This window comes from Phlebotomus papatasi, chromosome 2 (assembly GCF_024763615.1).
Source record: "Phlebotomus papatasi isolate M1 chromosome 2, Ppap_2.1, whole genome shotgun sequence".
Lineage (NCBI taxonomy): Eukaryota > Metazoa > Arthropoda > Insecta > Diptera > Psychodidae > Phlebotomus > Phlebotomus papatasi.
The window spans coordinates 110,087,961-110,232,139 of NC_077223.1; the positions used below are offsets into that span (position 1 = coordinate 110,087,961).

Below are 144,179 nucleotides of genomic sequence, written 5' to 3' on the forward strand. Positions count from 1 at the left end.
AATATTGCGAATATCGCGAATAATTCCTGAATATTGCGATTATCGCGAATAATTCCTGAATATTGCGAATATCGCGAATAATTCCTGAATACTGAGAATATCGCAAATAATTCCCGAATATTGCCAATATCAGGAATATTCCTGAATATTGCGAATATAGCGAATATTCCTGAATATTGCGAATATCGCGATAATTCCTGAATATTGCGATTATCGCGAATAATTCCTGAATATTGCGAATATTACGAATAATTCCTGAATTTTGCGAATATTCCTGAATATTGCGAATATCGGGAATAATTCCTGAATATTGCGAATATCGCGAATAATTCCTGAATATTGCGATTATCGCGAATAATTCCTGAATATTGCGAATATTACGAATAATTCCTGAATATTGAGAATATCGCAAAAAATATTCCACGAATATTGCGAATATTTAGGGAAATATTCGAATATTTTCTTCCCTTATAAAATGGTGGATATTTTGTGAATATTGATTCTGCGACATGAAATTTGATCAGTAGTTTGCCCCTTGTACTTTCTTCTCTGTAAAAAATTTTAGGTAATAAAAATAAAACAAAGTTTTACAGTTTTTGTTCTATTTAATTAAATTCTGTAACAATTCTAAATGGTTCCCGGACAGTTCCCCAAGGAAGACGTTTTATTCTTCGGGAGATCAACTGCCGTACCCAAGCCCTGCCGTTCCCTGATTCCCAACCACCGAGATGGGTTCCTTGAGAGCTTCCTCTGAATTTCCCAGAGTCTGACCCTCACTCCAGCCCATCTGCGAGAGAAGCTTGAAACCTTTGTTCTTCCTGGAGATTGCCCACTCCGTTGAAGCCACTTCTGTCTTTTCACTTTCGTGGGAACTCCCCACGGTCTCCCTTCGGGTAGCTGCTCTGTCCACATATTCCTCGGCAAATCCTTTGGGTTCCTGGTACTTCTCCGTGGTCAGGCCGTACTTCTTCTGCAGGCGCTTCTGAATCTGCCATCGAGACTGCTCCAAGGATTGACCTTTGGCGGCTTCTTCTGAGGAGCTGGGGCAGGATTTCTTGATGAGTCCTGGATGGCAGTCATCGCAGGCTTCCATGCCTCCGTGAATGTGGCATAGCAGTCGCGTTCCGGACAGTTCGATGACACTGTCATGGAGAAGATCTACGGGATCAGACTCCCTCTTGGACGTAGTCATCCGTTGCCCGTTGAGGATTGTGCCATTTGTGGAGCCCATGTCGATGATCTGGTAGCTGGATTTGGAGTCGTCGTATGAAAACCGAAGATGATGCTTTGAGACATTGAGATCTGGGATGAGGATATCATGTTGACCTTCCCTGCCAAGACTTCCGCCTTTGCAGGTGATCACGAAGAGAGTTCCAGGAGTGAGATCCTCAACTGCACTTTCCTGGACAATTAATCTCAATGATGGAGCATAGTGTACAGCTTCTCCCTGGAGCTTCTCCTCCTCCTCCGACTCCTCAGCTGAACTCGGCAGTTCTCCTTCCTCAATCTCCTGGTCTTCCTTTGGCTTCTCCACTTTCTCCGGAGATTTCCTCCTTCTTTTGTGCCTCCTCCGACCCGAGCGCTTTTCCTTCTTTTCCGACTTCTCCCCTGAAACCTCCTTGATCAAGGACACCACGTCCTTCTCTTTCCCATCCGTGTACACTTGGGAATGGTACAGGAACTGATTGGTAGCTGTATCGTAAGAATAGTATATCCCAGTATTCCCATCGTAATACAGCCTCAGCTCGGCATTGTAGTAATATCCTGTCTTGTTGTCGTAGTAAAGTCCAGACACTGGTTCATACACAAATCCCGCAACTCGCTGAGCCTCTTCAGCTACAGACTTTATTTCCTGCACAAACTTCAGAGGATCCTCAGGCGTCTCAGATTCCTTCTCTGGAGTTCGTTCCTGCCTCTGCAATGCTTTTACTTTGGCTTCCTGCAACAGAAATTCAAATGTCACCTCTAAACCTAACAAATACCTTCCATCCCTTCCACAAAGTCCTGTCCTTACCAGTTTCCTGTTCTTCTTCCGGAAGGCAAATAGAACTCCCCTCTCGTGCGTGATGATTTTATGAAGGCATTTTATATAGAAAAGCAAACTTGTTTTACTGAAATTCTGAATCTTGGCGTAAGCCAAGGGTGGAGGAAGTCTTAAACTCTGTCTCTTCATCTCCTACGTGAACGATTTCCTGGACAAAACACTGTTTCCCACCCAAGAACACGCACTGACAGAAGGTTGTTGTTCCACAAATTCCTCAAAACCTTTCAAATGTGCGAATTGAGGGGAAATTAAACCCTTCAACGGAAAACAAAATTCAAATTTAAAATAAATCGGTAACGACGCCATGATTGAAAAACAAAGAAGCTTCTGGCATCTTAAAAAAAAGAAACAGAAACTGGGAATATTCTGATAGAGATCTTTTTTATTTAGAATTTGAACCTTCCTTTAATGCTTTTGTTGTTACTCACAAATATTTATAAAGCATAAATAGATGAGTTAACTAAACTAGCGAGCACAATAAAATTATTCTGCTGTGTATCGAAAAATCATTGAAATCCCAATGGGCAATGTAGCTACCTTATGCCCTAGATACACTTACGACTAAGTCCAGACACGACTAAGCTAGTTCATAGCCAAGTCAGTTCCTGACACACTACAAATGAGGATTAGCATACACTGGTATCCACAAAACATAACTTTCCTGGGTTTTTATGCAGATATATCTACTGAAATGCACTAATACTCCTCTGAAAATGAAACAATTTGTAATATCATGTCTCAGTACACGTGCAATAATTATTGTTAATTACAATTATTTGTGAGGTGGAAGCTAACTCGCGACTTAAGATAATTTTAGCTATTCTAATGAATAATTCTTGTTGTTATACGTGAATTGTGAAGTAAATTTAAAAGTAGTTTCATTTTCAAAAGACTACTAGTGCATTTTAGTAGAAATATGTACATAAAAACTCACGACAGTTATGTTTTGTGAGTACCAGAAAATGTTAAGCCTCGTCTGTAGTGTGTCAAGAACTGACTTGGCTATGAACGAGCTTAGTCGTCTCTGGACTTTAGTCGTAAGTGTGTCCAGGACATTATGGTGTCTTAGACGCCATCCCTACGCTTGTGTAGGAAAAACTCTTCAATATGGACACAAATTTCTCTAGTGTGTTGAGGCCATTAGAGAACTAAGAATTTGACAAGTACTTTAAAGGCTTATAATGAGAATAATTGTGATTAAATTCATATAGATAATCTTAAACCCCATAAAAGTACGCCATTTTACTTTTAGTAGCCACAGAGACAGAACCAGGGGCATTATGAGCAGTAATATCAGAATTTTGGTTCAAATGGATTATAAAATATATCGAACAGAATGTTTTCTCAATTTAAAATTACAAACAGGAAGTCACAGAAGTCACAAGACTCTCTGATAAGCAGATAATGTCAAAGAAAACCAATTAATTTAATTAGTTGACGAATTTGCCTCGTGGAGAATGTCATTAACTTATATAAAAAAAAATTGCTTATAGATAAAATAAACAAACAGTCGTCTATAATCACTAGCCGGCCATGTTAGAAACATTAGTTAACACCCCAATTAACACTCAATTTATTTTGCTGAGTAATTTTGAGAAAACGATCTCGAAATTTCACTCCAATGCTTCCTCTGAACCAAAACCACAAAATAAAATCGACTTGAATATTCATAACAAAACAGATTAATTTTTAAATATTTTATTAAAAATGTTTTTAAAAAATAAATAAGTTGTTTTCTTCATAAATATTAAAAAAATAATTTTGTGTAATAAAAATTCGAAAGATAAATCCTATATAATCTTGACACAGTTTTCCAATTTCAATAATTCCTAGCTAATCATCACAGTTAAGCTTATTTAACAACAACAATGTTCATGGGCTAATTTCAAAATCCTAAATTGGGGTTCCCCTTTAGCCTCGGTTGGTCTTCACGGGCCTCTTGACGCGGCGTCTGTATGCTGCCCGTTGTTTGTAACGGAAGACTGGCTGGAAGATGTGATTCTCAGCCACTTCAAGATCATCTCCATCATTGGAGAGTTCACTGTCAGCAGACCGAACGACCCTGCTCTTCATATCTTCTGGGTTGATTTCTGCATCATCATCAGATAGGATTTCTTGGTTCTGAAGATCACGAGCAGCACGTTTCCAGGAAACTTTCTGGTAGCGGAATATAGGTTTAAAATAACGATTTTCAGCAACACCAAGATTATTTTCATTTGGAATTTGTGGGACATCCTCAGCCAAGTCTTCTGGTATAGCTTCACGACGACCACGATGTCTGAAAGCCTGACGCTCCTTGTAGCGGAAGTAGGGCACAAAGATGTGATTCTCTGCTGCTTGAAGATCATCAGAGTCTTCACTTGGGATTTGAGGCAAGTCAGCCGGTACATTTTCTGGGACAATAGAACGACGACCACGGTGTCTTACAAGTCGACGTTCCTTGTAACGGAAGTACGGAATGAAGATGTGGTTTTCAGCAGTTTGAAGATCATCAGAATCTTCATTTGGAAGCTCAGGAAGATCTTTAGAGAATTCTTCAGGAGAAGCTTCACGGGTTCGCCTTCTGAATGCTGCACGCTCCTTGTAACGGAAGAATGGACGGAAGATGTGATTCTCAGCTGGTTGTAGATCATCAGTTTCTTCAATTTCTGGGATGACTTCAACATAATCTTCAGGAGTGGCTTCTCGGGTTCGTCTTCTGAAAGCTGAACGTTCTTTGTAACGGAAGAAAGGGCGGAAGATGTGATTTTCAGCTGGCTGGAGATCATCATCAGCATTTATATCAGAATCCGGATAGATCAAGGCAATTTCTTCGGCATTGTTGTCAACAATTGGGCTCTGGATGCTTAAGTTAGCAGCTCCAATGAGCAGAAAGAATACAATCTGGAAAGATAAGAAGAATCTGGTTAAGTTTCTGACCGGATTTCAAAGATTGTGTTGTTAACTCACCATAAAATTCATTTTTGAAGATTTGTTTGTTTGTCTTCTGGCCTCAGCAACAAAATTCTCAAAGTTGTAAAAAAAATTCAAAATGTGATCAAGAGAGACTTGAAGAAGAATCTGTCTGGCGGACTTGTTCTTTGCTCACTTGACTGTTGAGATGTGAATGCCATGAAGAAGCCCCAGAATCCTTTTATACTCCAACCGGCAACTGATTGTCCGCCATGTTAGACAAAATAGTAATTAGAGTTACTTAGCGATTGGCTGATAATTCCTCTTCCACTGTCTCACCAAATTTTACACATTGTGCATCGAAGAAGAGCAAGAAGCTGAGAAGAAGATACTTCGTTTGGGGTCCCATGGAGCACGCGAACAGTGGAGTATCTCTGTAGTATCAGGAAAGGCCCGAGGCAGAATCGAGAGGGGACAATAATAAGACACTTAGCACCTTTTTACTCCGCCGAATTTTCTTCCACGGGCTCTTCTAGAATTTCAACTGCAAAATCAATCATCATGCTTCTAGAAAATCGGAAGCAAATTACCCACGCTAATGAATTACACAATTTCCATGCTCTTTTGATATTGTTTTTCGGAAATATGGCTTTGACTCATCTCATCACCTGCTTCGAGGCATTAATTATTATCTTCAAATTGCCTTTTAAGGAATGTTTTTTTCCGATTTGTGGTCAAAGTCACACTTATTCTTGAGGAAGATCTCATCAAAAATTTACCCTGAGCCAGTTCTTACCGGTTCTGTGCATCTTGGGCAATATTTGGTGACAAATTAGCGCTATTTGCTTGATCTTCTTAATTTGTAAACAAATTCTCGTGTTTCAGAAACTAGTAAAGCCATCTTTCAATAATGGCGTTGAGTCAACGGAAACATTTTTGAAGTTCTAACAGCTGTTGATAAGTTTCTTCGTAATTAGAGGGGAAATATTCTGTGGAACATAGTGCAAGACCCAATAAAAAGTGTTTTGAAGAAGCAAAAAAAATTTGAATTAAAACGAATTAAAGCATTCAAGAGAGATAAAACTTCATAAATTATTTGAGGAGCTCAGAGCAAAAAAAACACTATTTTAATAGGGAAATGCATACAACTTAGAGTTTTTTTTGCTCCGAGCGCCTCATTTTTAATGTCACTTGGAGAAAAGTTGGAAACAATTTAGAAAATTCTGCAAAACCAAATTCGAATCAAAATTATAGTCTTTCTTTTTCGCCTGAAACCAGCGAGATACAGCTAAAGAAATTTTTTGTGGGATCTTCAATTGGGCGAGGCATGAAATCAACCAATAATGGTAAAATATTCCTTAATTGTAATTTGAAGATGATAATTAATGCCTCGCAACAGGTGAGGACGTGACTCAATATAATAATCCCCGAAAAACAATATCATAACAGCAATGAACTTGTGTAATTCATTAGCGAGAGTAATTTGCTTCCGATTTTCTAGAAGCATGGAGATCAATCTTTTGCAGTCGCAAGATGAGCCCGTGGAAGAAAATTCGGCGGAGTAAAAAGGTGCTAAGTGTCTTATTATTGTCCCCTCTCGATTCTGCCTCGGGCCTTTCCTGATACTACAGAGATACTCCACTGTTCGCGTGCTCCATGGGACCCCAAACGAAGCATCTTCTTCTCAGCTTCTTGCTCTTCTTCGATGCACAATGTGTAAAATTTGGTGAGACAGTGGAAGAGGAATTAGCAGCCAATCGCTAAGTAACTCTAATTACTATTTTGTCTAACATGGCGGACAATCAGTTGCCGGTTGGAGTATAAAAGGATTCTGGGGCTTCTTCATGGCATTCACATCTCAACAGTCAAGTGAGCAAAGAACAAGTCCACAAGACAGATTCTTTAGCATCTCTCTTGATCAAATTTTGAGTTTTTTTTACAAGTTTGAGAATTTTGTTGCTGAGTCCAGAAAACAAACAAACAAATCTTCAAAAATGAATTTTATGGTAAGTTAACAATACAATCTTTGAAATCCGGTCAGAAACTTAACTAGATTCTTTTTATCTTTCCAGATTGTATTCTTTCTGCTCATTGGAGCTGCTAACTTAAGCATCCAGAGCCCAATTGTTGACAACAATGCCGAAGAAATTGCCTTGATCTATCCGGATTCTGATATAAATGCTGATGATGATCTCCAGCCAGCTGAAAATCACATCTTCCGCCCTTTCTTCCGTTACAAAGAACGTTCAGCTTTCAGAAGACGAACCCGAGAAGTCACTCCTGAAGATTATGTTGAAGTCATCCCAGAAATAGAAGAAACTGATGATCTACAACCAGCTGAGAATCACATCTTCCGTCCATTCTTCCGTTACAAGGAGCGTGTAGCATTCAGAAGGCGAACCCGTGAAGCTTCTCCTGAAGAATTCTCTAAAGATCTTCCTGAGCTTCCAAATGAAGATTCTGATCTTCAAACTGCTGAAAACCACATCTTCATTCCGTACTTCCGTTACAAGGAACGTCGACTTGTAAGACACCGTGGTCGTCGTTCTATTGTTCCAGAAAATGTACCGGCTGACTTGCCTCAAATCCCAAGTGAAGACTCTGATGATCTTCAAGCAGCAGAGAATCACATTTTTGTGCCCTACTTCCGCTACAAGGAGCGTCAGGCTTTCAGACATCGTGGTCGTCGTGAAGCTATACCAGAAGACTTGGCTGAGGATGTCCCACAAATTCCAAATGAAAATGATCTTGGTGTTGCTGAAAATCATTACTTCAAACCCATTTTCCGCTACCAGAAAGTTTCCTGGAAACGTGCTGCTCGTGATCTTCAGAACCAAGAAATCCTATCTGATGATGATGCAGAAATCAACCCAGAAGATGTGAAGAGCAGGGTCGTTCGGTCTGCTGACAGTGAACTCTCCAGTGATGGAGATGATCTTGAAGTGGCTGAGAATCACATCTTCCAGCCAGTCTTCCGTTACAAACAACGAGCAGCATACAGACGCCGCGTCAAGAGGCCCGTGAAGACCAACCGAGGCTAAAGGGGAACTCAACTTTAGGATTTTGAAATTATCTCATGAACATTGTTGTTGTTAAATAAGCCTAACTGTGATGATTAGCTAGGAATTATTGAAATTGGAAAACTGTGTCAAGATTATATAGGATTTATTTTTCAAATTTTCATTATACAAAATTATTTTTTTTTATTATTTATGAAGAAAACAACTTATTTATGTTTTAAAAACATTTTTAAATAAAATATTTAAAAATTATTCTGTTTTGTTATGAATATTCAAGTCGATTTTATTTTGTGGTTTTGGTTCAGAGGAAGCATTGGAGTGAAATTTCGAGATCTTTTTCTCAAAATTACTCAGCAAAATAAATTGAGTGTTAATTGGGGTGTTAACTAATGTTTCTAAGATGGCCGTCTAATCATCAGATTAGAGACATTTCTTGGTTACAACTTCTCGTATTTTGTTATGCGATTCCATGCTTGACTTGTAGGATCGATAATTAAATTAATTTTTGGCTAATAACACTGTCCGTCTCTATAAGGTCTGCTTTCCTAGAAGTATATTTCTTTATCAAAAAAAAAAAGAATATTTCTTTCAATTTTAGCAAAAGTATGTACAAAAATTTAACTGAACATTCAGGAATGATAAAAAAAATTCAAGTCGATCCTTGGCATCGACCACGAATATCTTCCTGATGTCAAGATGTAATTTGTAAGCATTTAGAGACTGTGAAATTTTTCCAAGTCAAGGGCCCGGTTTGGGAACTTACTCCAAGTGATTGGTTTAGCAGAACAACTATTAAATACTCAAATATTTGCGTATCAAAGGTTCTTTATTCGAATCTTTTGCTGGACAACCAGTGCTCTCAAGATAAGTCACTGGCGATGAACTGATCACACTAATTTCAGAACCTCTTTTATACAAAAAACCCCTGAGAGAAGATACTATTATCTAGCCTTTGGACAGATTATGTGCCAGTCTTTTCTCTATTTTTTATGGGTGCATTTGTAACTGCAGTTGCAGCTGCATTTAGATTAATCATAAAAAAATCATTGTGTACAGATCAAAGATCTTGTTTAGATCTTCAAAGTACGAATTTCCAACAAAACTCTTTTGACTTTCTTTATTCAATATATTTTAAATTGAATAAGAAATGATGTTGAGCTTTCAAAGAGTAATGCATAAAATATGGATCACTACAGCAGGAGCGACAGGCACGAACTGCTGAACTGGATGACCTGGGTCTGCGTACTCAATAGGGATAAATGTTTAAAAATGAATGAAAAGAAATCATACATCTTCAATGTTTATAAGGTCCACAGCAAAGTCATAGCACAACTAAATGAAAAGTTGATTTTTTAGCAACTGCCTCTGTCCTAGCTTTAATGACCATTCCCTTATAAATCAGATGTTTAACAAATTATTTTTAACATTACTCTTGTAGAAAAGTTTCAAAATAAAAGCAATTTATTGCCCTCATTCTAAAAGCCAGAAGATTTATTTTGCAAAAAAAAGTAACAGCAGGACATATATTTTTATGTTTTATGTCTCTATTCAATAAGTTTTTATTTTGAATCAAATTAAAAGTTTTATGTTTATTTATCTATATTTTATTTAAAGTTTATTCATTTAACTTAAAGAGTAAATAGAAAAACTCCATAGAAGCCATCAGAAATTTTCAGCGAAAATCCTAAGGATATGCCATGGAAATTCTTTGATGGGTTTCCAGTGTGATATTCTTAAGTTCCACATGATATTTCTCCTCTCTTATCTGCAAAAACTTATCAACAGTTCGAAATATTTCAAATTTCAGGGACCGTTGATACGACGCCATTCTTCCAGTACGATACTATGCACAATCATTAGGAGTTAGGCTCAAAAAACACGAGAGTTTGTTTACAAATTAAGAAGATCAAGCAAATAGCGCTAATTTGTCACCAAATATTGCCCAAGATGCACAGAACCGGTAAGAACTGGCTCAAGGTAAATTTTTGATGAGATCTTCCTCAAGAATAAGTGTGACTTTGACCACAAATCGGAAAAAAACATTCCTTAAAAGGCAATTTGAAGATGATAATTAATGCCTCGAAGCAGGTGATGAGATGAGTCAAAGCCATATTTCCGAAAAAACAATATCAAAAGAGCATGGAAATTGTGTAATTCATTAGCGTGGGTAATTTGCTTCCGATTTTCTAGAAGCATGATGATTGATTTTGCAGTTGAAATTCTAGAAGAGTCCGTGGAAGAAAATTCGGCGGAGTAAAAAGGTGCTAAGTGTCTTATTATTGTCCCCTCTCGATTCTGCTTCGGGCCTTTCCTGATACTACAGAGATACTCCACTGTTCGCGTGCTCCATGGGACCCCAAACGAAGCATCTTCTTCTCAGCTTCTTGCTCTTCTTCGATGCACAATGTGTAAAATTTGGTGAGACAGTGGAAGAGGAATTAGCGGCCAATCGCTAAGTAACTCTAATTACTATTTTGTCTAACATGGCGGACAATCAGTTGCCGGTTGGAGTATAAAAGGATTCTGGAGCTTCTTCATGGCATTCACATCTCAACAGTCAAGTGAGCAAAGAACAAGTCCGCAAGACAGATTCTTCTTCAAGTCTCTCTTGATCACATTTTGAGTTTTTTTTTAACAAGTTTGAGAATTTTGTTGCTGAGGCCAGAAGACACATAAACAAATCTTCAAAAATGAATTTTATGGTGAGTTAACAACACAATCTTTGAAATCCGGTCAGAAACTTAACCAGATTCTTCTTATCTTTCCAGATTGTATTCTTTCTGCTCATTGGAGCTGCTAACTTAAGCATCCAGAGCCCAATTGTTGACAACAATGCCGAAGAAATTGCCTTGATCTATCCGGATTCTGATATAAATGCTGATGATGATCTCCAGCCAGCTGAAAATCACATCTTCCGTCCTTTCTTCCGTTACAAAGAACGTTCAGCTTTCAGAAGACGAACCCGAGAAGCCACTCCTGAAGATTATGTTGAAGTCATCCCAGAAATAGAAGAAACTGATGATCTACAACCAGCTGAGAATCACATCTTCCGTCCATTCTTCCGTTACAAGGAGCGTGCAGCATTCAGAAGGCGAACCCGTGAAGCTTCTCCTGAAGAATTCTCTAAAGATCTTCCTGAGCTTCCAAATGAAGATTCTGATCTTCAAACTGCTGAAAACCACATCTTCATTCCGTACTTCCGTTACAAGGAACGTCGACTTGTAAGACACCGTGGTCGTCGTTCTATTGTCCCAGAAAATGTACCGGCTGACTTGCCTCAAATCCCAAGTGAAGACTCTGATGATCTTCAAGCAGCAGAGAATCACATCTTCGTGCCCTACTTCCGCTACAAGGAGCGTCAGGCTTTCAGACATCGTGGTCGTCGTTCGGCTCCAAATGAAGAACTTGCTGCAGATTTTCCAGAACTCCCAAATGAAGATTCCGATGATCTTCAAACAGCTGAAAATCACATCTTCGTACCTTACTTCCGCTACAAAGAACGTCGAACTTTCAGAAGGAGGGACTACCGTGCTGTTCGTAATGTCAATGACATCGATTCTGAGCCTGTGAGGACTAGAAGAACTCGATCTGTCCATGATCCTAATGATCTTCACGATCTTGAAACTGCGGAAATTCATGTATTTCGCCCCCTGTTCCGATACAAGCAAAGCGCTGCCTTCAGGAGGCATGTGAAGAAGTTTAAGAAGACCAACAGCAGCAATAGGGGTTAAATTAATTAACTTCAATTAGGACTATTTAAATTCTGCTTATCAAATAAGCATAACTGTGATAGTTATTAGACATTTTTCAAATTTACAATTTATATCCACTTACTTTTTATATATATTTTTTGAATCAAAAATTTATAAATTATTTAATTTTAAAATTGTTTTACAATAAATTATATTTTGCCTAAAACATCTTGCTTTTTAATCTTTCCTCTTGAGCGGTATTACTTCAGGTTTTCCGAATGACCTGAAGAGTTGGAACAGTCACAAAATTCTTCCAAGACGATAATTAATTGTTAATTGGTGTTAACTAATTTATTTGTGGTCCTCAGCAACACATTTCAAGTGACTGTGATTCACCTGATAACTCTCATATTAATTAACAGGTGATTAGCAAACAGTTAGATCGTAAAATATTCACTTGAGATTTGTTTTGATAGCAATTTTCTCAATGCATTTTCCCCCCATCTCAATTGCGCAGATAAAAAATCTTCAGTTTTTCATCTGACTCATTCTCATCGAGAATAGATTGGAGCATTTCCCGGGAAAAAAGTCCTCAAACATCTTGCGTATGATTTTTCATGTCGGAATTCTGTGTGAAAGTTTTGCAGAGAGACTTTCTAGAACATTTTACTAAAATTAGTGCCTATGTGTGAAAGAAAGTCTGCGCAAGTTCTTTCAATTTCAGCATTCTTTAGCATTCTTATTGGACAGAAACAAAAGAAAAACAGTGAAAAGATATTCCAAGATATGATAGAAAAATCATCTCAATAAATTTGCAAATTGAAGGGTGATTTTTCTCTGCTTGAAGTCTTCTCATATAAAAAGGGTAGTTAATTTTAAAAGAAAATGGATACAGCGTTTCTTGTGGCGTTTCTGCGAAGTTGTGATGGTTTAGAGAGTTAGAAAATTTATCTAAGACCTTGTTATTCCATTAAGTAAATTTTAGAAAACGATCTTTTAAAAACGAAAAATGATGAATTTTCTGTATACAGTAGAAACCCGCTATAGGCCATCGCTCTATAGTCCACAATTTATCGACAGTTGATTTCAAAACACGATTTTAAGTTAGCTTATGTTTTTTAGTACGCGACATGCAATATTGACATAATTATTTTAATATTTTTGGCAAAATTTATTGAGTAGTTGTGATAATTAAGATCCATAATGAAGAGAGTGAGGATAAGTATCACAATCGCAAAGGTGGAAGCCGTCGAGCAATTTCAATACTAAAGGTCGTTGATAATTTTAAAAAATGACATGGACTATAGTGCGACCCAAGTGTCAAATCTGGAACCAAATATGGCCTATAGCGGGGCTCTACTGTACTTGAACAACTGTTCCCATTTTCGCCACGACTGTTCTTATTTCTAACCTTTTGTTTGAGTTTACAAGAATTTGGCATGTTGTTACATCTTTGTTTCGATTTTTTTTAATGAATTGAATAATTTGAATATCAATTTCCATTGCTGACAACTGTGCGGATTTTTGCTGCGACAGTTCCTAATTCTCTTTACAAGTGGACGAAAACTTCAAATTGTCAAACGATTCTTTTGGTTTCGTTTACAGTAGAGCAGATGTGTGCAAGAACCGTTTGAAACCGAAAAAACGTCAAAAGAAACTTGTACGTCAGTGGTCAAAACAATACTTTGACAAACTTATTTTGACGCTTATTCGGTTTTAACGGCTCTTACGCACCTCTGCAGTAGAGTTTCGCTATAATCCATACAGTAGAGTCTCGCTATAGGCCATCGCTCTATAGTCCACAATTTATTGACCCTTGATTTCAAAACACTGATTTTAAGTTAGGTTATGTTTTTTAGTATGCGACATGCATAATTATTTTAATATTTTTGGCAAACTTTATTAAGTAGTTGTGATAATTGTGATCCACAATGAAGAAAGCAAGGACAAGTACCACAATCGCAAAGTAAGTGGAAGCCGTCGAGGAATTTCAATACTAAAAATCGTTGATAATTTTAAAAAATTACATGGACTATAGTGCGACCCAAATGTCAAATTTGAAACCAAATATGGACTATAGCGAGACTCTACTGTATTTGGTTTCAGATTTGACACTTGGGTGACACTATAGTCCGTCATTTTTTAAAATTCTCAACGACTTTTAGTATTGAAATTGCTCGACGGCTTCCACTTTCTTTGCGATTGTGGTACTTGTCCTCGGTCTCTTCATTATGGATCTTAATTATCACAACTACTCAATAAAGTTCACCAAAAATATTAAAATAATTATGATAACATTGCGTCGCGTACTAAAAAACATAACCTAACTTAAAATCAGTGTTTTGAAATCAACGGTCGATAAATTGTGGACTATAGAGCGATGGCCTATAGCGGGGCTCTACTGTAGTTAATTGAGTAATTCCTGAAGTAACTGAAAACTGTGCTCATTTTCGCCACGACAGTTCCCAACCCTTTGTTCGAGTTGACTAAAATATGCTGACTGAAAAATGTAGAGCGTATGGCCTATTCGACACATGTCAACCCAGTCGACGGCCACAACCCACCAATCCTAATCCCTTATTCCTTTGACACGGCCACCCCTACTATCCCGTATGGGTGCTGAAAGGTTGCTTTGGGGCTTTGGTTGTTAGACAAATGTCCTCAATTTTCAGTGAGTGAGCATCAGTCGCCGTGGACGGTTCACTCTCATGAAGTGAAAAATGGGTGGCGCCTTCAGTTCTCCAATTTCCCTCTAAGTTTGTATTTTTCTATTTAAGTGAGCCCCATCTGGGCTTACAAAAAGAAATAAAAAAACCTAGCTATAAAATACTTCGTTCGGTTTTCTTTTTTAAGTAAAATGAGCAATTCTCGAATTAGCTGGCACCTGTGGTCATTTTCACCGTGACTGTTCCTAACTATTCGATCGAGTTGACTAAAACACCGAGATACCAAATGCTTCTTTTAACAGTAAATTGTGTAATAATCAAATTCAAAGAAAACTGTGTTCATTTTCGTTGCGACTGTTCCTAACTCTTTATTCGAGAATTACACCATGTTAAAACCCAGTTTCCTTTACAAATATGCTCAAAGTGGCCCCACCTCTCCCTACTTCTAATAATACTCCCAAGCAATACTTTTTTTTTATTTGTCGAAATCTTTCCAACCAATTCCTAAAAAAAATATTTCAAAATATTATTCTTTAGTATCCGTATTTAAATTTGTTATTTGAGCAACCCCTTAACATCGTGTGATTGCGTCTCTATAAATAAAATCAGCACGAGATTATTTAAATTTCTATGATGACATCTCAATATAGTATACTGTATAATGTCTCAGTCACAAAAATTACATCCTCATCTCTATTCCGTCGTTATCAAGACTCGTCCTCAAATTTGAAAGTCATGTGAAGCGATTAGAGCTTCTTAAAATGAGAGGCACGATTTTTGCACACCAAAAAGGTAAAATAAACATAAAGAATTTGTCACACTAAAAAGAACATATCAGAACAATATTCACAATCCAATGTTATACGGAATTCTCACTGAAATTCTTTAAAATTTTCACGAGAATTTTTGGTTTTAACCAATTTATCAAAATGCTAAACATTACTGAATAAATGCGGATTTCCAGAAGTGTATCCAAGAACCCATCAATTCTCATCCAATTAACACTATTGGCAACTAAAGAGCATGGGTCTACAAGAAATGAAATTCTTTAGAAAAGTGCCAAATTGGTTAATGGTGTAGGAAATGTGCAGAAGAAATTAATTGATTCACTGAATTCAATCGTACGATAAAGTCTTGTATAGATTTTCTCGGAAAAGCGTTTTGTAATCTGCAATCGGCATCAAATGCTCTTGCTGTTGTGCTCAATAAATTTTTATGAAACTTGAAAGCCACTTTCAATCGCGTATTTTGTCGTGAACCAATTGAGTGTGACATGCTTAAGAAGTATCGGCAAGTTTGTCAACAGTTCGCAGAATCTAAAATTTAGAGAAAGGCATTATAGGGCCATTTATGCGCAATTCATCCGCAGGTTTTTGGAATAAAATTCACAAGACTATTTCGGACCAAATTATACCGATAAACTATGGGTCTTACCAAAACCTTAAGGGCTTAAATAGACTAAGGCCAGCTTCAGACCTAAGGTTTAGCCCAGTTTCCGATGGTTTCGAATTTCAAAATAGCAACCAAATTTAATGGTTTTTCAAAATTTAATGGATCACTTGCCCATGTTGACCAATGTTATGTGATAATTTTTTCAAAAAATCTTGATTAAGAAGAAATCAGAGAAGTTAAGCCATATGGCTAAGCCTTAGGTCTTAAGCCCGTATAAGGCTGATCCTCAAGAATATTAACCGTAGATGCGGGTCACTTTGCCCCCTGCAGATGACTTTGACACCCTCCTGTTCGTAAGCTTTTCTTTAATTCTAATGTTTAAGAACGGTTTTCACCGATCAGACATGGTAGATCGGATCAGTAAAGACCATCCTCAAGTTCTAGAAGGAAAGTAAAGTATTACGTAAAGGAAACTTATGCAAAGGATCTTTAATCAATCGTCCAAAGCCCTGGGTGTATAACAGTTCCGGATAAAACTTTACTAGATAAGCCTAAGTTCATTTGTGCTATTTTACCTTAAACGGTTTTCGATGAGTGGATTTAATCCGTTTATAAGTACAATCTCTAATTACTAAGCAAGCCCTACTTAATGAAGCTGTATAAGGCTTATGTTTAATTATTAAAAAAAAAAACTCACGATGTCTGGACTAAAAATACCATTTTATGTATTATAATTTCATTTTGTAAACCAGCCTAAATGTCTCAATTTGGAAATTCTGTTCTTAATCGCTATCTCAAGCTGAGAGTGCTAATGGCGCTAAGTGAAGAAGGTGCAAATTGAGAGTCCGGCTTCTGGCCACCTCTTCTCAAACTGTCGTGGATCCCGGGGTGCTCTTCATTGCCTAATACCAATCAACATAATCGATCAATTTTGCACATGCCGGAATGTCCTGACCCCGATTCACTGGGGTCACTGCTGGGTATCCTCGGGAAATTGCGCAAGAGAAAGGCCAAATGAGTGGGTTCCCCGCAACATGATTACAAGGAGGGTGTGACAGTGACGACATTGTGGGTGGTGTTGAGAAAATTGTAGAAAATACAAGACGTGGGTTTTAATGTGATAGTTCTTTTTTTCATGTGTCATCAAGAAAAGGAAGGGCAGAAGAAGTAAAAAAAAAAACTGTGGCGAAATTATTGGTATCATCGCGTAATGAAGAGATGGTTGAATTGCTCCATGTAATTTACCTCCCATTGGGAGGGCCAATCATAGTGTCTTCCATGATGATTGCCCTCGAAGATGAGGATGTCTTAAGGACCAGAAAAATTCCACTGTCAGTTGAACTTGAAAGGGATGATGGGAGATCACTGTGAACTTGGCTATAGCGCGTCCAACTGTGGGTCCATCTTTATAAATATTGCACCAAATGGTGGTGCCTTCCTCATTGATAACTCGATGCTGGTCGGAGCATCTTGGTGTTGCAAAAACAGTGTTCTAGAGAATCCAAGTGAAGGATATAGGGATCTTGAAGCCATATAGTACTGAACTTTTCTAGTGGAATTTATTACAAGGAATATTTCTTAAAAATGTAAGTGCAATGATTTATATATCTTTGCAAGATCTGTGTTTAATTAGACTGTCTAAAAAATGTATAATTCGGAAATATATTCGGTCGGAAATATATAATTAGGTATTACTGATCTAAATAAATTAAAAAGTGGATTAATATTTTAAGGAACCTCTTTTGAAATCGAAAAGTTCTATCATAGATTAAGTGCTTTATGATAACCGATATGACCTAATAGAATGTGAAATCTGTGCTATATAAATACGTGTTTACAGGGTAAATACGTTTACAAACTAAACATATTGTATCAAGTATAACCTAGTGAAACGAAATTTAATGGTAAATAAAAATATTCCAAAAAACGGTGTTATTGAGATTTTTATGGTTAAAATACTGTGCTTTTAATAGTGAAAAAACGTCTAAAATTTTCACAATCCAAATTGATAATTGTAAAATTGCAGGATAATACGGGCTTCAGACCTAAGGCTTAGCCATATGGTTTAACTTCTCTAATATCTTATCAGTCAAGATTTTTTGGAAAATTTTGACTTAGGATTGGATTATAAAGGGCAAATGACCTATTACATTTTGAAAAATCAATAAAATCGGTTGCTGTTTATGGTTTTGAGACCCTCGGGAACTGGGCTAAGCCTCTAGTCTGAAGACGGTGTAAGTGTCAAACTTGTGACCTATTCCAACACATAGGAAAGATTCTAATTATTAAACTATTAATTTAAGTAACTCGGAACATAAATGCAATAACATAAGTTACACTATTCAAGTTGCAATATACTTTAATAAAAATCTTTGAAGTAAACCTTTGAGTTGTAAAATTTCCTTAAGAGTTACCTAGATTAAAAAACTGGAAATCACCATATTTTCTCTAATTTTTATTCGACATATTATTTTTAATTAAAGTTCTTAAAAGTATAATACTTAAACTACATTTTCTGAAATTTTCAAATCAAAAATCTTTAAAATTCAGCCGTTAGAACCTGATTTTCAGAGACCGTCTAACATATTTTTCCCTGGCCAAGATTTCTCGGAATAGGTTCATCTGAAATACCAAAACCGAATATTTCCTGTTAGCTGATGAGCTAAATTCGTACTTGAACGCTAAATTTTTCTTTATAATGAAATTTAGAGTTCTGGCAGAATTTTATACACAAAGATACAATTTGCGGCATATTTTACACCACTTTTTGTCTTGTAAAATAAGTTGTGATTAAAATAAAAAAAAAATCTACCCTTCAAGTACGAGTTTGACTCATCACTTAACAGGAAATGTTTAGTTTTCTTTATGTCAGATGAATATATTCAGAGAAATCTATGTAATTTTAAACCGAAACCGTAATAAACCAAAAACTATGTAATTTTTCAGAAACTGTCTCTAAAACTCTGGTCCCAACGGCTGAATTTTTAATATTTTGAAATGAAAATTTCAGAAAATACAGTTAAAATGTTATACCTTTATATGTTTAAGAGCTGGAATTAAATTTGTTGTTTTTTGTTTATTGTGTTGAAGAAAGATGTCAAGAAAATATGTTGTTTTTTCTTAGAATGCGCGACCTATGTAACCCCTTAATAAAAACCTGTTTTATTAAAAGGTAATCTGGAACTTAAGAAATTAAAGTTCTACGTCTTAAAATAAAACACATTTTGGTTAGAAACTTTAATTAGGGTAAACTTTATGCCCTGGACACACTTACGACTAAAGTCCAGAGACGACTAAGCTAGTTCATAGCCAAGTCAGTTCCTGACACACTACAAATGAGGCTTAGCATTCACTGGTATCCATAAAACATAACTTTCGTGGGTTTTTATGCAGATATTTCTGCTGAAATGCACTAATACTCCTCTGAAAATGAAACTATTTGTAATATCATGTCTCAGTACACGTCCAATAATTATTGTTAATTACAATTATTTCTGAGGTGGAAGTTAACTCGCGACTTAAGCAAATTTAGGCGATTCCAGCGTATAACTCTCTTGTTGTTATAGTGAATTGTCAAGTAAATCTACAAGTAGTTTCATTTTCAAAGGAGTACTTGTGCATTTCAGTAGAAATATTTGCAGAAAACCCACGAAAGTTAAGTTTTGTGGATGACAGTAAACGTTAAGCCTCGTTTGTAGTGTGTCAGGAACTGACTTGGCTATGAACGAGCTTAGTCGTCTCTGGACTTTAGTCGTAAGTGTGTCCAGGACATTAGACTTATGGTTTAGCCAAATGGTTTAATTTAAATAGCTCTATAACTGGTCAGGTGAACTTAAGGTTATGAATTATGAAATCTAATCTAATTTAATTTTAAAATTTAGTTGGCCTTACTTGTTATTTATAAATTGGTAAACTTCTAATAAAGGTTAAACTTTTAAGTATCACCCCTTATGTTACACTGGCTTTAGGCCTAGGCTTAGCCATATGGCCTAATTTTCCGGGAAAAGTAATCCAATAAGTAACCAATTAGATTGAGAAAAGGATAAGAAAATGTTCCTTATTCAGGATATCGAGATCTTCGAGAACTAGGCTGAACCTCTAGTTTAAAGACCTTTTTAGATATCTCTATGAACAAAGTATACACAACGTAAAACTTTCATATTAGAAATATTTACTAAAATAATATATATTTTTAATGTTTTTTTTCATATTAAATTTAATCTTCAAAATATATCAATGAATTACAGAATTTTTAGTACTATTAGAAAAAGCAGTTGCGAATGTTCCTACTGCCGGTGATAATGGCAGAAAAATAATAAATAATATAGTAATATTTTTAAATTATTAAATTATTAAAATTATTAAAAATTAAAAATTATTAAAATATTAAATAATATAGTAATAATAGGGAAAAGAACAGAGATGACAATACAATTCAATTCAATTCAAATTCAATATATTAATTGTAACGTTATGTTTTTTGTAAATAAACTAAAGAACATTAACTAAAAGTTCACGTTTTCAAAGCGTTTCAAGTATTTAAAAAAATAAAATCAATTTCAATTCAAAAATTTTCCTTTCTAACTAGTAAAAACCTTAAAAACTTTTTTTGTTTTTTTTAAGTTGATGTAAAGTTCATGTAAATTTTTTATCACTAGCACAAATCAGTATCTTTTTCTAATTCAAATGTTATTAATTGTACCATTCTTGAATCACGAATAATATTCCTTGAATCTACGAAACATCATACTTTGCTTAGAAAGCTACAACTAGTACAGAACATAAAACGTAGTTTAGAAGTCTCTAATATAATATTACGTAATTTAATATTTTTTTTGGGTATAAATAGTTTAAAATGTATATGCAAATAAGTATACGAAGGAAGATATTGAAACTCTACTGAAAGTTCCCTTTTTACAAATTTTTCAAATGAAATGGACAATTAGTATTGCACCAATGCGGCTCGAAGGACCAAATGTTTTACCAAAGTTTTCTTAACTTTGAAATTAATAAGGGAAGTCTTTTTATGAAAATATTTCAGCATAAATTAATGAAAGGGAAAAGGTTTACAAAAGCTATATGACCAACCCGAACTGGAATTGGCATAGAATAATATGGTCAAAATCGTGAAAGCTAAAATTCCGAATAAGTTAAGATCTCGAAGAGCCAAAGTTCCCAGGAGATACTTTTCACATGAGCCTATAAACGAATTAAAAATTACAATTTTATAAGGCTAAGGATGTTATGGTTTAGGTCTGAATGTAGAGTTAAACATAAAACTCTTTATAAAATTTAGTTTGAATAAATCGTTGATAAATCTTAGGGATGTCGATCTTTTCGGAATTTTAAGCCCTTAAAGGGATTTTGGCCAACACTCTTAAAAATCGATCTCGATATCTCTCTCCTTAATCTTGAATAACAGTGTATAATTGGTATTTAATTAACAGCTAATTCAAATCGCGCTTTAGTAATCCTTCATCAAATGATAATGCCCAAAATACTGAATTATTTGCCCCTTGTTTCTCACGATTACATATGATGTCACCTTTTCGTCCGCAAAACTTAAAATACAAGATTTATTTCCTGATGCACTTCTTGATGATAGAGCCTTAAAGTTATTTTGATACTCCTGAACACCTCAAGTCTACTCCCAAACTTTAAAAAAACTTAAATCCGTGAAATACTCATAATGCATAATTCTTTGTTTTTATCTGTGGCGAGAGCGATGTATTTGCTCTGAATTTCAAATCATACGATCCATCATCGTGGCAAATGAAAACCATTTGCATCACGTAATCGCGGCTTAATTAAACCCGATCGTATGATCAGTTTTTTTATATTCTACCTCTACCTCTGAGCTGTTGGTCTTGTCCGATTCCATCGTCATCTGCTTTGGGGAGAAGGCCTCTGCCTCAGCCTCATTATGTCACGTTCTCCTCTGTGGCTAAGGTGTGCAGATCTCTGGGGATTCTCACCTAGAGACTTGTTTCAAGTGACGATTTGGAAAATGCGTTGGGCAATGGCTTTTCTGGGCGCCTCTATGGCTGAGACGTGCTCTGGCCGAGAAGATCGCGAGAATTGATGAGCGGCCAAGCAAATTGGCGGCCAACCAATCGTCCGGCCATCCAGCGCTCAGTCACGAGAGAGACCTAATGGGCTACATCCGTTTGCTGTGTGAAAGTCCGAGGCATTCGGAAAGAATTTTTGCTGGTCAATTGAACGCAGTGCGTGAACTAGTGTCATAAGTGATCGTGTGCTTATTTCAGGGCTCAAGATCACCTACCCCCAGAATCTCCAAAGTCTGGGGATTTCGATCATCAATAGCTGATCGATTGCACCAAGTGCTAAAGTGATTCACAAAGTGATTTTCAAAACGAAGAGGCCAGGAAAAAACGTGATCATGTATCAACATCTCGATCGACGTAAGATTACATCTCCATAGAATAGTCCAAAAGGAAGGAATCTCAAGACAAGATCATCGAGCAAAAGTGTAAGGAAAAATCTCTGGACGCTTTTCTCGCTAAAAAACCAAATCGAAACAATTTGTACCCAACCAACAAGTTTTAATTAGTGATCTTTTTTAGATTTTCTTTTAAAGTAAGAAATATACCGCAGAACTGAGTTCAAATTATTTAAAAAAAAAAGCGGCATGAATGTGACCTAATCTACCCAAGAAGCAAAATAGATGCGTAGAACCAATACTATCACATGAAATTTAACCCTTTAAGGATGGGAGGGTCAAAAATTGAGGGTCCGAAAAAATCCTATTTTTCTGATCTTTTAGAGTAAAACGAAACTTTTGATGACCGTAGGAAAAATTTTGATTTTGGGTCATTGACACCGTAGTGACGTTTATCCAAAATTTCTCAAAATGACATTTCGATATGTTAATGATTTAAAATTTTCTGTTTTCGAACTGAAGAAAGGTGCAAACGTCGAGAAATGTTTATCAGTAAAATTAATTTACTAATTTAATTATTTAAGTTCGAACTTTGGCGTTCGAAGACAGTCGAAGTTATATTTGACATTTAATGACATTTTATTAGGTTTTAGAACAAAGGAAATAATCAACTCCGTGAAGTATTAAAAAATATCAAGATAATGGCCTCAATTCTGAGACCAAGATCAAGATCAAGATCATAGAAAATTGAAGATTTTAGTATTCTGAAATCAAAAAATCAAGATCAAGATGTCAAATCTGTCAAATATCTTGGAATCTTGAAATCCAAGACACAAACGAAGAAATGAAGATATTTGTTAGAAGTGACGTTTCGTTAAGTGTGGAAAATCTTGAAATCTTGGTTCTTAGCTAAGATATTTTAAGTTCCATTAATGCTTCGCGTCAGAATATGAAATCTTGATCTTAGAAAAATTTGACAGCTTGAAATTTTGATCTTGATCTTGGTCGCACAATTGAGGCCAATGATCCTCTGTTTTTAGAACTTGAAATATATCTTCTTAAATTAGTATTTCTAAAGCGGTGATACTCAATTATAACAAAAAGTCTAATTAAAATCTAGCTGAAACTCTCAATAATAAGATATAAAATTAAATTTAAAAAATACAAAGAAATGCACAGATTTACAAAAAAAAGTCTAAGATTATAAACTAATTATTTTCCTATTTTATTATAATAACTTTTAACATTTCTTTGTTCAAAAAAAAATGCCCAATTTCAAGAAAAAAGGAAATGTTCAATTTCCTTTTCATCCAAGACACTTTCCTCAAATTTAAAGAGTTTGCTGTCAAAAGCAGGAATTATTCAGAGAATATTTTTGAAGGAAACATTCTGAGTTTTTTTTACGAAATTATAAAAAGAAATGACTTATACGATTTTAGTGTAAATGAAAATTAATTAATACTGATTTTTTTTATATTTATTAAAATTTATTCTATAACATTTCATTAGGTTAGTTTAATTTAGAATGAACGACAGATCATACTTTTAAGGGTTTAATAACAAATAACAAATAAATAATAAAAATAAGTTTGATAGAAAAATGTAAATTAAACCTTTAACAATCTAAAAAGACAAGGAAAGCAAATTAAAATGCAAACCGATTTTTTTGCTATTTGCAATGAAAAGAACTAACGTAAATTAACATAATATTTTTTTCAGGTTTAGAATTTTAAAAATACAAATAAATTTTCTCAGAATTCAATAGAATGCATAGAATTTAGAGATCTAATTTTGGTTGATGTAGGGGAAAGCTTCCAGGATTTACAAACACTCTGACTTCGAACACTTTATATTTTCCCTATGTTTTTGACTTATTTTTTTCGCAAAAAATTGAAGTATTCAAGGTCAAAGGTCTGTGAAGCCTGAAAATCTACCTCTACTTTTAGTTTCCCAATTCTTGGTAAATATAACGTAAGTATTACAAGATATGTATTAAACAAGTTTGAAATTGAATAGATTTTTCTCAGAAGGTATTGATTTTTCAAAGATTGTCTCTTTTTAAGTAACTCTTGAACTTTTTCTTTTACAATCGCCTCCCACTTATCATAATTTGACCATCTGATGACCGTCAATTTCCTCGTTTTTGCAATCCAAATACAATGGTCATATGACTTCAAAATGCTACCTGGGTAACCTGAATGACGTGTCAGAAAATACTACTGCAACCAAGAAAATTGTGAATGCCGTCTTCGTCTAATTGATCTCTGTATTTTCCATTTGGAAAATTTTCTCACCCAAGGATGATACATGTGTGAGAAATTTCAATATAACACAATTGACTCTCATAATTTATGAATTAACTGCAAGACTTTATTTGAAAGCGCGCGTTTTGCTATTTAGTACCTCACCCCTTGCCTTCCATCCCAACATTATCACCACAACAGATCACCAGCCTCTCTCCAATCCTCTCACGAGAGATCAACAATCACTCTCTCTCTCGCGAACATTGAGATGATATTTTTGGTAATTTTTGCCGAGGGGCTTATGAGTCACTCCAATTTCTTGTACCATTGATATCCTCACAGACTCACGCCAATTATCGTCTCACTTATTAATTGCCCACCTCATTATCTCGGCAAATTAATCTCACAACGGGTGGCAAGTAGCTAGAAATGTGACTCAACCTGTACTTGATCCGTTTTTCGCGATTGTGGAATTTGGGAAAATTTTTCAACTGCGGAAAAGTACATTATGGAGAATTCGTCCAGAGGAAATTTTCCCTCTTAACCCTGATCAAAGCTGTTGCGGAAGTTTCCAGAGGAATTGCAATTGTAACTTTAGTGATTAATAGCCTTTTGTTCTTGGTGATCTTGTGCAAAAGACTAGAGCAAAGATTATTATGAACTGAGATATGAACTTGTTTTGCATTGTTTTATAACAATATGAATTTTAAATAAATTTGTCAAGTGCTTTTCTGCGAAAATAGCTGAAAACTCGTAATCTTAAGAATCTGTATTGCATAAGGATTTTGCGAACTATGCATTTCTACTATTATTATTTTATTATTATTATTATTATTATATACTATTATTATACTATATAAAATTAAGCATCAGTTTAAGAACTAATTTGCACACGAAGAGGTTTTTTTATGAATTGCGAAATTTTAGAGACAGAGTTCGAATAAAACTTAGAATTTACTTCAAATAATAGTTTTAAAGCCTCAAAAAGTATTTGATAATCTGATCAATTCCTATTGAAAAGAAGAAGAAAAAGCTCAATTTTCAAAAGTATCCCATTTAAAATATGCATGACTTCTCCCTACACAGAAAAAATATTTCGTAAATTGTTCGCAAAATGAATGTGAATTTCTACTGAAAACTTACAAAATGCTCTAAAAATATCGAAAAAGTGTGTACTTTTTTCACAAACATTGGCCTCAATTCTGAGACAAAGATCAAGATCAATATCAATATCAAGAAAATTTCAAGATTTTGGTATTCTGAAATCTGTCAAATCTGTCAAATGTCTTGAAATCTTGAAATCCAAGACACAAACCTTGTGGATATCAAGATTTGCAATTCTAGAACCAATATTTCAAGATTTCAAGACGGTAAAATTTCTTGTTTTCTTGAAATTATTCCAAGAACCTCTCGGAGGTGCTTGGAATTTTCAAGATACTAACAATTTGAAGAGTTTCATGCGGAAATTATTTTTGATGAGGAATATTTCTATAAGGGATGATACAAAAAGAGAATTACTATGAAAAATGCTATGTTTGATCTTGTAATTTAATCGTAATGATACATATTTCTAGATGTACATTTTGAAATAAAACACCCTGAGAATACTTGCAAAAGAATAGCATCTTGCATAAGCATTTCAGGGTTTATTACACCTCACAAGTTTAGTGTTCACTTCTTTTATTCCGGCTAATATCTTGTCATATAATTATTTAATACAACCTATAATTATTTTTTCTAATTTATATGGCGAAATTTCAATAAATTCGGCAAAGAAATGAAGATATTTGTTAGAAATTACGTTTCGTTAAGTGTGGAAAATCTTGGTTCTTAGCTAAGATATTTTAGGTTCCATAAATACTTCGCGTCAGAATACGAAATCTTGATTTTGGAAATATTTGACAGCTTAAAATTTTGATCTTGATCTTGGTCTCACAATTGAGGCCATTGTTAGTAAAATGATCATTTGATGAGTATTTTTAATTTTTACAAATACTTGTTTGTAAAAGTTTGTGAACACACAGAAAAATGTTTGTGAAATTTTGTCATTTGTTCGCTTTGTTCGTATTTTTGGACAAACAAAATATACAAACAAATGTTTGTAAAAGTAGAAAAATGATCATCGAATGATCAGGTTACGAACAATGTTTGTGAAAAAATACAAACTTTTTCGAACTTTTCAGTGGGTTTTACGATTCACGAGCTTTTCGAAAGTGCCCTTTGGGAATTCACAAACATTTACGCGTATATTACCGATTCACTACCGCTTGAGTCCGAAGAAGTCTAGTTAGAAATTTCGAACTAGAAACTAGGCGATTCCCTATTTGTTGAAGGGATCGTTGTCTGGCTTGCCTCGCGAGCGGAAGAGGGAGCTTATCCTTAGATTTGTGGCTTCCACGCTTTCCTCGTGTTCCACGAGCTGTTCTTGAAGTTAAGTTTTTTTTTGTATTTTCTTTGTACAGAGGACAGATTGTCCTATGAAATATTAATAAATTGAATTGAATTGAAATTGCAAGATCATTCAAAAAATCCAAATTTAAGTAAATCGGTTAAGAAATAGGCCTTCTAACGTGGTTAAACTTTCTTCTTCGAAAATTCGATATCGAAATGTTTTTCGGACATAGAATTATGATTTCTGAGCGGTGAAATCAGAATTTGGAAATAAAGGAGACGTCTTTATTATGATATTTATGATATTTATATGATTGCTCTCCCTTCGAACTTCTTTGTCTTTTATAAGATATCTAATTTTAAAATTTTATGATCTTATACCGATTTGAATTTCGCAAGAAGTACATTCCTTTTCAAGGTAATTTAAACATTGTGATTCTTTGTCAATAAAACATCAAAGAGTGATCCATATAAGCAGAAACTTTGAAAGATAATTCTCAGAAAAATAATTATAAACATTTCCACATTCTTATGTCGCGTCGATTCCAAAAATGAGGACACTTAGTATATGATTTATGATCGTGAATATTCGCCGTGACTACCTCTAAGACATATTCAAAATTGATAACATCTAGGATCTGATTTCACCAGTAGACTCTTGCTAATTCGATTCTTTAAAATCGGAATACAGGAAAGTACCCATGCTTCGTAATTACTAAACTTTTCCTCTTTTTCAATTAAATGTGACTCATCGTAATCATATTTTAAAACTAAAGGAAATTGTCCAGTTTTTAAAACATATTGCGGAATCACATTTATTGAAAAACATAGAAAAAATTTAGTCATTATGAAGCTTCACAGCGTACAAAGCATGAGCACTTTCCCCTATTAATTTTTATTTAATTGAAATAGATTATTTGTCCTTAATAATTCAATTCTAAGTAAAAATGCTCCAAAAAATTCTTGATTGATAAGAAATTGAAATTTAAACAAGTTTTTCATATATTCGGTGTCCCATTCGTCCTTAAGGTGTAACCCTTTAACAACGACACACTTTTTACGGACGGAAAATCAAGAATAAAAATATAATTGAATAACATAATCAATGATAAGTCTTACATCTAACCTTGGAAAGTCCAACAGAGTCTGATTCGGTGTATTTTGTGCTTCTATGAACGATACGAACAAAAATAGCTTAACAATTTAAGTAATTTTTCTGTCAATACTAATGAATAATATTTTTCGCTTTAATGAAAAATATTAGGTATGAGTATCGTAGTTTTTATTGCCAAAAGGGTTTTGCTTAAAAAAAATTGTAAGTATAAAAAATAAATAAAATCAATTATGAATTTGAGAATTTAAAAATTCGCCATTTTTGAGCTTAAATATTTACTACATAGCAAATAGCTAGAGAGTTGCAAAAAATATTCTAGATTCATTGAACCTTCTACTTTACAATTATGTACAGACATAAGAAAAAAAATAACTTTAGGTAGTCAGGAAAAATTATTTTCATTATGGGACACCGGTGTTCCAATCGTCCTTAAAGGGTTAAGGGTTAAGCCGTATGGCTAACTAGTCTGAAACCCGTATCAAATGGTTAAGCTTATTTTGCAAAACACCTTCTGCATTGAAATTATTTATCAAGTAAACGTAATCCGTTTATTTTAAAAATTCCCACATTGATCTGAATTATTAATTTTCTTTATAAAAAAAAAGTTAAAATAAAAAAGATATGACACCATGCATCTGAATCATGAATACCAATTAATAGCTATGATTAGATGTTAGATCAATGTGCAAAGTCTCTGGAACTGGATCAAAGCATCTCCTGGTCTAATCCCTATAAATCATCCATTACTCACTCAATTAGCATTTTAAATGCACATGCAGGCACGTTTTAGCATTAGATAGGCGTAATATAAATCCTCTGCGGCTATTTTCAACTTTGGCGCGCAAACCCAAAAGGGGGAAAGGGTTGAATGGGAGGTTTAAGGCCTATTGGGATTTCGCGCGCGCGGAAAAGCTCCGTGGGAAGTTTTTCTTTTGGGTGCGTAAGAGTGAAAGAGGCGGTTTTTCTTTCTTGTTAACTTGGGGAGAGATATGTGAGAGAGGAGATTATCGCAATGAAAATAGCCTACAATTAATCTCATGAGACTTATCTCGCCTCTCTCTCTCTGTGTACTGACCAATACTACAAATTAGTACAAGAGGCTCGTACAAGATGGTTATTTTTTTCCTGCGTGCTAAAACGATTGTGAGATGTGGAAGGAAAAAAAAAGAGACTAAAGATCTGTGGATGGTGGCCAGAGCTGTTGTGGGGTCTTCCACTCTTTGGATGGCAAGTTGTGACGAAGAAAATATTCTCCGCGATAAATCTCTCAACTGAATGGAACTATACTTCATGCACACTCTTTAGCTGCTGCCAGTCCTTATAAAAGCAGTTGAATTGAGCACCTTTGACTTAGTGGTAGCCGAGATCTTAATGTGAACAGAGAATATTGCGCTCCGTCGTCTTACGTACTTAAAATCAACTCCAAAAACTCTCGCAATTTGCACGAAAGAAAAAAGACGAAACGGTCCAGACCTCAGATTTTTTTTTTTGATAATATCTCTTAAAATTAAGAAATTAAGCCACTTCCTAAGAGATACTGAAATATTTCAAAAGTGCAGCACAATGTCAGCAATTTGTGATGCGAAGTGTACTTAAAACCTGTGTTAATATAATTAATAAAAAAAAGAGTAGATAAAAAAAAGTTAATTGTGCAATGTTTCACTCAATTTCTGTGAGTGTCCAGTGAGAAAAACTAAAAGTGCAAAAGAACAGACCATAAGACTCTTTATATTGAGACACCAGACAATTTATATTAAATTCCCTTATTTTCCCTTCTTATTTTTATTCCGCGTGTGTACTTGTTCTCGAGCGTTTGGTAACAAATAATCACGGCTTTGTTTAGTTGTCTCTTTAACTTATTTGTTACAAACTCGTAAACATCTAAATAGCTTGTTTGTTGGTGTAATTTCTACAGTACTTTTCACGCTATATATATTTTTTTTCCCTATACATATTGTTACATTTGGATATTTGGTGCTATCATTGCGGGAAATCTCGCTGAAAAAAAAACCATTCAGAGGTGCTTTATAAAAATTTCTGTGTGAATAAAAAACAAGAGGACAATTTTGTCCATTCATCCCAAGCTGAACAATTGGCCTGGAGAGAAAAGTGTGTCTTGAGGTGAAGCCGGATTTTGGATAGAAACCCCCCTTTTTCATTGGATTAAAATTTAAAAAAAAAGAACCGCTCTAGACCACCATTTTTACACTAATTAACCAATACTCTAAATGTAAGTCTGACTTTAGTTTTAAGAACCCATCACTCTCCCCCCTCAGAAAAAAAATCCATTTTAGCAACATACTGAAATTTTTGGGAGATGAAACACGTGGAGTGGCAATTTATCATCAAATTAATTGTTTTACTGCTGGAAGCACTCGAGTTTTTGCGAGAATTCTCTTTACGATGTGATCAACACACAATAAATCGCGTAAAAATAAAAATAATAATGTGCTATGCTATTCACATCATCGTCCGCCAAATTGGAAGGCGATGAGTGAAGATACTGAACCACAAAAAGCATCTACAGATGCTTAGGGAAGACATAGATGGCGCAGTTAAAATTGAGAAGATTTATTGCATTGACAAATGTCAAATTTTACAATGGCAGAATCACATTGACAGTAAAATACTCACCGTATTTTGTTAATTTACGCATTTTCATTGCAATTCTTACGCAAATTCTCGATCACCGTATTACCTTATCTCATACTCGATGGCACTAGGTGAAAATAATATAAGAAAATTGAAGAAATAAAACAAAAATGCGATAGGGTAAGTGTGCCAAATTCCGGCCAGCTTGCAATTTCGGCCACCTTTTTTGTTCCTCGAATTTCCATGAATTTTTAGTTTTTGCATACTCTAGAGATTATACAATGCAAAAGAATAACAAAAAATGTAGTTTCGACATACGAGATGACTTGAAAAAGACATTTGAAGAATTCCCTAAGGGCAAGAGACTATGAGAATGAAGGTGGCCGAAATAGGGCACCAACTCTATGTCTACATTTTTATTCATTTTAAAATGTATTAAGAATGATTTTGGAGTAAATAAAGGCGACAAACTCTTTACAAGGTTCCAAGCAACACTTATTAAAAAGAGGTAATAAAAAAAATCAATTTCTATTAAAGATATTACATTTCAAACTTGAGACTTTGGCGCTTGCATGCAACTATGCCGAAATTTGGCACACTTACCCTAAACGGTGAGCAAAAAACTGTACGATTAATTAATTTCTCTTACAGTTTTTTTGGCTCACCGTTTATCAAATTTTTGTTTTATTTCTCCAAGTTTCTTATATTATTTTCACCTAGTGCCACTGAGTATGAGATAAGGTAATACGGTAATGGAAAATTTGAGTAAGAATTGGAATGAAAATGCGTAAATTAACGAAATACGGTGAGGCTACGGCGATCATTTTATTGTCAATGTGATTCTGCCCTAATTCCAATGAAAAATGAACTTTGTATATTAGCACTTTACTGTTCTCAAGTGGTTCTACGTTATCGACTTTTCCTTGTGTTGGTTTCTGTCACGACAGTTTGATCATTTTATTTTAAAAAGTTCGAAAAAGTGGTAACGGTTGAGAGCAGTCATTTGCTAAAAGAAAATATTCAGGAGAAAGATTTCCCTTTTCCATGTTTCTAATTAATTGAAAATTGAACATGTTTTTTAGCATTTTACTGTTCTCAAGTGGTTCTACGTTATCGACTTTTCTTTCTGTTGGTTCCTGTCACGACTGATTTTCGGTTTTAGAACAGAGCAATGACTGTGAAATAAATTATTTCAACCACCAAGCAGACGAAATGAGAAGCAAAAATGTGTTTACTTAGGGTAAAGTGGTACAAGTTGGACAATCAATGGTACAATTTGGACAGGGCTTTTTGTCTTGATAAATTTAGTACTTCATTTTTATTTGTATATTTTTAATGCTTTAGTTTTATAATTTGGTTCCTTGTGCTTAAAAACAAATTTTGTACTGTATTTATCAAGAAAAAATCCATGTCCAACTTGTACTAGCGAATTGTCCAACTTGTAACACTATGTCCAACTTATATCACTTTACCCTATGGGTTTTGCATTCATTATTTGAAATTTTCAAACTCCGGCTGTGAATGAAACAGTTGAGATTTTATATATCATTTCGAAAATTGATAATAATAAAGTACATATTTTTTAATCAGGTTTACAAAATTCGAAAATCGATTTCGGAAACTAAAGAAAACACATTAGAATTTCCTGATAGTTCTACAAGGTGGCTCATGTAATTTCCTATTTGAGTTTCAAACGGGTCGAATTATCAACATTACTCTTCTTTTTATTATCACGAAAATCAAATCAATTTGCACTTCCAAATAAAATAATTTTATATCGATTTGTAATCAATTAAGACTTGCCAATAATTCCAAGACCTTTCCAATAAACAAAATCTTGTCCAAATCTTTTGAGAAATATGCACATTGGAAATAAGATTCATGGTATTTCTGTCCTTCTATCTTATTATAATTCGAAATTCAGTTTCAAATTTTCCATCATCAATGATATTTTGTACAAAGATATTACCTTTTAGCTTTTGGTTGAGAAACTCTCTCTCAGCCAATTAAATTTCGATCTCAAGTCTTCACTTGACTTTAAAAACATATTTGCATAAAACAGCTGATTTTGGATTTTCACCATTTTTCGAACGTAAACTTTTCAGGGTTTTTTTTGTGACGAAATTTAAAAAAATTAAGCATTGTCCAGCTAATTTTAAGATTTTAATTTTGAAATGAATATTCAGTATTTCTGGTTAGGGGAAGGCGCGCTATCTTCGCACGACTCAAGCTTCGGACAACTCAAATTTTTGATGAATTGACCCGTGATTCTTTACAGATTGTGATTTCAGATTCAAAAAAAAATTGTTTGCTCGCAGCTTGAATCTTCCGAAGGTAACGTGCTTTCCCCTAGTATTTTTATTGATAACCATAAATGGATTCGAACCTGGAACAATTCTTTTCTAAAATAGGGGAAAGCTCGCTACCTTCGGAAGATTCAAGCTTCAAACAATTTTTTCTCAACACGTTTTATAAACGCGTGAAATAACTAAAAATAATAAAACTTTAAATTGTTTGAAGTTTAACCCTTTAAGGACGAATTTGAAACCAGTGTCCCAAAATTAAAAACTAATTTTTCGGACTATTTAGAAGACAAAATAACTTTGTATAGTCAAAAGAATGATCGCATCTTGACCTAACGGCTAAGATCAAAGTGTAGTATGTGTTCTTGTTAGTTAAAAGAATAATTTTTGTTTTTGGGACACCGGCGTCCCACTCGCCCTTAACTCTTTCCGGACCGCAGCATATGCTGCAAGCCAATTTCATCTTTTTTTAATCAAAAATATCTAAGCTCAGGAATTAATTGAGGTCCTACAAAAAAATATCTTACATTTGGACATCCTTATAGTTTGTAATCATCCACATGAATAGGACTTTTATCAGTTCTGAATAATTAAAAAACATTGTTTTTCACAGAACATTCATATGCTGGTTTGGGTACTCAGAGTCCCAAAAGAGACGAAAGAGTTAAAGTGTTAAGTTGTCCGAAGATACCACTGTCCCCTACAGAAAATTGTCTATAATTTTGTCCTATAATCGACCTTCTAAATAAACCTAACAATAATTATATATCGGGCTTTATTACATAGTTTACATAGGAATCTTCTGTAAAGTAAAGCATTAAGGTGTAAATACACATCAGCAGTGTCAGGGAAAGATTGGTTTTTATGCAATCATATGAAAAGTGGACATAATCCTTTTTATGTATTAAGTTTCATAATATTGATTCCGTGAAAATAGTGTTTCAGCTTTAATGAGTTTGGATTATTAATCTTTACCATAGCATTGCTCCAATTTTTGTAACGTTACAATTTTGTATACTCCCACAAAACTAGAAAGTGAAATAATGAATTTTCATATTAGCAAATGACGTTTAATTTTATTTTTTTGATGTTATTTGGAAAAACATAAATAGCTTAATTTGTTTAATTTAAGGATTTGTTTGCAATCAATGTCACACTAATCCTAGAATTGACAGAAACATTGACACATACTCATTGTAGATGGCGCTAAAATAAGTATTTACGATCATTGACAGCTGTCAATATTCTATTATAAAATAATTGACTTCAAATTTCCAATTCTAAAAAAAACAATTTTCTCATTTGCTCACGCTTAGAGAATTTTCTAGATTCCACATTTAGCTTTCAAGTAGATCCCTCAGTTCCAAAAATTCGCATCAAAATCTCCAAGTGAAATCACTTTCATCCACCAGATGGATCCACAAAAAAAAATCCAAGAACGAAATTGTGTCAAATCCAATTGAGAATTAGCTTAACATATTGGCTTGGATGGCATTCCATGGGAATTTCGAGAAGATATCCAGCATCCCAGAGATGTGAGACAGAGGAGCCAAAGTCAAATGACGAAAAACATCAAAAAGATAGCGCAGGAAATTTTTTTGTTGCTGTCGTATGGTGGAAGCCCAAAAGAAATGCCATATGAGTTAATTTCATATTAAGCATCCGCATAAACATTGGTAGCCCAGAGACAAGCCCTCGTTGGAGGAAATACACACAGAGAAAAGAAGGGCGAATGAGATCGAGAAATTCCTTTGGTCCGCAATTTGGGCCTCGTTTTCTCCTAAGAAGAAAAAATAATAATAATATAATAATAATAATAATAATGTTTTATTCAAACTCTACATATCCCACCCTCCCATGCGTCTGCCGCCGTCTTAGCGTTGATGACCAGCCTCCGAAGCCAAACGGCAGAAATGCTTCTTCATTGGCTGTGTAATCTTTCAAATATTTGATGTTACAAAATTCATTTTAAATATTACAATGGCAGAAACCTAGCGCAAAGGCACAAGGATGTAGAGTGCGTTTTTTTTTGTAGAGTTAGCGCATAGCCAAAAGCTGTTCGCGCTCTCTAAATGGAGATGTGATCTCCGAGAAGTTAAAAAAAAAACAAATTAGAGATAGATAATTAGATAAAATAAAATGCAAAGAAAAATTAAAAAAAAAAAAGCAAGGCTAAACCATATCTCTTTTATTATTAATTGGCGTCATTGAAATTGAAATCCGAACGGACCCCCGCCAGACGGAGCCCCAAACAAGTAACGGCAGGCGACTTCAAACCAGACAAAGAACGACGCCCCCCCGGACATCCCCCCACCCTCACAGACCACGCCCCGGCACCCGAGCGTCCCTCCCCCAGAGAGTCGCGGGTCCGCTCATCACATTAGGAGGAAAAAGAGAAAACCAGTTAAGCTGGAAAAAAGAAACCTCAAAAAACAGAACCGCGCAAACCCAGGGAGAACGGTCAGACTCCTGGGGCGCCCGGCACCGCTCAACCCTTCAGGCGGCCCCGCAAGGATAAAAGGCGGAAAGACACACGGGCGACGCCGAGCCATACCAAGTCAAAGCCCCCAAACCGCCGACAGGAGCGGTCCGTATAAACGGGAGACCATTCGGAAAAAGAAATCAGCCAAACAAGCCTCATTAAGCTTCTCATATGTCAAAAAAAAGAAGGAAACACTCCATTAGTAAAAAAAAAAAAAAAAAAGAAACAAATAGACTAGTAAAAAATAGCAATAATATTAATAATAATCTAAACATTACAAAATAAAAGAAAAAAATAGAAAAAGGTTATTTGGAAAAGTGAACCTCTTAGACACTCAAATGGTACAGAGAACAGACATAAAGAAGAACAAGAAACATCGCCTCAACAAGTGTATACATGGCCATCGAATCTTGAGCATAGCACCCCCAGTAGTTTACGTCTATCAAAATCTCGTACACGAGATTTGATTGCACCCATAGACAGAGGTATACCTTCTCTATATAAATTATTTATAGTTATGGGAGACTTAAAATTTAGGGACCTCTTGAACCACTCATATCTAGGTCTAGGAACGGGTACTAAATCACCTGATCTTGAGATGTCATTAGCTAGAAGGAAGGAATTTAAATTATTATATTTGAAAAAATTATTAGAAAGAGCAACTATTAAAAGTGCATAAAAGGACAAAATATTCCACTTAGAAAAAAGATGAGCGGTATGATCAAATCTACCAGAGTGTGAAATTATTCTCATGATTTTCTTCTGTAAAACCAAAATTGGACTCAAAATAGAGCTACAAGAGCATCCCCAGAAAGGCAACCCATATCTCAACTTAGATTCTACCATGGCATAATAGTAGGACCGCAATATACCATCAGTACCCAACTTGCGAATCATATAACAGTATCTCAGAAGATTTCTAAGGTCCTGTGAGAGATGAGTGATGTGTTTGCGCCAATTCAGTCGATAATCTAACCATACTCCTAGGTATCTAAACTCATTGACCCTATAAATTGGAACACACCCCCGAATACACGGCCCACTCCTTGGTCTATCGCAATGCCCAGAATGACACACTGTATGAACCCTTGAGCCCAACATACGACTCCCAGGATGGAACACCATTACTCTGGATTTTTCACTAAGAACCATTCGCTGGCTGTCAAACCAACATCTCAACAGGCTCAGGTCCCGATCAATATCACCCCAAACACCCTCCTCCGAAACACCCGCGTAAGCAACGGCTATGTCGTCCGCATATGCTATACTTCTCCCAGTTAAACCCAAGTCAAAAATATCATTGAAATAAATGTTGAAAAGGAGAGGTCCCAAAATCGATCCCTGTGGAACACCACAAATGGATATCTCAGCTTCACTAACAACCTCCATGCCAATTCTGACCCTCTGCAGCCTTAATAACCAAGAGAGCATCCAAAAGTGTGAACAAAGACAGATTTGTGGATGTTCTGAGAAAACACTTCAATATTTTTCTACTCTTCTTTCTCACCCTCTTGGGACTTCTTTTTTTTTGCAATAGAAGCTGGTGCTCAATGGGCATCTTGACAAAATACATGAGATGATGCAAAGAGACATTGCTGACGAGCTGTGTTAACTAAGACAGCTCTCACGTGATCTGCAAAATTGATCACCGATCTCTTGCCAGAAGAGACCTGCCAGAAAAAATCAATGACGAAGAGAAATTCGCAGTGTGCTCGTATTTAAATTCACGCACTATTTTTATGCTTATGCTGTTTCATAATCGATAATACAGGTGGATTATCTTGCTTGAAATCTGCCCATAAACCCTATCAAAAACCATTAGAATTAAACATTCTAAAACACACATTTGCATATATTTATTACAAATGCGTTGCTTATTTAAATCAGATTAGACTTATTCAGAATTTCAAGACCTTTCAAAATAATCCAAATTTATCCCAATCGATTGAGAAATGTTCCATATAGAGAGCTGTTTAACCTTAAAAAATAAAATTTGTTTCTATCGCTTTGCCACCAAAGTCCATAGAGAAATCCGAAAAAGTTAAAATAACATTCCGGAAATGTTAATTTTACCCTGCATTATTGATCCGAAATCGGTGTAAATATTATGCTTTTAGGTGTATTATGGGTTAAAGTTACCCTTTTTCATGTTAATTTTACACTTCAAAAGGTGTAAAATTAACATCAAAAATATTGATATATTTTTACACCTAAAAAGTGTTAAAGTTACGAGGAAAAAAGTTAATCGCACCCCCTTTTTTCTGAGCGTAAGATGAAATTAGGGTAATATGGGGTAATTTGGAACCATTTACAATTTGGGACATTTGAGATTTTCTCACCGTTTTAGAAATTCAAAAGGAAGAAAAGCTGTTTTTGTTCTTCTTAATCGCCTTTTTCTTCTATTTCGCGGCCTTTGTTTTCTCTTTTCTCATCTGAAACAATGAGAAAGTCTCAAATGTCCCAAATTATAAATGGTTCCAAATTACCCCATATTACCCTAATTTCATCTTACGCTGAGAAAAAAGGGGGTGCGATTAACTTTTTTTCCTCGTAACATTAACACATTTTAGGTGCAAAAATATATCAACATTTTACTCTGAATTCCATTTTGCTCGCCTTTAAAGTTTTTAAGATAATGGAACAGGCTAAACCCGATCCGATTCAATACAAGGAATCGTATTGGATTTGCCGTTTACATTGACTAAATTAAATTAAATGGTCTGTATTAATGATACAAGAAAAGAAAATTTAACAAATAATTCACGAAGAAGAGGTTACGAAAATATTTGATACGTTTAGCCAAGACATACATCATTAAAAACTTGTCAATTTCTTTATGGCTTCATTTTTTTCGTTTACTAATTTTTTTCACAAGATCAATTAGAATCGTGCGCTCTTGTTACTCTGCACTATTTCCTTTGCATCAATTCAAATTTTTGGTTTTTTTTTCAGCGCGATGCTTGAGAACAATAAATTTAAATAAAAATAGAAAAAAAACTTTGGTAAATGAAATAAGAAATAATCAAAAAATAACAATTTAATAACTAAAATATTATTCAGTATTCTTAGAATACTTTTTAAATTGTAAAAAGCCTTTGAGATTATTTTGTGTAGGGGAAACTGGGGCACCACCAAACACGGGGTGCCACCAAACACTAATTATTATTTCTAAACTACTTGGACTATCTCGATCATTCCTTCAGTGCACAAGCATCCCTATAGTGCCTAAAAATTCCTATAGGTCTTATCCTCTGAAGTCGAATATTCGATTAAAAAATCGCAGTGTTTGGTGGTACCCCGTGTTTGGTGGTGCCCCAGTTTCCCCTATGTCTCGGCTTACGAGGTTCTCATTTCGGGAACCTAATTTATAGTGCTTTACTATAGGGCTTGCCTAAGCAGTTCCGCAGCAGTTAAATGTTCTCTGACTAAAGAAATTTAACTAAACCTTAAAGTTTTTGTTTATAAAAATTATTCGGATTCAGAAATAATCCAAAATTGAAACCAAGAAATCTCATGTTAGGTTTAGAACGCAATTTATAAGTTGAACTGAACATTATTGTGCAAATTTAAGAAAAAAAAGATCATTTTGTATTTATTCTTCTGCGTCTCATATTTTATCAAAATAAATAAATAAATAAATTATGTGTCTTGGGTAATTTTCATATTTATTTACAAAAAGCAGAAAACTTTTCTTTGAAATTCAGGTTAACTGATCAGGTAGACAGAGATGGCCAAAAGTTAATTTCTTTTTGGACTTGGTCTGGAACCATTTAATTTCAAGAGCGGTAGTGTACAGAGAAAGAACCGGAAAATATCTTTATTATAGAATCAAGTAGCATAAATCGATAGATTACATATATTGCGGCCTCAATGAGTTCGAGCAATAAGGAAAAAAATGCTACAAATGATTCATAAATCTGTCCAAGATGATATGAAGTTTTTCTGCTGAAATTTTCGGCACAATTGATTTTGTGCTCTGGACTGAAGAGATGCTTAGAACACCCAGAAGATCCAGTATCTCGCGGCATTTTCATTGCCACAGGATTCCCATAGACATTGTTCCAGCATGACATCATCATCCAAAGAGGCGAGGATGGTAATTTGAGCCATCGCCCAGATGACTGAGCCCTCGGGGGCTTCTTCCCAAGCCAACCTCAAGCGCGAAAATGTGCGTGCCACGCAATCTCAAGCAAAAGTACTTTGCTATCACGCGTCTTCAATTCTTTTCTTTTTTGTTTGCCCACCTGAACGGTACAATTGATGGAACCATCTCGGAACCTTGAAAAGTCTTCGGTGTCGGCCTGCAGAACACGTGGTTCGGTTTGGCCTAATGTGTCAGGTGATTGAAAGGAAGTTGGGCAGATTGATGGATATGAAGGTCCAGTGTCACCTTTATCCTTGGGAAACAACCGATCTTAGATAGCAACTGTTGCATGAACTTATTAATAGATCGACTTATTTTGTGCACAATGTGTTTCCTATTTGTTCAAGTTCAGAGAAAGAAGTCGTGGATCGTGTTAGAAACCTATTAGAGGACTTTTAAAAATTTCTAAACCGAATGCAAAAGTTAAAATGATGAGGAAATTGATAAGTTAGAGACATTATTTGCATTTTTGAGGTTTTTTTGCGAAATTGAACTGAAACGGATAACTTTTCAAATTAAATTTTTTTTATTTTTAATTTGAAAATTTCATGAAATCAAAATTCATATCTCTTTCGTTCTCACACGTTTTGTATATGTCTATGTCATTCTTTCGCATTCCAAATCATATTGAGCTAAATTTTATTGGTTCTGATGCTTAAAAGAAGAAGAAGAATAGTGCGAAGGAATGAGAGAGACGTATGCAAAACGTATGAGAAAGAAAAGGGATTCGAATTTCGACTTCATGAAATTTTCGTGACGTAAAAGGTGTGCTTGAGTCATAATGGCTTCGGCACACTTTTTGATCAGGAATAAAGTCAAAATTCGGATTTCCTTCTTTCTCACATGTTTTGCATATGTCAATCTCATTCTTCTTCTTCTCTTAAATATCACTCCAAATTCAATTTAGCTCAATCGAATTTGGTATGCGAAAGAATGAGATAGTCATATGCAAAACATGTAAGAAAGAAAGGGTTTAGAATTTCAACTTCATGAAATTTTCCTGATCTAAAAGGTGTGCTAGAGTCATAATGCCTCCGGCATACCTTTTAGATCAGAAAAATTTCATGAACTCGAAATTCGAAACCCTTTCTTTCTCACATGTTTTGCATATGACTATCTCATTCTTTCGCATACCAAATTCGATTGAGCTAAATTAAATTTGGAGTGATGTTTAAGAGAAGAAGAAGAGTGCGAGAGAATGAGATAGACATATGCAAAACATGTGAGAAAGAAAAGGATCCGAAATCCGACTTCATGAAATTTTCTTGATCTAAAAGGTATGCCCGAGCCATAAAGAACGAAAAAAAGTTTTCGAAATTAGACTTTACACGTTACATCATCTTCTTAATCAGTTTAATTGAGCACTGTAAAGATTATGTAGTATATAAATTTTAAAATAATCGACAATATTAGGATTTTTTTTCTAAATTCGAAAAATCTCATAAAGCGTATACATTATGTAAATACAACAAAGGTGAAAGAACAGCGAAGTAGTTAAGGACTTTGACAAAACTTATCTTACAGTTTATAGTAAGAATTTTGTGTTTAACTTCCTGTAGAGACTCTTAAGACCTCTACATTGGAAACGATTTTCATCAAAAGTTCCATTTTTGACAGAATTTTGACGTTTTCTACCTACAGCAATGCAGGAAATTTTCCTTTTAAAAATGTAATTTTTGACGAAAATATCTCCCAATGTGTAGAGGCCTTTAGGCCCCTTAATTTTTATAATAGTTACAGAAACAGAAGCAAGAAAGCTATTGCAAGAAAGTTATTGATTGGGACCGCTTCACAGATTTTGATACGTGCTTATCACGCCATCTAGGAACTAGGTACACTAAAGGCATCTACGTATTCATTAATTGGAAATAAGTCACTAACAACCGAGGGTAAATATAGGCGATTTATTAAAAATGCAAAATTTTTACATAAATTTCTCACAAAATGTATAGAGGCCGCATCCTGGGTGAAAGGACCACTTGTTTCCACTTTAAGAACTCGTGATATGACCTATTTATTGGCAGTCTTTTTGGATCATTTGGGTTATAAAATTTAAGCGCCTTTCTTTATATAAGCCAACAGAAATTTAAGAGTTCAAGATTTTACCAAAATGATTTACCCTGAACTAGATTTAATTTTATTAATGCGAATTATCATTCAAATTTTTTATATCTAATGGGTTACGCAGAGGTATTTTTGCTTTGTAAACATTTCTCACGAGCTGTATGTTAGATACAGCAATTATTAAGCCCAAACAATAATTTTTATTTTACAAACGTGTTTTCAAAACTGCCTAAGAGAGTGAGCGAGACGTCTAGATCTTGATTTCATTCTCTCTTTTTGATATGTCAAAATCATGTTTACAAAATAAATATTATTGTGCACTGCCCATTATCCCCAACCCACAATAACTTTTGTTTTGTTTACAATACAAAAGCTGTTGTGCCTGAAGTATTATGTTGAACGCACAATAACTTTTGTTTGTAAACATGTTTACAAAATTTACTATTAGAGTGAGCAGAATGACTAGATCTAGATTGCACTCACTTTCATTGAAAAGTCAAAAACATGTTTACAAAACAAAAGTCATTGTGCGTTGGGCATTACCAAGCGCACAATAACTTTTGTTTTGTAAACATATTTTTGACACTTTAGTAAGAGTGAATGAGATCTAATTCTAGTCATCTCGGTCGCTCTTATAGGCAATCCGAAAACATGCCTACAAAACAAAAGTTATTGTGCGTTAGGCATTATGCCCAATTCACGATAGCTTTTATTTCGTAACCATGTTTTTGACATTTCAGTGAAAGTGAGAGAAATCTAAATCTAATCATTTGGCTAAAGGTAGTTCTGAAACTTTCGTTTTGTTTACAAAACAAAAGTTGTTGTGTCTGAAGCATTATGACTAGCGCACAATAACTTTTGTTTAGTAAGCATGTTATTGATATTTCAGTGAAGTGAATGAAATCTAGATCTAGTCATCTTGCTCTCTCTCATAGGAACTTTTGAAAAAATGGTTACAAACAAAAGTTGTTGTGCCTGAAGCATTACCCAGAGCACAATAACTTTTGTTTTGTGAACAAGTTTTTGACACTTCAGTGAGAATGAAAAAGATCTACATCTAGTCATCTCGCTTACTTTTATAGGTAATATCGAAAACATGATGAGAAAACAAAAGTTATTGTCCACTGGACATTACACAGCGCACAATAACTTTTGTTTCTAAACATGTTTTCAAAATTTACTATGAGTATGACAGAGATAACTAGAAATGGTTACATTCACTCTCAATGACGTGTCAAAAACATGTTTACAAAACAAAAATTACTGTGCGGTAGGCATTAGACAACTTCGGATACAACACAAATAATTTTGTTTGTAAATATATTTTCAAAATTTCCTATGAGAGTGAGTGAGATGACTCAATCTAGATTCAATTCACTCTCATTGAAACATCAATAACATGTTTAAAAATCAAACGATATTGTGCGCAGGACATTAATGTGTTTTGTCCATAGGAATGTTTTGAAAATATGTTTTCAAAACAAAACGACTCGTGCTTACCTCAAAATATTGCAAAGTTACAATCTAACATGGACCTCAGAATTCAAACAAGAAAACCCAATAATTTAATATCGCATCAATTAAGTGTTCCATTGAACCGAGACGAAGAAAATCAAGGCAAAATAAATCTGCAACTCACGAAAAAGCAGCAAAAACGATTTTGAAAAAAAGCAACATTTAGCAAATTTATCTGGCACCAAATGTGCCTTTTGTATAAATTATGCTGAATTCGTGCACTGAAAATTCTGCTGCTGTGGCATAAATGTAAATATTTGCCCATCATTGGCCATGGCTCCTATTGTGCCTCGCTCGATGCTCGTTCAGTTCAATTGAGTCTCCAGCGAGTCTCAATTTCCAAATTGATTTGTATGGCTTTGGCTTTGGCGCGCATTCTTATCCTGCGCGTGATTTTCGAAGTCTGACTCTTGGAGACATCATGGAGACTCCCATGGGCTGCGCGGCAAGCTATAGAGACATTAACAAAATGAAAGGAACAAGAAAGCAAAGCAAAGCAAAAAAAAATGAGAGAAACAGTCACATGCGGTATTTATTTTACATAGAGCCATTGATGTAATTAATGGGTGGAAACACCATAAACAAGTCTCTCCGAAAATAGACTGCTTCAACAGACAGTATGGTACCAAGAATGCAGGGCCGGACTCCCAGCCTGAGGCCACAGATCTATTGCGATCGCTAACATGGTGATAGTGAGTTCTTCGGCCCACGGAGTGTGTGTAAATTGCCTGGCACAATAAAATTGCATTCAAGGGGTCAATATCTCACGAACGCAATGTAAAATCTTAATAATCCAAAGGGCATGTTAGAGGGAACTGGGGCAGTAGTAAACACGAGGTAGATCGACGAGGTAGAATAAGTCGATTTTTTGCAAAATTAGTTTTTTTTCGCTTTTCTGGTACTCCTTGACACCTTCTACCTTCCCTGTTAATATTATACCCGAAAGTTAATTATTCCCAAAGTTATAGGAGTTTTAAATCTTAAAAATCATTATACTCAGCATGAAAAATCTCAAATTGATATCGCTGTTCTATAAAATTGGCCATTCGCGACTTATTTGTTTTATATTCTGAACCGTCGAGATGTAAACACTGTGATTCCTCACATTAAATATTGGACTTTAAAGGGTGAGACCCAGGGGAACACCTTTAGGCTTCGCACAGACTCTGAATCCGAACAGTTCATATTTTTCCCATAATCCTTTAATGAATCTAACCTAATTTAATAGAATATTCGAAAAATATAATACAGTGCTGTCTCTCTATATGCATAGTTTGGGTACTTTTTTTGACAGTTGTCTCTCTGAAATGCACAACTTTTTTTAAATTCCTAACGTTTTTTTTTCTTTCTTTTAATAAATTATTATTTTTTATTGTTCTAGAAGTTCCCATGTTATTTTAAATATAATATGAGACAGAAAAAATAAAATTAAGAAAATTAAAAACGAGAAAAATTAGTTACCAAGAAAATAATTTTCATTATTAATTTGTCAAAATGTAAACAAATTGATTCTGAATGCAACCGACACAAAAGCTGTGCATCGACACGTTATGCATATAGAGAGACAAAACTGTATGCTCGAAGCTAGAATATGTGCAAAACCTGAAAGATTTCACCTACTGCCCCAATTTCCCTAATGGGCTAAGTTATGAAGCACTCGCTCTTTTTAAATGTCATGCACTAATCAAGAAATAACTTACAAATATTGGAAATATTCTTTTAATTTTCAATATTATTTAAAAGGTATGGCAGTTTTATGAAGAATCTGTATAAATTTTAGAGACTTTCTCCTAATCCTCTGAAAGAAATAGGCTTAACCTTTTAAGAATAAAGCTGTAAAAAATGAAAGGTGATAAAAGTAATGAAAAACATAAGTTTAAAAGATTATGAGTTTAAAAGAACATGAGTTTGCACCGAATTTTGAGTTTTTTTTTAAATTAAATATCAGACTTCAAAAGATAAGACCTACTGTAGATGCGAGTGACTTTTCTTTAATTCTATTATTTAAGAACAGTCCCCACCGATCAGACATGATAGATCGGATCGATAAAGACCATCTTTCAGTGCTAAAATTGAAGAAAATCTTACAAACACGGTGGGGGCAAAGTCACCCACGAAGGACAAAGTCCACGGCATAAGAATTCACAGATTTAATTAGGATCCTTGTTCACCGAAGAAATGATTGACATAGGGGTCAATTCCCAATAACATGTGTTATGTGTTATCGTGTGTTATCTCGAGATAACACATAAATTGGTATTCCCGATAACACATGTTATAATCAAAATGGCGGATGTGTTAAAAATGTCTCCAAACATGTGTTATGGAATATTGGTATTCTCCATAACACACATAACACATCAGTTTGTTCTACGGCTTGTGTTATCTGTAACACAACCTCTCGAGGAGCATTTATGATGTGTTAAATAGTGATTCAAGGAAAAAACTGTTGAAATAATGCAAATAAGGACTATTATGACTCACGATTATTGATGAATATGTTTTTTTTTTAATACTTAATAATAAGTCACATTTTTTACCCCGAAAATTTCCACTTTCCAACCCCAGGCAACTATTTTTTAATATATCGTTCCATTCCATTTCATTTTTAAAATGATTACTATTTTTCGACTTTAAAATTATTGTTATTATTGTTTTTTTTATTTTCAAAAATATATCATATTGTGACATGTGCAGATTTATTATTGATTAAGCCTAGTTCCCGAAGGTCGTGGATTTCTAAATAACAAAAAAATTGCACTAATTTTCCGAAAACTGATCTATCATTTACCTTTAATTCAATTAAAAATGTTTCAAATAAATTTTTTTAAGAAACTAGAGGACTTGGGCTACATAAACCTTAGGCGTAGTAAAAAATAATAATAATAATAATGCTGGCACATCATTCCATAGAGGAACTAGGTTTTCCCGCAAGGAATTCTAGAAACGAATTATTTTTTTTTCTCTAACGCAGGAAAAATTTTTGACAAATAGGAATATTTCAGTATTTTAAGTAGATCAATCGCATTTCTTCAGAGTTATTTTCTGCGTTAAAATCGTATTTGATATCCAGAATTTACTGAAATATTATTATTTCTCTAAAATATGTACCGCAGATGCAGGTGACTTTGCACACTGTTTTTCGAAAGCTTTGTTTTAATTCTATTCATTGTATTACTTGATGATAATTCAGTGACAATAAGGGGACTTAAGGATGGACTAAAAGTCATCCTTAAGTCCAAGAATTAAAGAAAGGTTTACGAAGAGCAGGGGTCCAAGGGCACCACCCGAGTGCAAAGTCATCCGCATCTACGGAATAGCTAGTAGTGCGACTAGACCTACTAGTTGTACAGGTTTGTACTATTTGGTATTTTCTATTATTTTCGTCAATTTCTCAAAAAATTCAGTTATTTATAGACTTTATAGAAGTGACATTACTAGAATAGTTTTCTAATACAGTAGACTCTCGCTAATTCGGCTCTTTTAAGATCGGGCTACTTTTTAATTCGGGCAGCAGTTACATTTGAAAAAAGTTTGTTGTCATTTTTCAAGTTTGACTATGATTATCAAATGACTCAAATATGCTCAAATTTGCCATGGTTTGTCTCAGTTTTGATGTGATTTTGCATTATTGAGGGATTTTCATGCAATTTACGTTATATTTGAGTGTGTAAACTCAATATCTATATGCACATGAATAAAAAATCGTTGCATTTCAAAAAGTTTGTCGCCCGAATTTCTGTCTAATTCGGCTGACATTTCGGTCCCATATGCCCGAATTTGAGAGAATCTACTGTACCTACGTGATACTCGTTTTGTAGATGGCGCTACAGCCCTTTAAGATGGTTACATAAAAAAATTGAGTTGTCCGAAGGTAGCGCGCTTTTCCCTATTCTCCTAGATATTTCCCCCTTGGTTGCATTTCATTTAAATGCCGATTGCACTCCTCGTCAATTAAAATGCATGAGAGTGGAGAGTGCGTGAAGTGCTGCAAAAAAGACGTTAATGCATGTATCTCAAACACAAGCACAAATCGGACACTTGTCAACATGCGAATGCCATACATCAACCTCTCTGGTCGCACATTGGATTGATTAATTCACAATCTTGCACAGCTCAAGGGAAGACAATTTTCACAGACCAGCTCCACAAAATTTATGGTATCTTCTCATTCAGCCTGAGCCACAATTTCCGGAAATATTTTTGCCGGGCTTTTTTTTTCGTTGTTGGCTATATAGTTGCTCTTCGACAACTTCTCACAATTTTTTTTTTTTACAACAACTGGCCACAACTTTGTCATCGCTTCGGGAAATTTTTCTGATTAGTGTGTGATGAAAATCTGGGATCTGGCACTGCCAAAAAACTTGTGGGTGGGATTATGGAAGAGCGTAGATCCCGAAGAAGATCTTAAGAGGTCAATGTGCAAACATATTTATTTGAAAAGGAAGACCGAAATGGCAAGATGATGGCAATTAATTAAGGCTCGAGCTCTTGGCAATGATTCATTCACTAGCATCATCTTTCTTGGAAAACAAATAAAAAGCCAAGATCTAAATCTCATTTCAATGGGATTGAAGTTCTATCCGGACTGGGCTTTGAATTTGGGCTAGGTAGGAAGAAAGTTATTTTTAAAATTTATTAAGTTCGTTAAATTTTTATTGTCATATTAATCTGGGGAGAATCTGTACTTCTTTCTAGATCAGAAGACAAATTGAGACACTTTTGAAATCATTAGGAAGTTCTCAAATACAACTTGGTGAACTAAATTTTACATTAATGTAGAAAGGACTTTTACGTTTTTGACGTAATATGAAAGCAATCATATATTTGACACGGAAATAAATGACATTGTCGACTTCTTTGACAGCTGTCACTGTCAAAAATTATTAATACTGTAATACTCAAAAATCAGTAATACTGAAAAAGCTAGCTATATGGATCCGAGTAAGTCCAATAGCCTAAACGTAAAGTAGAAGAAGAAGAAAAAGAGGAATTCTGCGAAAAGAGAAATATTCAAATGTATACAGCAAATATGAAATTATTCTCTTGTCAAATTAACAGAAAATTAGGTGTCACTTAAGGTCTCTACACATTGGGAGCAATTTTCGTCAAAAATTGCATTTTTGACAGAATTTTGACTTTTCCGCCTGCGGTGCTGTAGGCAATTTCCTTCAAAAAAGCAATTTTTGACGAAAATTGTTCCCAATGTGTAGAGGCCTTTAAACCATATTTATAGATTTGACGTACCGTAAATGCAGGTGATTTTGACACCCCCCTGTTCGTAAGCTTTTCTTTAATTCTAATGTTTGAGAACAGTTCTCACCGATCAGACATGGTAAAGCCTTATACCGGTTTCAGACCTAAAGCTTAGCCATATGGCTTAGCTGTTCTAATTCTTAATCAATCAAAATATTTCAAATGAATTTAAATTAGAATTTGATTTTTAAGGAAAAGTGACTTTTTAGATTCTGAAAAAGTAAAAAAAAATTGGTTGCTGTTTAAGATTTTGAGATCTTCAGGAACTGGGCTAAACCTCTAATCTGAGAACCGCCTTACGGTAACAAAAATGCAGAATAGGACCAATAACATGTCCCTCATTTTCCCCACACCCCTTTTTCATCAAAACCTTGAAAACCATTTCTCGAAAACGCAAAGTGTTTTTTTTCAGTTTTAGCTCTGTTTTGGAAATTATCCAGGTGGACATTTCGTCCTTGATTTTTCAAGATCAAATGTTAAAAAAGCTCTAGACACCGTATTTTTCATCCAAATGGTATCATGCTGAGCTCGTTGGAAAGGTATTGGAATTCCTGACAAGACGGAACCAGTTCCAAATCATTACGAACCGGTAATAAACCGATTCATAACTGATAACTAATTTTTATCTGAAATTCAATTACATTACTCCTAAGAGGTGTTTTGGGCAATATTTTGAGTGATTTATAAATCGATTGTGAACCGGTTACAAACCAATAAGCAATTTTTGGCCGAAAATTAATCGGTTGAGAACCGGCATGCGGTAAATGATGCGAAAGTATTTTTGAGCTTTGCAGAGCATGGTACGCCTTGTCACCCCTCTTTACCATAAATATGTCAGATTTATATAAGAAAGAATGTACAAGCCTGAAAGCCTTCCCCTAATACTTTTAACGGCTTTTGATAGCTTCTGTCAAATATGTTGATATTTAAGAATACTTTATGATCGTGATTTTTTGGTATTGATCCCATGGTTTTGATGAGAATTTAGTCAAAGCGATGTTAATTACAATTACGTTAAGCTGCCTCTCGGCTTAAGTCGTAAGTGTGTCTAGAGCGTAAGGGCCTCGACAGACCTGAGGATTAGCCGAGAGACGGCTTAGCGTAATTTTATTAGAAATAATCGTCAAACTTTTCTATCATTTTCCACTAAGTCGTCTCTCGGCTTAAGTCTTAAGTGTGTCTAGGGCATAAGGATCGAACATATTTTGACTTACAAAGCCAGTGCATCATTAAACAACTGACTTTCCTAATCCCAAATTTAAATTTAAAAATGGGCTTTAATACCATTAACCGTCAAATTAAATCTACCAACATTAGCTCCAATTGAGAGAGCTCCCTTCCTCAATTCCACCGAGTTCTGCCCTCACTTGACGAAGCATATATGAACACAAGTACATTTATTTATTGCTTTATAATAAATTAACGCATACAGTTGATATTGAGTGTTTCATCGTTGGTTTTTTTGCGCTTTTCGAGCGCGCCACACAGCAAATATAAAGCAATTTATTAAAAGTCGGACTCTGGTGAGAGAGAGCCTGTTGCTCTTGTGCCGCAAGTTTATTTTAACCCTTCATCGTCGTACGCATTTTATGGCAACGAAGCCATCCAAAAAGATGACACGGAGACCACCTTCATTGAGAATTAATGCTAAGAATTGGACTTTTTTTTATACACTTCTTTTTTTATTCTTTTGTGAATGCGACATTATTTATCGCTGTGCATCTTCTTGCGAAAGCACACGTAATTTCCAGGAATTTATGAGACAATCCCAATCAAAATTTTAAGAGAAAACACGCGATCGGCAACTTCATTCACCGGATCATGATCAATAAGATAGTAAGATTTGAGAGATGCATAAATCTCTCAGGAGAGAGAGAGGAAAGTGTCTATGGGAAATTTTGTGACGCAGATGGGCGATTTTTAATTAGGAACCTCTTTGACTTTGAGTACGTTTATACAAGTTAAGTAATCTGGGCCAGGAAGTGGATTATATCACTCACTGGAATAAATTTTAAATTTCGACAGGTTTATACTGTAACAAAAAAAATCCGATTGTAAGAGGCACAAACAACAGCAATTATTTGTTTAAATTAAATTTTAGAAAACTACCAATAAATTTAAAGTCAGCAAAAATGAAAAATAAGCTTTAGGGGGAAGTGGGGCACCTTTGAAATTGGGTTTTTCACCTATTTTTAAATAAAATTGAGCCTTATCGTGATATAATTTAGGTGCACAAACAGATCAAGAAGCTAAATCCCATAATAATATAGTTCAGTTCCATTTGAACATAGGAGAAAAATCCCAATTTCGAAGGTGACACACTTCCCCCTATCTAGTAAAAATAAACAAATTGATATCATTAATTTCCAGTATAAATATACAAAAAACAAACAATCATAAAAAGTATTCATACGTATTACAACAGTGAGATGTTTATTATTGTTATTTAATTTTAAAAATAAAGTACTAAATTAAGCAGACAAATTTTTCATCAACATTTTTTCTACTTTTCTAATTTACAAATTGTTGTTTTTTAAATCATATTCCAAGTTTTTCCAATGTCTTTAAGTTATATTTGAGCTAACTAGTTTCAAGTAGTTTCTCTCTGATATTAGTTATTTAAAAATACTCAAAACATTTCGCAAATATTATTATTTTTTGTTTATTTATTTATAGTCTTAAGACTAAAAGTTTTACTCTCTCCCCAAATATTACTGCATCAACTCGAAGAGTGCACAGTTACAATCCGACCTTTTTTTCAACGTGTTACATTCCTGGAGCTTAAACGAATAATTCTTCATTCATAACTTTCCCGGAAGTTCGAGCATTCGGCAAAGCCTTGACACTTTGTCATCACCTTTTTCTTAAAAAAAAAAAGCAAGAGCAGTGATTTATAGACTTTCTAAGAGACTCAAAAAATTTATTAAAATGTTTTTTTTAGTATAATTTTATGAGAAAAAATTTTAATAAAGAAATTATTTTAAAATGTAATTATTATGAAATTAAATACCTTGGCCTGAGAAAAGAAAATAGTTTACCGTATTGGCCATGAAAATCTCCTTTGAGCAACTAAAATGCATAAAATTTTATTTATTTTTCCAAGTTTTGTGATAAAACAGCTTGTTTTATAAAACTTACTTTTTCGGATGAGTTTTACAACATACAATACCCAAAAAACAACAACTTGTCGGTATGGTTCTCTAATGCCCTGGACACACTTACGACTTAAGCCGAGAGACGACTTAGTGGACAATTATGGAAATGTAGTTTAATAATTATTTCGAATAAAATTACGCTAAGCCGTCTCTCGGCTAATCCTAAGGTCTGTTGAGGCCCTAAGAATCCCTTGCGGGGAATTCGGAACAGTCACGATGAGAATGAGAACAGGTTCATTCAGAATGCCTAGCATTTTTCTCCTTTCCTTTCTTGGGTCGGATTATGGTGCTAATTCCAATAAAAAATTAAAAGGAAAAATGTATCTGTTCTCATTTGCTTATGTGTAATCCACTTTTCTTTGCGTTGCTTTCTGTCATGACTATTTAGTGGTGTCAGAACATAGTACAACCAATACAAAGAAAAGTCGGTAATGCAGAAACACATGGGAACAGTAAAGGGCTAAAAAAGATGTTCATTTTCAATAGGAATATCACCATTATTCAAATTGTTCAATACTTTTAATTAAATCCAGTTTCAAATTAGGATATAAACGTAGCCTTTGGTGCTAATTGAACGAAATCTCAGCGATCATTCACAAAAGTTGCATGAGGGAACGACTCAAGATAAAAAAAAAGTTTCATGGCTTTCATTCATTTTCGGATTTCTCAGGTTAAAGACCCAAATCATATTCATTGACGCCAAATGGACATTTGGCAATATACTTACTTAATTGCTTGTAAATCATGTGCGTAGAATTGTCTGGGACATTTATCTTTTGCAGGAATAAAAAGTAAGGGCCAAGGAAGATTCGCGAAGTGCTCGAAGTAATATTACTAATTCTCTTGCTAATATTTTTTGTGATTTGTAAAACAAGGGTTCGTCCTGTGTTCGAATCTCATTTGAAACATCAAAAAATTTTCTAGGGTTTACAGTACTACGGACATGTTAAATTTGAGAATTTTTCAACAACTAGAATTAAGAAATGTCCAATTCATGTTGTAAATAAATTCGTAAGCATTACCCCGATCCTTTATTGGTTTCTAAACTACTTAATTTTAAGGTATTGTAAGAACATTATTGTAACATCATTGCAAAAAATAACATACAGCCTGTAAAGGGACATTTACATCGTTTAGTCCTGGAGCCTGGAATCATCGTTAAGACGGCGATGGACTTATGGGAAGGGGGTAAAAACACGAAATGAGATGAAAATAAATTGAAATGAATTGAATTGAACAGCCAGTTACTTGAAAAATATATGAAAATGAGACAATCGTCAGCGCTTACACGATTCATCCTTAACCCTAAATACTTAATTAAGACCTTTGTGGAATTGCTTAATTAAGTAGTTTGTATTAAGGATAATGAGAAGTGCTTTTATTAAATTTTAAACTAGTTTTTAAACTAGGAGTGCGATAAGTCAAATTTATTGAGAAACAGAGAAAATTTAGTTTTTACGAAGCTTGGGCGTACGAAGCATGAGCACTTTCTTCAACTAGGTCATTTTAACCGATTTTGTAAATTATTTGGTCTACAAATGTTTATTTAATTTACAAAGTATCGCGAGAAATGTCCTTTAGACGCTTCAATCTTTTGCATCGGGCAGGACTCGAATGCACAACTGTAACAGTCACGTTTTATACCGCCCAAAAATTAAACATTCTTACCAATTGCACGACGAACCCCCTTAACAAAAATATATTTAGAAACTTTTAAGAACTTTTGATTCAGGAGATAAATAAAGGAAAGTACAGTAGATGCGGGTGACTTTGATCCCCTACGTTCGTAAACTTTTTTATAATTCTAGCGTTTAAGAACGGTTAAGAAGGGCTTTGAAATTGATATCTCAAACCATTTGACCTCTATGGACTCACAAACGGACAAAGTTCCTCATAACTTCCTCATTGGCACGTTACATATTCCTCTTTCCAAAGAGTTCGAGCATTAAAAACTGGCAGATTTCTTTGACATCTCAGCGGAAATTTCGAGACGTTGAATCGTTTGATGTTACAAAAATATTGTTGCCTTTCAAATTTATTGGCTCCCGGGGCCCCCCTTTTTACGCCACTGACCGAGTAGAAAATTTTCCTTCATTCTCGCCCATAAAGAAAGGCACGCAAGATACACAAACCAGCTAATTTTCCATAAGCTCTAAAAGATTGTAACTGATAAAAGTTCAACTTTTTTTTATGAATCCCAATAAAAAGACATTAATTGCTCAATTCCGCTGATATTTATCACCTTTTCTTTCCTTCAACCCAGCTCTTCAGTCACATCTCAAATTGCTTTCTGTGCTAATTGGAAGGTGCAAAAATTTTCAGTCAAATCTCCTCCAGAAAAATTGTAGCACTTGCTCTCTGACGCAGAAATAGTAATTTTACTAGTCAGGTAATCACACGAGGTGAGAATGACTTAATTCAGAAGCAATTTGCATTAATATTCTCCAACATGTGACGGTCTGTGAAATGGGAATTTGAAAAATAAGAAAAGAGCGTTTAGTGCGAAGTAATCAGCCGTGATAATTGCTACTTGGGGCTCGAAGTGATTTGTTAACATCCTTTTGTGTGATTGACAGTTAAATCGTGGGAAGAATTTAAATGCCAAGTGACAATTCCGAGCTAATCGCTGGATTTTCTTTCTTAAATTTATTTATTTTTATACAAAGTTTCCCAGTTTCATTTTTCATATTTGATTTTAATTACTTAATCAAATGCTATAATCAGCTGAATGTTCTATTGCGTACACAGAATTCTTAGAAATTCCTTTAAAGATATCTAAAGCGAGAAAGTTTTAATTGCATCTAACGATTAGTAGGGTAATTTATCTAATTCTTCCAATATATAGATTCATATTAAATTATGGCAATATTTTCCCGTCAAATCATTGCTCTACCTGCCGATTTTACTCTGAGGTTTTTTTGAATTTTAACGGTATATTCTAGTACATTCAGAGAAAATCTGCAGATTCTCGGCAGAATTTCTCCCTAGAAAATCTGCATAACCTCCATTACTTCACAAAAATATTGTTGATTTATGAAGAAACTGTAAAAGTTATAAAGAAAATTGTATGCTCTGCTTAACAAGCATTACCGAGTACACATTTTAGATAAGTAAAAAAACTGCGAGCAAAAATACTAATTTCTTAAAAATCGCCAATCGAATGATACAAAAACACGAAATTTTGGTCGACACTCTGTTTAAAGTTTTCACTTCACTTTTCTCTACTTGTAACACGGCGTCGCAGAATTCTTTATTTTATATAAACACCGTGATATCACTAAGAATAACTCTATAGAATTTTGCAAACTTCAGTGAAAAATTTTTCCATCTCTTCTGACACAGCTGTCTGGAAAGTCTGTAATGTAGAAAAAATCTACAGAATATCTACAGAAATTCGTCAGAGATTCGTCAGAAAATCTGCCGAAATATTCTGACGAATTTTGTCCCAAGCCCAAATAAAATTCGTAAGAATATCTACAGAATTTATCTGCAGATATTCTGTAGAGGTGTAGATTTTCTCTACAGAAATCTTAAAGATATCTGCAGATATTATTTGACGGGTTATTTTTGAAATTTAAAAAATATCTGGAAGGCAGTAGCAGAAATGAAAGTAGAATTTATAATTTTTATTATTAAATTCTAATATTTAAAAATATATAAAACAAACATTTTCATTATTCAAAACTTAAACTTTTCTCAAAACTTTTGAATTTAAAATAGGGGAAAATGTGTCACCTTTGAAATTAAGATTTTTCTCCTATGTTTTAATGGAACTGAGCCAGATCATAATAATGTAATTTAGCTTCTTAATCTGCTCGTGCAGTTAAATAATATAACGATAAGGCTCAATCTTATTTAAAAATCCATGAAAAATCCCAATTTCAAAGGTGCCCTACTTTCCCCTATTTTATTTTTAACTGGAAATACCAATTTGAGTTCTTTAGTAGTCAGTTCAATAAAATTAAAAAAAGTTTATTTATTTGTTTTCTCAGTTATTGCTGATAAATTTAATATTTTCCAATGTTTTTATTTAGCATTAATTTTTTTTTAATGAAAATCAAAATATCACAGATGTCCTAACCTAAAACGAGCTTCAGATCGAAAGTTAACTTCTCTAATCTCTGATCAGTTAGAACTCAAAAAAATTGTCTTCAGACTATACAGTAGACTCTCACTCAATCGGCTCTTTCTCAATCGGACGAAAAATTTTGTTGACAATTTTTTTAACGTTTAATTATGAAACTAATTTGCTCAAATGCGCTGTAGTTCTTCCTATTTTATCGTGATTCTTTATAATAGAGCGCTTTTTGTGGAATTTACAAAGGCTCTGATGCCCAAATCTATCGATAAACCGGATGACGTTTCGTCCCAAATGCCCAATTGAGAGAGAGTCTACTGTATAATTAAGGTGAATGATCCATTAGACACACTAAAAAAAATTGAGAAATTACTTGTTTTTGAGGATTTCAAGATCTCCAGGAACCAGGCTAAACCCGAATTATAGCTTTTTCAATAATGCTGAAGTATTTTTAAATTATTCTAATTCTAAAATAAAGGAAAATGTTTATAACTTTTTATTAGTCAAACAACAAATAGAAATTAAAATATTTAAATGTTTCTGAATACTTATAAAAAAAATAGGTGTGATCATGAAAGAATCATACTTAAATAATAAGAAATGTTCTCACTGATTTTAAACCCAAGAGATAGTGTACGGGAAATACCAAAGGCTTTCTGGTCTAGGTATTACAACCGATTATTATTCAATCCACATATATAAATATTCTAAAATATTTAAAAATCAATCCGTGAGTTTTTTTAATATATTAACTGATTGTAAAGTTTTTTTTTTAATTTTTATAGGCCTAAGTAAAATTTTCATAATTTGTTTGTAATAGTAAAATCGAAAATAGAAACTTTCCAATTCTTCTTTAAAAAATCCACGTTTTTTTATAAATATTTAATTTGTAGGAATTATAATATTTTAATATTCTATTATAAAATCTCTTCGGTTTTAAAATTAAATTGAATTAAACACTTTCCTCAATTCTGAAGGTCCTTAAACGTTAAATCTTTAAATTGGGTTTCAAAGCCTTATTCGCATACTCTGATCGTTTAATTTTAAAATGTGAATTTTTTAAGCTGAAATATTTTAAATTTCACAATATAGAAGCTCAAATGGAAATATGAAATGTCTTTAGGTTTTCTTTAATTGTAAAGCTCAACTTATCAATGAAGAAAATTGTAAAGCAGGATTGGTATTTTCGAAAATATTTAGTTTGTAATATTTAACAATAGCGTGCAAAAATCTTAAGTTATGATATAAAACTGATTTCAAAAATCACAAAATTTGTCAGTTACATCATAAACTAATATTTTTATTTTACCTACTTTAAGGTTTATTTAATTTTACTTTACGAAATCTGTTTTAGGTCAGAACTTAAGATTTTTGCATGCTGTTCGTAAGTGTATAATATCCATAATGTGTAGACTCCACTCTAAAGGATTAAGTAGGAAATTTTTGCAAAGGACTTCTAATCGATGATCCTAAGCCATCATTGTATGACGGTTTGGGATAAATCTTTATTGCCAAATGTTTCCGGCTAAATATTCTTGAAGATTAGCCTTTCTCTATTTGTGCCCTTATGGGCTTCACACCCAATACGGACTTCAGACTTAAGGTTTAGCTATATGTTTTAACTTCCCCTAATTCCTTTTCATGCAAGAATTTGGTAAAATTTTGACTTAAGATTAGATATCAAGGGCAGATAATCCATTCTATTTTGAAAAACCATCTAAATTACTTGGTATTTTGGATTTCTAGACCAGTAGAAACCGAGCTAAACCTCCAATCAGTCACCCGTATAAGGCTTAGCCATATGGCTTAACTTCTCTAAATTCTTATCACTAAAAGTTTTTATGAAAACAGTAAAATTGCACATATTTAGTATACTAAAACCTTCGGGGACTGGGCTAAACTTCTAGCAATTCAGGCATTATCAATCTTTAACTCAAAATACGAAATTTAACATTTTGACAATATACTAATCATTTAACTAAAATATATAATCTTTATATGAAAATTGAGAAATTTTATTAAAAAAGATTAAATGGACTAAATTCATATTAATTCACTTTATTAGAAACTATTTGTTGGCTATGTCTTTTTATAATTTATCATTTATTAGAAGTAAAATTTTCAGTAATTCATTTTAATTTTTCAAAGAGTTTTTTAGTTACTTAGAAAAAATAAACATTGATACATTACCTAATCAAATGCTAATGCAAAAAATATTACAAAAATTTTTATAGTTAAAATTTTATAGATTTCATATAGAAAACGCTCAATTTTTGAATAAATTTCAGGTTCAAGTTATAATAACTTTGTAATTTCCCGCCCATTCAAAGTTTAATAAATTTCGAATTATTCATTTCAGAATTTTTTTGTATTTTTTATGTTATCATTTCGTTTATTATTTTTTTCTTGGCTTCAAGTTCCCCATATTCCGAGATATCACGTTATAATGCGCTGCATATATCTTTATGAAACAGTATTAGGCATATTTCTAATTAATGTTCCATATGAACTTTGTCATACGAAAATCTTCTTGACTGAAGTATATTTTTAAAACGAAAACATTTAAGTATATACTTCAGTCGGAATAAAATTTTACATAAAAAAGAGTTATAATTACATCGATATCCGACGAGATAATTCAACTCGCACGTGGAGTACTTTTAACTTTATTTACTTAAATTTACAACGAAAAAGAGTGAAAATTACATTGATATCCTTCGATTTAATTCAACTCGTCGATAGAGTTGTTTCAACTCTACAGTTTTTTTTCTTAATGTACTGCTATAAATGTCAAGGTGACATAGAGAAAGATTAATCCTTTTTCATTTTTCATTGCAATAGCACCATAGCTCATTTTTTTTTAGCTAACCTTATTTTTATTGAATTTATTTTTAAATATTTGTAATGCTACAATTAAAAAACTTAAAAATAAACCATATCCACATTTAATTCAATACCTAATCAACATTTCTTTTAGTGCTTTTAGTACAGGTCTGTTCTCATGTGCTTTTGCGTTATGGCCTTGTCTTTTGTATTGGTCCCTGTCACGACTGTTTTCCTTAGTCATCTCAGTGTCCTAAAACCACCAAACGATCGTGACAGGATCCAGCACTACGAAGAGTCCATAACGCAGAAGCACATTAGAACAGTCATGTACTAAAGAGAAGTGTTCAAAAAAAATCCCCGTTTTCGTTTTACATCGGAATAGCACAATAATTCAAATTTTTTAATCACGTTTCATTCTTTAATTGAAAATATCTTAAAGATTTCAAAGCATTTAGTGTTTATTTATTGTAAATAGCTCTTTTGTCTTTGTAGAGAAGGTCTTACTTTATGAAAAGTGTTAATTTTTAACAAATGTATAGAAAAGTATTAAAACTAAATAGAAAAATGTTTAAGCACAACAATATGAAATTTGAAATGAAATTTGATTGTTAAAAGCGTGCTTTAAATTTAGAAGTTTTAGCTTATATAACATCGAAAGTTTTCGTAGGGTCGAAGGAACGTCTGTTCGACAGGGAACCCCATTGACACTTTTGTCAAAATTATATAATGTATCTAGTAAAATATAAGTAATATAAAGTTTTTTCTATAAAATACCTTTTACTATAAACAGAGATGTTCAAATTTCATATATCAAATGGTACAGAGTAGGGTGTCAATAGGTGCTGACACGAGTTCTTAAAGTGTCAATAGACGTTCCTTTCACCCTATATATTTCTTAACTTTGAGATCGTTGAAAGCACTTTTGCATAATATCGAAGTGTACTAAAATTTCGCATCTTAAAAATTTTTCAGAATATTTACTAAGTCAATACAGACCTTGATATCAGTCCCATTTGAAACTTGTTAAGACGATAGATCTCAATACAAAGACCTAACAAGTGCAGAGTACCGCTATAATTGACCACCTGCCAGACAATTGTAAAACATGCAAATCGGTGTCTTTATATCATTAACTTAATTTCTAACAAGTTCCTAATAACAAACATTCACCTCCAGCCTCTGGAAGGTGAATTTCAGAGCCCTATAGGGGTCCTTATCCGAAAGATCATTGGCGAACTTGCTTGATCTTCCTCATGCATGTTCGAACTTCCTCATATCCAGAGGTCAGAATGATCAATTTGAGTAATTTTCGATATCGAAATGTACTCAAAAGCAGCCGACAATCGAGAGGGAAGTGATTGGGTCGTAAGATGAAGGGTTAAGTTCTTCGATGAAGCGCGATCATCTCTGATGGCAAAATGCACGCGCGCGCGACGAGAAACAGCAGCATGTAAATGAGAAAGTCGGAGAACAAGTTGAAGTCTTTTTTTAATGTATCTCCTCAATTAAAAATAAATGACACTTTGGGAGGGGGAGGGCAATGGGGGGGGGAGGTAATAAAACGACCAGCAAAAGTATCATAGGAGATTTGTATCTATTGGGAATTTATTTGTATCTCTCTCACTTCAGCATTAATGGCATTTTATAAATAATATGTTGCGGAGGGACCCGAGATGGCGGGAATGTGTTATGTGTCTGTATGACCAATATTCACATGCCATAAACAACATACATGCTTCCACTCTTCGCGAACTTCACGCGAAAACCTCACGCCTTGGCGGCTTTTCTGATATTTTCCCAATGATTCACTCTCGCGGATTCTCTGCCAGCGGGTCTGGTGTAGTTATTGGCGCAGATGATGGTACCCCAGGATTGCCCCGGAGATGGTCTCTCTCGGAAGCTGGGAAGTCAATTAAGTTGCGGGAGGGTGACTCGGGAATGCGTCTCTTGCGTCATTGAAGGCATTTCGCTAACTCTTTGCACCATAAATTTGCCACTCGATACCAATTAAATCGATCTTGAAACTCTATATTTTTATGCCTCTCTATTGATTCACATTGTGAACACTTTATCGACACGACCACACTCAAGACTCTAATGCTACTTTCTGAGCCACGCTTCTGGTCGCGACAGAAGTTCTGCAACAATATTGTTACTTAGCGATTGAGGATTGAACTTAAGGATGGTCTTTACTGATCCGATCTACCATGTCTAATCGGTGAGAACCGTTCTTAAACATTAGAATTAAAGAGAAGCTTACGAACAGGAGGGTGCCAAAGTCACCCGTAGAGGACAAAGTTACCCACACTTACGATACGGTATCTTCGAATTCAATATTAAAAATTTAAGGTGTTCGGTTAAAACTTTGAAGAATGTGGAGATTAACCCATTCCTTACCATGGTATTATACATCATACGCAAATTGAGTGATTTTAGATGATTTATTCCTGGGCAAATTTTACCCGAATTGCTGTCGGAAATGCATTTTTAGTAACTTTAGTTCTTCAATTATTGGGAAAAATAGTCCGACAGAGATGAAAACACATTTTGTTATTGTTTTTTTTTTTGCTTCGCGGAAGGTCATGCAAAATTTTTGCTCAAAATGGCGGAAGGAAAATACGACATCCCGTCGAAATTGTTGAAATTGTCCTCTTTCATCTTTCCTGATTTGAATTCTAGTCGCCAATTTGTTTTCTTGGATAGTTACTCTATCTAAAGCAATAGAGTTTGTAATGAATTAATGCACAGAATATAAATTCAGTGATCGTTACGACGTGTGTTTGACAGGGACAATTTTTTTTCTTTTCAAAATCTATAGGAAATTAATCCCAAAATATGAACATTCTATCTCAAGTATTTCTGGTACATTGACTGAATGGATTAATACACACATCTTAGTATAAAGCATAATGTGTTCAAATCATTTAAAACCCTTTCTTCTTACGATTTTATGTCAATTGATAACTTAAGGAGTTACATGAGTATTGAAGACTAAAAACGCTTTATTTTTTTAACTTAATAAAAAAAATTATCTTAAGCACTAAAGCATATCAACATACAATAATTTAATAACATTTTCTGACATTTTTGTCTAAATAATTTTAAAAAAAATCAGCTCGTGGGACATATTTTTTTCGGAAATCTTTTTTTACGAAACCTATTTTAAGTCAAGATTAGTTAGAGTAAAATCGTCAAAGTTACCGATTAAAATAATTCCTAATAACAGATGAGTTAAACTCGTACTTGAAGGATTTTTGAAAAACCAAAATAAATGTAGGATTTTTGGGAGATTTTTATACAAAAATTTTTTTTGGCGTACTTTACATCACATTTCGTTTCAATAAATCAGTTGTGATTAAGGAAACACAAAATCCATCGTACCAGTATGAAGTTGGCTGAAACGCTATCAAGAAATGTTTTATTTCTTGATTCTTAATGAATTTAGTCATCCAAAATTAAACTATCCAAAATTATTATTCATCTTGACTAGCAGAAAGCAAGTTTATTTAGAAAAAAATCTCCGAAAATGAGGCTTCAACGGGTTTATTTTACTTTCTTTTTATTATGCTGAAAAAAGTTTCAATAAATAATTTTAAAAGAAAATTTTAGTGGCTTTAGCTGTCTTCAGGCTAAAGTTTTAACTCAGTTTTCGAAAGTCTTAAAATCCTAAATAGCTACTAGCAATCATATCCTAAGTCAAGATTTTTGAAAATTTTCGAAAAAATCTTGACTTAGGATTTTTTCGACTTTCGAAAAAAAATTGACTGATAAGAAATTAGAGAAGTTAAATCATGTGGCTAAACCTTAAGTCTGAAGCCCGTAATATGTCATCAGAATATTTATTAAATTCTCTTTCTAGGTACATTAAAGTCTCAAAATAGAAAGAAACTAAGTTGGTCCTTGTAATTTCCAAGGACCGATTTGAATTAAATGGCAAATAGAACAAATTTGGGAATCTTTAACAAAAACTAGAAACCATTTCTTTAAACCTGTCCAATTTAAGCATTTTAAACTAAAAAAAAACTCTTTTCGCTACAAATGTAAAATTCTAACCTTAAACAAAGCTTGAGCTCGAGTTTTAAACAAATTGTTTACCTCAATAATTTTATTAAAAGCGATATTCTCGAACAAAATGTTGACTTTGAAAAGTAAAATACGGACAACACGAACAGTAATTTCTTCAGTCTTTTAAACTTTTAACACTAAACCTACCTACGGACGTTTTTGATAACGTTCTCGGTCAAATAACAGACTGCATTAGGTAGAATACTCAATAATTTTGTCTTGGAAAAGAGGAAAAAATTAAAATTTAAACACTGACAAATATATTACATGCAAATTTTAAGAAATTTATTAAGTTTGATAGCGACATTGTACCGTTTAAATAATTTTAAAAACGTTTTTAAACCGGTCAATTTGGCCGATCTTGGTAGGTTCAGTGTTAATCTAAATTCTTGAAAGGCCTCTAATATTTTATTTCAGTTAATCTTCCACAATTAACAATCCCTAAGCATAGAACTTGACGCAGAACTTGCGACGCGACCGAAAGTATTAATAAACCACGAGACACGAAGGATCAAAAAGAGGACCTAAATTTAGATCACCTTCCCCCGTTTCAAGAACAGCGGTCTCTTGAGTATTGTCTCTGACATTATTTTTTTTTCTGTGTCTCTTCTAGATGTGTTCCAAAAATCTCTTCTTCTCATTGGCACTCATACTTGTTCTGGTTCCAATGATCGTGTCCTTCCCGAGGCATCACACCCTTGCCAAGAGGAGCACCTTCTTCGATATCGAATGCAAAGGTGTCTTCAACAAATCCATCTTCTTCCGACTGGACAGGATCTGCGAAGATTGCTACTCACTGTTCCGGGAACCTCAGCTTCATTCACTTTGCAAGTATGTTCAGGCTCTGTTCTCCTTTCCATATATAAAAGTACTTTATTGATTTTTTTTACTAACAACATTCCATTGAATTCAAAGTCGTAACATCTGATGAATGGCAGCTGTATTTATATACTAAATAATCTGGGATGAAAAGTATTCCTGGATTACGTTTTAGTCTAATGCTTCTGTAAGCGAAAAATCAGACATTTCTGAACAAATCAAGAAGAGGAGTTCATATACTTTACTCAATAAATTTAACATTAATTCATAGGAACAGTTAGAAACAGTTCCGGGGAATATGGAAACAGTATCGGCGAGAATGGGAACAGTTTCCATAAATAAGGATAATTGTAATAGAAAAAATCCAATCGGAATCGATCTTTTTGTGAATTATTCAATTATTCAATCCAGGATTAACTTAGGGTATAAATGTGATTACACAAAATGAAAATATCAATCGATAGGAAATAAGATGAATACGCAATTTTCATGGAAAAGTGATCAAAATCAGTATCTTATGCCTGAAATCCAGCGTCAATTGGCAAGACAAATTACCTCCTATTTGTTTATTCAACAAATAAATCTGTTTTCGCTTTCAAATAAACACTTTCCTATTGCCGGTGCTGAATGAGACGGAAGTATTCATCATGATTTGTTTTATTGCAAAAACTAACGCTCTTAAGCCGTTTATGCTTTGCGCCAAAAGTAGATGGGTAATTATAGGTTTAATGATCAAACATCTAAATCTTGCAGAATCTCACAGCACTTAAGTTATAATTATTCTGATTTAAATAACTCGATTGAGAAAATGCTGTTTTTAGGTTGATTTTATTTTTAAATGTGAGGTTATGTTCGATTTAACCTCAACAAACCTCAACACACTTTGCATAGAGAAAGTTCGTTAAAAGACAAATAAAGCAGTTTCCAATGCCTTTTTGGTGATTTTTTAAACTCTTTCGCATATTTTAAAATGTGCAAAATTCTAACCTCAATGTTATCTTTATTCAAAAATTCATGAGGGAATAATAGGGAATTAGTTAGACAATTTAACCTAGATTTATTATAAAATTTTAATGATTAGAAAGTATTAATGAATATTCATGAAGCTGCTCTTTTCACAATTATTTTCTCCATTATAAAGGTTAGTTTATTTAAATATTTAGCGATTTTTTAGGTCATGTTGAACATAACCTTAAATCAACTTTTTTTGTGACTTTGAAAAGTAATTTATCCTAGAACAATTTCTCTTAAAGATATTGGATTAAAAATTGCACTAAATTTAGCTGCAATGTTTAGATAAAAAAAAACAGGACAAAATGCTAAAAACAAATATTTCATTTTTTTTATAATGTTATTCGTGGTATAATAAATCAAATTCACTTTCGTAAATCGAAAATCAAATTCGAGATTACGAATTTGGCAATAAACTTTATTTTCCCCGAAAGATAAGTAAGATCCGAAAGATATTCGTCCGAATTCGAGCATTTCAATTCAAATTCCAATTAGAGAAAAACGTATTTATTTAAAGATTAAGAAATTAATCTAATTTTCAGATTTCGGTTTTCAAGCTAAATGTCGCAGTTAAAATTCTTGTAGAATTAACGAATGTCAAATTTGACATTCAATCTCGAATTATCATTGTTCACAAAGCGACCGACTTCAATTTGATAATCGGCTGCTTCGACCTAGATTTACCATTTTTCGAACATAAAAATTTTCGCACGAATGATTTTCAAAAAGTGTTCGTTCGAATTCGAATATTTCAGTTTAAATTCCAATTTACAAAAAACGTGTTTATCTGAAGATTAGAATTATTTTTTTCGGTTTTTGAGCTAAATGTTACACTTAAAATTCTTGTAGAATTAATAAATACATTATTTGTCAAATTTGATATTCATCCGTTTCATTATCAATAATCACAAAACAACCCACTGCAATTCTCTTTCGAACTGGATCTACTTATTTTCGAACATCAAAATTTTTGGATAAATAGTTTTCAAAAGCTATTCGTCCTATAATTCGAACCTTTGAGTTCAAATTCCAATTTTCAAAAAAAAGGTATTCATCTGAATAAATTCATTATCTGTCAAATTTGACATTCAATGTCGAATTATCCTTATTCACAAGACAACCGACTGCACTTCTTTTTCGAACAGGACTTATCCCCTTAAGTGTTTGCCTTTTCTCGCTTTCCTTAATGGCCTCTATACATTGGGAACAATTTTCGTCAAAAAATGCTTTTTTTGAAGGAAATTGCCTGCAGCGCTGTAGATGGAAACGTCAAAATTCTGTCAAAAATCGAATTTTTGACAAAAACTACTCCCAATATATAGGTGCCTTACCTAAAAAATCTAATGTGCAAGTTTACTGTGAAATTAATAAATAAGAACAAATGGATTTAACGGTCAATCAAACCTCCTTAAAGTCCCAGTAGAAATATCTTTATTTATGGAATATTCACATAAGATGAAGTCAGAACAAATTGCTTTTACCGAAAAAACAACATCAAAACTTTCCATGGTAAATAATTGCAGAAATTAACGGCGTGAAGCATGTGGAATTTTTGCATTTGACAAACAACTATTAAAATGAATTAAATTAATTCCACGGAAATTTGTCTAATTTGCTTTAAAGTGTTTTGTGGTCAAATGTTTAGTCATTATTGACTCACTAAGTAGAATTATTGGATAATAATTTTTTAAACATTTCCATCTTCCGATTCCACGTGACTTCTGTTTACAATCTCTCTCACGAACAGCTGTCTTGTTAATTATGAGAGGCAGAGTCTTTAAAAAAAAAGAACAAGTGAAACTGGAACGAAAATTTCATCAGATTCTTTTCTTGAAATTGTGCTAAACAGCTGGCAATTTGAGGAGAAGGCAATTTAACGATGGAAATTGTTTTTAGTATGACATTGAAATTGTTCGCCAGCAAAAGGTTCAAAGACATGCATTGTCTGTTTTATTTATTTTTTTTTTACTTTTTGCAAGGGGAAAACTTTAGGTTTTCGTGGGGAAAAAATTACATGAGATCTTAATAAAAAAAAAAATTGCAGTCTAGCTGACTATCAATGCCAAACAGCATAATTCAAATTCCTCTTAAATATTCGAACAATTTTAATTGATATTCCTCGTCAGTTATTATTCAAAATAACTGAAATAGCTAATTTTTTCGAAGTGTTTTTTTTTCGGAGTATTGTTCGAATTTCAAACTCGAATTGAAATAAAACTTTCACTGATCTTCTTCTTTGAGAAGTGTCGTCTTGTATCAATAATCATACAAAGAGAAATTACTTAGGTTGTTTTTCGAACTTCTTACGTCAGTTTATTTAATTGACATATAATTTCGAAAATAAAGGAGTCTACACATTGGGAGCAATTTTCGTAAAAAATTGCGTTTTTGACAGAAATTTGACGTTTCCCCCTACAACGCTGCAGGAAATTTTCTTCAAAAAAGCAATTTTTGACAAAAATTGCTCCCAATGTGTAGAGGCCCTAAAACATAATAAAGAATATGTATTCAGGCTTATTTGGAAAGAATCATGAAGAAAAGTCATAGTGAGGTAATATCTACCCTTCGTAAAGTAAGAAATTTACAATTTTAAACATTTGACAGGTGTTTTGAAAAAAAACAAAACCATTAATTTATGAATAATGATTTGCAATTCTCTTTCGAAAACTTCTCTTTTACTTTCAGACTTCAAAGTTTGATTCGTAAAATAATGATATAACTTAACATCTGATTTTAGACAAATTATGCTTGATAGTTTCGGACTATTTCTGTCAACTCACGGACCTAAAAGTTCAAATGCAAAAAATACTGATTTGAAAGATAAATTCGAAAAAAATAAACAAATACATAAATTAATAATTATTGTTTTGTTTTTAAATTCTGGTACCCTACGATACTCGTAGACAGCTCACAAAGTATATTTTTTCGAATATCGAAATTTGAACTCAAATTCATATTGCGATTTTACTGGTTTTCTGATTTGAGTGATATTTCTTAAATTATGATCTACAGGACAATAAATAATTCAAATGTGTTTTCGAATTTTTGACGTCTATTGGTATAGAGTGTCGTCGAATTTCGAATCGAAATTGATATAATGAGTTGACAATTTTACTAATTTGACAGGTATTTTGGAAGATATTGCTTATTTGTAATTGTCGTGTGTAGCTTTCGAAATTCAATTGCAATTAATATTAATCAAAAGCTTCAAAGTGCATTTTCTGTTGAATTTTTTGCAAGGGAAAGACTTTATCTTTTCGTGAGGAAAAATAGCGTGAGATCTTGATAGAAAAATTATAGATTTGCGATATTGAATTTATAGCTTTTCTTTGACAATAAAATAGCACTTTTTCATTGTCAATCAAGCTAAAGTTTTATGAGAGTCCTCGACGAAGGACTAATAAACTTGCCTCCCACATCAATGAAAATTCCTTGAATTTCCGCCTCTGGCACCCCAGAAGTGAAAGAAGAATTTTCTTATTTCAACATACCAATTAGTAAAGTATTTCTCCTCTAAAAGCTCTGTCTGTTGCTTGGGTATTAAATTGGTCAAACAACGACTGGAGGGATGGAAAACATTTCAATTTGTGCAGTAAACAAAGCCCACATACCTAACAATTAATTTAGAGAGAATATTTTTCAACTCCCACATCAAATGCCATTTTAATGTTTTCCTCTTTTCAGGTAATATTGATGCAAAAGAAAATTTTAATTGAAATATGTCAATGTATTACTTTTCTAGGAAGCGATGTTTCACAACAGACTACTTCAAAGGATGTTTAGACGCGTTACAATTGACTGATGAGCAGGAGATCATAAAAACATATGTTAAAGCTATCAATGGTGGCGAACCAATTCTCTAAAACTAAACTAAAACAAAACCAACACCTTAAATCAACAATTGTGAAAGTTAAAATATAATTTTTTAAAAGAAAAAAAAAACTAGTTAAACTGAAGAGCACTTAAATCAACAAAGAGAACAATCAAAAAAAATCCTAATTATACAAAAATAGCTAAAAGCATGTTATTTTTTTACATCACTTTTATTTTCTACAATGTATATTTTTGTTTTTTCTACTAAAAAGAAAAAAAATGAACAAAAATACCTTTAAAAAAAAATGATAAAATAAAAATAATAAAAATGAAACCACCAATTAAAATGCAACGAGATAAATGGATGAGTGAAGCTCATGACCGACAAGACCAGACACACAGTCCAGATGATTTTTCTTGATTTTCATTGTTACCAATTGGTATGATTTTGCTTTATTTTTATTTTTTATTTAATTTTAGTTTTATTCTCAAAGATGCAGAGACATTTCTTTTTGCAGTTGTGCTAAATGGCACATGACTAGCAATGACAGCAGAAATGACGTCCGTTGAACGTCAAAAACTGACAGGTTTTTGAAATGTCATTTTTCGAATATTGAATATGCTAGGGAATTTTTCGAAAACAAAATTATGTTTATTGTGTTTCAGACAAAATGGAATATCTAACAGATTTCTATATTTTTTTCGAAGCATTGTAAAATTATTCCGAAGAAATAGTCCACAAGGGTAAAAATTATAATTTAATATGTTTTGCAATTGATTTTGAGAAAATATTTTTCACCCTTTCCATTTATTTTAAAATCAACTTCAATTTTCAATACTTTAAAAGGTTTATCGCTATTAATCAACCGCTGATTCCGAAAAGCTCATACTTTCAAAAATATTTCGAACATAAAGCTATTCATAAGAAATTTTATGCATCCAAATCCAAATATAGGCAAAGTTTTCTTTCGAAATTGCACATTCAAATTTACATATCGAATTTTTCATTTTGACAGTTTCTAGGATAATTCTATCATAGTATTCGTAGTCAAAGTTTGAAGAATTATAAGATCGTTTTTAAAAGTCAAAGAAAGACATTGTGATTTTTTTGATAACTCTGGAATGCGGATACGTGATCTACTGTTCTAATTTCGAAGTATCTCAAGTGAAAGCAATAACAAACTTTATATTATTGTCAGGAAAATCTATTAATAGTATTTCATAAAATTTTCCCAACTTTGCGTGAATTGGTTTGAGAACTCGAAGTTCAGATTTTCGAACATTAACAACATTTTGTACAAATAGAATGCTATCTTTTGGCCCAGACACTAAACTGTGATCGCTCGTACTGAATTTCGAATATTCAGTTTTAGTGCAAACTTGTGCCAAATTACGAAATTCTGAAATAGTACTATAGGGAAATGTTGGCATGGTTCGCACAGAGTGAACCTTCATACAACGCAATTTTCTCTTTGTTTACAAAGAGCTAGTTCGTCATTTTTAGCCATAAGACAGATAATTGTTAAGCTCATGAGACGAAATGAGAAATGGTAAGTTAGCTCTTTGCAAACAAAGAGAAAATTCAGATCGTTTGAAGGTTCGCACTGTGCGAACCTTCAAACGATTTGACCGGGTCTTGGTGAGTTTAGTGTTTATACCATCTTAGTAGGAGAATGTAGGCATGGTTCGCACAGTGCGAACCTTCAAACGATGTGAATTTTCTCTTTGTTTGCAAAGAGCTAACTTACCATTTCTCATCTCGTCTCATGAGCTTAACAATTATCTGTCTTATGGCTAAAAATGACGAACTGACTCTTTGTAAACAAAAAGAAAATTTGCGTTGTATGAAGGTTCACTCTGTGCGAACAATGCCAACATTCCCCTATATTTTTCAGTGTTTAAATTTTAATTTTTTGCTCTTTTCCGAGGCAAATTGTTTTGAGTATCTTACCCTACCACGGTTTGTCACTTGACTAAAAAACGGCCAAAAACGATCGGTAGGTTTAGTGTTAAACACGTTACAATTTCTTTCATAAAAAAAAGTGAAAACTATTGACTATTGACATTCCTAATAGGGGGAAAGGAACACCTATTGACACTTTAAGGACTCGTGTCAGGACTTATTTACATCCCACTCTGTACCATTTGGAATACGAAATTCGAACACTTATCCTTATCGAAAAACGCAGATTAATGAAAAAACATTATATTACGTAGATTTCATTAGATGCATTATATAATTTTCAACATTTTGACAAAAGTGTCAATAGGGGTTCATTATCGAAGAGGCGTTCCTTCGATCTTGCTTCAAAATTCGAAAGGAAAATCACATGAGCTCTCTTTTCGAGAAACCAAAATGTCTTTCTTATAGCTTTTAATGGCGAAAACAACAAACAAATGTCGTAAATTTTCGTATACTATTCGGATGTAAAACCTCATTTTCAAATTTAAAATAACGGATTTCCATAACGATTTGCAGGAATATTTAGCTTCTCTCTTTTTAAATGCCTACAAATTTTTCATGGATGTTTTTTTTATAAATCGGCAAGACATTCCAGAGAAACTTAGCCAAAGAAACCGATTAATCTGAGACTGAGTAGATAGACAAGCCCCCAAAAAATCCAACGTAATATTAGGTGAGATTCTTAACAATCTCACCTACTATAATCCTAACAAAATTTCATGTCGTCCGATCGACCTCAAACTTGGCCAAAATGTGTTTCAGCACTTCCTGATCACGAATATATATGTGGCTATTTTACGTTCCCGGCCGGCCGGCTGGCCGGCCGGCCGGCCGGCCGGCCGGCCGCTCTTTGGAGCTTAATAGCTCCTAAACTAAAAAAGATATCGACTTGCGGTTTTCGGCAAAGGTTATATATCGGGTAAAAATTGCAACTTGATGCATTGACCCCCCACCCCCCACCCCTCCTTCCGCCATTTTGAAGACCCCCCTTTTTTTGTTTTCTCAATAGCTCCGCCCCTATGGCATCGAGCGGGCTCAAATTTTAGTATGTTATACCTGGGCCTTAGAGCTTTCCATCAATACCAAACTTAAGGTCCCCCGACCCCCCTGACCCGAGCTATAAGGGTCCAAAAAAAATTTCTTAAAATGGCCATAACTCCGGTTCTAATTGTTAGAATTTAAAAAGTGAGGGCTTTTTGGAAAGCTTTCGTGAAATGCCACCTCCCCTTCTAACATCGCAAGTTCATAAAACCACCGCTAGGGGCGCTATTATTAAAAAGAAAATTTTTAAATCTTATAAGTTAAATAACTCAAAAATTCCATTGTGCATCGGGCTGAAATTTTAGTATGTTGTAGCCGTTAATTATACCTATCAAACAAAAAAAACCTTAAGTCGATCCATAACCCCTGACCCGAGCTATAAGGAGTCAAAGTTCGAACATTGACCGGCCTCTATCTCCGGTTCTAACTAACATAGCGACATAAATTTTACCTTTTTGGTTTCGTCTCGATGAGCACTATCAGATGGAAGTTCAAAAATTCACCACAGGTGGCGCTGTGATAGCGTCAAAATTCATCGAAATTCAAAGTCACTTTTCTCAAAAACGGCATTGTGCAAGTTAATGAAATTTTAGTATGTTGTAGTCCAGTCTAGGACGTTTCCAAAATGGTGCGTATGTGCGCTGTGGTTTCAATAGAACCGTAGATATGAGGGGTCAAAGTTCACGAAATTCAAAAAATCATATCTCCGGTTCTATGTGACCGATTTTGATGAATGAGGGCTTAAACGAAAGATCTCACCAAATGCTACAACTTTCTAGAATATTTGAACTTCGTGGGACCAACACCAGGGGCGCCACAGTCGAAAAACCAATTTCAATATCACATAACCTCAATTATCTCGACTGTCGCTGAACCGATTTTGATGATTACTTCGACATAGTTATAGAGAACATTTGTCTCTACATTTCGTCCATACATCATTTTCCGATCAGACTACGCTATCACTCCGATTTTGCCGTTTAAGTGTGAAAAAATTGATTTTTCCTATAATAACGCTTTGAAATCACTCAGATGCCAATTTGATTGCCTCTACTCCACAAAGACACTTAAAGTATGGTTTTAAATGGAAAGTCCCACAAAATACAACAATTCTTTGATATAGTTGAAGTTCAACAAATGACTACTTGGGGCACTCTGGATGAAAAAACAAGTTAAGAAACAAAAAACCTCGCTTATCTTGGCTTCTGAGTAATCGATGAGATCATGTTCTATGGGAAAATTATAGAGTACATTCTGGTCTACATTTCACCCATATATCACTTTTGTGCCAGTTCATCCAAATCCTTGATATTTTGGTTTAAATACAAAATTTGTATAATTTCACGAATTTGATTCAAGATAACTGAATGGCGACTCACAATTTCAGCTCTAAATCGAATTTGCATGCACTCCGAGTTAGCTCACGTTAAGAATCTCACCTACATAAGCCGGTTAGGATTATCTGTCCCTTTCATATTCTTGCATCACAGATTTTTTCGCAGAAAAGGCATTGAATGGAAACTATGACTTTTATCGTGGCATTTTGTAAATTTAATTACGTGTTGCGAATTTTAATTTTCTATCAGTCACGATAAAAATCTCACAAATTTATTCACTTGCTTCGCTTTTTTTTTCTCCCACTTGCAGATAGAATTTTAAAATAGTGAGAAGTTTTTTTTTAATGTCTCTGTGTCTTTGAGAATTTTATGAATTTTCTGGCAATTTATTTTTTTTTAATATTTTTGTTTTTTGAATTTTGACATGATTTTTTGGACTATGACAGAAATTTTTTGGGCAACAATTTTTTGACACGAATTTCGTGTTTATTTTGCAAAATTGCAAATTTGTGTTTTATGTTAATTTCTCTTTATGTACTTTTCTATATATTTTCAGAGATAAATGTTTTGACAATGAATATTTTAATGGATGTGTGGAGGCTCTGCTCCTGGAGGAGGAGTTAGAAAAGTTCATCAAGTGGAGAGAATTGCTGGGCAGGAAATAAAGAGAAAAATAAAGAGAAAAAAATAACCAAGTGAAAATAAAATACCACAGCAGAAGAAACACTTAAAAAAAATGATGATATAGATACGTTTCAATTGATAACATTACGCATCATGATATTATGTACATATTATGTATAATTTTACATTAGATAACATCTAGTCTCAGTGCTAAATTATTTTTTAGTCTTTATGGGGAGTACTTTGAGAGAACAAAAAGAAAAAACAAAAAACAAATACGTGGAAATCGATGGGGGAAAATTCTTCATAAGTTTCTAATTGTAAGTTACTTTTTTTTTGTTTGTGAGGGGGAGGAAAAGGGGAGAAGCACCCTCAGAAAAAAATTATTACAATTTTTTTTAAAGGAGGGGGTGATGGGATAAACGATGAAAATTCCTCCGTCATATCAGAAAATAAAAGTCACTTGTGAGGATGAAGGGTGAAAAACTTTCGCGTTTTTAGTGAAAATTTGGCTGGAATTTTCACAGCAAAAGTACCCTTCCTCTCTTCAATCTCACGAGCTAGTGAAAAAAATTAAAAAGAAAATAGAGAAAAAAACTAAAAACAGAATTTGAGCGGGTGATGGAAATATTTTCATCAATTTTTTTTATTTGTAATTATTGTTTTCTTCAATTTTCCTTTTTTATAATAAAAAGTTGAAAAATATGAAAAAAAATATCTCGTTATTCAAGAACGCGCTTCTTTGAAATAAATTACAGCAGGAAAAGTGGTGGTATGATTGAAAGCATTCGGATTAATCGCATATACGGTAATGAGTCCGAAAATTGGTTTGACACTCCTGTCAAAATTAAATATTTTCTAAATTCTGAATACAGATTTTTCGAAACACTTCGAAAATATTGATGGCCGTTTGTTACGCCATCTTGGAGCCGCTTTTTCTTATTCTTTTATGACTACATGGATCTGTTTGAATCCGACAGACGTAAAAATTAAAATAAAGAAGAAGAATGTCAGTTTAAGAAAATGTCACTTTAATGAATTTGAACAAAGTTAACAAATTATTGAAAATTTATTTTCTGAAACAATAGTGTAACTTTTCCGGAAAAAACTGTAAAAACTATACATAATTTCAGAAAAAAAATCTTGAGGGTATTGAAAATTTGTGTAAACTAACCTTATAAAATACTTTTAACAATTATGGACGTGATATAATTTTGAAAAAGAAACGATAAAAACTTAGAAAAGTCCACCAACAGAAACAGTAAACGTTTATCCGAAATTTGGCTGATCAGTACCGAAATTAACAGATAAGAATCCATGAGAGAAGGAGGATTTTCGACTATTTTGTGTTTAATAGCTGTCACACGAATATCGCAAAGCCGAATATTAAAGAGCTCTATTATTAATTCATTCCTAAATTTTTTGAATTGGTGCTTTATTTAGGCGAAAATATATAATATTTTATCGGAAATAGAGTAAAAAGCGTTTGACACTTAATTGAAAATGCTAGAAATAATGTCCAATGGTAAATTTCCCCTTAATTTTTCACCCATTTAAGGTCTTATAGCAGTTGTAATAAGATTAAAATGACCCTATGAAAAGTTTGAGGTTAAATCAGAAGGATCTAAGTTGAAATAATTGGGATTTATACAATTATTAATAAAAGCAAAGGCGTAATTTCATGAAGGAATTTAGCCTAGATCAAAATGTTAGTAAACGTTACTAAATTATTATCAAAATATTGAAACCAAGGTTTCAGTTTTTCAATCTGTTACATCTGTCACACCTCATCTTGAGGTATTCAGCGCTTTAATTTGACTGTTTCTTAGCTATACAGAATGTTTTTGCTCAATTCAGCGCTTTTAAATCTTATTTGGTAAAATCTAAAAACCACTAGTTTTGAATTCAGCGCTTTTATCTTCGTTCCTTAATACACGTTCTTGAGAAGATTAATCAACGTTATGAATTTAATTTAAACCCAGTAAATAGTATAACAATCTTCAGCTAAATTTAAAAGCATTAAGAATTTATATAGCTAAAAAATTTTCAGTAGAGGTAAAGAAGGCATCCGCGATTATCTTTAAAAATAAAAGGAAAGACTAGAACAAATTTGATATTGCCGTTTCAGCTTAATTATTCTAAAATTTGTTGCATTATGACTTTGAAAAGTTCAAAGAAATTTAAGAGTTTTAAAATATATTAAGATCAGAGAAAACTGGAAAGCTAAAGTTTTGAAGATTTATAACAGAATTGATAGCCTCGCTTTTTTATTAAAGAAGGTTTAAAAAGTCAAATAGCTTATTTATCTTCGAAAGAAAGCTTCGGTGTTCAATCCAGCACAGGGAGAACTTTGTTATTCAACAGATTAAAAATGTAGTACTAAAGCGCTGAATACTCTAAAAATTGCATTTCAGCGCTTTATTTGACTATACAAGGAAGTTCCTTTAGTTATTCATTGTTTTTGTCACTATTTCCGCTAATTAGAGATTAATTGTTATTTCTGGGCAATCTATCTTCCTTATGAAATAAAATATCTCTATAAAATGCAAATCTTAATGTAGTTTGCAACAAAATGGTCCATTAAAATAGAATTCAGCGCTATGAAAATCAATTTAGAGACCTCAATTCCTTTTTAATATTCCTTTATTGACATTCAGCACCCTCTTCTGCTTCTCCTATTTTATGTAAGGCTGTCGGACTCACTCGGGTCCATATAGCCACATTCAGTACCTTATTCTTAATTTTTAAATACTTTTGAAGGCGCTGTCATTCAATTCAACGCATTAAAATGCGTCATTTAAATTACTTCAAGTACTTTTTCTGTCATTCGAATTAATTTAAGAACAATTAATTCATGTAATATACAATTCACTTTACTAGTTTTTTTTGGAAAATAATTAATAAATCGAAAGTTTTCTTTGATTTCAATTACACATAGTAAAATAAATTTTAAACAATTTGATAGAAGGGAGTCTCAGACCTTCTATATAATTTGGAAGTAACCAATATTTCAATAACTGATTGTTTGCAGATGATTTGATTAAAAAAGTAAATGTCATCACTTACCTTCGATATTAATTACAATTATTGTTAACTTTTATCGTGTTATAGAAATAACACTACTTTAAGAAGGATAAAGCTTAATCCAAGTCTCTCTTTGTCAATTAAATTACTTTGGATTAATGAAAATGGAGGTTGAATCCGAGTTGTTTTGTTCGGATTGAGCGCATTGGCAATTGTATGCGATAGTATCGAATAGTTCAGTCATGCTACCACAGCCACCAGAAAAAAGTTCAAGAGAAGAAAACCACAAGAATAACCACAAAATGTATAGATTTGTAAGCCACCACATTCCTACTAGAGCAGTATTTAATGGTTTGTTTTATAAATTCAATGGGGATTAAATCATTTCTATTCGAAAGTTCGTGTGCAGAAAAATTCAAAATATTTGCTGGAATTTAGACGAGGGCACAAAGTAGTTCACACCAAGCACACTTCAGGAGCAAAGAAACAAATAAGAATGCATTTAAAATTTAATACTCATTTATATATTTTTTTCTAATTTATTATAATTTCTCTTTAAATTGATCACTTACATTTTTTTTCACATCGGCACCGATTCCTATAATTTTTTTTTGTTTAAAATCTAAATTCCATGCTCTATCGAATGGATCGATCTCATTCTTAAACCCAAGTTCTTTCACGAGATCCAACCATTGGATAGAGCCCACCCAAAATGATAAGAGATATCAACGAAAGAACAAAGTTAAAAAATTGTCAGTTCCTGAGCCAATTTATACAATTGATATAACTTTTTTTTAATATTGAGAAAAGAGAAGATAAGAGAAAAAAAAGAACAGCATATTTTTGCATGTGAAAGAAAAGATATTTATATTATTGATATAATACATAAGATGAATACAATTTTGTAAATAATAATTATTATTAAATGTCAGCATTCAAAATGTGATTGAGTGTTTTATTTATTTATGTTTCTCAATCGCATCTACATCACTTCCTTTCCCTATCCATCCTTCCCTTTTGTTCTATTTATACTTATTATGTCCCTCTCTAAATCCTCTCCAAGGTATTTTGTTCTAAGGATTCTACAGATTATCATTGTCAGTTTGAAGTGGGATATTTTTGAGCTTTCTGCGAGGGAGTCTTCTAAGTAATCTCAGGTAGGTTTCTAGCTGTCAAAAGTAGCGTGAGGAAAGTCAATTCTCTGCGATTTGATTGGCTGGAGCAATTCAACCAATCAGCGAATGACAGACCGTTTAATAAGAGACAAAAGGTTATGTTGCAAAACTAATTTTTTTTTAATGTTGTGTTTTATTTAGCATCAAAGAATGATCTTTGAAAATTAAAAAAAAAAAAATGGCTCCACTAATAAGCTCCATTAATGAAGTAACTCCATCTAACTCTAACAAAATGTGTCTTAAATCTAAGAGGTTAGGACAGGTATTAGGGGAAGTGCGCCAAATTTCGGCCAGCTTCTAATTTCGGCCACTTTGAGTGTAATTTCGGCCATGCAAATAAATAAATTAAAATTATGAGTGTAATCTTCGAATAGTCAATAAATTAATTTTGCTTTTAACCCTCTAAGGCCGATTGGAACACCGGTGTCCCATAAAGAAAATAATTTTTCCTGACTACCTAGAGTTAATTCTTTCTTATGTTTGTATGTAATTGTAAACTAGAAGGTTGAAGGAATCTAGAATATTTTTTGCAAGTCTCTCTAGCTATTTGCTATTTAATAAATATTTAGCTAAAAAATTGCGAATTTTTAAATTCTCAAATTCATAATTGATTTTATTTATTTTTTATACTTCCAATTTTTTTTTTTAAGCAAAATCCTTTTGGCAATAAAAACTACAATACTCATACGTAATATTTTTCATGAAAGCGAAAAATATTATTCATTGGTATTGTCAGAAAAATTACTTAAATTTTTGGGCTATTTTTGTCCCTATCGTTCATAGAAGCACAAAATACACCGAATCACTCTGTTGGACTTTCCAAGGTTAGATATAAGACTTATCATTGATTATGTTTCTCAGTTTAATTTTTATTGTTGATTTTCAGTCCGTAAAAAGTGTCTCGTTAAAGGGTTAAATATTTATTCATTTTAGGATGTATTAACACGAAGACCGTTTAATTTTAGGTATAATTTGAATTTAAATTGCGTTGTTGTTAAAGCTCAGTATGGAAAGAGTCTTACAAAAAATGTGACAGATCGATTGTGTTTATCGATCTATCGGTGAGATAGTGTTGCCTATTCCGGCAACATCTTTTGCTTTCCTACATTTTTTACTCATTTTATGTTCTTTTTTTTCAATTTCTGAGTTCTACAATGTCTCGAGAAAAAAACTATCGCTTCTATGAAAAAGATGATGTGAAAATGCCTTGAAAGAGTTCAGGAAGGGCAAATTGCTACGGGAACTTGCGCGTAAATCTTAGATGCTACTCTTCAGGTCTTCAGGACAAATTACACGGAAGATCTTAGGGTTTGTGGGTCATATAAACGTATTAAAATAAATATTAAACTCGTTTGACGTTTTGAAATTTTCTATCCGTTGCGTCACAAAATGTGGTCAGAAAAAAGGTGGCCGGAATTTCACTCAAAGTGGCCGGAATACTACCCAAAGCAATGCCCATATTTTTATAAATTTTTAAATATTTTAGGAAGTGATTTAAAGAAAACAAAGATGATAAACTAGTTTTCAAGGTTCCACACAACCTTCCCGAAAAGGAAGTAACAAAAAATATCAATATGAATTAATATATTGTATTTTAAACTTAGGACTTCGGTGCTTATATGCAACTATGCCGAAATTAGGCACACTTACCCTATTGTGGTCTGGAAAGAGTTAATACTTGAAAATTTGTCGTCCAAATACTCAACACAGTGTACCAAAAACTTCAAGGAAAATATTAAAAAAAAAAAAAACAATAATGACTTATGCAAGATTTGAAACCGAACTTTTCGAGAACGGGCTCATCATTTTATTAAGTTTCATTCTATGGGAAAATTCACGCTCAAAAATCTTGATATCAAATCCTGTCAATGCTAAATTTTTTAATGAGAATTCATCTTGATTTTCACACTTTTCAATATTTTTTGTCAACTTCCAAAGACTTCTAAGGATATCCAGAGCTTATTTCATCTGTTAGCTCCTTTAAAATATTTTCATTGGAAACGTAAAAACGTTTTGCTCTGTAGGTTATATTATTTTTGAGGTTATCCATTGGTAAAAGTTAATACTTGCAACAAAACCTTTCGTCTTCAGATCTATCTGTAAGAAATTTCCTGTCAGTGAGTGTGAGAGCTTTATATGAACTTCTTTGTACTTGAAATACTTGAAAGTAAAGCTTATAAAAAAAAAGTTTACAAAAGGTTTGTCAAATTTTGTTAATTCTTCATAAAAAAGACAACAAGTTTTGTCAAAACTCCGACCAATAAAATCTTATTGATCAAACGTTTGACAAAAATTTTCCGAATTTTGTTTCAACGGAAATCTACAAACTTAAAAAAAAAATGACAAACATCGTTAAAAGCGTGTTTTTTGTTAATCGACTGTATCGATTTGAGATTATTTAGTCTCGGTTTTATCTCTGTGCTTTCTTTTCATTTCATCAGACTTCTATTTAAAAAAAATCTTCAGTCTTTCAATCCAGTTTTTTTTATAATATTAGTTTAATTATTTCATTTTAATGTGGGAGGGAATGGCCGTATATTCTACATCGACTCCAAATATCTTCAAAGTATCACTTTAATTTTTTTGTTAAAATATTAAGCAAATTAAGTTCAAAAGCTTTTATCTCACGAAAGATAAAATATTGAAAAATTTCACAAAACAATTTTAAAAATATATTTTTTTGATTTTTAATAATTTTTATTATTTCTTTTATTTCCATATCATATTTTTCCAAATTTTCCATATCTTTCTGAAAAAAATCTATCACAGTATAGAAAGCAGAAAGATATTTGGATAATAATTCCAGTAAATACATTTATTTTATTCACAATAAAATTTATAAAATTTGAAGAAAAAAATTGATCATGTTTAAAATTTCGAGCGCAATCGTTTCGAGGCTGGAAAAAAGATGAACTACGACTAAAAAAAGCAATAAAAGTCTAAAAAGTCGGGAAAAGCCGAAAGTCTCAGAGAAACTCGCGAGTTTTGCAAAGAGAAAAAAAAGTAAATAAAAACTTTTCTCATGGAATTTGCATGATTCGAGCATCCTTGAATCACGCCACAAACTGCGCCATTATTTTCAGCATGGAACTGCAGTCAAAATTGCCCAACGATTGCCCTCGAAATCAAAATAAAATTTCTAAAAACAAAAAAAAGAAAGAAAACTTCCCGGGAATAGCGAAAGCTCAAAAATATTCCCACGAGAAAGAAAAGAGCTTGAAGGAATACATATCTGTTGTGCTTTTATTTTTTAGTGATTGTCAGAATCCAGACAATCGTTGACGTGGCTGTTCAAGGTGCTCAAATCCAAGAAAAGACGCGAACAGACGGGACAGCGAAACTGGCGGGATCTCTGGGACTCCGGATGGGGATAGCCCTGAAAGATGTCAGAAACGAAAGTCAGGAAATGCCTTAAGTAGGAATATCCGGTATCAACAACCGATCGGGGATTCCGCATAGACTCCATCTCGCCAATCAGCTGCTCATGGCGATTCTGCAGGAGCCTCAAGTCAGCCAGCAATTGCTCCTTTTCCCCGGCCAAAACTGTCCTGGCGGCTCTTTCTGCCTCAAAATCCCTCTCAAAAAGCTCAGCTTGCATCTTAAAAGCTTCAATCTGTTCCACTTTCTGCAAAGCATCAGCTGAATCAGCCCTCAGCATCCTATTCACTTCCTCAGCTGACACCAGATTTACCTTTATCAATCGCATTTAAATAAATTCCCATTTCAATTGACAAATTGAAATTCAAAGTTGCTAAGAAGCTTTTAAAACTCAAAAAAATCGCATATTAAAAAAAAAACAATAAAAAAAAGCTGCAAAAAAACAGATGCAATAAAAAAAGGTGTGGCAAACGTCTCAGGCTTTGCGAAGTGCTCGATCTCGTGGCTTAGATGCTATTCCTCAAAAGTACTTTCGCATCATTTACCACTTACCGGGTCTCAACCAATTTAAACCGATTTCTAAATCACTCAAAAGATCCTCCAAAATAATTTTAAGAGGAATAGACCTGGAGGTAAATTCTGTAACTTTGTGAGAACGTGAGAAGTGCTAAAAATGAGAAAATACCGAAACTTGTCACTCAAATGTGATTCTCCATGCCCATTTTTGTGACATTTCTCACGATATTTTCGTGACAATTCTCACAAAATGATGGTCCAGTGACTCAAAAAGTTATTCGGAGTGCAAAGTGGTAGATTTTTTTTCGTAAGTGTCACTGGTGACCAACTCACGAAAATTAGAGAATTTACCCCCTGATTTTCGGACAAAAGTTACTTATCGGTTCATTACCGGTTCACAACCGATTTGAACCGATTCATAAATTACTGAAAATACATAATACACATAATAATTTTTGTTTGTAAACATGTTTTCAAAATTTCTAACGAGAGAGAGAGAGAGAGAGAGAGAGGGAGCGAGATGACTAGATCTCTGTTTTATTCACTCTCACTGAAATGTGAAAAACATGTTACAAAATAAAAATATTGTGCGTTGATTAATATAATTGAATTTCGGATAATAAAATAGTTATGGGTTATGAACCGGTTCATTAGGCAATTGGAACCGTTTCAGTTTTATTGGAAATTCCAAGACCTTTCCAACGAGCCCAAAAATAATACCATTCGATTGAGAAATACGTTTGCCTAGAGCCTATTAAACTTTGATCTTGAAAAGCCGTTATCACGAACCGTTAAGCATCACTGTTCTGTTTTTTTCCTCACAACAATGCGCCCAAACAGAAGTAGATTTTGATTCTCAAATAGTGTCTTGGATAAAAGGTAAATGGAACTCTATGGGAGCATCTAAACAGGGGAATTTTATTTCGAAACCGCCATTTTGACACAAAAGTCCCCCACTAAGCTTCAAACCGGTGCATTTTTGCCTATCTTCGGCGCTTAAAATCTCCCTCTTCGAAAGCTCCATTTGTTTATGTTCGAATATTTTGACATTTCAAGCGATTTTAAATCACTTTTTTTTGTTTTTCAAGAGATGTTTTTCTCCTGAACTATTTTTAAAGTTATCAAGGGTCGAAAAGCAGGTGAAATAGGGACACGATATCGATTACTCTTCTGAATGTATCGTTTAATCTTCATTAGAATATGGTCGAAATAGTTAAATAGAAAAATAGAATAAAGTTGATTTATAGAAAAATAAAAACTTAGGATATTTTTTTAATTTATCTACAATATTGGCATAAAATCCTGCGGTAGGATGGTTTTGATATAGAAGTTGGGTGCCCTATCTCCTCTTTCTTATAAAGTGTTCGTCATTAGGCATATAAATATTAACTTTACCACTCTTTAACAAATTCTGTAATTGTAAAACACTGGTGCGATTGACGTTCAAAACGATTCGAAATAAAATAGAAAGTCTTCCAGACTATCTATTTTAGTTATAGCACATTTGGAGAATTTATAACAGAGGATGGAGAAAATTTATCTCAGGAATGAACCACTAGGGGAGATTTCCCGAGACTCATCGGTGTATAGCACATTGGGGTGCATTTCGAAATCCCCCCGTGTAGAAGACGCCTCTTTGCACACAAATTCATTAAAGTTCGAAGAATTCGAATTCAATTTCGAATTTTCATACTAAATTTTCGAACAAGGCCTCCCAAATGTTCATAAAACTGTGGCCAATATAGTGAACTATTGATTCAATAGCGTTCGCTTTTTCCCACGTTACATTGAAGCGAACCCTCTTCCGAACAGAGTTCAAACAGAGAACTTTCGTTGCTGGGAAAATCCAAAAAAGAGACTTTCTTACTTCTTAATACTTTCGCAAGGTGACTGAAATACATCCTGATGGAATTTCGAAGCGCTCAAGTGTCAAAATGTGACGGTCTTCACATTGTTATGAGGAAAAAAAAACAGAACAACAACGTTTAGTGTTCTCGCCCCAGTATTTAATCACTCCATAATCACAGAGTCTTTTGCCAGCTTTTTAGTCGGCTATTTGATAAATTTTTCCCATCTTGTTCGAAAATTTAGTATATTTGAAATCGAATTTGAATTCTTTGAACTTCAACGACTTTTTGTGCAAATAGAATTGCATTTACCTTTTATCTAAGACACTATTGAAGAATCAAAATCTACTTCTGTGTACAACCCTTGGATTTTGAAATAGATTTTCGAATTTTTCAAGATCTACTTGTGGATAGTAAGAAATCGTCCATAGATACCTGTGACCGAAAAATTCGCCATCTTGAATTTTTAAGGCAAAGTAAAATCACTCTAGAGCGCCTATTTCTCAATCGAAATGGTCATGTTTGGATTTATTGGAAAGGTCTTGAAATTACCAATCCAATTGCACTAAAAGCATCATTAAAATTAAAGAGAAACACTTTGATTTGAGTAACGATATTTATGATAGATAAGCGTATTTCAGTCAAATTCTCTGAGCCAAGTCCGACTTTTTCCACAGAATCGCGAGAATTCATACCATTTCTTCTGCAAGAGTGTAGTACAAAAAATCCTATGAAGGGAAATTCTTTGGAATCATAGTATTGCCTTGAAGTCCTCCAAACTTCTTCCGGTTCGTTCGTAAAAAATGTGTTACACGATCAATTTGTGAATGTCTTTTCATTTTCTAATACTTTCTACAATTTCACGGGAATTTGGATAAAATCTCGAGACTTTAAGATTGGAACAATTCAAATTGGAGGGAGGAGTTGAAAAAGGGGCGTGCCAACTAATTTTTTTTTCTCTTCTCCTCGCTCCAAACGTGCATGAGTCTGCTTTTCCAGAGTGGGTGACTTATATTTTTTTTTTAAATTCTTCTTAGACATAGAAAATTTATTAAAAATTAAATATCTTCCGCTATATTTTTTAAAAGGGGGCGTGGCATAAATTTTGTTGGTATTATTTATTCAAAAAATTCAATACTTTAAGCGCAAGCATTGCTCAAAGCTAAATGGTAAGCAAGTGTGACACAAAGGTCTTTAAAAAAAATCCGAGCATGATTCTCTTATTTAGTTAAGAAAATCTTTCGGATTTTGAGGTTATGTCCAACATAACCTTTAAATTCTAAAAAAAAACCTTTGAAATTTTAAAGCTATTGTAATAGATTGCGTAAAAAAATTTGTAAAAATAAAATCAACTAAAAAAATGTAATAAAAGGCTTTGCAAACAGGAAAACAAAATGTCACTGACCTTGAGAGCGTCATTTTCAGCGTGGAAGTTCCTGCATTGCTCCTCCAGTTGAGCCACCCTTGCAGTCTCCTGGGCAAGACGCTGGCGCATCTCGTGCATCTCGCCAGAAAACTTCTCCGTCAGCCCAGCCACTTCCTGATGCCACTGACTCTCCTTCATCTCAGCCACGCGCAATTTCTCGCCCATGGAGAACTCCAGATGCGCCATCTCCTGGCGCCACTTGATCTCAGCATCAGCTGTACTCTTCTCCCCCGAATCCCTGACCTCCCTCAATCCCTTCAGTTCCTCCCGCAGCTCCTGCAATTCCCTGTCATGCTGCTCCGACAGAGCCTCAATGGCCTGCCTATTCTCTGCCCTGATCCCCTCCAGTTCCCCATTTTTCTCCCTCAGCCGACCCTCCAGCTGCTCCACAACTCCCCTCAATCTCTCATTCTCACCCACAACGTGCGTCTGATAGACATCCTGCTGCCGCTTGAAATCCCGGATCTCATTCTGCCACTTCTCAGCCAAGGCAAAATACTGCCTCAGGCATCTGTTTGAATTCAGCAGATTCTCTGCAACGCCACACAAAATTCACGCGATAAGCCTCGCACTTGATAACAGCTGTTTCCCTCCCTCCCACAAAACATTTCAAAAAAAATCTGACTCACTTTCTTTCCAGCGCAAAAGAATCCCCTGACAAATATTTACCCAGTAATTCCTATATCATGATTCTAGAAATGCTCATTCTCTGAGCTCTTATTTCAAACATTGATTGTCCACAAATAGAGTGACAATCTTTTGATAAGAAGACAACTACACTTCTAGTCTCTTCTCATCAGATCTTCAATCTTAAAAGTAATAAAAATGGTACAAAGATCATCTTTTGAATGTTTTGCATAAATTTCACAGAGCGACCTTGAATTCTCTCAAATTGGCTTTAAAAATAAAACATTATTATTTTATTTGGAGAAGGTGAATAAAAAAAATATTCAAGGTGGGCATTTTTGCAAGATTGATGTACAAGAAAACTTTTTGAATTAATCCTCTTAACTGATCCTTTTTAAATTTAAAATGTCTAGTTATGCAAAAATTCCGCAAGGAGTAATGATTTTTTATGATCTTGAAGCTAACTTCATTCTAAAGCCTTTCACTGAAAAAAGGATTAACCCGGCCGGAATGGTAAGCATTTCGCGATTCATACTTAATCCTCAAGAATAAGGGCCTAAATAGACTCAGGCTGATCCTCGAGAATATTTAGCCTGTAAAATTTGGCAGTAAAGTATTAGCCAAAGGAAATTTATTCAAAGGACTTCTAATCGATGATCCTAAGCCCTCAGTGTATGACAGTTTGGGATAAATCTTTACTGTCAAATTTTACAAGATAAAAATATTTTCGCGGATTAGCCTGAGTCTATTTCGGCCCTAAGATAAGTTATTATTCCTGAGAATGAATTCTAATATTTGTTAATATTCTCACCAGTGAGAAAATCAAAAGTAAGATCTCACGGCAGATTTTTCACAATTTGCTAGAATTGCGATTCTCCAGGGGGAATTCTGTAACTCTGTGATATGATCACCTGTCAAAATTGTTGAACGCTTAACCCTTTAACGACGAGACGCCTTTTACGGACTGAAAATCAACAATAAAATTTAAACTGAGAAACAGAATCAATGATAAATCTTACGTCTAACCTTGGAAAGTCCAACAGATTCTGATTCGGTGTATTTTGTGCTTCTATGAACGATAGGGACAAAAATAGACCAAAAATTTAAGTCATTTTTCTGACAATACCAATGAATAATATTTTTCGCATTAATGAAAAATATTACGTATAAGTATTGTAGTTTTCATTGCCATAAGGATTTTACTTAAAAAAAATTGGAAGTATAAAAAATAAATAAAATCAATTATGAATTTGAGAATTTAAAAATTCGCCATTTTTGAGCTTAAATATTTACTACATAGCAAATAGCTAGAGACTTGCAAAAAATATTCTAGATTCCCTCAACCTTCTACTTTACAATTATGTACAGACATAAGAAAACAATAACTTTAGGTATAGTCAGGAAAAATTATTTTCTTTATGGGACACGGGTGTTCCAGTCCTCCTTAATTCAAGTGATAACAAAGAGATTATGTAGCTTGAGGTTATGTGTTTCACTCGTCAATTTCTCGGAGCTTCCATACTAAGCTTGAAAAACAACACTACATCATTTCTAATACTCAATTCTAATGTTTTCCACAGTTATTTAGTTCAAATATTGATGAAAATCTTAAATTTCAACACACTTCCCCTTTCTTCTTTACGCAAAGTTACAGAATAACTTTTCTAGCAGTCGTGAAGGGCAGCTCGTGAACTTTTCACTAGTGAATTGTAAAAAAAAAGTAGCATAGTAATTTGTAATTTCAAATGGATATCCTGAAAAGTAGTTCTGGGATAGAATAGCACGGACTGGAAGCATCAATGTTTCAAAATAAAGGAAAAAAAAGCAATAAATAGAAGAAACCGGGGCAGTTGTAAACATAATGTTTACAACTGCCTTGGTTTTCATCTTTTAATGATGCTTTAAACACGGATTATTATCTGGGGGTGAATTCTGAAATTCATGAGTTTTTCACGTGATAAATTCACAGTTCTTAAATCGCAATTTTGTAAGTATTTTATGAGCTTTTCGTACAAAGTGTCATGTAATACAGTCACCGTATCCTAGAATTTACGTGAAAATTTTTGTTAAAGTTTTTCGAAACACTTAGATAAGGCAACCTCTGATCAGTGAATTTGTCACGTGATAAACTCACAATCTCAGAATTCAATAATTGAGTTATAAGAGAATCGAAGATACCTTTTTAAATTGGATGAATATAGTTCGAATTAACTTTTCACTGACTCTCTTACATTTTTTCAGTAATAAAAAACTACTTTTCCAGCACGAAATGAATATTTTTTCAATGATAAAATTTTATAGTCAGAAAATACATTTTAAAATGTAATACATTTTAAAATCTTGCATTTTGTATCACTTTGTAGATTTTCAGATGAAAATTGATAAAAAAAAACTTTGAATGACAAACCGCTTACGTTTCGGTACTCCTGGTACTAAGGTACTTAGTCAGCCGGGTAAACAAATGATAATGGCGATAATAAAAGAAAACATTAGAAAAATTTCCCCTTTTACTTATCTTGATATCGAAAACTTAATCATGCTCATCATAAAAGTTTTTTTATTTGATGTACAAACTCTTGACTAAACAGCCCACCTTGTGAGGCCGTTTGAACAAAGAGTGCAAGAAATCTTACGAAATCTCTCAAGAAAACCTTGCAATAGCCACTTGAATTTATGATTCCGGTTTTTTTTTTGTACTGGAATCCAGGAAAAAAAGACAATCTCAATCATTCCCCAGATATTCCCAGCCCCTCCCAGGTCTGCTCAAGAAGATGATCCAGACAAAATAAAATGCATTTGACATTCAAGGAAGGGGAATTTAAAGATCGTGAGTCAGATTCCTAAGTGAGAAAAAAAAGAAAGTTGCTCACCTTTGAGCTGGTTGTGCTCGCAGTAGAAGTTCTCCAGCTTCGAGAGATCTTGCGACGCGATGTTCTGCCCCTTCATGCTCGGGAATTCACTGTAAATGTTGAAGTGGCTGGTGGAGAGGGATTGGGGTGCCTGGGAGGTTTCTGGCCAGTTGACCAGCGAAGCCTGAGTCACAGTGGAATTGAGCTGGAAGGAAGGAGGAGAGAGAACTTCTGTTTCCGGAACTTTAGGTGGTTCTATTGCGACTTTGACGCTGTCTGTTGCATCAGATGATGTCGCAATTGATTCCTCTTTGGACACTCCACCCACAGCTCCCTCCTCTTCCACCAGCGACGCATTCTTGCTGCCCGGAGCGGCAGAAACCTCCGGCAGAGATGAAAATTCCTCAGAACCGAGGTCTGTGGCGTAAGACTGTGCCAGGCACTCCATGGAGGGCGTAGGGGTTGATCCCAAGATCACAAATGACTCTTCGTCACACATCTAAATAGGTCAGAGATCACGAAATGACTAATTCAGCCAGATAAGCAGATAAAAGTCCCTTCCGGAGGGGATCTTTTTTCAAGCCACTACAAAACACTCGGAAAACGCGATTTCTGAGAGACTTTTCCGGGAAATACTCACCACCGGGGATTCCTTATCTCGTGAAACTTCCATTTTCACCGAAGAGAGTCAATTCAGGTGCAAAACACAAGCGAAAATTGCGAAATATCTTCGGATGGCACTCTTATTTACGCACTAGAAAAATTCAAGAGTAGATCTACATTTTTCCGCGAGAGGCGCCACAAGCGAACAGCTGGAGTTTTTGTTGAATTTAATATTTCACAGCTATTGCATTTCTTAGTTCATGATCAAAATCAATCTGAATATCCGAATCCCTTAAAAGCACAGTGGATAATCCGTCGCTAGGTTCAACAACTTACTCTGATAAAAATCGCTCATAAAAGTTTTGTAAAATCTCGTTGCCCCATATAGAAAAGTAACGAGATGTTTGGCTACCCCTGTCGCCATAGGGATTTTTGTAAAATCTCTTCATTTTCAACAAGATATCTTGTTGATACCGGATACTGCACATATTTTACTAATAATATACAAAATCTTTTAAAAGTTTCGTCAGTATTCTTTTTTTTATTCACCAAAAAATTACGATTTTGTAGTCGGAAATGGTCTCTAAAGTCCTATTTAACCATTTCCTGTAGACAGCATACCGGCGTATAATTGCTATATATAACAAGAAGCATGAAAATCGTGATTATTATATCCACCAAATTGATAAACAATTTGACAGAAAATATTCTAAGACCATTTTGAGAGAAAGGGATAAAAATGAATGAGAAAACGATATATTTTACAACGCCATCTATTGAGAAATTCCCATGAAAACCAGATTTTGAGACAACTTTTAGAAAAATTTTGTAAAGTAAATTGGGTGAATTCGGTTTTAACAAGAAATTTTGTGGCAAATGGAAAGATTTTACGAGAATCTCTATGGCGAAAGGGGTAGCCAAACATCTTGTTACTTTTCCATATAAATTGTCTTATTTTACAAATTTTTTACGAGATTATTTACGAGATATTTTTTTCAGAGATGCTAACTGAGGGCCAATTATGATGTTCTCACACTCGCAAAGTGAGTGCGAGAGCTGCGAGTTGACTCATCTCGATACAGTGAGAGAGGGAATTATTGAGCGCTACTCGAGAGGCGAAAGTGGCAAATTTCGTGACACATGGAACGGCGAATTGACATAACCTATATTTTTGTCAACAACAAGTTTAGTTTGGTTCTGAAAGTTGTGAAAAAATCGTGATAAATAAGAAAAAGTGGGCGTATTCACGAAAATGTTGATGGTGCAAGAAATGTTGGACGAAATGCTGTTGGAGGATTGGATGGAAGAAGCAGCTGCTGACGAGCTGAACGCATTAAGACGACGTATACGGAATCGGCAGCTCGCACTTGATCTTCCTGATAAACGGTATACTCATTGTAATTATATTTATTCAATACTTTTCTTGAATTTTTTTGCTGAGAAATTTATATACATTATGAAATTATGAATAATGAGGGTAATCAAGATATTACTTTTCGTAATTTTAAAGGTTTACTGAACTATTTCGGATTACTAAGTCCATGTTCGAGGAAATCATGAATCTCGTGGAATCCGATATCCCTGAACCTTTCCGAAGGTCTTCTTATCCGAAAGCTACACAAGTACTAGTGGTTTTGCGTTTTCTTGCCATCGGAGACTATCAAAGACCAGTAGGAGAAGACCTTTTGCTCGGAGTTTGCCAAAGTGGAGTCAGTAATATACTCGAGAAACTTCTACCTATTCTTGAGAGGCGCCTTGGGTCTAAGTACATTAAGTGGCCGACAACACGTGAGGAGCGACAAATCTCTAAAGAAGGATTTTATGAAAAATACGGAATACCATCAACAATAGGTGTAATAGGTATGTTAATCTTTGTTCAGTGTATAAAAAAACTGAGCATTGTGTGAAATAGGTTGGATTTTACAGATGGCACACAGATTGGCATAACCTCTCCAACTCAGGAGCATCTATACCTAAATAGAAAAGGATTTCACAGTATCAATGCTTCACTAATATGTGATCATGAACAGAAATTTATTTATGTTGATGCCCGGCACCCTGGAGCGACCCATGATGCAGCTATTTGGGCTTTATCTGAAGAACGAAAATTTCTTTTCAACATCAATCGTACTCAACACGAAAGATGTTGGATCCTAGGTGACTCAGGTTATCCGCTCGAACCATGGTTGATTACACCGTATAGGAATGCAAGAACGGATGAGCAAATAAGGTACAACAAAAAAGTAACAAGTTCGAGCATTCTGCAAAGCTGGTGCGCTTTGACGACCTTCTTTTTGTTTTTCACAGATTTAACAACAATTTCTCAAAAATAAGAACGATCATTGAAAATTCAATTGGCGTTTTGAAGAACCGCTGGAGGGTACTTTTGACTTCTGAAAGAACACTTAGATACAAACCCATAAAGATGGCACGCATAATCAATTGCTGTGTAGCTCTTCATAATTTTTGTAAACTAGAAAACATTCCAGACGTCGAAGGTGATTTCGTGATTAGTTATGACGAGGAAGATGATATTTTTCAAGAATATGGTCAATCGGCCCTCCGAGAAGAAGGAGAATACAACAGGGAACTCCTAAAAAGATACATAATGTAAATCTAATCTTCTTGTGATTCTATTAATGAAGTTTAAGTTCTTGAAAATCAGTTAAATAAAAGCAATACTTTGGAAGAAGAGATCTTTTATTTCAAACTATTTCTCAAAATAATTACGGAGACTCTCATGGATATTCTGGAATGTCTTCAGTGTGTCTTCCTCAATCTCCAGGCGTTTCTTCTCGATGCAAAAGCGTTCACGTTCCAAATTAAATTGCATTTTGCAAATATTTTGCGTTTCCTTGGAAATATCGATCAATTCCTTAAAAGAATATTCAAAAGCTTTCTTTGTTTCTTTAAAGAAAGATAATTGCTCTTTCTGAAATTGTAGAGTAGACTCGAATCTTTCATTGTATGCCTTTAGTAGAGTCGATCCTTTTGTATTTGTCAGATTTTTGCCCTTATTGGCATGCGATCCATTTACTTCCATGGTTTCAGCTTCATTTAGAACTGCAATCCCAGCATTTGAGCTACATGAATCTTCATCTAACGCAGGATATTCAACCGATGGATCATTTTCACGGGCTTGGAAAGGACCGGAATGCGAAGGACCGGCATGCGAAGGGCCGGCATGCGAAAGGCCGGCTTCCGGTGGACCGGCTCGAGATCGATCGGCTGGCGCCTGGGATGGGCCTGCCTGAGATGCATCAAATTTTTCTTGCAGTCCGCCAAATCCAAAATTTATTCCGGGATTACCTTGGACTGCTTTCGATAAATCCAAGAGGTCCCGGACTCTATTTTGGATGTCAGTTAGTTTCACTGGACGTGCCCTCCCTCCCCCTGTGGTGCCACGATCGACTTCTGCTTCTCTAACTTTCTTTCTCGTTTCATGGATGAGGTCGGTCCATACCTTTCTCCAACCTTTAGCATCCCTTGCTGGTGGACCAGCTGCATTCAACTTCTTCTCAAGTTCCAACCATTTGTCCTGCTTGAAACTCTTATAGGAAGTCCCCTCCGCCTTTCCGGTGGCAATTGAAATGTTGTCCTCCATAAAGGTTATTAAAATATTCATTTGCCGCCCTGTTGTTCTTTTGCTTTAATAAAAGAAATAGAAAAAATGATTAGAATTGCACATAATATTGAATAGGATGAAATAATATTTAAATGTACAAAATATACTTACACACCACCCATTTTGACGACTTTTAGGGGTTAAGAAATCAATCACTTTGAACACATAATAAAGAAGAAGAAGAAAAAATGGCGACCGTACTCGCACACGGTAGCTCCTGAGCAGCCGAGAGAAACCGACTCGCACACCCAGCAAAATATCGAGTACGTGAGCTCAATAATACTGTCTCTCACATTTTGCTCGCTCCCGCGGAGTGAGAATCTCAATAATTTGGCCTCTGAATTTTGACTATTTTTCAGGAGAACACTTTTTTCACTTCAATCAGTTTTTAGTGAAAAGTGAGCGCCGAATGAGATATTTTAAATTACATATCGAATGAATAACACTAGTAGTTTTCTTTTAGTTTTATCTTTAATTCCATTTTTATTGGCAAGTTCTCTTTTTTATATTGATCTATTTGAAGCCACCTCCTTAAAACTAAACCTACCGACCGTTTTTGATCGTTTTTTTTTTGTTAAATCGTCAGTTAAATCAGCATTTGTCGTAACTTCATTTTTGCGATTTTAGGATATATACATATTTAGAATCAGCGTAATTTTGTTTATTAAACTCACTTGAGAAAAAGAAACCTTTATAAGCCTCTTAAAATTTATTTTAAATAAAAATTATCGTAAGTGCCCTTAATTAATAAAAATTTTTCAGAATTTGTCGTAACTTCCATTTTTGGTGAAGTTACGACAAATTTTCATACAAAATTTGCTCTAACCAGCATTTGCCGCAACTTCTTTTGCTAGTTTGCGTGGCTTGTAATTTGCAGCAAAAATTTAATATTTCTCCTCTAAAAAGTTTACAAACTCTTCCATTTATCCAAAGACAGTGCGAATAATGCAACATTAAATAATTTTAATTCGATATTTCGAGAAAAAAGTGAGAAAAAATTCCTGCCCATCTCTCATTAATTCAAAACAAAACAAATTGACGCAGCAACAAAACATCGTTGCATTTCAAAAAGTTTGTCGCCCGAATTTCTTTCTAATTCGGGTGGTATTTCGGTCTCAAATGCCCGAATTTGAGAGTCTACCTACCCCATAGCAAAATTCCGCGGAAATTCCAGTGGAAAACTTGCGTCCAAATTGCAAAATTCGCCGGAATTTGACGCTAAAATTCCACTAAGTTTTCCTATGGAATTTGGAGCCGGTGATTCCATTGGAATCATAGCTCTCCATGGAATTTAAAGTACGAATCACTGGAATTCCAGCGTTAAATTCCGCGGAGTTCCGTGGAACATTTATATGGAAACTCACACGTGAAACGTCCGCGGGATAAGTTGAAAAAATCATATGGAAATTTCCACTATCTTTCCATAGTGTTTTTTTCCACTTTTTTTCGAATGTCAAACAAATAAAATGGTGTTGTCAGAACGTGGATAATTTATTTACAAACCTTCTGCATTTTTAGTGACTCCTGCTCCTGCGATGAATTATAATATAATTAATTATGCGACACTGCGTTTCGTATACATAATAGTAAAGTAATTACATTAAATAGGTCGCCAACCTAAAATAATACTGTTTTTATGCAATTTAATATATAATATTAGGAAAAATTATTTTGTTTTATAAAATATTTTTTAATTGCTCAAAGTGTTAATTCGTTATTGCTGGTTTAGTAAAACATATTATAATCCTCGTAATCTTTGCTATTTCTTTAATATTCGGAAGTAAAATCACGAGGTACATGTGACAGCTTCATTTTTTCTCCATTTTATTTTGGTGGAAAAATCCAGAAAAATCCACATAAATTCCACGAGCATTTCCATGGATGTATTCTATATAAAAAAAAAATCCAGCACAAATCCCTTAAATTTTCCTTGGAACGTATTATGGAAAATTCCTATGGAATTTTTCGCTTATTATTCCTATTCCGCTTTTTTTGCTATGGGGAACTGTATTAAGAATCACACCTAGCATAAGTTTGCAAGGCCTTACCAAAAAGTTATGAATGAAATAAAAATGACAGTTGAAAAAAGTATACAGTGAGTAAAAAATAGTGAAAATGAACGGAGGAACAGCCTCAAAGAGGATGAGATACTCAAATTCCCAGGTGCATCATTCCTTGGGAATGCCCTCAGCCCTGTCAGATATTACTGGCCGCAGTTACAGCTACTATCAGGGCATGGGAACGTCGAATTGGCGGCCTCCTCTGCCTCCTGGAGGAATTCCTTCTCTTCTCTTCAATCCCATCCAGCCTCCACCACCACTCCTGCCACCAGCTCCAGCTCCAGCTCCTCCCCCGCCTCCTCCTGAGAGCCCATCAACTTCACAGAGTCCCCAGACGCCGAAGTCGAGGATTGTTGAAGATGAGAAAAGCCCCAAAGAAGGAAAATCCAAGGGCAGGAAGAAGACAATGGCCAGCAGATATCCACGGAAGGCGTGGAATAGGGAAGATGCTGAGAAGGCATTGGCTGTGGAGAATGAAGAAAATCCCGTGTGCACGAGAAATTTGCTGATAAAATTCCCTGATCCGAGGATTACCAGAGAACTGGTTCAGGGCTTCTCGCCTGCCATTGAGAGTGTGCACTTTCAGCAACCTGTAGCTCCTCGGTACTGCTTTGTCAAGCTCAGTCCCGAAGCTGATGTGCAGCAGACAATCCGGGAATTGTCCAAGGTGAAATTTGGGGAAGGGAACATTTCTGTGGAAGTGAAGAATGAGGAGCAGAAGTTTGAGTGTCCGCTGGAAGAGATAGATCCCTACAGTTTATACGTTGGGAATCTTCCGAATAAAGTGACAGTGGCAGCTGTCAAGGAGATCTTCTCGACAGCCGAAAAGGTCGATGTGGGATTTGCCCAGCGAATGAAGTTCACCAGGTACGCCTTTGTCCGCTACAACACCGTCGACGCTGCCATTGAGGCTTTCCGGAAGACTCGGAACCTCGTCTTTGAATCCCGGAGCCTCAATGTGCGCTTCTACAGGCACAGAGCTTCAATTGGAATGCCTGGAGAAATAAGAACTCCCATGCCCAGAAAGACTCCTGCCGTCAAGACTCCCGAAGCCACCGAAGAAGATCTCCCTGAACCTCCTCCTCTGCCAGCTACTCCACCAACATCAGCTCCTCCTCCTTCACCTCCTCCGCCGCCTCCGGAATCCGTAGACTCCAAAGAAAATGTCCTGGAGGAAGCCTCAAGGCTGATCCAGGACTCAACTCCAAGCGAATCTCCTTCCCTGGACCCAGAAGTCCACGTAAAGACAGAATCTGCGGAGAATTTTCCTTCCAAAAGTATTAAGACTGAACCTCTGGATCAGGATCTGGATGATAAACTCTACGACAAGCTGATCAGTGCTCAGAGCGAAATGGAGCAGTCAGAGGGTGAGTTCAATGCTTTTCCATTGACCTTCGAGTTTTTGGTGCGGAAATGGCATGCAGGAATTTCTCGCTTTTCGTTTGCTTTTCCCGCTTTTCCATTTCCCTTTCAGAAATTGCATAACTCTGATTGCTATTCGGATTAAAAGATTTTATGCTTGAAAATCTGTAAAAGATTTTTGATCTTAGGGTTTGATCGGGCTCAAACCTGGCAAAAGTGTTTCTCGTAACAAAAATGTTGGAAGATTTGCAAGGACCCAGTGACAAGACAAAGTTTCTCTCATAGTTTTCCCTTCGGAACTAAGGTGAACTCGAGCCAATCTGGTCAGGGAACCCACAGGGTACCCGGGGGAACACTCGGGAAACACGAGGAACCCTCGGGGAACCCAGGTTTTTCAGGGAACTCTCTGGGAACCCATACATTTTTCAGGGGATTTTCAGGGAAACTGGGGAACCAATATATTTTTCTAGGAGCTCTCCTGAAACCCGGGGAAATCCAGACATTTTTCAGGGAACTCTCGGGAAACCCGGGGAACTTATAAATTATTCAGGGAACTCTCCAGACACCCATGGGAACCCATATATTCTTCAGGGACCTCTCGAGAAAGCCAAGGAACGCATACATTTTTTAAGGAGCTCTCAGGGAACGGGGCGGGGTACCCATACGTTTTTCAGGAAACTCTGGAGGGGCACCCGGGAACCACTATTGTTTTTCAGGAAATTCACGCGGATACAGCCCGTCAAATAATTTCATCAGATATCTTTAAGATTTCTGCAGAAAATATCTACACCTCTGCCGAAAATCTGCCGAGAAATCTGTAGATGTTCCTACAAATTTTATTTGGGCTTGGGACAAAATTCGTCCGAAATTTTTGCAGATTTTCTAATGAATCCTAGTGCACGCTTTGACGAATTTCCGTAGATATTTTGCCGATTTTCTGTAGATTTTTTCTACATTCCAGACTTTCCAGACAGCTGTGTCAGAAAAGATGGAATATTTTTCACTGAAGTTTGCAAAATTCAATAGAGTTGTTCTTGGTGATTTCACAGTGTTTATATAAAATAAAGAATTCTGCGACGCCGTGTTCTAAGTAGAGAATAGTGAAGTGATATCTTTAAACACAGTGTCGACCTAAATTTCGTGTTTTTGTATCATTCAATTAGCGATTTTTAAGAAATTTGTATTTTTGCTCGCATCTTTTTAGTTATCTAAAACGTTTAATCCGTAATACTTGTTAAGCAGAGCATACCATTTTCTTTGTAACTGCTGCAGTTTCTTGATAAATCAATAATATTTTTGTTGAGAAAATGGAGACTATGCAGATTTTCTATGCAGAAATTCTGCCGAGAATCTGCAGATTTTCGGAAGAATTTCTGTCGAAAATCTACAGATTTTCAGGCAGAAATTCTGCCGAAAATCTACAGATCTCCTCTGAATGTATACTAGAATAAACCGTTACAATTCAAAAAAACCTCCGAGTAAAATCGGCAGGCAGAGCAATGATTTGACGGCCCGTCAAATAATATCTGCAGATATCTTTAAGATTTCTGTAGAGAAAATCTACACCTCTACAGAATATCTGCAGATAATTCTGTAGATATTCTTACGAATTTTATTTGGGCTTGGGACAAAATTCGTCAGAATATTTCGGCAGATTTTCTGACGAATTTCTGTAGATATTCTGCCGATTTTCTGTAGATTTTTTTCTACATTCCAGACTTTCCAGACAAGATGTGTCAGAAGAGATGGAAAATTTTCACTGAAGTTTGCAAAATTCAATAGAGTTATTTTTTGTGATATCACGGTGTTTATATAAAATAAAGAATTCTGCGACGCCGTGTTACAAGTAGAGAAAAGTGAAGTGAAAACTTTAAGCAGAGTATCGACCTAAATTTCGTGTTTTTGTATCATTCCATGGGCGATTTTTAAAAAATTAGTATTTTTGCTCGCATCTTTTTACTTATTTAAAATGTTTAATCGGTAATGCTTGTTAAGCAGAGCATACCATTTTCTTTATAACTCCTACAGTTTCTACATAAATCAACAATATTTTTGTGAAGTAATGGACACTATGCCGATTTTCTCGGCAGAAATTCTACCGAAAATCTGTAGATTTTTTGCAGAAATTCTGCCGAAAATCTACAGATTTTCTAGCAGAAATTCAGCAGAAAATCTACAGATTTTCTCTGAATACACTGGAATATACCGTTAAAATTCAAAAAACCTCAGAGTAAAATCGGCAGGTAGAATAATGATTTGACGGGGGGAATAGACTCTCTCAAATTCGGGCATTTGGGACCGAAATGTCACCCGAATTAGAGAAAAATTCGGGCATCAAATGGTTCGAAATGCAACGATTTTTTGTTCACCTATGCTCATATTAATTACAAATTTCATGAAAATCCCTTAATAATGTAAAATCGGTTCATAAACTAAGACAAACCATGGCAAATCTAATGATATTTGCTTCATTTGATAATCATAGTCAAACTTGAAAAATGTCATCAAACTTTTTTCAAATTTAACTGGCGCCTGAATTAATAAAGTAAGTGTTTTATATGGAAGGTAGGCTTAAAATCGGCTTACTATTCCGACTATGGTAGGCCTACTTTCCCTATTTGTATATAATATTTATCTAATATTGTATAACATTTCTTCCGGCCGGGCGATCTTAAAAGAGCCGAATTAACGAGAGTCTACCCCATAGCAAACTTCCACTGAAATTCCATTGGAAATTTTGCGTCAATTCCGCTCATTTCATGGAATTTGACGCTAAATTTCCGCAAAGTCTCCCATGGAATTTTTCCTAGGAGAGGCCATGGAAAATGGCCATTCCATGGCAAATTTCAACAACATACAATGGAAATCCAACGTCAATGGAAGTCCATGGAAGGTTTGTATGGAAAATCAAACGTGGAAATTCTGGAATTTTCCATGGAATTTTCCAGAAGATTTCCTATGGATTTTACAGCAACACGCCCCCGTTTTTGTAGGAAAATTCCTGCTTATTTCCTGGGGAAAATCCAAGGTATAATTCCACGGAAAATTCCACTACCTTTCCATACAGTTTTCCAAGACAATTCCACACATTTGTTTTTTCGTTTTACCGATAGAATATGTTTGTGGCACTACAAAATATATGGATTTATTTTGCTCGTAAATTTTATGCAGATCTTAGTGATTTCTGTGTTACCTATAATATTATGAAATTATGTGACGCTGCGTTTTGTTTTTTTTTTTTTTTTGATAAAAGTGAAGTGTGATTAACATTAAAGAGACTGCGGACCTAAAATATTACGTCTTTTTATTTCATGGAATGTTTTTTTTTAGGAAAATAATTTTTTGTACGATAGCTTTTTCTTATCTAAAGTGTAAATTCATTATCGCTGATTTAATAAAACTTATCAAAATCTTCTATTCGAAATATTCCATACAAAAAAAAATCCACTATAAATCCATGGGAATTACCTTGGAAACACACCATGGAGAATTTCCGTGGAATTTACCAAGGAAAAATACTGGAAAATACCGAGGAATTTTTCCTTGTGGTTCCTTATTCCGCTTCCTTTTGCTATGGGGTAGTCTACTCACTGTGTATTTGTTTTTAAGGAACCCCCGGTAACCCCGGTAACTATGAGATCTCGTCTAAGCTCTAAGGTTATGTTGAACATAACCTCACAAAATTTAGCTAACTTGCTAGCTGAGAAAAAAACTTAATGCGATATTGCTTTTTAATTTAGGTTCATTGCATCTCTTTTGCATTAATTTGCTAATTTAATCACATTTAAATCAACATTTATTGCATTTTCCATTTAATGTTTGTTTTCTGACAATATCTATTAACTTTAACAAGCATGGAAAGGGATTATAAATGCAAAATTTGAATTGTTTTTTGTATTCATTGTACAATCAATCGGAATAAATTTTCATAATTTTCAGTTCATTTTGTCTAATTTATTCATTTATTCAAATTTATTTTTCTGATTTGACAATTGAATTGCTAATTATTTTATTTGCAATTTGGTGGCATCACAATTGTTTTTCTTGTGTAAGTAAATAACTATGTAAAATTTTATCAGTAATCATGAGGAGTGTTAAAATTTGTTTGAAATCATAATTTATGCTTTTCACAATTGTGCTTAATTTATTAACCATTTGGGAGTGTTTTCATGGAAAAGTTTTTGAATTTTTTTGTTAATAAATAATTTTATTAGATGTGTTCTTACTTTCCTGGTTCTTTTTATGCATTTACTTTGATATTTGTATTGAATTTAGTTTGAGAAAATTTTCTTGAGAGAGCTTTAGCAGAAGTTTATCAAGCGAGACTTTTTTGTGTTAGGTGAAGATTTTGAGGAGGAGGATGAGGATGAGTCGGAGGATTTGAGTGAAGAGGAGACTAATGATGAAGAAGCCCTCAAATACGGTCAGAATCATTGGGACATCCTGCGGAAGGAGGAAGAATGGAAGGAGAGTAAGGTAATTGTTCAATTTAAAAGCAAAAGCCATCTTTCTTCTCTTTTCGAATCCCTCAAATTAACCCTTTTTTTCTTGATTCGCTGAAGTATCAGCCAACAAAAAGCTCTGCAGCAACTCTTTCGTCTCTGTCCTCATCCCTTGAACCCATTGACCGTCTGTCAGCGATCTTTGGTAACGACTTTGGCGATTGTGATGAGAAAATCGACTCAGAAAACGATGATTTGTTCAACGAACTCAATCCAGATGATTTGGACGAGGACGAGTTTAATGTTTTTAGTCCCTAATGCCCTCAAACCTTTAACTTATCATACCCCTAAATTTACTTCAAAAAGTAAATTTGAAAATAATTCGTTAAAAAAAGGCTCTATATTTTACTGTACAATTTTAATTTATACATTATTAGGAATTAAATTGAAAGTTTATAATGTAATGCATGAAAATTTTCTATAATAAAGGAAGAAATTCTATGACTAATTTTTCTATTTTCTTCTTGAAATGTGGCAAAATTTTTGAACAAATTTTCCAGAACGGAAAACTTAAATTGAAGGTAAAATTATATTGGACAGCTTTAAATATTTTCAAGTTAATAATTTGAACCCTGAATATAATTTATGAATGTTTGGGAATTAAATATTGGGAACAGTTTCCAGCGCCACTCGCGGGAGAAAAGAATACCCTCGCGCGGAAGAAAACTCTGTGTCAGTTAATTTTCAAAACGGCCTATTTTGTCATTTTGTACACTATTCCCACTACTATTTAGCGGTTCTAAACCGATTTGAACTGATTCATAAATCGTACAAAAGATCGCCCAAAATACCTTATCGGTTTATAACCGGTTCACAACCGATTTGAGTCGGTTCAGGCTTGTCAAGAATTCCAAGACCTTTCCTGCGAGACCAAACATAACTCCATTCGGTTTAAAAACACGCTCTCAATAGCCTTTTATATTTATATTTTGACCTTGGAAAACTATTATTAGCAATGCTTCAACAGTATTTTCGTATGAGGATGAAATACCACTTATGCCAAGAAAAAAAATTGTTGAGATTAAGAAAAGTATGCATTCAGGAAGCCCTCTCTTACGGCGTTATCACACTTGCATATTAAAATTGTATTATGATGATTAAAATGTTATTTGTGTCTTTGAGTCACCTAATATTTGGGGTTTTTCTATTTATTGATAAAGAAGTGGACTTGGCCTGCAAAAATAAGTTTAAATTTACCTAAAGCATAAATATTTTTCACATTAAAAAATTAAAGAGAAAATCGCATTAATTTTTCGAATTAATGCTATAAATCAATTTATATCAAATTTTGCGGGCCAAGTCTACCTTTTTATCAACAAATAGATCAAATTTTGAATATAAAATGATTCAAACAGACAAATTACACATTTGGACTCTCACCAGCGACAATTAATGTTACTCATATTAAAATTTTAATGTGCAAGTGTGATAACACAGTTACAGCAGCAACTGATTTTCTCGCAAGAGAAAGAAGGAAGTTGTACAAGTAGACTCCCCTAACAAAGACAGTGCGGCGGAAAGTCTCACTAACAGATTTCGGCACAATGAGACCGATGCCCTACAACCTAGTCGAACCACCGTCTGTCAAGAGGGCCGTCAGATATTGGGGACATCATCGCGAGAAAAGAAAAAGAAAAGTCGTCTCTCGGCTTAAGCCGAGAAACGGCTTATAGTTAAATGGGAAATTTAGTCAAAGCACTATTTGCATTATAATTACGTTAGCCCATCTCTCGGCTTAGGTCGTAATGGTGTCTAAGAAATATGTTTCGTTCATAAGACTGACGTTATATTTGAGCTATTTTGACGTAATAATTTCAGTAAAAATTACGTAAGCGCCCGCTTACTTTTTCGGATGATTGGGAGACAATCTGACAGATGTCCGCTTCGTTATCCGGATGGATTTTTTGAATTCGTTCAATGTCTTGAAAATTTAATAATTTTTTGTAGAATTAGAATAAAAGTTTTAAAGAAGATTAAAAAGACATAATTAGAGAATTTCTATGCTATTATACTTTAAACAGAACCATCATAGGATAATTCATTTTCATTGCTGAACACACATGCATATGACCTGAAAATTATTTTAAATGTAACCGTCGATAACTCGTCCGGATTATTCCGATCCGGATTAGAGTTTTTTTTAACCTAATTTCTAAACTTTCGTGAAATTTAAAAGGTTTTCCCTATTCTCAATGGATTTAGAAAATTCCACTTCAAAAGTTAATGCTGATGACTTATTTAAGTTGTTGATAAAGTTCAAAAGAGTTACTTCAAAACAGCTCTCAATGGTTCCAGAAAATCACAGTGGAAGAGGATTAAAATTGTGCCTATCACACTTCTTTCGCCACATTCGTGCCCATTACGTATTCCACGACATCATCTGCCTGTAAATTTTCCCATCACACCAATTGGCAAGGACATTGGGGGCGGAGAGAAATATTACTAAAGTACAATTGCCGATTGAATACCAATCAGTCTTTTATCTCAAATCCTTGGCGCCGAACTACTTGAGAATTCTTCCCAACATGCCCTCCAAAAGCTTGCCCATGGAGTTGCTGGATCAGAATTTTGAGACATCTCTCAACATGTTGCCTGCTAAAATTCCTCATCCAACTGCCTTGAAAAAAAATATATGCAACAAATTCCTCATTTTTTGTAATTCCTCTCTTGATAAATGTTCTCAACTACGTAAAATTTAGCACGCCATAAAACTTGCCATATTAAATTTCATTGAGTTTTTTTTCGAGTGGAATGGAGTTTAAAGTTTGAAAGAGTGTGAATTAAGGAGAAATCTTTCCCATTCAGTTTTTTGCAGAGAATAATCTACTACATCATTTTAATTGAATTGAATATCTGCAAGCCACTGTTATTTAGTGCATTTATGTCCTTAATGAATCCTCCAACATCATCCCACAAATAGATTATTTTTATGACTCTTCGACGCCAAGGGATGTTGACGATGGCGCCCAACTGGCGCCTCTTTCCTTTCCAAAACGTCCACCCTTCTTTTGCTGAACGAAAGGAAAGGCAGAAGCAACCGAAGGTCTAGGGAACACAATAAGAGCTCCAAATGAGGACAAAGTTAAAAAGAAAATCTCTCAAATTTCAATCGATACATTCTTTCTCTTTTGCGAGTTTCAAACTCGCATCTCCTGGAAAATTCAACTATATTTCCTCTCGTCTGTAATTTCAAAAGAAAAACGATTCCTTCACCCCGTTGTTTGTACGCTAAATACCGGGAAAGGGAGTAAAAGTTGGGATTGAGGTGTGCTTTTCAGTAAATTAAATTCTTACTTCTCCATTTTCACTATGGCAAAGCAAATTAAGTCCCAAGGGTTTTTCTAGAAATTGGCTATTTAATGAGTCAATAGTCATTTTCTCATAGATACCCCGGAGGATGGTTCGAAAATTGATAAATTTTGTTTTTAAAATTTGTTGACTGCGAGACGTTCCTTGATTGAAATATCGACGAGAGTGCAAAGTAGGTTCTCTCGTTAAACCCGTAAACCTCTACTTCGACTTCATTACCCATCCCCAGTACCGATACCGGTACTTGAAATCATTGACAACTTAAAAATTCCTCTCGTTCAAAGTTATGCCCTAGACACACTTATGACTTAAGCCGAGAGACGACTTAGTGGAAAATGATGGAAATGAAGTTTAACCACTATGTCGAGTATAATTACACTAAGCCGTCTCGGCTAATCTTCAGGTCTGTCAAAGCCCTTATGCCCTAGACACACTTATGACTTAAGCCGAGGAGCGACTTAGTAGAAAATGATGGAAATGAAGTTTAACCACTATGTCGAGTATAATTACACTAAGCCATCTCTCGGCTAATCCTCAGGTCTGTCAAGGCCCTTACACTAATTAAGATAGAATCGGACGCTACGTCTCCAGTGACTTTGTACTTCGTTTTACTTTCGTTGATCTTAAGTCCCATCCTATCAGCTATTGCGGTTGCTTTAATGAATGTCTGTAGTGAAGTCTTCACCGAGAGTATGGAAAACGGCCCATATTGATGTCGTCTACGTAGTCCAACATCTGCGAGGGTTTCTAATAAATGCATGACCTCTCAGTATACCCGGATCTTCTGACCGCGTAATGAAGGACGAGATTGAAGAGAGTCTGAGACAGATTATCCCTTGCTTTAAGTCCGAATCCACCCTATATTTGGCGCAAAAATTGAAAAGCTGATCAGTCGTGGACCTCTAAGGTTGGAACCCTGTCTGGTATCCTCCATCAGCATATGGCTTAAGCCTGCCCAAGATCAACCTTGACATGACCTTGTACACAGTGTTGAGCAGCGCAATTCCTCTGTAGATCCTACATTCAAAGCAATTACCTTTCTTGTAAATTGGTATGATAAGTGCCACGTTTCAGTCTTTTGGCATCTGCTTCGTTTCCCAAATTTCGCGGATTCGATTGAATAGCTAATTCCATCACCTGAGGGCTTATCACCTGGGGCTGTGTAGTCCTTCAAATAGAGGATTATCCTTGCCAAATCCATCAAAGAATGGTCGTCCATCTTCTGATCGTTCGGAGCTACTATACTCCATCTGCTTTGACTGTCCGTCGTTTACGCACAACAGGCCTCGTCAGTTAGATTTAGATTTTTGATAGATTTTTGAGATCTGTGGTCAGAATCCATTGCGTTTTGACAGTGCGGGTGATTGCTTTCAGGGAAGTTTTTCCTATTCTTCCTGATTTTGGTGAATTCTGATTGTCCAGGAAGTGTCTTTTATGCTTTTGAGAAAGCTTAATGTGTCTACAATAACATCGTGTTGAAAGAAATGTGTTTTAAAGTGTTATGTGTAAATTATTATGAGGAATCTGTTTACAAGCAGGAGTTGGGTGTCTTAGCACTTCCTGGACATCCCACAAGATACTGGTCAATAATTCACCTTGTTTTAGTTATAGTTTACAAAATCGATAATATTGGCTTTGGGAAAATTGAAGTTTGTCTCCCTTTCGTTCTTTTGGGGACGAGAATACCCATGAGTTTTCCAATTTCCCAGAGGAGGAAAAAAATCTTTCTATGTAAAAGTATCATATTTGACCACTAAGAGTTATAATAAAGTGAGTTTTACTGAAATTAGTTCGCTGGATATGTTGTGGTCCGGAAAGAGTTAATAAACTGCACTTTTTGAGTTCTTCAATAAATGGTTAGAATATTTAAAAAATTTACCCTAAAAAAAAAAAAGTGTTATTTTGAAGAAATATCAAAATGTCTTCAAAATTTCCCTCGTCGCATCATAGTATACATTCAGGCGTATTTCAAAAATGATTTCACAAATTTACTCCCAATGGTAGGCAACCTTGCATAATTGTATGTGCATAATTCCGTCAGGTGCATAATCCCAAAGGACTTAATGCCGGGACTGAGTGTAGAAGGTCCTGACTTCTTGCCTTTGTTGTACCGCTTTAATGAAAAAGATACAGTTAATACTGTTAATACGGACTTTCCGAACGACGACGTTTAGTAATACCTAGAGCTGGCCAAAATATGCAAAAAAAAATCTTCGAAATATGCGACATAAAAATGAACGAAAAATCATAAAATATGCAAGAAAAATATGTATTTATTTAATTTATTTTTTAGCCAAATAAGAGTGTTTTGTAGAACTATGACATAAAAACCTTTATCTATTGGAAATTTACTTTTTATTAGGATCTGACTCCAGTAATCATTTCACGTATTTTATTTCTTAGAAAGAGTTTTCGAGTTGCTTAATAGGCTTAATAGTAGTACGGTTTAGATTGCGCTTAAAAACACGAACAGCCTAAACATAAAACGGCTCATTTTACGCTTAAAATCACGCACAGTTTAATCCTAAAACGGCTGAGATTAAAAAAAAAACGGTTAATATGCTTAAAATCACGCACAGCTCAATTATCAAACGTAATTTTGAGCGTTTTATGTTTAGGCTGTTTAAGCATGTTTTTAAGCGCAATCATAACCGTTTTACGTGTGTGCTGTGCGTGTTTTCATGGAACACATTCTTAACCGTTTTATGATTGAGCTGTGCATATTTTCAAGCTCAATCTGAACCGTTTTATGATTGACCTGTGCGTGTTTTTAAGCGCTCTCCGGAAAACCGATCTCAGGATTTCTTGTTCTTTTTTAGAATATGATATACAGAAAACGGAATTAAACATCATTTCGTCCTTATACAATAACTTCAATTTATTCCTTTTATCAATTTTTTTCAAGGTCAAAAGTTAAAGAAAAACATCTCAAATTATTTTACAGATAATATGTTTAAAAAATGGTAGGGTAAGTGTGCCAAAGGTGCCAGATTCCGGTCAGCATACCTGTTGAAGTAAATAATCTGCCTTCGAACACTTATTATTTTCCCAGTATTCTTTCAATGACTCTGACCTATTCTTTCAGAAAATAGGTGAATAGTTTAGCTATGAAAATTGCCATTAGATAGGTCAGATTCATTAAAGGATTATGGGAAAAATATAAAGTGTTGGAAGCCCGAAAGCCGTCCTATATTACAAAAATTAATTTTCAAAACTAAATTCTCTTTTAAAATGAAGCTAATTTGTTTAAACATCGGTTTGAAAGTGTCAAACAAGGCGGGACTCTAGCGCCACTTACGGAAAGAAACAGTGCCCACACTGCCCTCACGCGGAGAAAAGTATAGGCAATATATTTTGATAAGCTGTAAATTTGTTTGAAAGTGATTTTTCTTGCAAGCTTTTCAAAGTTGAGAAATACAAATGTTTGAGCTTTTTACCATGAAAAATAGATCATAAACCATATATGATAAAATTTCCGATACGAAACCCTGAAAGCTCGATAATATTCTAAAGCAAAGTGGTGCAATTACGCAAACAGAACGAGCTTAAGTGAAACCTTCCCATGAGATTTTCCACTGTAACCCCTGAGGAAATCATAATCTTCACCCACTACAGCTTATATGGAATCACTTTGCGTTACAGTATAGCACAAATTTACCTTATTTTGATGAACGTGTCGGCGTCTTGGAGGAAGGATATGGTAATTTAATGATGGCTTGTTTAAAATGAAACTGGAAGCGTGAGGAGCTATAATCGACAAGAGATGGAAATTGCATCTTAATCTAATTAGATATTATAAGTTGAATGTGTTTAGTGAGCAAAATTTTCCCACGAATATCACATTGCTTACTTTTTGCCGAATATTGCGAAGCTTTGTTGTCTCTTTTGCAACACAATATTCTCTTATCTATTCACTTAAGACGTCTTCTCTATTTCTCCCGGAAATTTTTTTTACTCATGCTCTGGGAAATATAATGCCTCTTGATTAACTTTTCCTTCTCAAGATGAAGGATATATTACGTTGGAGAATGGGATCAAATGGAAAATCATGGGATTCAAAGTGATTTTGTCGTATGTTCTGTATTCAGAGAGATTTTTTTCTCAGCCCCCTAATAAGCCCTATTTCGTGGAAAATCAATAAAATATCTCATTGCTGTTTGAAGTTAAATAGGGATTTTCTTTTGCTGTCTTTTTCTTTTCCCAGAATGTTGTAAGAAAGGATATGTAGATGAAGTAATACAAGAAAAAAATTGACGGTAATTTGAAATTGAGTTGCTAAAAAAAAAGAACACAAACTTTGGAGCTTTTGCTTTCCATTTCCAAATAAAGATTATCTCTTTTTGCTTAGTAAAATGAAAAATATAAAATTCTGTTCATGAGTGATTAAAGACATTTTGCGAAAAATTGAGATATTCTCTTTTAGCATTCTCGAGTCTTGTCGAGAACATCAAATGGAATAGTCCATCCTCCTTACTGATTTAAGAGAGAAAATTCAACAGGAACTACTTTAAATAAAAAGGTCTTTTGATAAACTTCTAACTTTAAAGGATTTTCCAATGTACTTTCAGTGCAATTGAATAAAACTTTGAGTTACTTTTGCTGCAAACTTTATGTTTATTTCGATTTTCAAATTTCTCTTTAGCGATTTTGTTCATAAAGATATTTTTTGTTACATAAAATTTGCAACTTTGTGAAAATAAAATATTTTAATCCCATTATGTTCTCTGATGAACTAAAGCTTTGAATACTTTCAAAGCTTTCGAGCTTTTCACTAATACGAAACGCAATTGGAATAAAATGTTTTATAGAACTAAATATTGATTTTTATTTAAGTTATGCTGAAAGCTAAATTCTGCTGATTTCTTTCCAACAAAATTGTAATTTTAGGTGAAAGTGGGGCAGTTTTGTAAAGCGAGAACTATGAAATGTTCGTTTTTCTAGCATATTTTTCAATTCCTTGTTACACTGAAGTCTAGAACTTTAGATCAATTCCCTTACAGTAGGAATTTGGCTAAACATTTAATACTGTATCCGGTTTTTTTTTTTAGAGAATACACCATGAACCGATTAAGAGAGCCCTGATGTTTTAGTGCAAGGCCTTAACTCTTTCGCGTCATTAGGGTCATATATGATCCGGGGAAAAAACAATTTTTTTGACTATTTACATTAATTGAAATTTATCAGTTTGTGCACGACGTCATAATAAAAGGATGTAAGATTCTTGGCTAATTTTCTCAAGGCTCCAGATATTCAGGAAAAGAAAATATTTGAGATCAAAAATCACTGATTTCGAACTTTGTGAAATGACTTTTCTTTTTCAAATTTTTTTATATTAATTTTTTTCAGCAAAAAGTTCTTTAGAAACACAAAATAGAATATCCAAAGATTGTATATTGCATATTTTGATATAATAAACTACTCTCAATTTTCCAGAAAAGCGCGTAGAATTTTCCGGGTCATATATGACCCTATCGTCCCCAAGGGTAACAGTGTTTTCGTCCCAAACCTATAGCGAAATGTAGTTGGACATTGTTTTTCTTCGTGAAATGCAGGTGGGACATCTTGCTCCTGGACATTTCATCTTACATCTGATGAATTATAACATATTTTGCAATATTTTAGAGTATTCTGCAAGCGTCTCATATTGTGCAATTGTATTGTGTGTGAATAAATATGTGGATAAGTTTATTTTTGCCAAATACCACTCAAAATGTTGTGACAGTGACTGTTCAAGGGATTACCAGGAAGATTCCTTGAACACCAGTAGTACAGTGTTCATCAAGACAATCCAGTTTGCCATGGTTTTGGCCAAATTAGTAACTTCAAGCAAAAAAATTCTTAGAAAGCCCGTGACATAGTTTTTGAAAATGGTATGTACACTTCCCTTGAGGACAATAGGGTCATATATGACCCGGGGTTTTTCCGAGTTTTTACGCTATGGAATTTTTTTTTCCTCTCTGAACTATTATATTTGATCATAAACCATTAGGAAAAACTCAATTTTACATGAATTCATCTGCTGAATAAAAGTGTGACGCGAAAGAGTTAAGGTGCAATGAAAAAGTGTTACCCACATGAAGTAAACGTTTAACCGTAGATACTGCATTCTTCGTACACCAGGGTGTTTTGATAAGAAATTGGACTCATCACAATACCATTCCTGATTGCACCAATTTTAATCCTGAACTGCAAATATTAAATTTCCCCTTTCACATGACTTATCTTAAAGCTTTCCATTCTCAGAATTAGTAGAAATATTTTCGATTCATTTGGCATGTATAATTCCGTCTTAAGAACATGTTATCCTTAAAGTCAATACCATAAATTTTTAGAAAAGACAACATTGTTATCATTTTCTCCTAAACATTTCAACCCCAAACCCTTAAAAGAGCATCTTTGGGGGATGAAAAAGCTCCAGCATCGTAAACAGAGAATGTCGAACAAGTTTGGCAAAACAAAAAGCCAAACAACAAACACGTCAGTCTCTTGGCGCCAAAAGCTTCTCAACCCTGAGACTTGGGGTTCCTTCTGTGGGGATCAGAGAGGTCATCAATTTCTGCTATTCGCGTATTTCTTCGCCCCAAACCCCTGTAACGAACAAAATGTGATTGAAGATGAAGGTGGTTTGATGAGGGTTTTGAAATTGAGGTAGATGGGAAAAGTGATGGTTCCCCCAAAAGTTTGCTTCAATGAGCTTTTGCCGCAATTGTTACCTTTTCTACAATTTTCACTCTTACCCCCGCGCGCTCTTTTGATTCCCGATAATGAAATTTGAAATGTTTTGGTAAAGTGTTTGGAAATTAAAGGAAATTGTCATTTGTAGGAAGAAATGTAATGAAATAGGCTGAAAAAGTACACAGAAAGCTTTCAATTTGATTGATACCATTCTAAAAGAAAATTCTTTATTTTCCTCTGCGTGGGCGTTTCTGCCAGAACAGAGGAGTTTGGCCTGAAAGAAAATATTTCCTCAATGCTGGTACTTTGGGGGTGGATTAAAAGGTTTCTTTTTTTTTAGTATATAAATGTATTTCATAGCAGTAAAGGTAAGCCCCTCAAGCACACGAGAAAACACAGCTTGACAAGATGAATACAGAGAAAAGCTCTTTCAATTCAAACCAAAATCATTTTAATGCACCATCCGCAATTGTACCCCAACCTTGGGAGCTTTTTACATCCCTTCCCTTAATTATTATGCACACCAAGTGTCTCTACACGCGAGTGATTCTCTCTCTCTAATTTAGTGAAATTTTAGGGGTGCTTTGAGAGCACTTAGGGATGATTTATAGCGGTGACAGTGGAAAAGTTCAGTGCACTGGAGGATTTACAGAAAAAAATTGTCCAACGTTTAAAATGAAAATTAATAATAGGCTAAGAAAATTTTCTTTGCACCAGCATAGATTTTTTTAGATTCTCATGTGACGGGTTATAAGGAATTTTATTTTAAATTCAAGAAGTTCCATGAGAAGATATCAAGAATTTTCAAGAACAGACAGCTTATGTGAATTTAATTGTAGGCGTGGCCTAAAGTGTCTCTCCTAAATAAATAAATAGGTCACTCTTTAATAAGGCTGGCATAAGGGAAAAAATTGTATAAAATATATTTTGAAGTGTGTACTATTTTTTCAATTAGGGGTTACAGAAAAAATGGTATAGAGCATCAAGTTGCAAGGCACGCCCACTTGAATGCATCACCCTAATGAAAATGAACCACTAACTTACATCTATTCCGAAAAATATTTCTAAAATCTTGGCATTGATTGGTATTGGCTTCAAAATCAATGCCAAAGTACTCTAAAATTAAGGAGGAATATCTAAAATCAATACCAAAAAGATTTATGATCAATACCAAAATGCTTTAAAATCAATACCAAAATGCACTAATATTATTGACAAATATCTAAATGAATGCCAAAAGGATCTAAAATTAATACCAAAAGGCGCCAAAATTAATGCCAAAGTACTCTAAAATTAATGAGGAATATCTAAAATCAATACCAAAATTCTTTAAAATCAATACCAAAATGCACTAATTTTATTGACAAATATCTAAATGAATGCCAAAAGGATCTAAAATTAATGAGGAATATCTAAAATCAATACCAAAAGGATTTATGATCAATACCAAAATGTACTAATTTTATTGACAAATATCTAAATAATGCCAAAAGGATCTAAAATTAATACCAAAGGGCGCCAAAATTAATGCCAAAGCACTCTAAAATTAATGAGGAATATCTAAAATCAATACCAAAAGGATTTAAAATGAATACCAAATTACTTTAAAATCAATACCAAAATTGTCTAAAATTTTTAAGAAATATCTAATCAATGCCAAAAAGAGCTAAAATCAATACCAAAAACGCTCCATAATCAACGCCAAAATACTCTAAAATTAATGAGAAGTATTTAAATCCATGCCAAAAGGCACCAAAATTAGTGCCAAAATACTTTAAAATTATTGATATTTTTTTAAATCAATACCAAAAGGATCTAAAATAAATTCCTAAAACCCATAAAATGAATGAGAAATATCTGAAATTAATACCAAATTATTCTAAAATCAATTCCAAAAACCTTGAAAATCATCGCCAAAGTAGTCTAAAATTATTGAGAAATATCTAAATCAAAGTAGGGGGAAGTGGGGCACCTTTGAAAGTGGGGCACCTTTGAAATTGGGATTTTTCTCCTATGTTTAAGTAGAACTGAGCCATATCATAATGTAATTTAGCTTCTTAATCTGTTTATGCAGCTAAATTGTATCATGATAAGGCTCAATTTTATTTAAAAATAGGCGAAAAATCATAATTTCAAAGGTCTCCCACTTTCAAAGGTGCCCCACTTCCCCCTACACTAAAATTAATGATAATGTTTTAAAATCAATACCTGTAGGCGCACAAATCTTAAAAGAGATAGCGTGGCAGAGCAGAATGTTATAGTTTGTGCCCACATTGACTTGTACAAAGTTATACACAAGACTGCCCGATATTTAGAGGATTACAGGAAAAATGACAGACAAAACCTTATGTTAAGGGGGTTTTTGAATTATTCGAACTATTTGACAGCTGTCAACCGCATACCGAAAAACCAAATGTCTTTAAAATGCCATAATTAGCGCAAAATGAATTGATGTTAAAGCAGGCTTTCCCTGTGTATATCAATTTTCTTAATCCTTAAAATTATTAATACCTTATCATTGTGACTTTTAAAAAGACAACTAATTTAGTTTATTTGAAAGATTTTATTAAATTGTATTTTTTGGCAAAGAAAACTTGAATGAGTTCCTACCTTTAGATTTTGCAAGGTTATGACACGGGTATCATTTCATTAGTTGTTATACTTTTCTCCGCGAGTGGCACTGCGAACTATTCCCAAATTTTAATTCTCAAGCTATTAACGTAAATGAAATTAATTTTTCTGACAGAATAAAAAGCAACTCTTCAAAGTATAGAAATTACTTTAAGAACGGTTGGTTTACTTCTAGTAAACTACTGTTATTCCCTTACCAGGAACATTTAGGGGAAAGGCTCATAATTTTGTCCAGTTTCTTATTTTAGACACTTTGAGGATAAAATTGGACACTAAAAATAAATTGATTAAAATTATGGATTTTTATTCCAATATTTGAAGAATAATGAATTCTTTCTAAGTATTTGTTTTTTTTCTGGAAGATTTTAACACTAAATACGTTAAATTTTGAATATGATTTGAGTTGAAATTTCTTTGTTGAAAATTAAGTGTGAGCAATTGCTTACGAGAAATATGACAGAACTTCGTGTTTACTTCAGTCTTATTTAGCTGTGGTGAAGGACTAACAATGTTTCTTCGCTTTTTTTGAGTGATATTATTGAATATTCATTGAATTTGATTTACGTTAGTGGTGATTTGTACATTTGACCTAAAGTGAGATTTACCTTGTGAATTAGATTTTTAGTGTGAAAAATGGTAAATTTTTTAAGACATTCACCAGTGAGGCGATACTCCTTATTTTGGACAGGTGTTTTTCTCACGAAATTTCGTGAAGTTCTAGCTTTTGTGACGACTAGGTTGGACAAATGCCTGGAGAAACAAAGGAGCATCATCTCTATGAACGAGTTGTAGCGAGAAATGCCTTCAAAGGCTCCCGGAAAGGCCAGGGAATGAGCGAATCCGCACGTACTTGGAGTACCAAAGTCAACCCACTTTAATGAATGATATGGAAAGTTTCCGGGCTTCTTGTGACATTCTACATTTCCCTTACATGAACAGGAAGAGGACTTGGTAAGATTGGTTCATGAAATGAAGGACAATGGGCATCCTGTTGAGGTGGATTAGCTGTCCAAATTTACAGCCAAGTTGTCCAAATTAATAACCAAATTGTCCAAAATAAGAGCCAAATTCACCTCTACATATCAATTCATTTTTAAACGTATTAAAACTAATTTTAGTAAAAATAAGACGATAAATAGCTTGACAAATTTCTAAACAACCCTTCTGAAAAGAGAGTAAGAAAAAAATCAATTAGTATTGAAAATATCGCACTTTAAACTTGGAACATCGATGCTTATAAGCAGACTGGACCAAATTATGAGCCCTTACCCTTTTGTTGAGGTAAAACTTTAAATTAAGTCCAATGGTGTTGTTCAGTCCTGCTAAGCCTTAATGAAATGCATATTGAAGTTTTTATCGGCGATCTACTTCCACTTCTCTGGTACTGAAAGCTTATTAAGACTCTTTAATGAAGTTGTCTTTTGCTAAACTGTGCCCCCATTGTCCACTCAATTCACCTCATGCTTTATTCACATTGAGAAAGAACAACAGGGGCCAGTAGGAAAAAAAATTGTTCTGAATAAAATTGCAGGAGAGACTGGTTCTGTGTTAAAAGTTTTTCATTATTTGCCAACTGGAGGAAATAGTTTTTTTTTACTCCAATTCTCAGTCCCATTCCCTTTTCGATCAGGACGCTTTGCTGTTGCGCTCCTCCAAGTTCAATTTCAGAGAATGATGTTTCCTGGAGCGAAACACAAGCGAATGATGGGATGTAAATGAGAGCTTTCATGATATTGGCATTGGGAGGATGAAAGGCGCAAATGAAGAGGATTCTGGGAAAGAATGGGGATTGATTCTGGACAAGGGGAAAAATGATGAAATAGCTCCAGGGACAATAAAATGGGATGAATTATGAGACACCTTTTGAATAGTAGTCTTGCTTTATTGTACTATTTTTCTGGAGTTATTGGAAGGAAGAAAACTAGTAATAAGCCTAGATTGGATTGATGTAGCTGTAGGTAAGATTCTTAAATTGATCATACTCGTAATTCATGCAAATTCGAATTATAAATGAATTTGGGAGATTTAATGCAAGATATTTGTGAATAAATATAATTTCTGATATTAAACCAAAATATGTGGAATAATGGGTATGAAACAATAAATTGAATAAGGGAAAGTGCCTATGCTTCGTACGATGCCAAGCTAAATAATTTTAAAAATTGGGCACTTTCTCTTAATTTCTAAAATATGAATGCAATGAATCACATTCATTGAAAAACATAGGAAAGACTTAGTCATTGCGAAGCTTTGGATCGTACGAAGCATGGGCACTTTCTCCTACTTGAAAAAAAAACGCGCTATGAAAAAGACTAATCAAAATCGTTTCAACAGAGATTGAAGTATTTGCGTCCGGCAATGTAAGTGTGCCAAATTTCGACATAGTTGCATGCAAGCGCCAAAGTCTCAATTTTGAAATGTAATATATTTTATACATATTGAGTTTTATTTGTTACTTTTTTTATAAGGAGTGTTGCTTGCAACCTTGACAGTTTATCGTCTTTATTTTCACTAAAATCATTCTTAAGACATTTTAAATTGAATGAAAATGTAGACATAGACTTGGTGGCCTATTCAGGCCACTTTCATTCTAATAGTTCCGTGCCCTTCTCAAATTCTTCCAATGCCATTTTTCAGATCGTCTTGTACGTCTAAGCGATATTTTTGTTATTTTTTGCATTGTATACTCTCTAGTCTAGAGTAAGCAAAAACTAAAAATTCATGGAAATTTGAGTAATAAAAATTGTGTCCGGAATTGCAAGCTGGCCGGAATTTGATACACGTACCCTAAATGTAAAACAACATAATAAATCGGATAGAAAATTATCATTTCGTAGTTTAATTGTGAAAATCAACTTCTTGGTAACAAACCGTTCATTTGATAAATTTCTCACGACTCTTCAGCAATATGCCTTACCATCACGAATTATTTAAAAGATAAGAAATTGCAAAAATAACCTCATAGATTGCATGGAAGTTCGAGCTGAAAGTTGTTCGTTTATGCAAAATGGTGGAAGTTAAAGTTTTTAGTAAATCCAATTGGATTGTGTTGTCTTTTGTGATTTGGCAAATGCTAGGTATCACAAATTCTACATTAAAACATATCAATGTTTTTCTGATGGTAAATATTTTGTCAATATCATTTTAGCCCTCACAATGGGAAGACCTGCACCTCAAGATGGTATTCAAAAATGTGTAAAATATTTTTCTTTTTCACAATTTCTCAATTTTTTCCTTTCATGGATAAATCCTGTGTGAAGATGATCCTTGTGATGATCCCGTTAGCGAGATGTGTCAATGTATGTCCACGTATGCAATTTTGTTTGTAAAAGTGTGAAACTTTGGATAAAGCAGAGCTTTCGCTTACTAAACCATTTGTCCCGTAGTTATGTTCTTTGTTTAATAGGAATTTTCTACTTTTAAAAGCGGTTGTAGGTATTCGGTGGTAGTAATGGCATTAATGCAATTCTTTTTAATAATTTTTCGTTAATATACTGTCTGGAGCATGCACGGTAATAGATATCGAATTGATTTCCAGTCCTCATTGACCTCCCCCCTCCCTTAAGTTCCTTAATCCCTTAATCCCCTGCCATAAGTGAACATTATCTCCAAAAGTTTTCGTTTTTTTTTACTAACACCCACCCTCCCCTTCCCTATACTCAGATCATGTTTTTGAATTTATTTCGAAAACGACTTCTACATTTTTTTCCTTTTCGGATATGTTTTAGAGGTAGTCAATGTTAATATCTCGCCGAGAGACAACCATTTTTTATTTATTATATTTTATGTATTTATTTTTATTTTATTTATTTATTTATTTTTATGATCGGGAAACCTTTCGATATCGTATTTTCTAAAATCAAAATTAAATAACATTAAAGGCCTATTTTCTCAACCGCTTTGCTAAAATTTGAATTTTTTGAAAGGTATTGAAATTTCCGATTCGGCTACATCAATCAGTTTAATCAGTAAATTAATCAGTAAAGAACCCGTAATTGATATATCTTTCTCGAATATTATTAAATATTTTTAATTTGCTTGAAGCTGGTGACACGGCTAGAGGCTAAATGGTAAAATATATCGACTTCCGGTTCGGAGCAGTCTGTTGTTCTTTTCCCCTGATCCCTTTGCACCCCTACAAAGCCATAAATTTTGGTTCATTTCGTCCATAAACACCTCTGACCGGAAAACATTTTGAACTTAAATTTTAATATGATTAAAGTTAAATTACTTTGGGAGATTTATTTCTCAACCGATATACCTAAATACGGATTTTTTAAAATGTCTTGAAATTTTCAATCCGGTTGCATTTTTTTGCCCGTGGGGAACAGAGTGGGGAAATCTAAAAATTCCAAATAAAAAATGAATCCGAATTAACCATTTAATGGAATTATGGAATTTTTAATAGAAATGAAGTTAATATTTTCGGGCAGACTAAAAGGCTCAAAAGAGTCTCTAGGTACACCGAGAAAAATTTGGATGGTATTTTCTACAAATCGTGTCTTTAAATTCTACTGCCTCAAAAGATAGTAGAAAATACCATCCTCCATAGATACTTTCCTTTAGAATCTACCATCTTGACATTTTCAAATTTACTATCCTATGGATAGTAAATTCTAACAGCCGGATGGTAAAATCTACTATCCTCCTTTAGATTTTACATTGACCTCTCTTAGATTCTAATATCCGGGAAGTAAATTTTACTGGCCGCATATTTGATGTTAAAATTTAACTGGAAGACAGTAAATTTTAACGGAGGATAGTAATTTGGATTGAAATTACTATCCAAGCCAATAAAATTTGCCATCCTGCTGTTAGAATGTCATTTTGGAATATCGTGGGTGCCGATGCAACGGTTCCCGATATGCTTTGAATACATTATAGGAATTCGTGGCGCAGCTGGAAGATGCTGGACTGTCATCACAAACGTCGCGTGTTCAAATCTCGGCTGAGTCGTCAATGTTGGAAAAAGATTTTCACGCACCAAAATGGCTTGAAATACAGAGAATGTCATCCAGGAAGGGCCCCAAGCCCTCAAACAATGGCCAAAAATCAATGAAAATAAGGAAAAATAAATTTTTCCGACATTTTTCATTCTAATATCCGGCTAGTAAAATTTACTATCCTGCCAGTAAAATTTACAATCCGGATAGTAAAATCTAATATCCGGGGATATTAGAATTTACCATCCGGCTATTAGAATTTACTATCCATGCAATAGATTCTACAATTTTTGACAGTCCAATTTAATATCGCGTTTGCTGGGTGACTTTTTTACTATCCGGCCATTAGAATTTTGTATGGAGGATGGTAAATTTTACCATCCACATTTTTCTCAGTGTATCTGATTGTCTGTTAAATCTATTTATTTATTTTTTTCAATTTTTTTATCTCTATATCTAATGCCAGCTTCACACTGAAGGTTCAGAACAGTTACCGAAAGTATCAAAAATCTAAATAAAAAGCAACTTAATTGATTTTTCAAAATCCATTGATTGGGTGATTTGTCGTTAACACTAAACCTACTGACCGCTTTTGGCCGTTTTTTTCTAGTGCGTTCGGTCTAATGACAGGCCGCGGTCTAGTAGGATACTCAATAAATTTTCTTGAACAAGAGGAGAAAAATTAAATTTGAATACTAAAAAATATTTTACAGACATATTTTAAGAGATTCAAAAAGTTTGATAGCGAAATTGTACCGCTTAAATATCTGTTAATTTTATAAAGTTTTAAACCGGTCAATTTGACCGCTCTTGGTAGATTTAGTAAAAATATCCAATCCTAATTGCCTTAAAAAAAATTTTGATAAGGAAATTGTGGTTTTAAATTATGGCTAAGCCTTAGATCTGAAGCCCGTATAACCCATTTAACTCAATAGTTTAGAAAGTTTTGAAAATACGTTATCCAGAAATGCGTTTTTTCGTAGTTTTTGTAAAATTACTTTCTAAATTTAAATTCTAAACTTAACTAAGTGAATGATTTTAGTATAGACACGAGGCTCAAGTATTGCTAATCGTAGATGCGGGTGACTTTGCATCCTTACTTTTCTTGAGCTTTTCTTTATTTCTAGCACTTAAGGATGGCCTTCATTGGTTGGATAAGGTAGATCAGATCGGTGATGATCATCCTTAATTGCTAGAATTTGAGAAAAGCTTTGGAACAGCAGGAGGCAAAATCGCCGACATCGGAAAGAAGATCGAGTTGTTACTAATTAAATTTTATTTCAAATCATTTCTTGTGACTTGCAAGTTATTCTAACCTGGGACAATCAAAAAGCGAGCTCTTACCGCTTAATCCCATTACTGCTTTACTGTTAATTATTAACATTGTTATTTCAAACTGTTAGCATTTTAACTCTTCTTTATATCTCGGGAACAGTATTATACTATTATTTATTTCACGGTCATTATTTTGGTAATAATATGGGAAATATAATGAATGTGGTTGCAGGTACGAGCATATCGCTACTTGGAAATTACAAGGGGCCAACTCATTTTTTTGCGATTTTGAGATTTTAATGCATTTAGGAAGAGAATTTAATAAATTTTCGGATGATACAAATCATTAAATTCGTTATTAGAAAAGTTTTTCAAAATTTTACTCTTTCTGATTGCTTGCGCAATTTTGTTTGAAGTAAAAGGGCACAAAATAGATTTATCGTTTAATTTTTTGTGAAACAAAGGACTGAGTCAAGCAAGTTGATCCTTTGTCGTTCTAATTTCAGCAAAATTTGTGCATCATTTAGAACGACAAAGAGCTATCTCGTAAAAGTACATATTTTAAAAGCTGAAAATTTGTTTTTTTCGATGTTTATATTAATGCTCATACAAATAGAAAAGAAATAAATTGTTTTTGGTCGGTCATTGAATTGAGATAATTATAAGTTAAATCTTTCATTAAGGCTCCTGAAAAATTGCCAAAAGTGAGTTGACCCCTTGTAATTTCCAAGAAGCGATATATTTAAATTATTGGAAGATGTTAAATTAAATGAAGACTGATATTTTTTTTCATTTCATTTCCGGATCTATGCAATATTTGCCACTAATAGTACTTCTAGATGTATCAGCCAGTAAGAGCATATCTTTAATTTGAAAGCAGACTTCGAACTGATATTTACTTATCTATATATTGTTTTTTATCTTTTTTCCGAATCTATAATCTATGCTTTTGGATGAAATTGAAATACATTGAATTGCAGCTGTGGAAGGTACGTAAATGTATTTTAAATAAAAACAAAGTTTTAATGCTGGCAATGGAAAATGGGGCAGTTTCAAAAATGTACTGCCTTAGCCTCCCCAATATTTTAAACATATTTAACTTTATTCTTTTTATGAATCAACAATGTGCTGTTGGGTGTGATATTGGAAAATGACATAGGTCTAGTGGCAGGTATGAATATGCCTTTAAAATTAGAATAAAAAACTAAAACTTATGTTTTCCTATTTATTTGTTTTTTTTTTGTTTTTAATTTATTTTCCGAATCTATTTTCTTGATGGATGTAATATGAGGAACTATAGGTATATTGGGAGGTATGAATACATCGCTAGTTTGAACGTAGTTTGAAGACTGATTCTTATTGTCTTTTTTCTCTTTTCTTTTCTGGATTCGTTATATTTGCTGCACGATGAAATATTGAAAGCTACAGATGTAGCAGGTATGATAATATATTTAAATTTAAAGAGATCGAAGGCTGATTTATTTATTTTTTTATATGTTCTTCTGGAAGATCTTAATTTGATATGTTTTTTTTATTTTACTTCTTCAGATGCGTGATTACTGACAATGACTTCTAGCTATGTAAAATTGAAAACCTCCCTTGTCTTCACAAATGGTCTCCTTTTCCAAATACAAAATTGTATTAGAAAAAAAAATTTGAAAATATGTACTTTTGTGAAACTCTAAAATAGAAAAATGTTGCATTTGATGGTCTTGTTTTTTTATTACGAAACATCACAAGGAGGGCAAAACCAGAATACAAACGAATTCAATAGAAGAATGACTTTTTATAAATTATTTAATAAATAAATTTAATAAGATAGGGTACAATTAGGTAATTTGGAACTATTTACAATTTGGGACATTTGAGATTTTTTCACTGTTTTAGAGATTCAAAAGGAAAAAAACTGTTCCTTTTCTTGTTAATCGCCTTTTTCTTCAAATTTATCGATATCAAAATTTTTCGAAATTTCGATACCGAAAGTTACAAATCTCTATCTTCGATATTAAGAAAATTTAGGTATACTCCAACTAAGATCGAAACTATTTCAGTGGTGGTGACTTCGTAATGTTTTCTCAATCTTTTCTGATCTAATAAAGGTTGTGACTGAATTTATAAAAATTATTTAATTTTAATTTTCATGAAAAGATATTCTGATTCTTTATTTTGAACTGAAAACCATAATCCTCTCGTTTTCTTTACCGATTCCAAGGTATATCAGAGAGAACTTACCTAAAAATCCACTGGAAGTTCGAATATCTAAGATGGCGAGTTGTACAAAAGTGAGCAAGTTCATGAAAATGACATTTATTTTAAAGAAATTGCAGAGACATTCTGCCCTCCCTTCTGAAGTGTCAAACCGAAATTCGAAATGACAGATAAAGCAGCGCTGAAGCGGCGAGATTGTGAACTTGCACTTTAGGCTTCCGGTAGATTCTTGAATAGATTATACTTGGCTTTGGAGTGGCTTCGAAAGGTTATTACTGAACGGAGCCAATAAAAGCTTTTAAACCGATGACAAGGTTAGGGTCATTATCACTTTCGAAAAACTTTTTGCGCACTTGTAGTTCAATTTTCACTATTGCCAAGTGGTATATTACATTTCACGTTTTCTGGTTAATTTAAAAGACAAGAATATTATTAAGAACCTCCACATAATGTTAGTGTGTTGAGAAACTTGAAATAGTTCCCCACAGTTTTTCATCTTGCCACCTGAGCTCAAGGCTCTGGCCTAAAACCTTCAACTTTTAATATATAGCGGCCCTTGGGGTTTATGGCATAAAAGCTCATATTTGATGCTCTTACAGGTGATTTCCATATGAAATATTCATTTGAGAAAATAATCATCTTATCGAGCTTTGTGATTCATGCTAAAACGACAGAGCTAATATTTCTCAATTTTCACAGCTCAACTTTTAAACTTGCCACAGAGATCTTCTAGAGCCTCCCATTCGTGAATATTTAATTTAAAACCTCTTTATACCATGAGTGGCAAAATAAACGTGTTTCTCTTCCTCTTTCATACCCTTTCCCCTGGATATCATCTAAAGCTCCATCTGCGAGACGCCCACAATTCCCCCCCTTCCCACATTGTAAAATGAATATGAATCGTGGAGCTTTTCAGTTTTGAAGCAACATCTCAATGGTTTGTTCACTCTCTGTTCTCCAACATAGAAAACACATTGAATACCCCTTTTTCTGTATTAATTTGCATAAAAATATTCCTTTCATCCTTTGGTATCCTCTTCATTTTGCCTTTTGTCGGAACCCGTAAAACCCTTCTTGCAGATGTGAATATGTGCAAATTCAAAATTGATTATTCTAATCATTCTGTTAACCCCATTTCTACATGTACGAAAGGCTTGATTTTAGAACATCACGAATTAGTTAAAGCATCTCAGACGGTTGACAAGACTTGTCTAAGATTTTCTGAAGGGAAATTATTCAAAACAAATTTTCAGAAGCTTCAGCAAACTACTGGAACATTCACTTTGTTATAATTCGAGAGCTTTGCAGAAAAGCTCCTCATGAACAAGGGAGTTTAATTAAAAATTAAAACTTTTGAATAGAATGCTGATTCACAAAACAGTGAGAATGTTCACACTAATGATACTTGGAGTTCTCAAACACTTTTTTCTTGCAATTTTTAATTTAATGTTTTTTTTCTTGTAGGGGAAAGCGCGTTACCTTCGGACGATTCAAACTTCAGACACCGGTTATTAATGGATTTGTTCTATAGTTCTTTTCCGGACATTTGAGGCACAGAACTGACTATTAATATATATTCCTTTAAAATTCATCAAAAACATTTTGAATAAAAAATGAGTTATTAGAAAATAGGATTTACGAACAATTCGTAAGTCCTCAATAATGATTTATGGTGCTATTCCAATGAAAAAATGAGCATGTTTTTTTAGAACATTACTGTTCTCAAGTACTAAAAAGACCATGACTGTTCCCACATCTTATTTCAATTAATGTCAGATGGCACTGTGATCGGGTGAAAGCTTGCTCGGCGGGAATATTCGAATTCGGATTTCGGTTGGGAAATCGACAAGATTAATTTAATATTTTCACTTTCATAGTATTTTCTACATTGTCTTTATCATGATTGACAAGGTGTAAGATTCTTCTCTCTACACAAAAACTTCATATTTTCCCCAGTCCTCGTCGTGTTTCAAAATCACCAAATAGTCATGACAGGAACTGACACAAAAGAAAAGTTCAACCGAAATCTGAATTCGAATATTCCCTCCGAGCAAGCTTTCACCCGATCACAATGCCATTTAACATTCAGTCAGTGTGGAGTAACCTGTCAAGTCAGCTTGGTGACGTGATACAGTTGGATGGCCGGGAGTTGACAACTTTAAGGCGTCTACACATTGTGAGCAATTTTCGTCAAAAATTGCATTTTTGACAGAAATTTGACGTTTCCCCCTACAACGCTGCAGGGAATTTCCTTCAAAAAAGTAATTTTTGACAAAAATTGCTCCCAATGTGTAGAGGCCATTAGCCTCAACCGATTTTCCAAGGTTTTCCATGAGTTTTCCCGTGAGTTCTCAGTGGGTAAAAGTCGGCGAGCAGCATTAATATCCTCTACTCATAATTTTCCTTGAAATGACGTATGGGAACAGACATGGTCTTTTTTAGTACTTGAGAACAGTAATGTGCTAAAATAACATGGTCACTTTTTCATTGGAATAGCACCATTAATTTTAAGAAAAATTTTGCCAAATATATTTTTTTCCCTATCGAACAGTTTACAAATGAAACGTCGAGAAATATCTTTCACATTTTTTTTTAAGAATGTCACAATAAATGGTCCAATAAAGCGGAAAAAGTGGACATGAACATAACCTAAGTTATCATTCTATCACTGTTTTCAGAGAAAATTATTTTGTCGGATTGAAGCTTAATTTATCATCTATCTTTAATTGAATTAAACAGAAGCATGACGCTCCTGGTACAAGAGTATAAGGGTTATAAACTTTCAAAATATTACTTTAATTTCAACTCAGTTATAGACCCAACTTTGAATCACAGTCCTTCTGAATCAAATAAGATTTGTGTGTGTTTCTATCTCCTAAAGCTCCTGGACATAATGTTTCTTTTTTTATTTTATTCGAGCATCCCCTGGTGAATAAATCACGACTAAAACTAAAAGCTTGGGTGTCCATAAAAAAGGGATTTCCAGGTGAAGTTTCTGGGCTAAAGAAGAGAGACAGGGATTGAGATAAAGCTGCAGGTGAGCTCAAAATGTGAAAGTACGCTTGAAATTCTCCGAAAATAATATTCTTCTAATATAATATTACTCACGATAAATTTTATATCAAAGAAATACTGAGGAATAATTTAAATGGGTCTTCCTGCTCATTTTGATTATACGTTCTCCAAGTCAAATTCCACAGAAAATTTCAAAGAAGAATTTTTGCTTGGCCTTAAAGAATTTTCTCCATTGAAAATTTTTCTCTTGAGTAGGTGTTTTAATATGAAACGCGCAAGATGGTAGTCAAAAGAGTTAATGCATAGCATAAAAGACAATGGAAGAAAATGGCTGAATGTGTGTTAAATTTTATGAAATTAACACAAGAACACACAACAAATTTCCCTCGTGAAAAACACTTGCAAACTTATTAGACAAGCTCCCCCTTCTCTTGATAAAACATCCCGCCCTTTTGTTCTTCAACACAAAAGAAAAAGTCTCCTTAACTCTGTTGTCTTTAGAAGTCTCGTCAGGTTGAATCTGCTCAAGAAACAACATTTACACAGTGTTTTACTTGAGAGGGTTGGATTTAATGTCGACACAAGTACCTTACAATCTACCAGATTATCTCTATTAAGGTCTTTTTTGAATGATTTCGCTAAAATCGTAAATTTACGATCATCTCAGAATTGTGTAAGAAAAGGATTTTTACTTTCGCACACACTTTGGCTTAGAACACTTCATATTTGTCCCATATTCCTTTAATGAATCTGACCTATGTCTATACATTTTACTAACTTGGGTCGAAGGAACAACTCTTTGACAGGAAACCCCTATTGACACTTTTGTCAAAATGTTGAAATTTCTTTAATGCATTCAATAATATCTAAATAATGTAACGTTTTTTCATTAATCTGCATTTTTCGATAAGGATAAGTGTTCGAATTTCGCAATCCAAAAGGTACAGAACAGGATGTCAATAAGTTCTGACATGAGTTCTTAAAGTGCCAATAGGTGTTCCTCTCACCCTATACAGTAGAATCTCGCTATAGTCCATATTTGGTTCCAGATTTGATACTTGGGTCGCACTATAGGCCATGTCATTTTTTTAAATTATCAACGACTTTTAGTATTGAAATTGCTCGACGAATTCCACTTTCTTTGCGATTGTGGTACTTGTCCTCGCTCTCTTCATTATGGATCACAATTATTACAACTACTCAATAAATTTTGCAAAAATTATTAAAATTATTATGACAACATTGTATGTCGCGTACTAAAAAACAAAGCCTAACTTAAAATCAGTGTTTTGAAATCAACGGTCGATAAATTGTGGACTATAGAGCGATTGCCTATAGCGGGACTCTACTGTAGTATTGAGTTCCACATTTCCTGAAAAAAAAAGCCTGGAAGTCTTCCCTTACTAAGCTCTTAGTCTGATACCTCTTTAATTTTGATAATATAAGCTTTTAACTTAGGTTTGAGAAGTTTGGCTTTTAAAATTAGAGAAAACGGAACTTTTGAGACTACAGCGCCACCTAGCGATTACTATTTTTATCAATTAAACTTTAAATTTTCTTTTTTTCCTAAATCTTTTTTTTTTAGTAATTATACGTGTGCAAAGAAAATCAAATTGAAATGTCTCTCAATCTAATCCATTCTTGAGCTTTTAATTCCTGTAAAGCACTTTAATCACATCTTCTCTATCTCAAGAGGAAGAATGTGTCCTCTGGATGGTAAACTTTTAATTTATTTTCCTCTAATGGTATTTACTAGAACCTACCTAATCCGTATCGGGTCAAAAGCTCATGTGGTGACACACGCAAGATTTTCTCGAAGGAGGCATGAAGTTGAGAGGTTAAATTGATGGTCGATGCCAATGATGCTATTGATCCTAAAGAGTGTCCTGGTACACACCCCCGAGAAAAGAAAAACATCCCCAACATTGGCCGGTATTTGCGAAAATGTGGGTCACAAGTACGTGAGATTAAGACAAGTCAGTGAAGAGGAAAATTTTACTTCTTGAGGAAAAATTGGAGAATTTAAACTGTCGCCCATTAAATGCTTCTCATTCGCCCTCTCACATCCAATTTTCCTCTTGACTCACCACCTGAAGGGCTGTTTGGGTAGAGAATTGTGCCAAATGAGTAGGAGAGAACTTGTGCCCCAGAACAGGTGGCTTCTTGTACACTAAATGATGTCATAATTTTGTGCTGAAAAAAAAACGTGCAAAGTACTCAGAGAACCATGTGGTCATGTTAATGGGGTTGAATTAAAATTTCAGGTATGGTCCCCCTTTGGCTATTCATTCATGTCCTTAACAGGCCTTCCACAAGCACCAAATAATGCAGTTTATCATCTCAGGAATTTTCCATGGTAAGACCCGGTAATAACTTTCATCGAGACTGTACCAATTTTTGGAGCAATAGGTGTTTATGGTGAAGCTTAAAGTGCATCAGTGAATTGGGCTGAATAATGATATTCAGAGCTTCTTAATTATCCCAATAATGGGATTTGGAATAGATATTGGTTCATTAATTCTACAGATAATTAGAGGCAGGTGTACTAAGTTACATGACCCAATTCAGCGTTAGTGCATCCATAATTGAATAAGAAAACTGTGTTATTTTAGAAATATTATTTTCAATAAATTAAATTTATTTTATATTTAAAAAAAATTGAATGCTGAAAAAATCATTAGAAAGAAAATTCACTGAACTTGGCTAACAAACTCCACAGTGAGGAGAGGTGCAATCTATCACAATTTCTATTTCAGCTGGAATGTATCATGATTTTATAAAAATCGAAAACCGAAATATTGAGATATTGTTCTATAGTGTTCTAAAATCACCAAACAGTCGTGACAGGCATCAATAGATAGAAAAGTCGATCAAGTAGAAGCACTTGAGAACAGTAAAGTTCTAAAAACAAGAACATATTTTTTTAGTACATGGCTGTTGTCATGTGCTTCTGCATTATCGAGTTTTCTTCTTATTGATGCTTGTAATGACTGTTTTCTTCAGTCCCCGCTGTGTTCTAAAACCACCTCGTGGCCGTGACAGAAACCAGTACAAAGTCCATTATGCAGAAGCGCTTGGGAACAGTAAAGTGCTTAAGAATATATTCATTTTATAGAATATTTCCGCCAGACAACGATGGTGTTAATAGTTAGCATCAGTAGCTCCAGAACACTACAATTTTTCATTGGAATAGCATAATTATTTCAATTGAAAATTAAAAGAAAAAACTAAATCATTCTCCTGAACATTTTTTAGCACTTTACTGTTCTCAATCGTTCCTGCATTATCGACTTTTCTTTACATTGGTTCCTGTCTCGACTGTTTTTCTCAGTCCTAGACGTGTTCTAAAATCACCAAAGAGTCGTAACAAGAACCAACACAGTGATAAGAAATGTTCATTTTTATTGGAATAGCGCCATAAACCTTGCTCTTTAAGTCTGTCTCTGGTAGTACAATATTTTTGTCAAGCAACTTTAATAATGGAAATTATTCATGAAGAGGGTTGATAGTGGAAAATAGTGGATGGATACTTTTTGAAGGAATTTTTATATGAATTTTGGGAGAGTCGAGAAAAATTTGGTGCAAGTGTCGGAAGTGTACCAATTTTTCAGAGAATAGGGTTAGTGGACCAAATTTCGACATAGTTGCATGCAAACGCCAAAATCTGAAGTTTGAAATGTAATATTTTAAATACAAATAAATAAGTAATAAATAAGTTTTGCTTGGAAGCTTGTAGATTGTTCATCGCCTATACAGTAGACTCTCGCTCAATCGGCTCTTTCTCAATCGGGCGAAAAATTTTGTTAACAACTTTCACGTTTAATTATGAAGCTAATTTCAAGGCTAATTTGCTCAAATTCGCTGTAATTCAATTCAATTCAATTCAATTCAATTTATTAATATTTCATAGGACAATCTGTCCTCTGTACAAATAAAAAACAAAATAATAATAACAACTTCAAGAACAGTTCATGTAGAACTATTCTATTCTAATTAAAATTCTTCCTATTTCATCGTGATTCTTTATAATTGAGCGCTTTTTGTGGAATTTACAAAGACTTTGACACCCAAATCTATAGATAAACCGGATGACATTTTGCCCTAAATGCCCAATTGAGAGAGAGTCTACTGTATATTCTATAAAATAATTCTTAATACATTTTAAAATGAATAAAAATGTAGACGTAACATTGGTGGCTTATTCCGGCCACTTTCGTTCTCCTAGTTTCTTGCACTTCCAGAATTCTTCTAATGCCTTTTTTAGATCACCTTCCTCGTCGAAGCGATATTTTTGTTATTTTTTGCATTGTATAAACTCTAGACTAGAGTATGCAAAAACTAAAAATTCACGGAAATTTGAGGAATAAAAAATGTGTCCGGGTCCGGAATTGCAAGCTGGCCGGAATTTTGTACACTTACCCAACTCTTTGATTTGTGGTGATTCTTATATCTTTGGATTCTTGCCACTTTGCATTTTCTTATCTCTTCTCGAATATTTTGGTATTTTGAAGATTTTCTATGAATATTCAGGGTTAAATTGTAAATTAAATTCAAAAGTATATACCACAAAAGATGAATAACCCTTATAACTAAATCCTCAGATCCTAAATTTGGACGAGCCTGGCTGAAATTCCCAAACAAAAAGAAACATATGGCAACATCTTGAAAATCTGGAGCATATTTTTCGGATGGGGATTTACGGAGAAAGAATAATGCTAATAAAAGATGGGGGGATAGAGTGTCCAGACTGTGTGATGGTTGGGAAAAGCCAGAGAGAAATTCACTGCTAGAATAATCCAAAAGCGATGTCCCTTGTGAGTGAATTATGTGACTTTTGTGTGTTTCGCACGTTCTTCTAATTTATATCACCACCAGGCGTCCCCACTGAAAATCATAAACCCCCAAACACTTTGCAGACAAGGAAGATATTGTGGCATTGCACAGGCGTTTCTATCATTTTATTAATTAAAGCCCAGTTAATTTGCCATCTCGTAATTCTCTTCTGGCAGAGCAACAAATGGGAAACTGGCGACAGAGGAAGGTAACATTATATATTGGTAGGGTTTTAGCCTAGAATCTAAATACTTGATACAATAGACACAAATTGTTCATTTCAATCATTCATTCCCCTTTTGCATTTTCCGGCGGAGGACCGTGGCGAATGAGAGGAATTTCCCTTCAGCAACTCCTTGCCATGACTCTGTGTAAATTCTCTAATGAAATACAATTAAATTCCTGTGGTGAAAAGTGAGGTTCCTCACCTATTTTCCCCACCATCGACGAGAATCACTAAGTCTCACACGAAAGCTCCCCCGAACTCCTTCCCATGAGAGCAATTGGAATAATTATTTTCCATAAATTGAAGACTTTTCATTATTTCTGTCTCTCATTTATTTCTTCGCAAATTCATTAAGCATCCCTCCTTTCCTCTAAAGACTCCGGTAATATGCTCAAGCTCTGTAAATTATTGCTTGTTTCTGGAAAATCGAAAAACAAGTTGTGAGAAAATCGAGGTGAAAAACACTGAGAAATTTCCTGTTGACACTCTACAAATGTGTATCTAAGTGAAAAGTTTCATATAACCCAGAAAACTTTTTCCCAAAAACTTCAGGTATCCAATTATTGTTGTGTCACACAATGAAAAACACAATGATAAACAGTCGAAAAAAAATCAAAGAGGAACCATCAATTTTAGTATTTTGCTGAAATCTAAATAATTAAATTGTGTTAATAGAAGCTTGATAGAAGTTTCGACAAACATTGCAGATACAAAAAGCTCTTTGTCCATCAACTACTCAATAAACACTCAATTTCCACAAAATTTTGCACGAAAAGTTTAAGTCGAGAAAAGCTGTATTTATAGCACGTTGAAAGCAGCTTTTTATTAATTCCCACAATCGATAATATCCATGATATATAAGAGGAGCAGAAGGCTCTCGCTACTCTCGTGATAATAAACTATAATAAAGCTTGCAATAACTTGAGAGCTTTTCTCAAGCTACGCACGGAGCTTTTAATAGTTTTAGTAAAAATCTCCCGCTGCAATCTTTCTAGTGTTGTATTTATGGCAGTGAATCAGATCATCAGCTTATTTGTAGCAAAATTAAATGCAGTAAATAAAAGCGTCTTAACTTAATCCCCAGATAAACTAAATTTTTCTATGAGAAGCAATTCTGCAACGCAAAGCTATTCCAAAACTTGCTCCCAAATCTCTGACTGATGGTAAACACAAAGAAGTATTATAAACACTAAACTTTATTAACAATATTAGTTTTATAAAGTATAAATCATTTAATCTAATTAAGCAGTAATGTGAAAATATATTTCATTCAATTAATTCCTTATAATTAGTGTAATTAGTTGTAAACTGAAATATTTACAACTTCTCTGCTCAATTTTGAGATAAAGTTAGCTTATGTACAGGAAAGGGGTAGAAAGGATTGCAGCTTTCCAACACGTCGAAAAATGTTTTCGAATTAATATATTTACCAGGGTATAAATTCTGAAATGCGTGAGTATTTCATGTGAGAAACTCACGGCTTTTAGATCGTCTTTTGTAAGAGTTTCATTAAGTTTTCATGTGAACTGTCATGAGAAACACTTACAGTACTTAAAAGAATGCACAGTAAAGTTTTTACGAAAGCTTCACAAAGCGCTAATTAAAGGTGATTTCAGAGCCGTAAATTTCTCACGTGAATAACTCACGCATCTCAGAATTCATACCCAGTTCGCAACTTACTCTGAACGTAATTATAATTCTACTGAATTTTAGGGAAAAAAGTATTTAAGGGAGACCATGGTAGAATTATGACCTAGACACACTTACGACTTAAGCTGAAAAAACGACTTTTAGTGGAAAATGATAGAAATGTAGTATAAACACTATTATTTCTAATATAATTACGCTAAGCCATCTATCGACCAATCCTCAGGTCTATAAGGCCCTTAGTCACGGATAGAATTAGACAGAAGGGTATAATTTTTTTTTTTCAGAAAGAATAGGAGAGACTGGGGTAAAAAGTAACAAAACGGATATTTTATTTTTTTACAAGCTACCCTAGCGCCCCAAAAATTTGTAATTAGTGCAGTTTTATAGGAAATTTACTGCTCTACAACTTTTTGGAAGTCATTTTCTTCTATTTTGTAAGGAAATACATTTATCGAGCTGTTTTGTAAAAGGTAATTTTGTGATCATTCTCAAAAATTCCGGGGCAAATAGTACCAGGCATGGGGTATTATCACATTTTGACTCACTTTATCACGAGCTTTCGCAAATTTAAAAAAATAGATAGGTGACATATTTTCATATGAAATTTATTTCTCTACACCTTTGTAAAATACCGTTTTCTCTATCTGAACGAGAAAAGCGCTTTTCAAGCTTTCCAATGCAAACAAAAAGCGGCGAGACATGGAAATGACGTTTCTTCTCGCCGTGAGATATCCGAAATTGCTTCACTTTTTGTTACTTTTTGCTCCATATCTTTTGTTACTTTTTACCCCAAGTGGTCATTTTTAATAAAAGGATTTCTGGAGAAAAGAATCTTTGTAAAATTCTAAAATAGATAGTGGTTTTGTATTCAAAGAGTCCAAAACATTTGGTAAATATTTACCAGTGCATCAATTTTAGAAAATAAGTAGTCTAATAATAATAAAAGAAAATAAGGTCTATGAAGGCCATCTATGGAAAAAATTTCAAGCCGTTGTCTCTTTTATCTTGGTAGATATTGTATTTTCAAATTTTCAATTTGTGACTTTTTACCCCAGTCTCCCCTATCGATCAAATTACTGTAATTTTATTTGTGACTGAGATGTTATTAGATTAGATTAGATTAGATTTCAGTTTATTTCCTGCCTTTTGGATCCAACGATCCTTTCTTAAGACTATATGTATGATTTTTACATTGAGTTGCGACCGCCCATAATACAGAATTCTAGCTTACAAAGTATTCCCTGATTAATTTTTTAAATTCCTTAACATGGATTTCATTTCCCATAGTTTTTAGTTTTTGTGGTAATTTATTATAGTTTGTGATGGAAATATATTTTATAGAATTTAAACCATATTTAGTGGTTTTAACTTTTGGGTTATAATATTTCCTCTACTTCTCCTGTCTTGTGTTTTTAAGTCTATTTTGCTTTGTGTGTGAATTTTACCAATTTTCATTTTATGTATGTGAAGTATTTGTTGTAATTTGGTTAAATTTTGTAATGGAATTTAACCAAATTACAACAAATACTTCACATACATAAAATGAAAATTGGTAAAATTAAAATTATCCCTCAAAAGTACTTTCGCATCATTTACTGTTTACCGATTTTAACCGATTTGTGAATCACTCGAAAGATCCCACAAAGTAATTTTAAGAGTAATAAAATTGATTTTCTGACAAAATTTACTTATCGGTTATGAACCGGTTTATTATCGGTTCAAATTCGAATTCCAGGACATGTTAACTATCCTTCGGTCGACTTATAGGGGGAGGGGGTTCCCGTTAGGTCCCAAGAAAAGAGCCCTATTTTAAGGGTATTCTAATTCTAAAGTACCCTACTTCCCACTACTCAGCTTTTGTGAAAACCCTAAAAACTCAATGGCTCAATCGATGCTGTATAACCCCCAAAGAGTAAGGGGAGTCAGGGGAATAAGGGAAGAGTACCCCGGATCGGAATGTTAAGAGACATGCTCGATCTTTAGTTGAAAATATAAGCCTCAAAATACTATTTGGTATTTTTGTGTCTGCTAATCGGTATACTAGTGACTCATTTAACTATATCCGCGCATTTGAATTTCAAATTTTATGGCTCCGGCACACCTTTTAGATCAGGAAAATTTCATGAAGTCGAAATTCGCATCCCTTTCGTTCTAACATGCTTTGCATATGACTATCTCATTCTTTAGCATACCAAATTCGATTGAGCTAAATTGAATTTGGTGTGATGTTTAAAAAAAGAAGAAGAGTGTGAGAGAATGAGATAGACATATGCAAAGCATGTGAGAAAAAAAGGGATTCGATTTTCGACTTCATGAAATTTTCCTGATCTAAAAGGTGTGCCGGAGCCATTAAGAATAAATTAATAAAAAATAGTAAAAAAATGGTAAAAAGTAGCTAATAATTTTTAAAAATTCATTTGAATTGGTGCGGAAATCTGATAGTAACCTGACGATCCGAGGAACACTGCCGATCGCTGGTGCTCTTCCCTTAGGTTAAAAAATCCTAGTTTTTTTTTTTAGTGATAATGGATTGTTAGCATTGTTACCATTGTTATATTGTTCGCCATGGGATTTGTTGTAAAGTTTTCCCTCCATTTTTTTTCGCTCGAGCTCCCATTAAATCACTTGGAGAGCCCGGAACAGCCCTAGGCACTACTCCTCACATTTCCTGCAATAAATCCAACACTAAACCGTCAAGTTGGCTGCCGGAAGTGTTGAAGCTCTTCATTTGTCATGACATGAAGTGTCGCCAGTGGGACAATAATTCGCGTCGCGAGATGTTAATCTGAAGCCTGTCAGGGAAATTGACTGGACAATGTTTAATAGCTGCGGCAACAGATCCACTGCAGGGACCTCATGTCCTGCATACATTATTGGCTTTTGATACGCCAAAATTCGATGGGATGTGTCCCAATCTCTTTATATTTCTCCTGTGAGACATTGCGATGGCACGTGAGAGAGTTTGATTGGAAAACTTTTATGATTCGAGTGCAGTGACTCATGGTTGATGGATGAAAATGTAATAAAGTTTTGGTGAGTATAACTCCCCTTTATCTCATCCACTCATGACACATTATTTGCAGAAAATGATAAATCCTCGAGTTATCCAATCCCTTTTTCTCGTGTACCACCGAAATGGTCATTTAAAACAGATTATCTGATGGGATTCTTGCGTTCTCACTCTACGGGATTTGGGATGACCTGCAGAATTGTCCAGTTGGGGGTGTTCCCAGGGATGTCACAGTTACAGGTTGGTACAGCAAGAAATCATGATGAGATTAGACTTTATCTGTTGACAAATTGCAATATCACTCGGACCATCAATCCATCATGTTGCGCCAATTTAGAAGGACATATATGATAGGCTATCTTGTCCTGAAGATGCCAAGATATGTCCCAATGGGGCATATCTTGAGCATTGATTACCGGTGACAGATAATTAATGGGAATGCTAATTAGTTCTGCTTTCACTAAAGGATGCAAATTTATTCTTGTTCAAGAACTGCAAGTCAATAATTACTTGAGAAACTTTACTCTTTAATTACTCAACTCTCAACAAATCAAGTTTTAATTAATTATTTCATGAAAAAAAACAAAAAAAATCAGCGGAAACATCATAACTTTATAGAATTAATTGCTTATGGCTGTGGCACACATTTTAAATCAGGAAAATTTTATGAAGTCGAAATCCACATCCCTTTCTTTCTCGAACTTATTGCATACGTCTATCTCACTATTTCTCACTCTTCTTCTTCTTTTAAACATCATATCAAATTAAATTTAGGTCAATCGAATTTTGAGTGTGAAAGTACGAGATAGTCATATGCAAAACGAGTAAGGAAGAAATGGATGTGAATTTTGATTTCATGAAATTTTCCTGATCTAAATGTGTGGTGGAGTCATTATGGCTCCGGCATACCTTTTAGATCAGGAAAATTTCATGAAGTCGAAATTCGAAACCCTTTCTTTCTCACATGTTTTGCATATGACTATCTCATTCTTTCGCATACCAAATTCGATTGAACTAAATTGAATTTGGAGTAATGTTTAAGAGAAGAGGAAGAGTGCGAAAGAATGAGATAGACATACGCAAAACATGTGAAAAAGAAAGGGATCCGAAATTCGAATGTATGAAATTTTCTTGATCTAAAAGGTGTGCCGGAGCCATTAAAATTGTTTAATTGAAATCCTATTAAATGGATTTATATTTAAACTTACCCAATGTTGCACAATTTGTTCACAAATTAATTAATTCTGATTAGACTAAAAATCAAAATTCAATAATTTAAACTTATTATATTTAACTGATCAAAATTTGAATTTAGCTATTTTGTTCAACAAATTTATTTTTTCTGATCAAAATTGACTTTTAAATACACATTTAAATTCGAATGCATTAATATTGTGACGAACGATATGGAGGTAAGGAAACTTAATTGAGTTTTGTAGCATTAAAAGTGCTAACAGTTTGATCACTCATTAATTGATTATTAAATCAATTAGGCTCTATTTGGTCTAATTGATATTTCTAATATTTACGTCAATTAAGTTTGAATAATTTCTAATATTAAAATCTTAAGAATGCTGCGAATGAGAAAATAAATACAATTTTTACATGTAAATTTATACTTCATGCGCGCAACACTTTTTGTTCGCCCCTAAAGTCGCATAGGCTGAGTGTGTTGGACATACTCGCTTGGGCTATCATTCAGTTGGTCCATGGTGTGATTTCTTCCGCCTGCCAAACGATTCCCAAATTTTGTGAGTAACTCTGGTATTTTATGCCTCTGGTCCATGGTGGTATCTCGCCTGTCAGAGAGCCTCTCATAGACTCTGTTGCAAGACGGAGTTATTTGGTTTCAGAGTGGTTCACGGTGAGCATCTCGCCTGCCATCTCTCTCCCCCATCTTGGTGGTTCACGGTGAGCATCTCGCCTGCCATCTCTCTCCCCCATCTTGGTGGTTCACGGTGAGCATCTCGCCTGCCATCTCTCTCCCCCATCTTGGTGGTTCACGGTGAGCATCTCGCCTGCCATCTCTCTCCCTCATATTGGTGGTTCACGGTGAGCATCTCGCCTGCCATCTCTCTCCCTCATATTGGTGGTTTACGGCGAGCATCTCGCCTGCCGTCTTATTCTCCCTATCGGAGACAGACCTGTCGTATTGATCGGGTTGTTGGTGTCCCGTTGGAGACTTGGTGGGGCATTTATTCTTCTCCTGTGCTGAAGCCGCGTTAGTGGTAATTGAAATTTAGCGGTGCACAGTGCATTTGCATCTGGCACCGAGAGGAGTTGCTATCGGAACGTATGCGATCACCTAAAGGATCTTGGAAAGCCAGAAGGCAGCAGAGGGGGAGAGGTCGCGCTCAGAGGAAGGGTGAAGAGGAAGCTGTCAGACGGACAACGAGCTTGGACTTAAGTAAGCCTACCGGAAGAGACGGTCCACGGAGCCCTTCCCCCATCAGCATCCCAGTGGTTTCCGGTAATATTCCAGGGGGGGCACCAACGGTAATTGTTGGCAGAAAGCGAGAGAGAGAGAGGAGAGAAGCCGCACAAGCAAGAAGAGAGGTAATTCTCCGCGGCCCCCCAATTACTGCCACTTTTGCACCACCTCGGCGAGTAAGTCAACTGCGAACGCCCTCTCCTGAGCGGGGTGAAGAGGAAGAGTCATATACCCCACCTCTCAAACGTTTACCTTCAGTGGTGGTTAAGGTACAACAATCACCTCTGAGCCCTACTGCGGATTTGAGGGATTCTGGGAATATACCGCGCAGTCCATCCACTGCTACTGGGACCCCAGATAGCCCCTGGGGGTCAACATCTTCGTCGTTGGAGGAGTGTTGGAGGCAGGCCGAGGAGGGCATTGAGGGACTGGGACGTGAGACGGGGGACTCAACAGAGAAGGGAGATCCCTCTCCTTCCAGCACGGGAGCTTCCCCAGCAAGTCCAGTTAGAGGGACATCATCACTTCAGAGAGATTCACCACCAGGATTGTCCCCGTGGTCCCGTGCGATCTATTCTAGTTATCGACTGGCAGGTCGGGTGGCTGGCTACGGTGGCAGACCGCCGAGGTTGTCCTTGTGGCAGGACTTTGCCCTGCCTGTCCAGGGACCGGCCAGGAGGGTCCCAGTTAGGGAGCAATTCGGCAGGGACAGACGTGACGGACTCCACTCGAGAGTCTTGCTCGAGACCTCCCCGGTCCTCCAACGTTCGCCGGGTGGTCCTCCCCGCTTCCCAACTTCCCCTCCGGCTTCCTCAACATCAAACCCGTGGACGTTCGGGGCGGGTCAATCGACAATCTTCAGCGGCCGTTTCGCCTCCCCAACGCGGGCAGACTCCGACAGGCTCCGAACTCTCGGTTCGATTCGCCCGTCGTGTAGTAATTCTAGAGGAACCACTTCGAGGCAACGCGAATAGAGGTTTGGCTGGACGTAGGAGACGCCGAAGAAGGAAGCGGGGGAGGAAAAGATCTCCCTTATTTGTTGTGAGACTTCAGTAGGGCATAATAAAAATAAATCATTAAATAAGAGTTCTCCCAAAGCATTTCTTTTATTTGGGGTCGTTTAGTCCACTTTCGTCAGGGTGTAGAAATAACGTGGGGTCTCCATTGCCACCCACGTAACAATATTTTGTGCTGAAAAATGTAATTTATATCTTTAAGGTCAGGAAAATTTTAACCCAACTCTTTGACGCTGAAATTAAACTAAATTTAATTTGTTGTGATGTTCAATATAAGAAGAAGAGTGTGAAAAGTGGAATAGATAAAGTACTTTAACAAAATTGTTCACATTGTTTATCGAATTAATTGAATCAATATTTTAGTACTTGGTACATAACTTAAAATTTTGAAAACATTTTATGCTCACTGCAGTAATAGCAATAGAGACTATTAATATTAATGCAGCAACTAAAACCTTTTTGCGTTGTGTGGGCATTATTTAAAAATCGATACGTTTAAAATTTAATTGTATTATTATTATTTATCTGTATTGTCTAACAAATGGAAGAATATCCCATCTTATTCCATTATTGCAACAATTATAAACGCATTTTGCAACAAACTTGCATTTATTCATGCTGCATTTTAATTAACGACTATTTGATTGCTATAGAATTGTGTATTTTATCAGCATTTCAGATCCACCAAAACACATTTGTATCAGTCACATTAAATGTAAAACACGTAATTCTACTGGTTGGATATTTTACAAATTCATCGAATGACAATTTGTCCTAATTTAGGGTTGACTTTTTCAACATGCAGCCCCAGTGAAAATTCCAGATAACATTGCAGTTTATCTCAATGAAGGTCCCGATATTGAAATTTATTGCTGTGAAAAGTGTGGTTGGATTTTTACGATGGAATAATTAGTCATTGTGCCCCTTTTCTGCCGCAATATTTCAGCATTTTCTGGGAAAGCGGCTAAACTTAACAAATGGCTGATGGTTAATTTTCAGTCTACAATTGAACGCATAATTTTATGGGATACGTCGTGAGCTAGTCATAAAAGTCAGCAGAGGGTAGAAAAAAGGGATGACGACTATTAAAATTAAATGATAATTTTATGGTTAAGGCCCCACTCCAAAAATTAAACAAAAAAAAAGAACAAGAAGGACTGTTGTCATCCCAGAGAGGTTCGGTGTAGTCAATATGATGGACGATTGCGCTAAAACACGCGGAAAATGCGAAGGATGGGCTTTTGAAAATGCCCAACAAAATATTTGGAGATAACAATTTGGAAGGGTGTCCTGGGATATACTAAGCGCTCATTCTCTTGAAACTTCCTCCGGGGAGGCCTCATAATTCACCCTGGGCGATAAGCCTTTGACACTCATGGCACCAGGAGGACTTCCTCTGACAATGACACGACCCACATTTCCCCCCCATTAACTCCATCACCTCATTTCACCAACTTGTACTCTGCACTGCAATTATTCTCCATGGCAAGTGATGACTTTTCCCATCCTTCTCCACAAACAAAAGAACTTGCTCAATTTGAGCTCATTACCCAAGAGGAAGGAAGAGAAATTACACAATAGTGACTTTAAAGATTAGGAGGTTGCTAGTTACGTAACTAAAATGCGCTGAATACTGTATTCAGCTCGTAAATTAGCGCTGAATTTGGTATTCAGCATCAAATATTAAATAATGCGTTAAATATGTGTTTTATTATGTACATTTAACACTTGTATTATTTGTAAATATATATAGATAAAGAATTAATTAGATAGCTCAAAGATTGCTCAATTCTTGCTGAATACAACAATAGTGTTAATTAGGAATTTGAAAAAAAAAAGAAATTACGCAAAGGTGGCTTTAAAGATTAGGAGATTGCTAGTTACGCTACGCAAATGCGCTGAATTTAGTATTCAGCATCAAATGTTAAATATAGAATTAATTAGCTAGATCAATGATTGCTAAATTCTTGCTGAATACAACAATAGTGTTAATTAGGAACTTGAGAAGAAAAAAATACGCAATAGTGGTTAGGAAGTTGCTAGTTATACAATTAAAATGCGCTGAATAGTGTAATCAGTTTTTAAACTTGCGCTGAATTTGGTATACGTGTTCAAAGAAATGCTAAATTTTATATTCAATGCTTCCCTGCAAATTCTAAATTGCATATTTAACAATTGTATAATTGTAAATATATACATAAATAAGTGATGAGCTAGAAAAATCAATAATTGCTCAGTTCATGCTGATTACAACAATAGTGTTAATTATGAAATTTGAAAGGAAGAAAAATTACAATATTGACTTTAAAGATTGGAATAACAGAAAACTGGAATTCGCAGAAAACTGTATTAAGCTTATTTAAATTTTGAATATGAATTGTTGAACACTAGAAAATGAACGCTGAATTTTATATTCATCACTTCAATTTATGTTATAGTGCATATTTAGCACCAGTGTAGAGTTTATAAATAGACTTTATTAAAAAAAAATTATAGTGTAATTAGCAGTTAGCCATTTCCTTTGTAATATAAATTTTTCAGTGCCCATACTGAATACATACATTTTTAAACTTAGTTTTATAAAGCTGAATTCTATTTTCAAAACTCGGTTGTTAAAGAAATACTTTTTTTTATGCTGTTCAAAATTTGATTGTAATTAAAATAATCTTGTAAAGATATTTAGCAGATTGTCTGCAGAATTCCCATATTTTTCCTTGTAATCAATTGAATATAGTCTGAAGTATCATACATAAGTTATAAGTTGAATTCAGCACCTGGAAAATTTTTTGTTTCAACATAATATTTATATGATACTTCTGCTGAATATACCTTTTCTTAAACTTAATTTTATTTAGACAAATAGAATAATAATATTTTAAAGAATAACAACTATTCCTTACTACAAGTTAAGCTTGAGTTGCTAAATGAAAGTGCTTAATACTGTATTCAGCACTTCGGAAAACTGAGTTGAATACAGTATTCAGCATATTGAAACACACTGAAATGTAATTTTGTAATATAATGGACTTGATTGTTGCAAAACAAAATGATTTTTGTAAGATTTTTTACAAGACTTGCACACAATTGTGCTGAATGCACAGTTATGGCACAATATATTTTGCTGAATTTGATATATAGTAAATATTTTAAATATTTTCAAAGTAAATATAGTAATATTTTGGAAGAAAATATTTGTTTTTGCCACAAATTAAGCTTTAATTCTAAGTAAATATGTTTAATAGCGTATTCAGCATTTCGTAAAACTGAACTGAATACAATATTCAGCGTATTAAAACGCACTGATATATAATTTTGACTTCAATGGCACTTAATTGTTATTAAACTAACAAGAACTTTTAAGTCTTTGGCTGATTACTTTGCTGAATTTAAGGAAATATAGTAATATTTTAAAAAATTATAACTATTTCTTGCTACATATGTTCAGTACTTCGTAAAACTGATCTGAATACAGTATTCAGCGCATTGAAACATGAAGTAAGATAATTTTAACTCAAGTGAGATTTAATTCTTACGAAACTAATTAATGATTTTAAAAATGTTTTGTAAAACCTGCATAAAATTTTGCTGAATTTGAAATTCAGATGAGTATCCGAATAATGGTTCCTTATTTGATTACTTATATCCCCCTTTGGTGATTTATCTCAGGATGTGTAAGAAGAAATAGCCCACCAGTGTCTCTATTTGGGTAAATTTTTCGAAAGCTTTGAATTCTCTGCTCCGAAAGCGTGGAGCACAGAGAATGGCTATAGAGAGAAAAACTTTTTCCCCAGTTTTTACTCAACTGAGAGAAAATTCAGGGGAAATATTTTGAGTATTTTTCTTCTCAGTTTTCCCAGAGAATTTCCAACAAAATGCTCCCTGAGAGACATTTCGAGACATTTCTCACTTTTTGTCCTCCCATTTCTACACCCACAATTTTCTTACATTACTGAACTGTTCATTCCTCGAGGGTGATATACAACTTTCAGCATTTTATATCCCACAAGAGTCAGAAGTGGAATGGGGAAGTTGCAGAGTGTTTTGCGTTTTGGAGCTTCTTACAGTTGGAATACTGACGAAATATTACATTCAATTGCGACGAGATGTTGTGTAACATTTTTCTCATGGTATTGCATTTTTCTTGCATCTCATGAATCCCCTTTTACCATACAATAATATATTTACATACCCGTATCGCAAGGATATTTTGCAGGTTTTATTGTGGCACTGTCACAATGATTTTCCGTCTTCGCAAAAGGCATTTTCTCCGCAGGAGGTACCATTCAATTCTGCTGAAGAACGTTATCTACTTTCCTCGTGACACAATTTGATGCTTGAGATATTGTATTTTTTCGCATCAACAGAATCTAGGTTTACGATGCTCGAGTGTTCATACTGTCGAGCTGTAGGGCACGCATAACTATGTTGCATGTGTGCGAAGTATGCAGAGTTCGCGGGGTGAAACATCTTCTCAGAGCTCGTTCGCAAATCATCACAATTCTAACACTTTATAAAATTTTCACTAAGATCCTCCTAATGCTACCATCTCCATTCGTGAAGCTTATCACATGGCAAAGGAAGTAGGGAGCAGAAAAAAATATTTTCCCTTCTTTTCTGTGAAGATTGAATAAATTTCTTAGATGATCTCTCTTTCACGAGATTTCCCTCATAATACAATTTTGCTTCCTTCTGCCATTGAGATGAACTTTTTCCTGCCCCTGCCCTCCCGAGGTGAATTTTCTCCATCTGAGGCAGATTAAGCGAATGACTGGGATTCCCTCCTCCAGGTAAAATTCGGTCGTATTTACAAAAATAGCTGAACTCACCGAAATGGAATGTGAATTATTAATTTGTAGACAAGTTGAGAGATTAATATTGAAAAACCCTCCTTTATATACCCCGCACGTTTTACAATGAAAAGCCAAAATGGGCCTGGAAAAGGTTTTTGACGGAAAATTTAATTAATTCGATAGATTGTTGCTAAGCAAATCGTTAATAAATGTCCATCCCTTCTGTATTTCCCTTCCACCAAAAGCAATATCTCACGTTCCAGCTAAATACTTCTTTGATGCAGGCAATTTTTCTGAGGGTACCCAATGTCTTGAGAACCCTTCTGGGGATCTTTTTTTTATGGGTATGGGGTGGCTTTTCTGGTATGGATGGGAAAACGAAAAGTCACGCTGAGCCATAAATAGGACCTGGGGGAATGTTTAACAAAAATTTCACTTCTATTTCCCTTCCTTTTTTTTATTAACTTCTTTATGACATTTGGTTGTATAAAACTTTTCTTCTGAGCTTCTGAAAGCTCCCATTCCATATCACCACTTTTCACCCACACGCACACCTTTTGAATTTTCTATTGAGATTTACGCTGAAAACTTTACTGAACTCTACACTGAGGGTTGAACTATATGCTTTTTCATAATATTTGAAAATATTATATGTGTTTAAAGTAAAATTAGACGGGAGAAATGAGAGTATTTAAAAAGCAGGTTTAGTTTTTTGACTACCTATTTAAGCTCCGCCCACAAATAATTTTAGATTACGCCCAGGGGTACGCCCCTTTTAACTGTTACAAATCATAAAATACATCATGTATGTAAGTTGTAACTCTTGTTGAAAATATTATGAGAAAAATATATACAAGTCCGAAAATAATTATTTCCGTTCTCTCAACATTGAATTTCTTCAACAACTCTGCTGAATATTGCTTTCTGAACACATAATTTTCTTTAATCAATGTAGAATAGGTATAACTTTGAAAAAATATACTTTCTGCTTGCATTAAGTTCAGTTTCAAGTATATATTGAAGTGCTGATACTATATTCAGCGCTTCTTAACGTAGGGAACTGAGCTGAATACAGTATTCAGCGCTTTGGATCATTCTGTAAACTGATTTAAACTATATGTTTTCTTCATAATGTTTGAAAATATTAAATGTGTTTAAAGTAAAATTAGACGGGAGAAATGAGAGCAATTAAAAAACAGGTTTAGTTTTTTGACTACCTATTTAAGCTCCGCCCACAAATTTTAGATTACGCCCAAGGGTACGCCCCTTTTCGCTGTTACAAATCATAAAATACACCATGTATGTAATTTGTAACTCTTGTTGAAAATATTATGAGAAAAATACATACAATCCCGGAAATAATTATTTCCGTTCTTTCAACATTGAATTTCTTCAAGAACTCTGCTGAATATTGCTTTCTGAACACATAATTTTCTTTAAATAATATAGAATAGTTATAACTTTGAAGAAATATACTTTCCGATTGCTTTAAGTTCAGTTTCAAGTATATATTAAAGTGCTGATACTATATTCAGCGCTTCTTAACGTAGGGAACTGAGCTGAATACAGTATTCAGCGCTTTAGATCATGCTGAAATCTAATTTAAACGCAAATGAGACTTAAATGCTTTTAAACAATTAAATATTTTGGGGATATTTTGTAAAATAGGGTGAACTAATACTTTAGTGCTGAAACGGAATCCAGAAGGCCCGAAGAAATACTTCTGGTTCATTCAGGAGTGGGCGTGGCACGAAATTATTTATGTCACGCCCACTTTATTGAGATTATTTTGTAGACTTCATTCTCAGGGTACAATACGTTCAACAGATGTGGAGCTTTTTTGTCCGATCCCTCATCCTAATCCATTTTTTTTAATTTAGTCCTCGGTCTAAGAAAGTATCATTTAGTCCGTAGTGCCGTAGTTGTGATAGATTGAGCAAAAAGTTCTAGCAAAATGAAGTAGGGTAAGTGTGCCAAATTTCGGCATAGTTGCATATAAGCACCGAAGTCCTAAGTTTGAAATGCAATAATTTTAATTAATATTGATATTTTTTGTTACTTCCTTTTCGGGAGGGTTGTGTGGAACCTTGAAAACTAGTTTATCATCTTTGCTTTCTTTAAATCACTTCCTAAAATATTCAAAAATTTATAAAAAATATGGGCATTGCTTTGGGTAGTATTCCGGCCACTTTGAGTGAAATTCCGGCCATCTTTTTTCTGGCCACCTTTTG

The 144,179-nt window shown here is 34.3% G+C and overlaps 8 protein-coding genes and 1 long non-coding RNA gene across 13 annotated transcripts; 6 read left to right on the top strand and 3 right to left on the bottom strand.

Annotated features, from left to right (window-relative positions):
* Positions 1–585: 585 nt before the first annotated feature.
* Positions 586–2,276, bottom strand: LOC129800800 (angiogenic factor with G patch and FHA domains 1). Its single transcript, XM_055845464.1, has 2 exons — positions 2,015–2,276; positions 586–1,939 (listed from the first exon to the last, which is right to left on the bottom strand). Exons 1-2 carry the CDS (start codon positions 2,171–2,173, stop codon positions 680–682), a joined length of 1,419 nt encoding a protein of 472 aa, XP_055701439.1. The 5' UTR covers positions 2,174–2,276; the 3' UTR covers positions 586–679.
* A 1,450-nt stretch (positions 2,277–3,726) lies between these two features.
* Positions 3,727–5,152, bottom strand: LOC129800802 (uncharacterized). Its single transcript, XM_055845465.1, has 2 exons — positions 4,994–5,152; positions 3,727–4,927 (listed from the first exon to the last, which is right to left on the bottom strand). Exons 1-2 carry the CDS (start codon positions 5,003–5,005, stop codon positions 3,956–3,958), a joined length of 984 nt encoding a protein of 327 aa, XP_055701440.1. The 5' UTR covers positions 5,006–5,152; the 3' UTR covers positions 3,727–3,955.
* A 1,639-nt stretch (positions 5,153–6,791) lies between these two features.
* On the top strand, positions 6,792–8,212 carry LOC129800803 (uncharacterized). The gene is made up of 2 exons (XM_055845466.1): positions 6,792–6,942; positions 7,009–8,212. The coding sequence occupies exons 1-2, from the start codon at positions 6,931–6,933 to the stop codon at positions 7,975–7,977; spliced, it is 981 nt and encodes a 326-aa protein (XP_055701441.1). The 5' UTR covers positions 6,792–6,930; the 3' UTR covers positions 7,978–8,212.
* Positions 8,213–10,507: 2,295 nt separating this feature from the next.
* On the top strand, positions 10,508–11,874 carry LOC129800804 (uncharacterized). The gene is made up of 2 exons (XM_055845467.1): positions 10,508–10,658; positions 10,725–11,874. Exons 1-2 carry the CDS (start codon positions 10,647–10,649, stop codon positions 11,685–11,687), a joined length of 975 nt encoding a protein of 324 aa, XP_055701442.1. The 5' UTR covers positions 10,508–10,646; the 3' UTR covers positions 11,688–11,874.
* Positions 11,875–17,161: 5,287 nt separating this feature from the next.
* LOC129800806 (ion transport peptide-like) lies at positions 17,162–80,316 on the top strand. 4 transcript variants are annotated; one of them, XM_055845474.1, is made up of 3 exons: positions 17,162–17,292; positions 62,948–63,165; positions 72,875–80,316. In XM_055845474.1, exons 2-3 carry the CDS (start codon positions 62,948–62,950, stop codon positions 72,981–72,983), a joined length of 327 nt encoding a protein of 108 aa, XP_055701449.1. In that variant the 5' UTR covers positions 17,162–17,292; the 3' UTR covers positions 72,984–80,316. The 4 variants fall into 4 exon arrangements, with proteins under 4 accessions (XP_055701449.1, XP_055701446.1, XP_055701448.1 ...); XM_055845471.1 differs by lacking the exon at positions 72,875–80,316 and adding an exon at positions 67,907–68,411; XM_055845473.1 differs by lacking the exons at positions 17,162–17,292; positions 72,875–80,316 and adding exons at positions 22,170–22,196; positions 67,907–68,411.
* LOC129800805 (NF-kappa-B essential modulator) lies at positions 76,807–88,586 on the bottom strand. 2 transcript variants are annotated; one of them, XM_055845470.1, is made up of 5 exons: positions 88,425–88,586; positions 87,806–88,283; positions 84,288–84,841; positions 80,581–80,832; positions 76,807–80,517 (listed from the first exon to the last, which is right to left on the bottom strand). In XM_055845470.1, the coding sequence occupies exons 1-5, from the start codon at positions 88,455–88,457 to the stop codon at positions 80,392–80,394; spliced, it is 1,443 nt and encodes a 480-aa protein (XP_055701445.1). In that variant the 5' UTR covers positions 88,458–88,586; the 3' UTR covers positions 76,807–80,391. The 2 variants fall into 2 exon arrangements, with proteins under 2 accessions (XP_055701445.1, XP_055701444.1); XM_055845469.1 differs by having other exon boundaries at positions 79,817–80,832; positions 88,425–88,568.
* Positions 88,587–89,562: 976 nt separating this feature from the next.
* On the top strand, positions 89,563–91,001 carry LOC129801129 (putative nuclease HARBI1). Its single transcript, XM_055845893.1, has 4 exons — positions 89,563–89,773; positions 89,898–90,247; positions 90,314–90,617; positions 90,695–91,001. The coding sequence occupies exons 1-4, from the start codon at positions 89,640–89,642 to the stop codon at positions 90,999–91,001; spliced, it is 1,095 nt and encodes a 364-aa protein (XP_055701868.1). The 5' UTR covers positions 89,563–89,639.
* Positions 91,002–94,053: 3,052 nt separating this feature from the next.
* Positions 94,054–100,384, top strand: LOC129800807 (neurofilament heavy polypeptide). Its single transcript, XM_055845475.1, has 3 exons — positions 94,054–95,439; positions 99,774–99,910; positions 99,997–100,384. The coding sequence occupies exons 1-3, from the start codon at positions 94,128–94,130 to the stop codon at positions 100,192–100,194; spliced, it is 1,647 nt and encodes a 548-aa protein (XP_055701450.1). The 5' UTR covers positions 94,054–94,127; the 3' UTR covers positions 100,195–100,384.
* A 15,117-nt stretch (positions 100,385–115,501) lies between these two features.
* On the top strand, positions 115,502–119,767 carry LOC129800809 (uncharacterized). Its single transcript, XR_008751647.1, has 4 exons — positions 115,502–115,628; positions 115,700–115,732; positions 115,812–115,850; positions 119,600–119,767. It is a non-coding gene; the product is annotated as an uncharacterized LOC129800809 (long non-coding RNA).
* The last annotated feature ends 24,412 nt before the right edge of the window (positions 119,768–144,179 follow it).

Coding starts and splice junctions, on each gene's coding strand:
- LOC129800800 (XM_055845464.1), bottom strand. CDS start 2,173: ATGAAGAGACAGAGTTTAAGACTTCCTCCACCCTTGGCTTACGCCAAG. Junction 1,940..2,014: donor GGAAGAAGAACAGGAAACTG/GTAAGGACAGGA, acceptor TTTCTGTTGCAG/GAAGCCAAAGTAAAAGCATT.
- LOC129800806 (XM_055845471.1), top strand. CDS start 62,948: ATGTGTTCCAAAAATCTCTTCTTCTCATTGGCACTCATACTTGTTCTG. Junction 63,166..67,906: donor CAGCTTCATTCACTTTGCAA/GTATGTTCAGGC, acceptor TTACTTTTCTAG/GAAGCGATGTTTCACAACAG.
- LOC129800805 (XM_055845469.1), bottom strand. CDS start 88,457: ATGGAAGTTTCACGAGATAAGGAATCCCCGGTG. Junction 84,842..87,805: donor CGAGCACAACCAGCTCAAAG/GTGAGCAACTTT, acceptor GTGGCGTTGCAG/AGAATCTGCTGAATTCAAAC. Junction 80,833..84,287: donor CTGAAAATGACGCTCTCAAG/GTCAGTGACATT, acceptor CGATTGATAAAG/GTAAATCTGGTGTCAGCTGA.
- LOC129801129 (XM_055845893.1), top strand. CDS start 89,640: ATGTTGATGGTGCAAGAAATGTTGGACGAAATGCTGTTGGAGGATTGG. Junction 90,248..90,313: donor ATCAACAATAGGTGTAATAG/GTATGTTAATCT, acceptor TGGATTTTACAG/ATGGCACACAGATTGGCATA. Junction 90,618..90,694: donor AGAACGGATGAGCAAATAAG/GTACAACAAAAA, acceptor TGTTTTTCACAG/ATTTAACAACAATTTCTCAA.
- LOC129800807 (XM_055845475.1), top strand. CDS start 94,128: ATGAACGGAGGAACAGCCTCAAAGAGGATGAGATACTCAAATTCCCAG. Junction 95,440..99,773: donor CGAAATGGAGCAGTCAGAGG/GTGAGTTCAATG, acceptor TTTTTGTGTTAG/GTGAAGATTTTGAGGAGGAG. Junction 99,911..99,996: donor AAGAATGGAAGGAGAGTAAG/GTAATTGTTCAA, acceptor GATTCGCTGAAG/TATCAGCCAACAAAAAGCTC.